At 44.6% G+C, this 137623-nt stretch overlaps 3 protein-coding genes and 1 long non-coding RNA gene across 6 annotated transcripts in view; 2 read left to right on the forward strand and 2 right to left on the reverse strand.

Annotated features, from left to right (window-relative positions):
* Positions 1–3889: 3889 nt before the first annotated feature.
* SEC61B (SEC61 translocon subunit beta) lies at positions 3890–12385 on the reverse strand. The gene is made up of 4 exons (XM_014859721.3): positions 11998–12385; positions 11714–11811; positions 7065–7166; positions 3890–4173 (listed from the first exon to the last, which is right to left on the reverse strand). The coding sequence occupies exons 1-4, from the start codon at positions 11998–12000 to the stop codon at positions 4086–4088; spliced, it is 291 nt and encodes a 96-aa protein (XP_014715207.1). The 5' UTR covers positions 12001–12385; the 3' UTR covers positions 3890–4085.
* Positions 12386–12392: 7 nt separating this feature from the next.
* Positions 12393–17163, forward strand: ALG2 (ALG2 alpha-1,3/1,6-mannosyltransferase). Its single transcript, XM_014859720.3, has 2 exons — positions 12393–12814; positions 15258–17163. Exons 1-2 carry the CDS (start codon positions 12440–12442, stop codon positions 16158–16160), a joined length of 1278 nt encoding a protein of 425 aa, XP_014715206.3. The 5' UTR covers positions 12393–12439; the 3' UTR covers positions 16161–17163.
* Positions 17164–53508: 36345 nt separating this feature from the next.
* Positions 53509–118144, reverse strand: TGFBR1 (transforming growth factor beta receptor 1). Of its 3 annotated transcripts, none has more exons than XM_044779148.2 (10): positions 117959–118144; positions 92479–92724; positions 89326–89556; positions 84216–84446; positions 80237–80404; positions 78121–78277; positions 76239–76363; positions 75082–75212; positions 71803–71924; positions 53509–54251 (listed from the first exon to the last, which is right to left on the reverse strand). In XM_044779148.2, the coding sequence occupies exons 1-10, from the start codon at positions 118041–118043 to the stop codon at positions 54248–54250; spliced, it is 1500 nt and encodes a 499-aa protein (XP_044635083.2). In that variant the 5' UTR covers positions 118044–118144; the 3' UTR covers positions 53509–54247. The 3 variants fall into 3 exon arrangements, with proteins under 3 accessions (XP_044635083.2, XP_044635082.2, XP_044635084.1); XM_044779147.2 differs by having other exon boundaries at positions 89326–89568; XM_044779149.2 differs by lacking the exons at positions 53509–54251; positions 117959–118144 and adding an exon at positions 108702–108823 and having other exon boundaries at positions 67520–71924; positions 89326–89568.
* A 17807-nt stretch (positions 118145–135951) lies between these two features.
* Positions 135952–137623, forward strand: part of LOC106842926 (uncharacterized) — a 3557-nt gene continuing 1885 nt past the window's right edge. The window contains exon 1 of the long non-coding RNA XR_011506320.1: positions 135952–136349. This is a non-coding gene — a long non-coding RNA (uncharacterized lncRNA). The remainder of the gene's footprint in view (positions 136350–137623) is intronic.

Genomic DNA, 137623 nt, shown 5'->3' on the forward strand with positions numbered 1-137623 from the left:
AGCCTCGCCTCTAGTCACAGGTCGGCTGGCTTACGCACAGGCTCAAAACCACTTGCACAGAGCAGTTCTGGGAAGGAGCCCCGGCCTGGAAGCAGGAAGCCTGGTTCTGGCCTCTGCTCCGCTATAGCCCCGCTGCACAATCTTGGGCAAGCCCCTTGTCTCTGGGCCCTAGTCCTCTGTGGTACAGTGGGAAGGACGCAGAAAACGCTCAGCCCTTCCAGCCAGGGAACCCCAGGGTTCCCTGGTTTTCTTGTTGGACAAGTGACCCAGAGTGGATTTCCTGGGAGGCAGTGCCAGTTTTGCTCTCCCTGGCACCACTGCCCACATACCATGAGCACACAAGTTCTTAAACTGTGGTCCCAGTATCGATTTCACCAGTAGTTGAGGCAGCCTTGAGAGGGCTCCCTGTCCAGTTTCCCATCATCACATAGCTATATAGAACTCACAGCCCCAGGTGGGACTGGGATCCTAGCATCCAAATGCCCAGCCCTGTTAAGCTATGAGAAATCTCACCAGGTCATTTCTAAGACCCCAACAGTAGGGCACGGCACACAGTGCTCAGGAAATGTTTGTTGAATGAATAAACACTATGCATTCTCTATAAACACACGAGTTCCAAAGAATGAACAAAGCTCAGGACTGAAACAGAGAAACTAATCCTTTTGCACAACTGAAAATCTCAAACTAAAGCTATGTAACGCCTGAAGTACACCAAACAACAATGTGGCCACTTCCAGGAATCATGTTATTCTTTAAAGCTCTATTGTCATGACACCCTTCCCTCGCCCTCACCCAGAATACTTACTAATCTGGTCTATGTACCGCTAGTGGGTAAGTCAGAGACCGGAGTTAAATCCCAGCTCTTCCACTGACAAGCAGAGTCGTTTAAGCTTCAGTTTCCTTTTGTGTAAAATGGGGCAAATAGTAAATTCCTCATTCGAGTGTTAATAAGAAACCTACATCTCAAATTATTGATAATAGGCACTTAACTGTTGGCTAACAAAGCACTCTTGGATCTTTCTTGTCATTTAATTCTCCTATTTGGTGGAAATTATACCCATAATTTAAGGAAAACAAGACCCAGAGAAAGGAAGTGAGCCACCCATGGTCACACAGCTGGTAAACTGCAGGGCCAGCAGGTGAACCCAGGTCAGGAACACTCCCAAGCCTGGAAGACGGGTAGTAAGCACAGTAAGTCTGGAAGTCCTACTAGCACACCCAAAGAGTCGAACAAACTTGCTGCTGGCCGGAACCTTCCTCCTGCAGCACCCGAGGGAGGGGAGAGGCAGCCCCAGAGCTCCCAAAGGGGCAGCATGCACGTACCAACTCCACACACTGTATTTTCTGTTGAACAAAGCCAGCTTTGTAGACATTTTCAGCCATTTTAACCGGATGACAACATCTGCATGATTTAAGAATGTCTTCTTCAATTCTTCTTATGTGGACATGAGCAGCTGGGAAAAAAAACTGGAGTCTCGACTAGGCCAGGGGTGAAAACAGAAGCTGTGGCACGCTGAGCCTCTCCCAGGAGCAGCTCTCTCCTCGAAAGTTTCAGGACACTGGTTGGGCCCAGAGATCCCAGTCTTTCCATCCCACAACTCGCAGGGACTCTTGGGCCCCTTCCCTAATATGTTTTCCCCCAATGACTTAAAAGGCTCAGCCCAAACTGCGGTTATAATGTAATTCATTTTCCCAGGTTAACCACTTAGAGCTTCTGCTCCACATGTGCTGGCTTGTGACCACTCAGACGTGCTCAGAACTACAGCCCATAGTCAAGGGAGCTTGAGGATTCTCTGCGCCAAGGTGACCTTAACTCAAGTAAAGATCTAGTTTGCTAGGCTTTCGGAATTACTATAAATGGCTCACGGTCCCCTAAGGCTTAGGAAACAAAGTGTGGGAATCCTTATTTACAAAGGAACAGAAAACATGGCATATACATACAATGGAATATTATTCAGCCTTAAAAAGGAAGGAAATTCTGACATATGCTATAACATGGATGAATCTTGAGGATATCATGCTAAGTGGAAGCACAGAAAGGAGAAAATATTGTACAAGTCCACTCACATCAGGGACTTAGAGAACCAAGTTCCTAGATAGAAAGTAGAAGGGCAGTCGCGGGGCTACGCAGAGCGGGGAGGGGAGTTATTGCTTAGTTGGTTTAGAGTTTCAGTTTTGCAAGATGGACAAGTTCTGGAGATGGATAGTGGTGAGAGTTACACAAAAATATGATTGTACTTCATACCACTGACCTGCATACTTAAAAATGATTAAGATGGTACATTGTATGTTATGAGTATTTCACAATTTTTTTAAAAATTGGAAAAAAGAGAAAGGAACAGCTTGAACGCGAAGATTCTCAGCCACGGTATTAGCATTGTATAATCACAGCCAAAAGTAGCTACATAATAGATGATGTACATCTTTATACCCAACCCCCAATTTTCCTTCTGCTGAATGAAGCATCTCCTTGCTCTGCCACTGAAAACTAGCATTTTCTTATAAATCTCTAGCTCAAAAACTTCAGTGACTTTCAGCCATCAGTCCACTAGAGACCACTGCTAGGCAGTTGGGGCTCACAGGGGCACTGCAGTGGAGAATGCACACTCACAACCAAATAGTGCCCCCATGTGGCTTCAGCATGTCCCCCACAGGAAACCAGACTCTGGACAGAGGAACAGATTTCGCTGTTATTGGTACCATCAACCTGAACATCAGGAAAAAAAATTCCTATAGATACTATCATCTTTAATTTCTTCCAAATGAAATTGAGGCTTTTCCCCATGAATTTCAAAAGGAAGATAATCTATTTCGTGCAATTAGCAATTCCCAGGATCCAAGGGAAGCAGTTTTTCATTCTTCCCCAATAATCTGCCATTCATAAGGATTTAAATGAGCGCACTCACCCATATATTGCCCCAGGAAGTCTTTTTTAAAGATACATACTTCCGTCCTTTAAATTTGGTACTTTGGACCTAAAATTACCTTACAGCCACGATTTAAGAAAAACACTTACAAAACTGCTTAGCTGTTCTAGCAATTTTTTCTTTAAATAGGCTTACTTTATGAAAGATATTTTTTTAATTATCCGTCTTTTAACTAACACAGCTCTTTGTCATTTTGTGATTCTGCCGGATTCATATGGGTCTCTCACTCTTCAGAAATTCTGGCTCAGAGTCCTCAGCTCCTGGAGGATGCACCTTTGAGCAGTTCTTGATATTTCCTAGGGTCCACCTAAGAAGGTATACCTAGAAAGGCAGCATAAGCTAAATGAAACTTCAAAAAATTTTATTTTTGGTTGGAATTATATCAGCTCAGTTTAAAAAAGCTGGTGTTTCACTCTGATTAGAAAGGTCTTTAATTTTCAAAACGAAAACAAAATTTTAGTTGATAAATCCAATTTATCAAATGAATTCTTTCAAAAAACGTTTAGCAATAAGTGATAAATAGATGGAAAGCCCTGGTCTACACTCACATAATTAAGAACTGGGGGAGAGAAGAGACAAAAATATTATCTATCGTTTTAGAGACAAAGAACAGAATGAGCAAACACTTCATCCAAGATTTCTGGTTTAGGATTTCTATGACTATTCCCCTGGGGACCAGCTGCCTTTGAGAACAGATCTGCCTGATGGAGTCATAGGCACACTCCTTGAAAACCGCAGAACACCCTACATGACAATCATCAGGACAGAAGCACCTTGAAGAAAACAAACCAAGGCCAATTACAGTATCTTGGATTTGAATGACTACGTAGTCACGTAAGGAACTGTGAATCCAACGAAGAAAACAATCTCCACAAGACACGTTTTCCACATATTTACTTGAAAATCTAAAGGCAGGGAGACTAAGGGCCCTAGCAGTCAGGCATCAGCAATTAGACTTGGTATAAATGAATTAAAAAATTTATTAGCCATAGAAAAAAAACTGATTCCTTAAAATCAATTCTTGTTAAGTTCCCTGTAAAACAGTAAGCTTACAGAAAATTTCTTTCTCGTGAACAGAAAATCACTATGCTTTTGGTCCAAGATATGTTGGGTTTTTTCCTTCTTCTTCAGATGACAGACAGATGGATGTAGCTGAATCTATGAACGAGTGTACTTGCCCCAAATGTGCAACATAAATACAGAAGCGATGAACAGAAGACTCATAACCAATACTGGAACAGGGCCACTGCAAAGAAGAAGAGAAGGCATGCTTACTTTTAGTAACAATACAATATTATATCTGTAATACTAAAGATTGCCTGGGGAAAGGGGGGCGCACCTAAGACTCATCCAAGGATATTATTTGCATCATTTAAAATACTCACAAAATTATTATTGTGGCTATTTTGAGCGTGTGGTGATGGCACTGTAGTTATTTAGAAAGGAGGAGTCTTTATCTTTTAGTACAACATACCAATATACAAATAAAATTATCTGATGTCTTGGGGACACAAGTCTCTCTAATTTCATGTATCTGACATTTTCCATAATAAAAAGTAGTAAGAAAAATTTCCCAGACTCTTTAAGTGCAAATGATCCAATTACCAAACTATTATTTCAAATTAAGATCTACTTAAAGATAATCTTTATTGTCTAACAACAATACACACGTCATGCAAAGATGAATATCACATTATAAGGTACAAAGTGTTTTCAAATACATGATCCCATTTGAACAACAAACTCAGGACATAGGTGAAACAAACATTAACCTCATTTTATAAATAAGGAAACTGAGGCTTGGAGAGACTAATTATTACTTGCCTAAGAACACATAGCCAGGATGGAAAAAGAGAGATCTGAACTCAGGTTTTCTGACTTGGCACATATTGCTCATTTTACTGCTTTAAGGTTCCCATCCTCAAGGAGCAAACGTTCTCGGCAACATGTGTTAAGCTTGATTTATATTTATAAGTTTATTGTAGGAAAGAAATAGATTTTACTCATCAGCGCCTCCCTAAAAGCAAACGCTTTTCAAATTGTGAAGTAGTGTATAGGTTTCTTAAAGGGAGAACTGGATTTTACACAACCTGTGAATGTTGACCTTAGTGAAACATCAGTTTTGGAGAATTCAAGATGTCTCGCTTCACCTCCCACATACAAATGGAGAGTGGACAATGGAAAAGACCCCAGAAAGCTTTATAATCATCAAGGCCGTGGAGTAACCCCGTGGAGCAGCAGGATAACAGAGTCCACTGGTGGACAATAAACAACAAATAAAGATCGAAGTCCTTGCTACACTATTTCGTTCGTCCAATATGTGTACATTTACAGGAGTCAACAAATTTAAAAGGACATAGGAAGAGATGGTCACCATGTTGTACCTGATCATACCCCGCTACTTTACAGAAACGTTACAGTAACATCAGCCATAGAGCAGAAAGCTGGGAGAGCTGCTCTCAGACTCAGGGTGCTGGAGTTTGGAAACCAATTCTGTCACGTTATGAGCTGTGACTATGGCCCTGTGATTTACCTGCTCCAAGCCGCAGCTTCCTCCTCTGTAAAGTGGAGATAATCAGAGTACCTCTCTCATAGGGTTTCTGAGGTATTAAGTAAATTAATACACACACAATGCAGGTTTATACTAAGCCTACAGGAAATGCTATTACTATCAACCTGAAAGAAATTCTCAACTCCTAGGAAGAGCCAACAAGAAGCTCCACGGTGCTGACTGACTGCGCCAAGACGTGGGTTTGTGGATGAGAATTCCCAACTGTGTCCCTTCACCAAAAGCATGACTCTCCAGTGTGATGAGACTGCGGTTTCTGACTCCTGGGAGGACTCAAGCAGTACGACCAAGCACGCCCGCCTGCACAACAGCAGAAAGCCCAGAGCAAGCACAAGCCAGACACCCACAGGAGAACAAATTTTACCACGCTGAGAAGGGTTTAAAATGTGTCCCCTGGATACTCTGAAGAGCGTAGGGCTTCAAAATTTCTCTGAGATACTCAGAAAAATTACCTCTAACAAAAACCAAAAGGTTGTCAGAAGCTGCCAACTCACAGACCCCAGCCCCAGGAACTACTTCCTAAATACATTCTCACCTTACCATACAGGTCTTCAAGATAACAGGGAAAAAAAAGCTCAATCAATAAAACCATATCTCAAGAGTTCTAGGGAAGTCTCCATAAACTAAATTTGCAATCCAAGTCAAATTGCTGGTCAAGTTAATTAAACTAACCCAAGTAAGCCTAATTTTGTCTCCTTTCCACCAGACAGGCAGCACAGAAAGAGCACAGGATCGAACAGTTGGAAGATCTGCCTCCAGCTCTTGCTGTGTGTCTTGGACTCGTAACGTTTCCTCTCTGAAACTGAGCTTCTGAATCTGCAGAGCCGCACAAATGAGAGCTGCTGTCACCATTCTAATTCCTCATCCACAGGGTTTAGTCAGCAAACAGCTGTAATCAGTGGCGTCCTGGAGCCCATGTGATCAGAAACCTGTGGGATTAGGTCTGCCACACAGTAACAGAAACCTCAGAAAATGAAGTGAGCAAGGCATGGGGACAGGGGCCTGCTGGATGCCCACTTCCATCCCCTAATGAGCCCTCCCAGGCCTCAGAACTTAGAAAGTGGTATGTTCACCCTCCAGGCTCTACTCACCACCCAGCAAAGACAAGGAGGCCAAAGAACTTTTGGTAACAGCTGAATGGAGAAACTTCCATTAGGCTGTAATAATATCAGCTTATGTCTCCAGGAAAGCTTTGAAAAAATCACCCAATTCCTATTCAAGTGGTTACTCCTATTTCTCAGTGCGGGACAAGAACACCAAATGAAGAGCAATTTCATTTAATTAAGCAGTCTTCCCTCAGGTTCTCTCTGTTCCCATCGTTTGTTTTGACCTCGCTAAATGAAGCTCTCCCCTTGCTTTCACTCAATCCATGAAGAGATGTCATTCCAGGCCCTAAACTAACTGGTTGACATACGGGCAAACCAAACCTAGCCCACCTGGCACAAACAAAGCTGCAGTGTTTTGTAAATCTCATCAAAGCAAGCACAGCTGTCGGCAGTGAGAGAGCACGCTGCCAAAGAGCTCCGGGATACCAGACAGAAACACAAGGTCTGCTCCCCCAGACTTACACTTTGAGCCCAGGTGAATCCTCTGTGTAGAATCGCCACATTCCCCCAGTGCCTGCTGAGGTCGTGCGGCCTGCGCTCCTTGTTCCACAGCTGGCATTCTTCCTGCAAGAGGAAAATGTTACAAACACCTTTTTCTTGGAACCCCTTATAATAGCATTATAACATATGCTACCATTACATTGGTAAAGAACCAATAAAAAGAAAAAACTTTTTCTTTGCTAGTACTGTCCCCAAATTCTTGTTTTGACTCCACTGATCATGATAACGAACGAACATGAACTGAGTAGCTGCCTTAGGTTAATGCATTCAATAACCCTAAAGAGTAGTCACCATCTCCATCTTACAGATGAGGAAATGAGGCTCAGAAAAGGTGAAGCTAAGTGCCTGAGACCACACAGCCAGCAGGTGGCCGAGCTGGGATGTGGACCCGGTCCTGACGCCAGAGTTCATCCGCCAGAGTCCATCTGCTTGCCCACACATATGGATACCTCATTTGGACAGTACATTTCAGTTTTTCTTCACATTTTTGTGAAGTCAAGTAATAAATCCCTGCTTAAAAAAGCCCTGAATCCATATAGTCTGATTATAAGATGGCAATCTTAAAATATGTCTTAAATCACTGCATTTGCTACAAAAGAGACAAAAAACATTAACCTTTAATTGTATCCAGGTCCCAAAGTATACATTTTATAAAAAATTATTCTATAATCTTTTTTCACTATTTTGTTACATTGACCACATATCTAACAGAGAGATAAGACATGAAGAAACACGGAAAACATGCAGCCAGAACTTGTCCCTCAAAGGGGATCAACGCTTGTGTGATGCACACAGCCCTGGCATACAGAAGTAGCTGAACAGCACTTACACCACTGGCCAGGAACAGGCCCAGGGAATCCTGCCCCTCCTCTCTGGGAGAATCCCTCAGTGACTGGGGAAGCCTACCCACACAGCACTACTCCAATCCTGGCCCCAGTGCTCGAGCGGTACAACACCAACGTAAGAAGAGATGGTGAGAGGACAAGTCACAAGGAATCTTCTTCAGCCCATTTATCACCAACTTGGAAATCCCAGGTGAGAGGAAAGGCAGAGGAGGGAAGGAAAGCCCTGTCCCAACACTGCCCCTCACCATTAACCAAATCCCAGGTCACCCTCCCTTAAAATCCCATTCCAGTATCTGTGGGCTGCTGATTCTGGATTTTTGAAAAGAGAAGGACATATAGGGAGAAATCAGAAGTGAAAACCCTATCCACACCATCTCTTCTCACTGCCCTCCCAACTCGGGTCCTATTCCCTACCTCACCCTACCATGGTCTTTATCCCACACTCCAATGCAAGCAGCACTGGTCTAGAGCTCAGGGAGCTTGCTGTGCTGCATGGAACGGAGAAGTGGAGTCCTGGTTCCAGCTTGGGTTCCAGCAAAGAGAGCTGTGTTCATGCTAGAACTCTGAAAGCAATCAGTGTCAAACAATGATTTGGGTCTATTGTACTATAAAGGTTATATTTCAAACATGTTAATTACAGGCTACGTGGTGGCCCGGGAACTTAGAACTCCATCTGTATGACTGATTTTATGAGAAAACTGATTGCACATAGCAAACAGACTTGTACAGGGATTTACAGAATAATTCATACACTTAGAAGAACTTCCACACACACAGACACACATCATTTAATCTCCAGGGCAGGTACCTGAAATTTTCCTCCTCATTCATAAAAAGGAACTTGAGCCAGACAGTAAGGCCAGCGTGGATGTGGTAAGTCATCGGCTGAGCCAGGACTAGGGCCCATGCACTTTCCACTATGTCCACAACCCCTGAACTACAGTTCCTGTCTTCAAAGTCTTCTGAAATTACAGGAGCTCTGAAGGGATCAGTGTGGCCTCTTTTAAGATTTCTTACTATGCTGGCAGACGGGACATAGCAGAGGATCTGAAAATCAGCACCCCTAGAAATCCCAAAATGTACTCAAAATACCTCCCATTCCCCTGCTGGAAAGTAGGTAGAGGTTAATAGAGCCCATTTTCATTTCTTAAATTTCTATTTGGGTTCTATTTTACTCTTCCTTTTTGGCCACTGTGTAACCGCCTCCCTCTTCTGACACCTTAATATGATGGTTTTCATAACTGACTTTTAGGTACTTTTGTTTTAACATGACAGCCTTCTGGCCTTTCCTTGAAGAAGCCAAGCTCATTCCCATCTGAGTCTTTACACTCAGCCACTCCTTTCGGCTAGGAAGCCTGTTCCTCCCCAGACCACTGCACGATTTGCTCCCTTGTTTCTTTCAGGTCCCTATTCAAATGTCAGCTGCTCGGAACACCCTCCCCCTACCACTCTCTATGCCCTACGAAGCTTTATTTTTCTTCACAGCCCTTATTGCCTGAAAGTGCATTATCTGCCTTGCTCACAGCCTCCCACACTGGAATATAAGGTCCATGAGGTCCTGTCTATCTTGTTCACACATATACTCTCAAAGCTGGAATGGTGCCTGGCATGTTCCCTTAATAACTATTTGATGATTATCTTAATACCGCTGGCTATCCCACCATCGTACCCTGTGTGAACAGGGTAACACCTGACAGCCTTACAGACACAGTGCATTACTGCTCCTTTTCATCCTCACAGCAGTTCCGTTTTATACTGTATTAAGCAGAGCAGGGACTCCAACCGCAGCCTGGCCTCAAATCCCACACCATTTCTTCTGCAAGGCACTACCTCTATCACCTCAGTGAGCACGGACAGAGGACAGAAATCTGCAGACTACGCAATCCAAAGCATTGCCTTCGACTGTGCAAACCATCAACTTCAACTGCTTCACACACACTTACAAAGTGGGGATATAGCCTTCGACAGCCAATACCTATCACATTCCACTCATGAAATAACACTTGAAGAGTGCCAAACTCTAGAGGAGAACACTCAATACATACAACCGTGATCTGTCTAGTTACGCTAGCCCCAGTCACACGGAATCCTAGAAGACAGCAACACCCACAACTGGAAAGGACGCCTCTGTCCTCAAATGTTTCAGTTTCTCCATTTCACCTATTTCATTTTTATTTGTTAAGTAAATAAATTGTTTCATTATCATATCTACGTTTGTTAAATATATGACTTCCCTTTTTTTCTTGAAAAGTTCTCAGATGGTCAACCTTCCCTACCACAGTACTCCCAGTTCTGATTAACCAGACCCTCACCCAAAGGAACTGCACATGTTTTCCACTCCAAGAATCTCTGAAATTCAGGGTGGGAATGAGACAGCACTCCAAGCACACATAACCTAAACCACAGCTGACACACTGTCCAGCTGGTCCATCCCAGCCTTGCCCTGAACATGTTGGTGACAGGGAACTCACGATTGTTCAGGATAACCTTACCATTTCTGACAGTTCCATTAGAATTCCCTTCAGCTGTCTCATGTAAGTTCAAATCATTAGTTTTAGATTTACCTATTCTAGCCCATAAGAAAATTCTCATTTCTCTTCACATCGTTAAGGACAGTTTTCATGAATCCCTTCCAGGTTTTCTCCTCTCTAGATAAAACCCCACTAGTTCCTTCAAAAATCCCAAGACAACAATGTCACTTGATTCAGTCATCATTTATGTGTTAGGCCCCATGTTAGGACAGAGGTGACTCGAGCAGTTGCTCTCAAATCTAATGAAAGAGACAAATATGGAAACATAAATGCTATTACAACAACGTGAACAAAATGCTTTAGGAACAAAGGGGAAGGCTAATAGCTACTGCTGCTTTCAGAGTCAGAGACGACCTCAAGAGGAAATAACCCGAGCTTAATCCTGAGGAATAAACAGAAAGGGTGGGGGTGTCCAGTGCCTTAAGAAGACGGTAATAGTTCACCGTTGCTGGAGCACAGCGCAGAGGCAGTTAGGCTGAAAAGACCACCAAGAGCCCTGGTATTCTTTTTTTTGTTTTTCAAAGTCCAGCAACCAGGAACTAACAGAGAAACTAAGAGGAAGTGTGACAGAATCAGAGCAGAAGATGGACTGGAATGGAAATGACCTGGAGAGAAGAAAAGCTAGGCAGAAAATGCAAAAGTCTAGATGAGAGAAGTTGAGGGCTGAACTGAGGCAGCAGAAATGGAAAAGGAAAGGACTGATGAGAAGGTTTTCATGCCTAGTTTAAAGTCTCGCAAACGACTGGATAAAAGAGCATAAGAAAAATCCAAGATGCTGCTGAACTTCCGGCTTTGGGTGAACGAGTTTACAGCAGCAGGCGATATAACTCGGGGCGAGGAAGGGGCTGGGGCGGAAGGAGAGGCTCAGTTTTGGCCTGACAAGTCACGCTAAACTGAGTATGTATGAGACCTTCAAATGGAAATGTCGAGTCCAGAGTTCAGGTCAGAATACGCTAGTTTAATGACAGTTTTCTCAAAACTGTCTCTAACCCTGTTCCAGTTTGTTAACTTTCCTTTTTTAAGAGTGTTGCCCAAAACTGAGGAAAGCAAAGAAAACGCTGCCTCCCTCTCGAGACATAAAAGACTTCCAAAGGTCTTCAGACATACGGCCACGTCACCTCCACCTTATTCTGCCCTTCTAAGTCCTAACATCCCGGGGGCTCCTTCTGAAGACCAGCGAATTCTTGGGCCCCACCTCTCCAAGCCTATAGCCGAGGGTCGCAGGGATCCTTACCTCTGCCGGACCGTAGAGCCCGCCGCCCGGGCGGCCACTGCTTTGCTGGGAGAACGGCCAGAGGAGCCCACGTTAGTGCCACTGGGGGTCGGACCAGGCTGCAGAGGAGACAAGGAGACAGAAGGGTGAGCGCCGCCGGCCCCAGGCCCTGACGGCCGAGACTGCACCTAAAACGGGAGGCCGAGGAAAGCAAGGGCGCCACGGAAGGAGGCCACGGCGTCAGGCAGGAGTCGGGGCGCCTGGGAGAGGCGGGAAGCAAGGAGGGAAGGCTGGGGCGGCCTTACCATGCTGGACACAGGCCGGTAGCAGAGAGCTGGAGCGGAGGACAAGCAGCCGAGGAGCCTCAACAACCGGCTGTTGGAGAGACTGGCTCAGGCCCCGCCCCCAGACGTGCTGGCAGGGTCCTCGCTGAATCCAAGGACGCCTGGGTTGTCCCACCATATGCCTGTAAAAATTTTGCTGCAGGCGACTTGGCCAGTTTCTGTGTGGGAAGCACAGACCTTCTTTCTCCTTCCTTTGGGTCACAACGTCCTTCCTAGAGTTCGGTCCCTACCAAAGGGAAGATATAACCACTGTCAGAAGAGAAATTTTCTCCGGCAGTTACTAGGCGCCCACATATTTGCGCTGATGTGGCCTAAGAAACGCGCGCGTCGCGGGGCGTGGTTGGCCCCCGCAGTGGCCCGCTGGGAGCCGGGGGAAGGAGCATGCGCAGAATCCCCTGAGGGGATGGGGCGCAGGCGTGGCTTCCGGGCCATGGCGGAGAAGCAGGACCGGGACGAGGAGCCGGGTCCCAGCCCGTCGGTGCTGTTCCTGCACCCAGACCTGGGCGTGGGCGGCGCCGAGCGGCTGGTGCTCGACGCGGCGCTGGCGCTGCAGGCGCGCGGATGTAGCGTGAGGATCTGGACCGCGCACTACGACCCAGGCCACTGCTTCGCCGAGAGCCGCGAGCTGCCGGTGCGCTGCGCCGGGGACTGGCTGCCGCGCAGCCTGGGCTGGGGCGGCCGCGGCGCTGCCGTCTGTGCCTACGTGCGCATGATCTTCCTGGCGCTCTACGTGCTGTTCCTCGCCGACGAGGAGTTCGACGTGGTCGTGTGCGACCAGGTGAGGCGGCCACGCCCGGCCCTCGCCGCGCCTCCTTCTATCTTTATGGAGGGCGCACTGCATGACTTCGGGTGACCTGTCTGCGTCTGCGGTTCGGAAAGAGCGGAGCTGATCTGGAGAGATCAGAGCTGGGAGTGAGACTCTGGTTCTCTGGCTTTAGTGCGGACGCATTCAAGTGGCAGATTACTCGGCCCCACCTTCGGAGGTTTTTTCATCCTGGAGCCCTGAGGTGGGGCCCCGAAATCTGCATTTTCACTGGATCATCGGGTGATTCTGAAGCAGATGAGTTTGGGCCTCGCTCTAAGAAACACAAGCGTTAGAAGTCAGCCTTTGGTTACCTTTTATTTCCTAGTAACTCGTATGTCTTCCCCCTTTGCATTATTTCTGTTGACTCTCCTTCCAGGCCACTGCATCCCACCGTCTCTTGCCTTTGCAACCAGGCCACCCCACTCCTTCGCAGTGTCGTGTGTTTCAAACGCCAAGGTCAACATGTCATGTTCCAGTTAAAACTGTAACATGGCTCGCCATTAGTCTTTGAAGAAAAGTCCAAGTTCTTTAGCTTAGTAAATAATGTCCACCTGGATCTGGGCTCTAGCTATTGTAGACTTTTCTTACGTCTTTTTTTTTCTTCCCCTCCCCCGCCCCCAAAAGAATTTATTTTAAAGAGTAATATTTACTCAGGACTAAAACTTTAAATAGTATAAAAGTGTAATGTAAAATTCCCATCCCGCGTCCACTCCCTAAAGAGAGCCTCTCTTAACAGTTCCTCCTGTATCCTTCCAGAAAGTGTGACTACACCAGCATATGAGTGTCTGTTCATAAATATATTTCCTTATTTGTAATGATTAGGATTATGACACACCCTACTATTGGACAACTTGCTTTTTCTCACCAAATTTTCTGTTTGAGACATCCTTATATATCAGTGTTAGAGATTGACTTCATTCTTCCTAGTGGCTGGAAATTCCGCTTTTGTTTGTACCATAATTTATATATTCTTCTGTTAAAGGACTCTAACATTGTGACCAGTTTTTTGTGTATAGATCAGTATTGTAATAAACATCCTTGTACCGTTTTTTTTTGTACTTCTGCAAGCATGTCCTTTGAGTAAATTCCTAGAAATAAAATTGATAGATCAAAGAGTTGTTCATTTTCAATGTCAATAGCTGTTGCCAGATTTGCCCTCCAAAGAGGTTGTGTTTCTACTCTCCCACAGTGTGTGATACAGCCTACTTCATGCTCTTGTGCACATGGGATGTTATCAACCATTTTTTAGTCTTTGCCAAACTGACAGGTGGGCATGACATCGTGTTTGTATTTATGTTTCTTTAATTATTATTCCTGAGTTACATTTGATCCTGCTTGCTTCTGTGAAAGCTGTTTCTTTTTAGGAAATATGGACATCTACCAAACATCCTGCGTGTGTAACTAGTCATTAGGTGTGAGGTAGCTGAGACTAGGCTGGATAGAGAAAAAACTGAGCTTGGAAGGAGGAGACCTGGATTCCAGTTCCATGTCTGATACTTTCTAACTCAGTGGCTTTGGATAAACCCCTCATCATCCCTAAAGCTCACCTTCTGCAGATGTTGAGTGAGCTGGAGATTAAGTGACGTGGAAAGATTACCCAACAGGAAGGTCTCTAGTGATGCCAGCATATAGCTCATGATCAGTAATGATAATGGTTAACATTTATTGAGCACATATTCTGTGCTAAATTCTTAAGCCTTTGACATATACCAGTGCATTTGATAATCACAAAAACCATATGGGTGTTTTTGTTCTATAATTGTCCCCATGTTATAGAAAAGAAAACTGAGGCCCAGAGAGAGGTAGACTACCTGATGGTAGTCACACAGCTATCTAGTCGAGCTGAGATTCAGACCCTGGCAGTCTTGATCCAGAGCCTGCACTCTATCTACTGTAGTTCGTTCACTCAGTTCCTTAGGAGGAGAAAGATACTAGAGCTGCTCCATCCACGATGGCTGCTGAGCACTTGAAATGTGGCTAGTCTGAACTGAGATGTGCTGTAAGTGTGAAATACACACCGGGTTTTAAAGACAATGTGGGAAAAAAGAATGAAAAGTACCTCATTAACTTTTTTAGTATTGATTACATTTTGATATACTGTTTTAGATAAAGTACATTAAAATTAATGTAACCATCATGTGATTACTAGATTTTTATTTCCGTCGGACAGTGCTGTTCTAAAGGAAACCGCTGGCCTTGCAGCTTTAAGTATTTAGCACACATCCGGAAACCATGTACCCGCCTCCTGTACACCAGGCATGGTACTGGGTGAGAGTCTGGGGAACACAGAGCTGAACCAGACACTGCCTGCAAGGCGCCCACTGACTCACAGGCAGGGTGGGTGTCTGTGCTTTTGATTTGGTTGAAGTTTAGTTGACGAGTCACTTTATCTGCTGTCGATTTTTGCTTTGGCCAGGTTTCTGCCTGTATCCCAGTGTTCAAACTGGCCAGACGGCGTAAGAAGATCCTCTTCTACTGTCACTTCCCGGATCTGCTTCTCACCAGAAGAGACTCTTTTCTTAAACGCCTGTACAGGGCCCCGATTGACTGGGTGGAGGAATACACCACAGGCATGGCAGACTGCGTCTTGGTCAATAGCCAGTTCACAGCTGCCGTTTTTAAGCAAACGTTCAAGTCCCTGTCTCACATAAAGCCCGATGTCCTCTACCCATCTCTGAATGTCACCAGCTTTGACTCAGCTGTTCCTGAAAAACTTGATGACCTAGTGCCCGAGGGGAAAAAATTCCTGTTCCTCTCCATCAACAGATACGAAAGGAAGAAAAATCTGACTTTGGCACTGGAAGCCCTGGTAAAGCTGCGTGCGAGATTGACGTCGCAAGACTGGGACAAGGTCCATCTGATCGTGGCAGGTGGCTACGACGAGAGAGTCCTGGAGAACGTGGAACACTACCAGGAATTGAAGAAAATGGTCCAGCAGTCTGACCTTGGCCAGTCCGTGACCTTCCTGCGGTCTTTCTCAGACAAACAGAAGATCTCCCTCCTCCATAGCTGCACGTGTGTGCTTTACACACCAAGCAACGAGCACTTTGGCATCGTCCCTTTGGAGGCCATGTACATGCGGTGCCCAGTCATTGCTGTTAATTCCGGCGGGCCCTTGGAGTCCGTTGTCCACAGCGTCACAGGGTTTCTGTGTGAGCCCGACCCAGTGTGCTTCTCAGAAGCAATAGAAAAGTTCATCCGTGAACCTTCCTTAAAAGCCACCATGGGACTGGCTGGGAGAGCCAGGGTGAAGGAAAAATTCTCCTCTGAAGCGTTTACGGAACAGCTCTACCAATGTGTCACCAGGCTGCTGGTGTAATGGGATGTTTTTTAAGGTCTTTATGCTACATTCATTAGTATCATTTTTGTAGATCGTGACTCAGTTTTGAAACCAAAAAGAGAAAAAACCTAGAATCTAATGCAGAAGAGATTAAAAAAATATGTACTTGAATCTTGAACCTGAGCCACCTTCCTATATACCACAACTCCCTGTCTGCTTTTTCAGAAAAATAGTATCTTTTATGCTGTAATAATCCTGAGTCTTACCAGTGTTGATTAAGATATAAATATGGTACAGTTCCACGTTCAGCAGAATATTTTAATTATATTTTCTCTAGATTATTGTTGCTCTGCCTATGAATTTTGAGTCATATTGTGCCTTAATTGTTTTAATAATTTAAGTATATCATCATCAAAGTTGATTATTTGGCTTCGTAATGAGAATAGGGTCCCTGTAGTTCCCAGAATCAGTCCACCTGGGTGTTCACTGTCCTCTGTTAGGAATTTTGCTTAGTCATACCTTTGCCTGGATCCGTGGCAAGAGTGATCTTTATTTTTTTACAAATGTGATTTATTGTGTTTTCCCACACTAAGACAATAAAAGATGTTTATCATAGGAAGAGACAAAATTTTAGATTTTGGCCTCTGTGATCTATTTTGGTATTATTAGGAATGTACACAGTCAAACCTGAAGTCAGAAACTAGGATAAACTGGATGTTGAAGTGGAGAGGGCGTATTGTCACGCATGCAGTGTGCATCCTGTTTAGGGTTTGTTGCCTAATGCTCTCTGCATCATCAGCTCTGTTAATTTTGTCTTGTATTGAGTAAGCTCCTACAGAGTGTAAGACACAAATGCTCTTTATCCTTCAAGGCCTGCCTCAGTGCCACTGCTGGGAAGCGTTCCTTGACCTTCCACTCGCTTCCCAACCTGCACGTGACCCTCCCCTTTCACGTACTCCAGCCCTTTCCTGGCACTGACCAGTCTTAGGTTCATTATTTACCTGTGGTCTGAGTACAAATAAGTATAAAGCACTTTTCAACATACCTTTAAAGCTAAATTCGTTTTTAAAAAATAGCAAAGATCACTAGCCAAGACTCCACGTTAATCACCTCTAAGAGCATAGGCCAGGGAGCTGACAGCCTGTGTGACCTTGGGCACATTGCTTCATCCCGGCCTCAGCTGCTTCATCTGTGAGGTGGGATAACTGCTGCTCCACTCTCCTCAGGGTGGGTGTGATGGGTCACCCCAATATATGTATGTAAACTCTACTTAAAACGGCATTGCCTCATAGTGTGGGCTGTATACGTGTTTGCCGTTTTTCAATTTTGGGATATTGAAAATGACTGTAGAAGTTCCACGTGGGTTCATGCTGTGCTACAATATTGTTCTTTCGGGGTTCTTTAGAGGCTGAAATTTCAGGTTGTAATTTATCATGTTAGTCTATATCACAGGAGTATTTTAATGAAATGAAATGGCCACACCAGAAAGGCCTGGTGGCCCTCACCACTGCGTTTAGGACCAATAGACTCAGTCCTGCTCTGATCCATAATTGGTGCTTACGCATTCCAAGCACTAAAACTTTTGCCCATTTGACAGTTTTTATGCAGATCCTTCCAAAATGGACTACATGGGTTCATGCCCCTTAACTTTAACTTCCTTTCATTGTCTTAAGCCCCAGCAGGTGACATTAAGACCACAAATCGGGGAGGGATTCAGAGCCCTGCCTGCCATAAGCTTCCAGCCTCTGGTGCATTAACTCTTGGCTCCCAGACATGGATGGAGCTTTGCCCACAAGAGGTGTTCACAGCTTCCAAAACTAAGCTGAAGTTAGGGAAAGTAGCATGGAACACAAGTGAATTGTCCAAAACCTTATCAACACTAATGCTTCTAGCACTTACCATGTGCCCGGCATGATAGGAGGTGCATAGCAGACAACTCATTGAATCCTAGCAGTTATATGAGGTGTAGGTATTCTCCCCTCTGTAGATGAGTGTGGTTAAGCGACTTGCCTGTGTCGCGCAGCCTGAAGGAACGGGCAGACTCAAGGCCCTCTGGTGCCCAGGTCCAGCCACTCTAGCATTCTTCAGTCTGCCTCCACCCGAACCGGGCTCCTCCTATGGCAGTTCAGTGAAACCCCCTTGCACCTGCAGTCGCACGTTCTCTGCTCCTCAGGTTTAGAAAGGCTTTGCTGTTCGCTTGCCCTTTTCACCTTCAGAGCAATCTTGTGAGGTGGGTATGATTATTCCCCATTTTATATGCAAAGAAAGAAGCTCAGAGAGATGAAAGACTTGCCCAAAGACACATAGTTGAAAAGTGACAGCCAGGATTCAACCCGAGGTTGCCTGACCCACGCAAGGTCTCTGCACAAGCCAGAGTTTCTCAGCCTGCACCCCTTGGATAAGCATAAATATTGCATGTCCTTCAATACTTTATGAAATTCAAAATAAGTACAGCATTGTGAGTCATATCAAAGCTGAGGGACGGGATGCTCTTCCATCTTCAAATTAGTACTCTGACCCTGAAAGGGCTGCTGATGTCCCACAGCCACCCCAGCGCCCTGTCCCAACCCCATGAGAATCACCATGCTGAGCCCATGCTGCCTGCCCTCACTGTAGCAGACACTGGGTCTTTCAGAGTCCTAGTGGGGTTGTCAGGGTCGTTGACCTGCACAAAGCAGAGATTCAAGCTAGTTTAACACAAAAGGTTTTAAGAATTGGGTGTTTGAAAGAACCAAGCTGGAAAATACAGTCATGCCCCACCAGGGACTGGTGAACTGGAGATGAAAGCTCTCTCATGCAGTCCCTCAAGGAGGTCACTGTTTTCCTGTATCTGCTTGCTCACCTGTGCACATGGGTGCAACCCCTGAGCCTTCGTTACTTTCCATTGATGCAGAGATCTCCACCAGTCAGCTGAAATTCTACACACACGTGTGCAGGCACACACAATGCACCTGGCTGTGGTGTGGGGGGAGTTGTGATGTACATAGAAAAGAGATCCACCCACTCAGCTAAGGGGGAGCAGTATTCTGGTTCATCCTGTTTGAAAGTGACCCAATGACTAAGGACATGGGAACCCCGTTGGGACAGCCTTTAGAGTTCACAAAGCTCTGTCCGGGTGTCTCATTTGCTCTGCAGCATCGTTCCAGGTAGTTATTGTAGCCGTGTTGACAGTAGGAAAGCTGAGGCTTACAGCCAGGAAGCCCTGGAGCCGGAATTCAAACCCAGGTCTGTCTGACCCCAGATCACAGTTCCTGCGATTGGACTGCAGCAGCCCCTTCAGGAAATACCTCACCACCTTTTACCTGCCCAATATGCCCGTCCCACTTCCACTGTCTTGTTCTGCCTCTTCTCCTTCCATAAGGAAAACGAGGCACCTGAACACTTCACTGCCCTGCTCTCTGCTTGTCCCCCACCTCTGTTCGTGACAGAGGGCCCTTCTCTGTCACCCTGCCAGTATCGCTAATGTCCTGTTACCTCCTTTCTTTGCATTTCCAACTCCCAGAATCAAAGCCACTCAGAGCTGAATAGGACCCCAGAGGTCAACCGACCTACTTTGCTCTTACACACATGGAAAAACTGAGGCCCAAAAATAGAAAGGGACCCGCCCGAGGTCACACAGTGGGACAGCGCAGCCCTCCTCTCATTTCTTTCTGGACCCCCTCATACCACCTCCACTTTTATCAAAAACCCCTTGTCTCCTGCCACTCCTTATTCCTTCAGTCCTAACCTAAGCCCCCTGCAGCTCTGTCCCCAACAGCCCGTGAGGTTGCCACCACCCAGATGCCAGTGCCCTCGTGCCTGCTCGCTGAGGGGTGGGGAGCTTTCCCGATGACAGACTCCAACCTGTCCCCTTTGATTAAGCAGTACCTTTGGGAGGAATTCTACCAGGCTGACTCCTGAGCTCAAGGGCCGCTGGAGCCAGCGCTCTGTCCTATCAAGACTCCTGGAGATTGGGTGGGGCTCACGGTAAGGGCAGAGTGGCCTTGTGACCCAGAAATAGAACCACGAACAAATCAAATGTCTTGTAGGAAGCACGAGGCCAGCCTCTGTTGTCATGTGAGACAAATATAGTCTACAATAGTCTCTTGGGGGTTGTGCGTATGTGTGTGTGTCTGTGTGGGTTGTGATTTGCGGGTCAGTGGGGGAGACAACAGGTGTAGCACAGGTGTGTCTTACCTTTGTAATCTCCCACTCACCCGAGAAGTTGGCAGGCGGAATTAGAACAGATGGCTAAGATGATGAACTCAGACTGGCCTTTGCTTTTCTGTGTTCCTGAACCTAGAATTCTAGGGTTCCACAACTATTGAGAAGGTGTCTTGATGACAATAATCCTAAAGTTTAAGTTTCATTATCCGTAAAATGGGTATAATCAGATCTGAGTGGCTCACCCCACAGGGTGGTTGTGAAGAATGGACAAATTCTTGTCCATTGTGGAGAGGGACTTGTCACTGTAGAGAGGGACTGAATCAGTACATGAAAGAGGGAGAGAAATGATGGGAAGCTGATTTGTAAACTGCTTGTGTCATGAACTTGTTAGGGATGCAGGATGTCCTTCACAGGTCTGTGTTGTGGGGGATCAGAATTGGCCACCCCAAAACGTGTCTCTTTGCCTTGATTATTTCTAATAACAAAAGACTCTGAAAGAAACTTTGACCTTCCCCGTGACTACTTAAAAGAACTTAAGATAAAAGGCCTGGCCCCAGGACAGACAGGCATCACCATAGATAACTCCGGGTATTGGTGGACTGTGAGGGTCCTTGCTAAGCCCACTCTTAGGGAAGTTCTACCTAACAAACATTTGCTTTTCCATCTCCATGTGAATTGCATTCCTCCCCTTTGAAGCCCCAAACCGCTACCCCTAACACCCTCCTTTGTCTTTAGCTGAAGATGATATTTAAGGTGGCAACCTCAGCCATTCTGGCAGGTTGCTCAGTTTTCCGGGGTTTCTCCTGTGTATGCACGTTATAAAGCTTTGTCTGATTTTCTCCTGTTGTTCTGTCTCACTTGAATTTAATTCTTAGGTCAACCAGAAGGACCTAGAGCGTAGAGGATTTGTCTTCCTCCCCTGCAGTATCAATTGCCCCAGTCTGTTACCACCCCAGTAAGAGTAGCACTGGAAGTCAGCCTACGCCGGGGAAGTCATGGGGGAATGGAGAGATGGCTTAAACAACCCTAATTGGGAGTATTTCTCTCTCAGTTTGTGGAATGCTTAACTCAATGTCAGGGGTTTCCCAATAGTCTAGACAGTGTGGCACTGAGGTAAGGACAGACAAATGAAGGGAGTTCTAAAATATGTCTGCACATATGTGGCCAATTGATTTTTGCCAAAGGTACTAAGGTAATTCAATGGGGAAAGATAGTCTTTTAAAGAAATGGTGCTGGAACAATTGGATACCTGTATGGGAAAAAGTGAACCTCAGACTCTATCTCACACTAGGCAAAAATGAGCTTGAAGTCGGTCATGGGCCTAAAGGCAGAAGCTAGACTGCAGAGTTAGAGAGGAAACAGAAGAAAATCTCCACAGCCTTGGGGGAGGCAAAGATTTCTTAGATAGGATGCAAAAGGGACAAAGCCTAAAGGGAAAAAATTGACAAGTTGAATTTCATCAAAATTAAAAACTGCTCTTCAAAGGACATGGACTTAAAAAAATTTTAAACCAAGCTACAGACTGGGAGAAAATATTCGTAATTAATGTATCTGATAAAAACCTGCATCCAGGATATATGAAGAAGCCTTATAACTCAATAGTAAGAGGACAAATAACCCACATTTTTTAATGGGCGAAAGATCTGAATGGTCACTTCGCAGAAGATATGCGAATGGCCAATAAGCACATGATAAGATGCTCAACGTGACTGGCCATCAAGGAAATGCAAATTAAAACCACAGTGAACACAGGGGTGCAGATAGCTTTTCGAATTAGTGTTTTCTTGTTACGCCTGAAATTTATATAATGTTGTAAACCAGTGTGACCTCAATAAAAAAAAAAAAAAAAACACAATGAGATACCAGCACACACCCATAAAATGAAAGATTCCCAGTAAAAATGTTGGAGAGAATGTGGCACACCTGGAGTTCTCACACGTTATGATGGGACGTAAAATGGTGCAAACTCTTTGGAAAGCGGTTTGACAGATTTTTCTAAAGTTAATCATGACACCTACCATGTAATAGCAATTCCACTACTAGCTATTTTGTTTAAAATAAGTGAAAACATATATCTAAACAAAGACTTACTCAAATATTCAGAGCAGCTTTATTAATTAATGGTCAAAAACTGAAAACAACCCGAGTGACCATAACAGTGAATGGATAAGCAAAGTGTGGTCCATTCATACAATGGAATACTTCTCAGCGATCAAAGGAATGAACGCCTGTAAGCACAAGGATGTGGATACATCTCGAAAACGTGCTGAGTGAGAGGAGTCAGACACAAAAGGGTTCTTACTGTGTGATTCCATGCATGCGAAACTTTACAGAGAAGAAAAAACAAAGCTAGTCTATAGTGACAGAAAGCAGCTCACCGTTTGCCTGAGGCCCAGGGTGTGACAGAGATTGACAAGGAAAGGGCGTAAAGGAAACTTCTGGGATGATGAAAATGTCCCATATCTTTATTATGGTTATAAGGGTGTATAAATTTGTCACAACTAATGAAATATATGCTTAAAATGAGTGCTTGCTATTGTATGTAAATTATACCTCATAAAGTTGATTTTTTTTAAAGCATGTGTGATATAGTCCCATTTTTATAGGAAAGAAAAGATCTTCTAAAGGAACAAGTGTGTATATATGTGTATGTAATTATAGAAGTTTCTCATAGAACATTCACCAAGATGGTGACAGTGGTTGTCCCTGGGGGGTTGTGATTATCAGTATGCATTAAATTTTTGTTTTGTTTGCTTATATTTTCTGATATTCCATAAGATTTTTTCATTAAAAAATGAATTTTATTAAAGTATAAAATAATCCTATGGGTCACTTATGTTTTTACAACATATTTTTAAACATTTCCAACTTTTGCCCTATTTGGGATGGATAGTTATTCTAATTAATCCCTCATTATTATATATTAAGATTGCTCCAACTTTTTGCTACTACAAGCAGCCTAAGAGGAAAAATAATTGACTTTAAATTCTAAAAGCAAATATTTAAAATTTTGAAAAAGCAAATTGAAAAAGCAAAAACGGGCTGGGGCAGTGGCGTAGTGGTTAGTTTGTGCCCTCTCGATCTGCAGGCTCGGATCCTGGGTGTGGACCTAGCACTGCTCATCAAGCCATGCTGTGTGGCATTCCAAATAAATAGAGAAAGATTGTGACAGGTGTTATCTTGGCGACAATCTTCCTCAAGCAAAAAGAGGAAGATTGGCAACAGATGTTAGCTCAAGGCCAATCTTCCTCACCAAAAACTAAATAAAAATAAGTAAAAACCAAAACCAGAAAAAGGCAGGCATATGAAAAGGTTGCAAAACTGCCTAGCAATACACCAAAAAAACAGCAATCAAAAAACATCTCTAACTGGTGATGTTTATTTGCAAAGCAAATTACCACGTTGACCAGCTTGCTTTCAGCCAAATTGTATGCTCCCCTTGCATTGTGGAAGCTGGAAGCCTAACTTAACACTTCAGTTCAATAGAGTAATACAGTATCATATGTCAGGACGTATGGACCACTATTTAAAAATTTTAACAAGGCAATTGTATTAGTCAGGACTCTTTTGGTTGCAAGTGACAGAATTCTAGCTTAGGCAGAAAAGGGACATTTTTAGGAAGCTGCAGGGATGGATCATTTGGGGAAAAGTTGCACAACTGAACCAGGGGAAACGCAGGGATACGGCTAGGCCTGAGCTTCAAATGGAGCCAGGAATCCAAACGCCATCAGAATACCACTTTTTGTATAAAACTTCGCTGTCTTTCATCATAGACAAGTTTCTTCCTCAGGACAGGAAACATGGCCACCAATAGCAGCCAAGAACCTCCATCTTACTGTTGGCATCACCAAGAGGACTCAGCCCGCTCTTCCCGAGTTTGAAAAGACATCAGTGAAGGACTATACGGATCCTTGGTTCAGGTGCCTTTCCTTTTGAATGAAGCAAGTCGAGGGGAAGGTGCCGTGGTTTGCCAGGCTCGGGTCGGCTTCCACCAGCTGTGGCCAGGATCCAGGCTCACACAGCTGCAGGCCTCACAGAGCTGGGAGAAAGGGGCCCAGGGTGTACAGAGGAAGGAGGAGGAAGCAGTTCCCAGAAGAAGGTGAGTTGGGAAGATAAAGTAGGTGTCCTTTCCGGTAAGAAAACATGGAGATCCCTTAAAACCTTACACCCAAGGGGCCCTGGCAGCCAAGGGCCTTCCTACACGCCTTTTGCCCATTGTTTCCACTTCCACAATAAATCTTGCTAATATCTATTTACGACCAACCTTGTGCAAAGAACTAGGGATAAAGAAATGAAATTGTTAACAGTTTAATATTCTTTGGCTTGTATAATTCTGCGTTGTTTGATATCAGTATTCCCAGACCTGACTTTCTTTTTGTTCACATTTAAATAATCATATTTTAACGTTGAATATTTCTTTCTCTCGCTCTCTTTTTTTTTTTTTTTGGTTTATCTAATAAGCAGAGAAACCTTGAATTTAGGGGTTTTTTCCCCCTCATCTGAGTGTATTGGACTTTAATGCTTTACTAGACTTTAATTAAGTCTTTATTAATGACTACTGGGGTTGCTCTTGTTACCTGTTTATATAAACAGATATATATCCTCTCTACCGTCCTTTTTTTCTTAAAAAAGTCACTTGCTTTCTCATTCCCCTCCTTCACTCCTTTGATCTGCACTGATGTAAGCTTTACCCAATTATTTCAATATAAATAATTCCTTTCAGATATTTTATTTTTATTTCTTTTTGAGGAAGACTAGCCCTGAGTTAACTGCTGCCAATCCTCCTCTTTTTGCTGAGGAAGACTGGCCCTGAGCTAACATCTGTGCCCGTCTTCCTCTACTTTATATGTGGGACGCCTACCACAGCATGGCTTGCCAAGCGGTGCCATGTCCACATCCGGGATCCAAACCTGCCAACCCGAGGCCGCCAAGTGTGCACTTAACCACTGCGCCACCAGGCCAGCCCTCCTTTCAGATATTTTAATCTTTCAATATCAGTTTGGACCAGATATTTGCTGCAATTGTTCAGAATTATTTCGATACAGTCGACTGGGCTCACTCCTTTCTGCAAGCTCTTGTCTGCCAGCCTCGAGTTTCTACTTCAGAGTCATCATTCCCTTCACGTGTGACACACCTTGGAGGAGCATTTTTTCAGAGAGAATACATGCATTTGCATCATTAATTCCCATTGCCTTCCCATATAAATAGCTTGATTGTGTATAAAATCTTTGAATCACATGCCTTTCTTTCAAAGCTTTGCAAATGTACTGTCATCTTCTAGGGCAGCTTTTCCTATAGTATGTTCTGGGGAAAAGAAGCTGTAAAAGATGCTTCAGGAAAAAGGCTTCCGTGGTCGTATAAGTATGGGAAATGCTCCACTCAGCTGGAAATGTACCCAGCCGAGTATCACAGTAGAGGCCATGAGACGTCCTGAGGGAACGAAGAGGTTTCACTTTATCTCCAGTGTGTCCAAGCTGTTGGACCACAGCAATACGGAGAGAACGCAAACGACCAATGATAGGTTCTTAGTTGACACTGATGGAGCACTTAGCCTTCTGGGACTTATTCTGCAAGTATCAACTCACTGGATCCTCACAGCAGCTTGATATGGTAGATAGAACTCTTAAACCCATTTGAACAGATGAGAAAACTGAAGCACAGAGAGCTTAAGAAAATAAACTAGAAAATGGCGAATTCAAACCTGAGCGGTCAGCTCCCCATTGCTCACAGCCTTAAGAGTTGGCAGGTAAGGGCTCCAGACAGGCAACTTCTATACCTGTCTCAAATCAACCAAACATCTCATTGCACCAAAAAGAAAAGGGAACTTTCCACCTAAATGTCTCTGTAACAGAATTTGCCGTTGAATTACGGCAAAGGCACTTTGGGGGGTTAATCTGATTATCGTGGGCGGAGAGCTCAAACTCCAGCGTTGGCCAACGTCCAGGACCCATCATTGAATACTCATCACCTCATCAATTCAGCCTCCTCGACCGACGGGCAAAACAACCTCCAAATATTCATTGCACATCTGTGCCGGGCAGATTATACATTAGCAATTCAAATCTGGCCTGTGTGCCGGCCGTTCCGCAAATGCGTCTGTTTGGGTGAGATGCCTTGTTGTCTGGGATGGATAATAAGGCAACTCGGTCTAATCTTGAAGAACAATCAACCCATCTTGCGAAGGTGACTGGCTGTGTGTGTTCTTGCCCTGGCAGCGTTGGAACAATGGCCCCATAATGCACTCGACTCAGCTGGCAATGAAGTCCCATCCTGATTAGTAGCCGTGGCTGGTGTCAATCACCACAGGATGCACCATTGTCCTCTGGTCCCCAACACAGTTTATTTACAGGAAAACAAAGGCTTTGGGGGGCTATGGCTGCTTCCCAGAGATTGCAAAATAGATTGAGCTGTCAAGCACACAAAGTAGATGAAGATTAATGAGTTGTGCGGACAATAAATATGAAGAGATGACCATGAATATGCTAATGGCCATTATCCATATACACCGTAATTGCTACCAAAATTAAAAGGTGGCACGAAGAAGATGGGGTACGAGGTGACAGGGAGATAATCTTGGATTCTTCAGACGCTCACCCTAGATAAGACCCACTACAGGTTTCCTTTCCCCGAATAAACCATCCCAAAGCATCATTGTTCGCAAGCTGTCTGAATAGGTTCCTTTTAAACAGGGATGTAAGGGGTGGGCTGAGGGGGGGAAGCTGCAAAAGTTACTTTAGGGGAAGGTGTGATTAGAATAAGAAAGGTGCTTAGCAAAGGCAAGAAGTGATCAGCTGTCAGGCTGCCTCCTCATCCCCAGGGACAGAACTGATGAGGGATGTCACTTCAAACTTCAGACCCCCCACCCCAGAGCCACAGGGATTATTATGAGAATGTTATTTAGATCACCTTTGGGGGAAGAGTGGGTAATTTTTCAAAGCATTCCAATATTTTGATGATTTTTAAAAATAAATATACTAGAGAAATTTGAGGAACATAATGTTTAAAAGCGAATGAAATTTTGTTTCCTTGGGTGATTTGATTTTGGAAAATCTGTATCCTGTTGGACTGTGGGGTGACTGATTCCCTCCCAGTCTGGCAGTCTGTCTTCACAGCCTTGCATGTGGTGGGACGATGTTCTCTGACCCCATTCACCTTCTTTCTTCCTTTCCATCCTCACGCCTGTGGATGATGGTGAGTTAGCATCATAACGTACTGAAGTAACTAGCGATTAAGTAGAAGGATGGCAGATGATGGGAGGCAAGCTTGTCATCCTTGGAGTGGGAGTTTGCAGGTAAGAGAGGAGGCTGGAATGATCAATGTGGCAATGGATTTGAGTTGGAGACATCAGTATGAATTTGTGTGTAACACAGTATAGATACAGATGGTTACATGTAGAAACTATAGATATGTGTACATACACAGTACCCACACATATATTTCCTTACCCTCTCAGCTGAGGGGGCCTAGGTAATGACACTCCAGCAGCAACAACTCAGTAGCAACAAGCACACCTGGTACCCAAATCTTGGTTTCTAATACCATTCTCCAGTAAAAGGAACCAGGGCTCCTTAGAGAACTGGTTGATGCTGGCATGGCGCAGGAAATGTACAAGATGAGCCTAGAGCATGCTGTAATGCCAGAAAATAAGGAAGTGCAAAACAAATTTTTTAAACCCACATTTATTGGGGGGGTGGGTATGTCAATGGGACACAGAAGCAATGAAATAAATAAAATAATACTGGATTATAACCCAAAGTATAAACTAAACGTCCATAAGTCCATACTGATATAAATAAATGATTGAATAAATAAATAAATGGAGAATAATAGAATAGACAAACTTCCCATGCAGAAGAATTCCAAATAACTTATGTAGATAGCGCATCCTCAGGGAGGTGGAGAGTAAGTCCCTACTCATTACTTTTTGAGTCTCGTGTGGTTACTTGCTGCCAAAGAGAACAGTTCGGAAAGGGAGAAAAAGAGTAACTTGACAGTGGAGAAATCTGACAAACATGACCTCAGCCAGCTGATCAAGGTCGACGTCAACAGTGATGAGTCATGTAGGTAGGATTGCCCTTGATATGATGTGATGAGGATGGCACTTTGTCTCTGTGGTCTTCCTCCCCAAAACCTATAATCCCAGTCTAACAGTGAGAAAAAATATATCAGAGAAATTTCAATAGAAAGACATTCTATAAAACACAGGACCAGTACTCCCCACAACTGATCATCAAAAACAGGGAAAGTCTGAGAAACTGTCACGGCCAAGAAGAATCCAAGGAGACATGATGACTAAGTGTAACGTATCCTGATGGGCTCCTGGACCAGAAAAAGGATAGTGGGTGAAATGGGTAAAAACTAAGGAAATCTGAATAATATTTGGGCTTTAGTTAATAATAATAATGTATCAATAGTGGCTTATTAGCTGGGACAACTCCGGTTTTGAGTTTCTGCTCTGCCCTTCCTAGGTGGTGACACTGGGCAAGGCATGTTTCTGAGCCTTATCTGTTCACTCTCCTCTTCATCTGCGCTCACACTCCAGCTCTTTGGAGCACTTACCACTCTGTACTGGAATCATCTGTTGATGCGTCCATGAGCCCATGGGACGGTGGTCTCCTCATTCATCTCTGGACCCCTGGTGTTCAGCTGAGGGTTGGCACGTGGTAAGCACACAGAGATGTCTGAATAGATGTGTGCATGAGGATGATGCAGAGTTATGCACCTTATCAAGTGCCCTCAGTCAATAAGAATTGCTTATTGAAAACCTTTTGTGAACTTGAAGTTGAAGAGATATGGATTCTAATCCTTCTCAGCCACTCATTAGCAGTGTGACCCTTGGGCAAGTACTAACTATGCTGAGTCTCAGTTTTTCTCTTCTAAGAGTGGGACCAATAATGAGGCCAACACTGTTAAATGGCTGCCCAATGGACATTCTCAGCTCCCTTCTCTCTTCTCACCATTGCAGAGGCTAAAAAAACTAAATACTCAGTTTCCCAGCCTGCCTTGCGGGAGTAGTGGCCGCATAACTGGTTTTAGGCCAATGAGTTGAGAGGAGTAAGTTTGCAGGTGAGCTCCTGGGAAAGACATCCTTTCTTTGAAGATAAGCACAGGAAAAGAAAGACTCTCACAACCATGACTTCTGCCTGCTTCCTGCCTTTGAACGTAGATGGAAGACCCAATAGCCATCTTGTAGTCATGAGGGAAAAGCCCAAGGAAGGAGGGCAGAGCAGAAGGCTGGAGTCCTTGATGCCACCATTAGACAGCTAAGCTAAGAACAGCAACATCCTCCTACAGACATCCTATTAAGGAAAGGATAAATGTCCTCACTGTTCACACCACCATTGGTTGGTTTTCTTGTTACTTGCAGCCTAAAACATCAATAACCGATAAACTTGCCTCTTAGGGTTATTGTGAGGACTAATTAAAATCATCCATGTTCCTGGCATGCAGTGAGCCCTCAATAAATGGGAATTTACTGTTATGACTATGAACTGTCACCCCATCCTCAGGGAGCTCAATGTGGCTGAGAAGACAGATCGGAGGGGGTGAGGAGGAAGGGTGAGGGATGGAAGAGGGATGCGGTGGGGAGGTGGACAAGGGCAGAACCGAGCGGGAACGACAGAGAAGGAGGGGAGAGTGGGAGGGGCTGGAGAGAGGAAAGAGGGAAGGAAGAGGACAGGGATGGGGACCCCAACAATAACTGAAGCAGAAATGCAAAATAATCACGGTAACAGAAAGAACTCAGAGTCCAAAGGTGATTGAAAGGAAACAAAGAATAGTACTGTTTCCTGTACCCTGGGCTTCTGGTCTGAGATGCGTGGCCGCTGCACTGCTCTGCTGAGTTTCTATGAACATTTAACCACATACTACGTGGGAAAGGGCCCAGAGCGTGGTAGACACTTAACAAATGTTTGATGAATTGAAAGGTATCAGTATGAAATTGGCAACCACAGAAGGGGCCAAAAAACCTAATGTGTTGTAGCCCTTTAATCCCCTCTGAGTAGATACTAGGTGGCTCTAAGCTCTTCCTGGGTGCAGCTGGAAGGGGAGCCAGAAAGGACCAGCTCTCCTTAGCAGACACTGTATTTGTTGTCACTTAACAAGAAGGTGCCGGGCAAGCCCTGCGGAGCCTGATGACTTTCTTCCCAACAGGGTTCTGCGATGCAAGCTCTGTGAGGCACTGAGATGCCAACGGCTGCAGTGATCGAAGGCCAGTTTCACTCTAGGTAATTAAAAACAGCAACAGCAACAACAAAAGGAGAGTAGATTAAAACAAAACGGCTAAAAAATTCCATTTTAGAGATATTTGAATTTGACTTAATATTAGATACTATAGAATTTTTATTAGTTTTCTTAGTAATAATCATATATGGTGACATAGGAGTATGTTCTTATTCTTAGGAGACTCATGCTGAAATTTATCGGGATGAAGAGTCATGATGTTTAGAAATTGCTTTCAAATGGTTTTGCAAAAAAATTTAAAAAAACAGAAAGTGAGATAAAGCAAATATGGAAAATGTTGAAGTAGGTAACAAGCTCACGGAAACCAGTGACCTTGATTTATTCTTTTTTGGGTTTCTCTTCACCCACTCACCGCTCCAGGCCCAAATCCGCTCTCTAGTCTGCCTGGCACATGGTGGGCACTCAAGATGTTTGGTGAATTAACATTAAAAATAAAATTCTCTTTACCTGCTAACATTTGCATGACTAAGTAAAGATGTGGTTTCAAGCCATTTGCAAAGAAATACCCACAACCAATTACTTTCTTCTTAAGTAAACATAATCTGCTTAAAACCACAATTTGACATTGATTTTTCCTCCCAGAGTCTAGTATCAAGCAAGGGCCCACGTGCCCTCTGTCCTAGGATGCCCCAGCCTGATGCTCCATTCTCAGAAGACCCGGCTCCCTGCGCCCAACACACTCTTCCCACTGCTGTGTTCCTGCTGCCCCGACTCAAGAGTCCCTTCCACTTCAAGACCTCGGGAGCAAACCATGTGGGCAAAAGCCATCTGATGGAAAAAGAATATACATTGCACATTTTTAAAAAGACTTAAAAGAACTGTCAATGGAAAACATTTATTTCCAACTAGCTTGTAAATATTAAAGTAACAAAAATATTACCCAAGAAGCAATGAATTCTAGTTCATCATTTAAGAATGAGTTAGAAGGGCCAGCCTGGTGGTGTAGTGGTTGAGTTCGGTGCACTCTGCTTCAGTGGCCCAGGTTCACAGGTTCAGATCCCGGGTGTGAACCTGCACCACTCGTCAAGCCATGCCGTGGCAGCAACCCACATATAAAAATAGAGGAAGATTGGCACAGATGTTAGCTCATGGCCAATCCTCCTCACCAAAAAAAAAGAAGAATGAGTTAGACATTTTTAAAAACTCTAATTATTTTCAGATTCTTTGTTTTAATTTATCTTTTATTGCTTTTTCCTTATGCCACAGAAAATTTTGTCCATTATAGAAAAGGAAGAAAATGAGGACAAGAAAAATAAAGCCATCCTCACACTGAGATGACTGTCACATTGCTGTAGGTCCTTTTGTATAATAATAATACATATTACCAGTTAACAGACGCTTGCTATTCTAGTCCTCAGAGCATGAATATGAGATTTACAGATGAAGAAATCAAGGCTTAGAGAGGGTAAGTCACTAACCCAGCGTCACACAGCTAGTAGGTACAGAACCAGAGCCAGATGCCCAGATCTGTTTACCCCAAAAGCCCGAACCTGTAACCACCACTCCATACTCTCTCCCATAACCCTCTATCATTTTCTTTACAAAAACAGGATTCTATCACGCAATCCACTATTGTATCATTATACTGCCTCCAGCTTGTGTTCACTTTCTATTGCTGCTGAACAGATTAGCACAAACTTAGTGGCTTAAAACGACATACATTCATTCTCCACTACTATGTCCTCACACTGAAGGATTCCTGTGCTGGGGTCTTCCTGGGGTGCGCTGGTCCTGTCTGGCCTGGGGGTACCTGGCTGATAGCTGAAGACGTTCCGTAGCCTGAGATGCCAAGGGCCTGTGCTTTCTCGCTTCCGTGCTGATCTCTAATCTACAGAAACCAGACAGTTTCCCCAGAGGTCCCTCATCCCCACAGGCCGGCGAGGAGTCCTGGATCTCTACCCAAGAATGGGCTACGCGCCCAGGGGCACTGTCTCTGCACTGTCTCTGTAGCCCTCTCGCCCCTCTGGCGCAGCCTTACCACTCCCCTGCCATACGAGACATGGTGCCGTGCCAAAGGTGGGCTTCTCTGAGGCTGAGAGCACCGGCCCTGATGTTTTCAATTCCTCCAAACTTAGCAGCTGGTTTCCTCTACAGACACTTCCTCTCTGCAGTTCAGCCCAACATGGAAGGAATAGTGTGTCAGTCAGCTGTCGCCACATGTAACGCTGTGTAACAAACTACTCCAAAACTCGGTGGCTTCCAACAGCAAGCATCTGGTTTTTGCTTACAAGTCTGTGCTTTGAGAAGCTCCGCTTCAGGCTGCAGGTCAGCAGAGGTCGCCTCCAGCTGGATTCGGATTCACTTCACATGACTCCACATTCTCCTTGGAACAGCACCTGCCAGAGACACATTCTTCTCATGGAAAATCGAAGAGCACTAGAGAATATAACCACACACTGCCTCTTAAGGCCTTGGCTCTTCCATTCACATCCCACTGTTCTGAACAACGAGGCAGGGAAATATGTCCTGTCATTCTGTGTCCTGCGAGGTCACAAGACAGAGGGAGAGAGCGGCGTTCAGGGTTTACTAGAAAGTGGGAGGAGAAGCTACCGATTTCCAGGAGCCTCTGAGGCTTCAGAGACGAGATGACCTTCATGCTGTTTTTAAAACCAGCAGTTGTTCACCAAACAGCCCAAAGAGGAGGGACATTCTGGGCGGAAGTTGCAGGTTAAGGGACCAAGAAGGGGAGAGCCTGGCGTGATGGGAAATGAGCCTGAAGAGAGGGGCGGAGTCAAATCAGAGAGGATTTTCTAAGCCAGGCTAAGGATTCTGAGGGTCAGACTTTGTTCTAGAAGCCAGGGGGAGTCTGTGACGGGATTTAAACAAGGAAGAACCTGACAGTTTCGCACAGGGCTAACCCGCAGGAGGCAAACGTGGGTCTTCTCGCCCCCAAAGCAGCGCTCTTCCCCTGAGGACCCATCCCAGCTCCAGGCATGAGGGCTCCAAATGCCCCGCGCCTTCCTCTGCCCCTCGTGTCGAGCATCACCACTGGTTCCTCACCTTAATGGTGAAAGAAGAAGCATGAGAGGCCCCTTTCAATGATCCTAGAGAAAGGAACTGCTCCCTCAAGCCTGACCTACTTACAGAGCTCAGATGGCTGAAGAACATCAATATAAATTCTAGTTTCTATTGTATTTATCTTAGTTGGTGACTAGGAATGTTTGAACCTTATACAAATTTACTGTCAGAAAATATTAGCTCCTAAATGCTGCAACCCTGCCCCCACATCACCTCTTTAAATTCAGATTGTTTTCCCATTCCATCATTTGCAATCAGAGTTTTCATCGTGGGCAGATTTTTACAGGTCAGCCCTAGACCTGTGATTTATTTGTACCCATAAACAAAACCCCGATATTAATGGCCAACTATTTCTGATTCTCCGTTAACGTTCTTAAACATCTTGTGTCCCAGGGGACCCTTTGCCCTGTCATATGAAGATGATAATTCAAGATTTATATTTCCCCAAAGAAGCGAGTAGATCATAAAACCTAATGTATTCCGTGGTTTGGAATGATAATGTTGCAAAGAGGTGAGGGAATATTTCACTGTGGGTCATCACAACACCCATGCAAGTTGTTAATATAGTCCTTGCTACTTCCCTGTACATATTCATCCAGCTCCTGTTTATGGAACGGCTCCTAGCCCCCAGGGTGGACTATGCATGGGACACGCACTGGGGATGGGGCCCTCGTGAGGACAAAGCTGTAGACAGCCCCCTGTCTTGGGGAGGAGAGTCATGGATGGAGATGGAAGGGAAGAAGCTGTCACAGGCAGAATGGCCAGTCGTGGGCAGCGTGCGGGAGACCAGGAGGAGGGAGCTCAGGCCAGGAGAAGGGGGGACAACAGGGTCCAGGGCTGACACTGTATGTGGCCACAAGGATGTCTGCCCCTGGAGACTTGTGCAAAGCCCGAAAGCAGAGAGGTTGATGAAGGGGATACGAAAAATAGGGATGTGATGCAAGGAAGCTACCAGAATGGAGGAGGATTCAATTTAACCAACGTCTTCTGAGTATCTCTGCCGTGGTCCTGTGCTCAGGTTGTTCCCAATCTAGTCACAGAGCAGAGAGGCACAAGGCAAAGTGTCTTTCAAGGAGGACCATAATAAGGAAACCTGCAGGTGAAGACGAAGGAAGCTTGAGTTCTGTCCCTTGGGAGTAATCTCAGAAAGCTTGTCAAAATGATGAGGTTGAGGGGGAGTATTTGAAACAGGATTGAAATCCCAGCACAGTCCCTCCCTAACTAGGTGGCCTGAGGCCTGGGTCTCTCCTCAGTGCCTCAATCTTCCCATGTGCACAGTGTGGATAATAAGATGCCCACCTCTTAAGAGGTTGTAAGGATGAAACAGAACGGTAACACGCACAGCACTTAGCAGACCGAAAGCTCCATAAATGTTAGTCTTTACCATTCTTCCAAGTAATGACAGCCTAAGAGCCTTGACACTGGGCGTTATCCAAAGGGTGTAAAGGCACTGAGCTTTAGGCAAGAGAATGGTGGGATCCAGTCTTCATTTCAGAAAGTAGCCAGGAGGCAGGTAGTGCTGGTGTCACAGGGAATGGGGAGGCAGGACTGTGTCCTGCTGTAACCCAGCAGCAAAGGCAGGCTTATTTGAAACTGGGAAGAACTGTAGCTGGGTGAAGCAAAGAGGAGGACGGCGGTAAAATGGAGATGGGGCGGGGGTGGTAATCCAAGGGATGGAAGAAGTAAGAGAGAGTGGGCATGAGCTGCAAATACTACAGTTTCACAATTTCGCTCCCAAATTAAGTCACAGCTTCTGCAGCTCTACATTTGACAGAGAAGAGAGCAGGGCAGAATCAAAATATAATTTTTTTAAGAGAAGAAAAAATATTCTGAATCTCTAATATTTCCTTGCATTAGCTCCATCACTGGAGCTGTAGATCTGAAATATGGTTTGGTTATCTGTCTGTTTATCCACCCATCCATCCACCCATCCATTCATTCACACTGTGTCCACCAGCCCTGGCCATGGAAGGTACTCAACAAATATTTGTTGAGCAAATGAAGGAATGAGTGAAAGCCGAAAAAGAATTGAAGTTTGTGAAATTTAGCCTAAAACTCTTCACTGCCGTGCAATATTAAAGAACAATCTTGTTTTTATTTATTTCAATGGACCATTGGGGGCTAATTTAGAAAACACGCCCACCACTTTCACTCCCATTCAAATCAAATCCGTAGTTATGGGTAAGTCACAAGCTCGGCACCTTATCCGTTACTGGAGGGAGTGTATGCTGGTACAACTTCTGTGGACAATTTGGATGGTCTCTCAAGATTACAAAAGCACAGGCTTAGTAATTCCACTTTCAAGATTTTCTCCTTTACCTAGGCTCACGCATGTGCGAAATGATACCTTACGAAGATATTTACCAAACATTGTTAGTAATATGAACAATAAGAAACAAACGTCTAACAATAGGGGACCAGTTGAATGACAGTATATCCATACAGTAGAATACAGTTCAGCTACTTTTCAAAAGAAGAAGAAGCCGTAATTACACTGTTAGGGAAGGATCTCCAAGACGAGCCATTAACTGAGAATAAAAGCTCGTAAGCCTGAATATGTTTCTAAACTCTGAGACTATTTCCGTAAAAATACACAAGACGCCAGTAAATGGTTGCCACTGGACTGGAGAACAGGACGGGGAAACAGATTCATTTCCCCCATCCCCTTTGTATCTATTTCATCTATTTTAGAAACTAACAAAATTTACTTTCCAAAGTCAAACAGTAGAAAAAGGCTTAAAGTGACAAAGTAACAGTGTTTTCCCATCATTTTCCATCCTGAGCTCCACTCCCCAGGGGTAACCATTTTTCATAATTTTGTTTCTTGTTCTCTGGTGTTTATTTCCAAATAATATGTTGGTTAGCTAGTTCTTGGTTCAACAATTCCCTATATTATCAATTGATTTTCTGTTCTAATCATTGAGGGTTTAGCTTCCCCACAACCCCCACCCCCACGTCCCCCTCTTTTTAACGTAGTTTTATCCTGTTAGTCAGAATGCAGTAGGTCTTGCTACAGTGACAACCAACCCACTGTCTCAGTGGCTTCAATCAAGAAAGGGATTCATGCTGCACTATTGCAGGCCCGTGGGGCACAAGGAGTGGCAGAATCTGTACACTGTAATCATTCAAAGGCCAAGGCTGATGGAGTTGCCATCATCTCACACAAAGCAGTTGCTGTCCCAAAGGAAGAGTCGTCACACCAGCAGTGAAATGCTCACCCGGAAGTGATTCACATCACTTTGGCTCGCAAGTCAACTGCCAGAACTAATCCATGGCTCTGTCCAACCCCAGGGGTCAGGAAGCGCCTAGAACAAGGGGGAAGCAGAAATATCCCGGTGAGCAGCACTGATGATTAATGCAGTTACCATTGCAACTCAACATACGTAGTTCAACCTCAATTCCTTGTTCCCTCAACTTTAGATACTATGCATTGCCTCCCCGCTTTGTGACGAGACTGTTACTAATGGCCTCCTCGCCCTCTCCCTTTCCTCCTGTCCTCCTGCTTTGGCTCCTGATTTCTTTCAGCTGTACTTTTCCACTTTTCCTCTATTTTTGGTCAAGTTTCCTCCACTCCCATACTCCTCAGTGACATCAATTCTCTTATTTATTTACCACATAAATATTACTCGCCGCAGAGACAAGCAGAGAGCTGGGCCTTCGTTTCCTTCTTCAGGTGTCTCATGTTACCACCTCTGGTGCCACTCTGGGGAATTTTCAGACGGAGACTCCTTACCTACACCCCATAAACTTCAGTTTGCTTTGTATTTTCACTGAAATTCAAACATCAGTGGAAGCACTGGAAGATAAAACTGAGGAAATCCGGGCCACAGGACGTATCAGGGTGCCACGGGCCACAGGAGCCGCAAAGGACCAACATGGAGCCGGCAGCCTCAGTCAGCTGGAGACGGACAGCAGGGCTGGGCGAGGGGCAGCTACAGCGGCAACCGGAAGGTGGAGTTTAGCGTTCAGGCCCCGGAGCCCATATTAGGAAGGCAACCAGATGCCCCATCCTCACCGCCAGCCCGGGTTGGTCCCTGGTCTAGATGGATTAACTGTTCCATCATTTTCCTTCTGATGCCAAGTGGGGAGAAGGGCCTCATGTGCCTTCACGATAATGTTCTCCAAGCAGTACTCAGCTGGGACGCCCTGAGGGTACCATAGAGGTCAGGAACAGCCAAAGGGCAAGGCACTGTTCGTTTGTTTGTTTATTAATGGAATCAGAATCAGGAGATTTTAGTACCAATATGGACTCTGTGTGTATTTATTGGGACAAGTGGGGAGGAGACAGTGGTTAGAGATTGCCCAGTCCAACCTGCCCATTCTACAGATGAGAAAATTAAGGTCCAAAGAATGACAGCAATGTCCCCAGCTTCCCTGTGCATCGGGGGCTACTCTGCACCCCTCCCCCTTCCCATAGCGGTGATCTTTCTCCCTCTGCCACTGCCTCCCACCAAAACAGCCCAGAGGACTGCAGGCTGGGGGACACTGGAAAGGCAGAGCCGGACAGGCACAGAGAGACCCCATCTTCTGCCCACAGGACGGACAGCAAGACACGCCTTGGGTCACACACCGAGTCCGCGTGGACAGGCCAGAGCTCTCCCCCCCGGGAACTGTGGCCAAGCCTTTCCCAGCGGCCCCAACTCCCTGGCCCTTGAGGTCTCAGATGGAGGGAGGCATGTGCCTCTGGCTACAGAGCAGCCCCCTTCCGGGACAAGAAGGCAGCTCCATCCTGAGCATCTCCACCTCCCTCTCCATGACAGGAGGGGCATTGGCATCCAACGCCAGCAGGAGAAGCAGCTTTCATCAAAATCTCTCATCTTCACACACCACGTCCTTTAGAGCCCCCTCACTTCGTCTCATTTAAACCTCATGACCACCCATGAGACAGGAGCCACAAGCGGTATTATCCCATTTTACAGATGAGGCAACTAAGACTGAGGGGTAAGCACAGCGGCTGAGCATCGGAGCTGGGGTCTGAACCCAGGTCTCTTGACTTCCCAGATCGAGTGTCCTTGTACCTAAGGAGCCATTCTTAGGCTAGACTGCTCCCTAAGATCGGAATACGCCACTTTAGAAGCTGCGGGGCTGGGGAAGCCTTCCTCATCCTTCCTTCACAGGGTCATCTTCCCTGACTTCCCAGCTCCCGCGCGGCCGCGGGCGGCGCTACGGGAGCATCCGATGTGTGGGCGCCCACCGCCCTCTGGTGGCCAGAGGACAAAGTGCTTTCGGATCGTGACTCCGAGAACAAAGCCCGGCCGGTCTCCCAGCCTCTCTCACTGGCCAAGTGAGAAGTGGCCGAGAGGGTTCTTTCTTCTGGGGGCCCTGGCCGCCGCTGCCGTGGCCCGGCTGACTAATGAGATGTCCATCAGCTCAGGAAAGAGCAGTTGAGTGTCTGGCTGGCGCTGAGTCTGCGCGACTCAGGTGAGAATTGGACTCGGGGTTGCTATGGCCAGAGTTTGTCTGGGCTGCTCCAGGGCTCACCGGCCGCCCAGGAGGGTCGGCTCCCCCTCAGAACTCGCCCCAGCCCAACCCAGCTGTCACTAAAATCGACTTCAAGGCCCAGCCCTTGCCCCCTCCTTCAGGAAGCCTTCCCTGCTCCCTCCCGACACCTCAGGTTCTGCCTCTGCCTCTGTCAAAATGAGCGGGGTCTGTGGCTGGCATCTGCTCGGCATTGCATTTCTGAAGGCAGGGGCTGGTCCTGTCAGCTCCTGGGATGAGGCCCGGGTGGAGCCAGTGAGTTTGCTGAACGAGAACATTTCAGCCCAGCCGCCATATCCCAGCCTCCACCGAGCCCAACAGGAGAATGGGGCAACTCTGGAGAAAAGTGGGCTTTGTGGGGGTCGTACCTGTCAGTACCATCCAGGTTTGAGGGTGAGGCCACAGAAAGAATTTCTGGGTAGAGTTGGGGCGACTGAACATCCCACCTGCAAGGTGTGGGGACCTGGAATTGGCCACCCCAAGATATGTCTCTTTGGCATCAGGATTATTTGAGGCTGATTGCTTTTGATAAACTGGGACAGGGAAGGAGGAATGGAACTTGCCCTTTGTTAGGACACATTTACATCTGTAAGGTAAATCTCTATCTGTAAAATGTGCCTCCCTCTCTGTACCAGGAAGAAGAAAGGAGATGATGACCTTCTCTCTAAAAACTCTTAATCAATACCAAAGGCAAGGACTTAAAATCTGCATTTTATTGTGCCTGTCTGGTAACCTCCTGTAGCTGACTTCCCTCCCCCTCCCAACTTTGGCATTTCTTAAGGATTAAGCATCTTTCCTTAGGCTGGGAACCGAATGTGGTGCTCATCTGTGACTCCCCCCCCCAGCCCGAGGCAACACACCTGCCACCCCGCGGCGTTCACTGGGACAGCAGACCTATCTGTCGTTTCCATCAAGCGCTGTGCTGACAGAGCAGCCTCGTGACTATTGTAAAAGGGACATTTCAATCACATGTGAAACACCCTGTTTGGGGGTATATAACCACTATGTGCACCCCACTTCTTCAGTGCCCTTTCTTCCTTCGGGAAGAAAGGCCCCGGGCCATAGTTCCTCATAAAGCTTTGTTTGATTTTCTCTTGCTATTCTGTGTCATGTGAATTTAATTCGTTCTCCAGCCAGACGAACCCCCATTTGGGAAGAGGAAATGTCTTCCTCCCCTACAAAGGCTTGTTTCTTCACCCACTTGTGTGGCCTCCACCTCTCCAAGGAATCCCCAGGGGCCGCGGGCCAGCCTCGGGGAGGGGCGAGTCGGGGGAGAGGGGTTGGTTCTGGGGGAGTTATCTTGGCACTTCTATTTTCTCATCTATACAATAGGAGCAAATAATGCTGATTGACAGAGGTTTCCAACCTTAAATGAGGCAATTGATGAAAAGCTGTTAGCACCATGGTCAGCCTTCTACCAACTTCCAGGTTCAGGGAGCTGGGTGGGCATCTCCTACCCAGTCATTCATTCAGTCCCTGGTGCGACAGTACGGATGGTGGCCCGGAGGCTGGACGCTGGAGCCGCACCGCCTGGGTTTGAATTCTCGCTCTAGAAAAGGAAGATGATGGCAGCACCCACATCATAAGAGCGTTGGGAGCACTCAATGTATGAACACAGATAAAGAGACGGGACAGCGACGGGCACTTAGGAAATGCTCAATAAAGTGCGCTCTTACTGCACCGTTGCGTAGAAGCCGCTTGTCGCGAGGCTGGCTCAGCCTGGAACGTGTAGCACAGAGTCTGTAGCACAGAGTCGGAGCTGAGCTGCCTTTTACATAAAAATTGGTCTTTCTAATGCACACCCTCGGTGTAAGTGTCTTCACCCTGTGGTCAACATGCCTTCCGTGTGAAAGGAAAAACAGAGTGTGCCCTAAAGACATTTGTCACACTAATGTTTATTCAATTGGTTAATTAATTAATTGATAGCTTCTATTTTTTCCTAAATAGGTTTGCGTTACATGCACGGGTTTGTACGTGAGGCAGCGGTGACCCACACCTGGACCGCGGGCTGTGCTCTCCAGCCTGTGATGCGCCACACCAAGGCTGCGGCCGGTGTGGGGCCGCACATCTGCTGAGAGCCCTGGAGAGCTGCGCACCAAACCAGGGCCATTTAATATTTCATTAATGACTTGAAGGATGGAATGGAGACCCAGCTAATCAGATCTCCAGATGATCCGAAGCTGGAAGGGATCCTCGCTACTTTGGAGGACAAGATTAAAATACAATCCAAGCTTGACGAATGGCAGGGCTGGACCTAAATCAATAAAGAGGTCAGCAATAAAGATAAATGCCAGCTGTTCCGAATAGAGACGAGAAAATTATCCAGGTACTAAATGGTGATGGGAGAAATGAGTTTGGAGGAGGCTGGGAGGAGCTACCTGGATGTAAATCCATCAAGTCATAGTATTTGTAAAGTGGAGGCGCAGCTCTGTCACCTGGGGGACGTCAAACTTCACTGGGTATAAGAATTACCCAGAGAGCTTGGTCAAATGCAGATTTCCAGGCCACAGGCCCGCGATTGCGATCCAGTTGGTCTGGAATGGCGCTAAGATGATTCTGATGCAGGCCGTCCGTGGACGGTGCTTTGAGAAGATTAAGGCCTGCAGGTGAGGAGACAGCCGCTGACCACACCGCTGTTTCCCAAATGCTTTCTCTGGAACGCTCATCCCACAGGCTGCTCTGCAAAAGTGACTTCCACAGTCAAATAACCCTTTAGAAAGAAAAACAAAAATTCACGAGGTAAGCGAGCATATTCATGAGGCCAACATTTTCTACAGTGAAATAAATAGCTTCACTTGGATTCACTTGGATTAATACAGAGTTTCCCAAACTTTTTGACCAGGGAGCCGTCTCTTCCTGTAACATCCAGCAGCGTCTTGGGGACACACCTGAGAAGGTGTGATCCCATTCAAGCCCCTCCCTCATCAGATTCTCCAAGAGTTCTCAGTCCTTCCACCGCCCCGTGTTGAAACTAATCCAGGGGGCTGGGACTTGGAACCATTTTATTTATTTATTTTTTTTTTAAGATTTTATTTTTTCCTTTTTCTCCCCAAGCCCCCCGGTACATAGTTGTATATATTCTTCATTGTGGGTCCCTCTAGTTGTGGCATGTGGGACGTTGCCTCAGCGTGGTTTGATGAGCAGTGCCATGTCCGCGCCCAGGATTCGAACCAACGAAACACTGGGCCGCCTGCAGTGGAGCACATGAACTTAACCACTCGGCCACGGGGCCAGCCTCACTTGGAACCATTGTAAATGCTGCTGCTCGACTTCCCTGGGTCTGAACTTTCTTCTAGCATTTAAAGAGAGGATGGGAGCAAATGAGCTAAAGCTTCGAGTCTTTGGCTTTCCCTTGCTGGGTAAGAGCACCATGAACCCCAGGTTGAGGGGGTGGAAGGTGTTGCTTTTCCTTTTTTGTTCATTGTCTTCCTTAAGTTTGTGTCAAAAACTGGTAGTTGCCCTCCATGGTCTATTCCCTCCGAACCCTTAGTAACAGAATCCCTGTATCATTGAATATGGCCATGTGCCCCAGTACAGAACCACATTTCCCAGCCTGTTTTGCAGACAGATGTGGTCAGATGTACTCAGAAGTACATTCGGTGTACATGGGAGGATTTCTAGGAAATAAGGAGGCTGACACCTTTGGAAGGTATCCTTTTTGCTCTTCCCCACCTCTTCTTCCTGCCTGGAACACAGATATGGTAGGAGCACTGGCAGCCATCATGGGCCATGAGGTGAACTTGTGGATGGAAGCCACTCAACTCACTAAGGACGGCAGAACAGAAAGACAGAAGGAGCCCAAGGGTTTGATGGCATTGTGGAGAGCCAGAGCAACGCTGCCCGGCCTAAGAGAAGAAAATGCACCCCTATTTTAAGCCATGGTTTTTCAGGTCTCTGTTACCTGCAGTTAAACGCAATTTTGAACTCACACAGAACAGAACCAGCGAAGCCTTTTTGTCATTGTCTGCAAATCTCGGCCGTGCTGGGCTGCCATGCTGACCGTATCCTGCATGTCCTTGCCATACGTCATGCACATCTGTGTGCATGAGCGTGCGTGTGTGCTCTCCTCCCACCTTCAGCAGAAGGCAGCTGCATTGCTGGAGCCCAGCTCAGTGTCCTGGGCAGTCACACCTGTGTCTTTGGCTGCCTCTCTCTTTTCCCTTCATTGTAACTAACTGCAGAATGGAATTAACTCAGAATGACATTTTTGAGAGTTTCCAATCCCTCTAGAATGAACTTCCCTTCTAGAACTTCTATCCTCAGAGTTTTTTTTCCTGAAGTTTTGTAACCTACGTTCCCACCTGAAACCAGTGAGCGACTCCTGAGAAGTAGGTTGAGTGTAAATTCCATCTCAAGAATTCCGGTTATATCACCCATGAGACTTGCTGAAAAAGAAAGAAAAATCACGCAACTGCAAAGAAAAACAAGAAAGGAGCACAGTCAAGAGTCAGAAGGATACCCGGATCCACTCCAGTGATGGATCAGGTGGCAGAAGGTCCCCGCTGCAGCCTGTCCTCACGGCTCCGTGCTGGCCTCCAGCGGCAGGGGCCGTCGGAGCCTCAGGTCTTGGATGCTCCACTCTGTTGGCGGCCCCTGGCCTGGGGCGCACCTGCCTGGTGCCCTCTGGGAGGCTGCCAGAGGAGAGGAGCGCATCCACCGAAGCACCCTCTGCTGCTGGCCTTGCGGCCTCAGGAGCAACACAGAGGATTTGAACTTTCCCCTCCGTTCTTTGACTGGGAAGTCCATTTACAAGAAGCTTTTAGCCTAGTTCAGACCTGGTGAGGTGGCTGCATTTTCCCGGAGCTTCCAATGGGAGACTCTCCTGGGAGAGGGACCTGGCGTCCACAGGATGCCTGTCCGCTGACCGGTGTGTGCTCCTCACACACCGTTCGTCTTCAGTTCAGCCCCATCTCCTCATCTTCTGATCCCTGAACCAGCTTCTGATCCCTGAACAGCTTTGCAGTTGGGCCTCCATAGGTTTTCCCATTGTGACCCCATGTACATAACAGCAACCCACACGAAGTGTGTGTTTTCTCCCAACAATGCAGGCAGCGTGTACGCGCCTTAAGACGGGCAGGCAGCACGGGTCCTGCATCCCGTATCCCCAGTGCCTCCTGTTGCTGGAATGAATGAATGAACGAATGAATGTGGAATAAATGTGGAACAAATGGAATGTTATAAACGTGTATAAACTGTGTTACTCCCACAGGGAAGACACATGGGGTGAAACTCACAAGGTTTCCCTCGAGGACGATCAGGCTCTTGCTCCCTGATAATCAAAACAAAAACTGCCCTATCTTTTCCTGAATATCTCCCAGGTGATATCCTCTCCCTGCAAATAAAACTGTTTCTGCTGAAAAGTCCATGAAACAGAAGAGACAGGTGCCAGTAAAATGTCAAGTCATTTTTTCAATACATTCACGGGTTGTTCTCGGCTGCTCTGTGCTTCATCGGCAGCATCCTTCGGCCAAATAAACCAGTCAGTGCTCAATTCTCCAACTGACTAGATGGCTCAGGGAACAAACCCTCAAATCTGATTACAGGAAAATTCATTACTTTAAGTACTCCCTCAGGGTTCAGAGCTCATAACAGAAACCTCCAGAGGCCCCGGCTCAGGGGAAGAGAGGGCCCCGCGCAGCAGATCTACAGATTGGCAATAATTAACCTGAGCTAATTATGGCGAAGCCCCAGGTCAGTCTTCCCGGATCAAGGCTGCCTCCTGAGATGTGAGTTTCCAGAGCCAGAACTTTGCACTTAAACACAAAGGAACGTTCAGCAGATTTTAATAGAAAAAGAGAATGACCCAAATGGGATCCTCTCCCAGGCAAAGACGGAGCGCGTTGGAACTTCCCCGGCAGGGACACAGCTAGAGCCCCGAGAAGGACAATGTGCCAAGACGCCTTCCCCAGAAACTGCTGACGAGGTTCTCAGGGATTTTAAAACCAATACTAGCTTAAAATTTGAACAAAATTTAAACAAAACTGCCACAAACACCAACACATAAAGACAAACAGCAAGCTAAGACGACATGGAAAAATAAGAAAAATAATGAATACTCCAAGAGAAACTATGGCAAATTATAAGGAAAGAGAGTTCACAGAAACAACAGTCAGTCAACTCAATCGACACGTTCAACCTCACCCTAGTAACAAAAAATTATATCAAATAGTGTGAGAACTTTTTGTCTTATGAGTCAAGTTTTTTTAAAGGTTGATGCTCATATTTATAAGAGTGGTGAATTGGGCATTCTCATACACTGTTGGTGGGAGTAAATCATGCAACTTTGGGAAGGCAATTTGGCAATAGATAACAGAAGTCTTAAAATATCATACCCTTTAACCTTTTGACCTAAGAACTTTGTCCTTAGGGCACTGATTCTCAAGCTGGGGCAATTTTGCAACCCAGGGGACACTTGGCAATCTGGAGATATTGGCTGCCAGGATACCGAGGAAGGGCTGTGCTACTGGCATCTAGTGGGTAGAGCCTAGAGATGCTGCTAAACATCCTACAGTGCACGGGACAGAGCCCCAGGAGAAGAACGATTGGTCTAAAACGTCAATAGTGTTGCTATTGGGAAACCCTGCCTTAGGGAGGAAACTGAGATTGGTACACAGGGACGTATATCCAACGATATTCATTGCAGCATTGTGTAACAAGTTAAAAAATTATAGGGGCCGGCCCAGTGGTGCAGCAGTTAAGTGCACACGTGCCGGTTCGGATCCCGGGTGGGGACATGGCACCGCTTGGCAAGCCATGCTGTGGTAGGCGTCCCACATACAAAGTAGAGGAAGATGGGCACGGCTGTTAGCTCAGGGCCAGTCTTCCTCAGCAAAAAGAGGAGGATTGGCAGCAGATGTTAGCTCAGGGCTAATCTTCCTCAAGAAAAAAAAAAAACTGTAAACAGTGGGCATCAATAGAGAGCTAGTTAAATAAGTCATATTCCAGGCACACATGAGAAAACCACAGAGCCACTAAAAACGAGATAAATATGTGTGTTGACACGGAAATAAATTCATCATATAGTGCTCAGTGAGAGTGTCTGGCTTCAGAATCCTATGCCTAGTAGGGTAATATTTTTATTGCATATATGCATAGGAAAAAGTCTGAACGCTTTTAACCACCACATCCCATATTTGACAGTGGTTTTCTCTAAGAGGAGACGTGATGAGTGATTTGAATTGTTTATTTTAGCTTATCAGTGTTTTCTGTTTTTCTGCCAACAGCATGGCTAATGGAGACCCTGTAATGTAGTGTTTTATTTTTTATTTATTTATTCATTTATTTTTAAAGATTGGCACCTGAGCTAACAACTGTTGCCAATCTTTTCTTTTTTTTGTTTTATCTCCCCAAATCCCCCCCATATATAGTTGTATATCTTAGTTGTGGGTCCTTCTAGTTGTGGCATGTGGGACACCGCCTCGGCGTGGCCTGACGAGCAGTGCCAAGTCCGCGCCCAGGATCCCAACTAGTGAAACCCTGGGCCGCTGCAGCGGAGCGGACGATCTTAACCACTCCGCCACAGGCCGGCCCCTAAGGTAGTGTTTTAGACCAAGGACTTCAGAGTCAGACACGGAGAGTTCTAGCTCCGTCCTTTCCTAGTGACATGAAGAAGGATGATGGAGTAGCAGTGAACCTGTGTTCCCATACGTCTACAAGCAGCAGGGGCTGTACCCTCACACCGTTTGCCCCTATCCGTATAGAGTGACATCATTGGCATGATGTCAATATTTCCCTTTTCTCTTTGTGGAAATCCCCCGAAAGCAATGATTGTTCTCGAACCTGGAGACATTTAAAACTCCAAAACCAAAATCATTTTGGAAAGGCTGCCTAAAGCAGTAGAAATAAAGCAGGAGACTGAAGAGGGGAACCAGGAGGGAGTGGAGAGGCTGCTGGCCTGCGGGAGGCCCAGCAAAGTGATTCTGAAAATGAGGGGCACCCGGGTGGCGGGAGGCGCAGAGCTGGCGTCGCTTGTTGATAGCTCCGCGAGAGGGGGATATAGGCTAGCATCAGGAAATCGCCTGGACATGCTGTGGTTTTAGGAAGCAGGGGAGGTGGGGTAAATGAGAGATCACCCAAACCAGCCCTATTTGCAGGAAGCAGCTGAGGAGAAGAGTAAATTTGCATGGCAAAAACAAACACCGCCGCCCCCCAAGCAAATAAATCCCAGCCTCTAATCTCCATTAGCGTGAGGACAATGAAGGCTAAACGAACTCCTGTATAATACCTTGTGTCATTTTTTTTAAACAATCATTGCGCTGGGGCCCCGGGGGTGGAGCCATCAGACGCGCCCCCAATCTGGAGCTCGCCAAATAGATCCTCACATTGCAAGCGGAGCGTGGTGGGCGAGAGCGTGGGCCCTGGAGGTGGCCCACCCAGGATGCAGCCCTGCTCCTCCATAACCTCCGGGAGACTCTGCCCACCTGCCCGATGGCGCTGGGTGATGGCCCCCACCTCCTAGACTTTTGTGGGCTGACCAAAGGCGATGCACGGACGTCGCTTAGCGCGCCCAGCCCTCGGCAGGCGCGCCCGGCTGTTTGCTACTGTTATATAACACACCTGACGAAGGGAAAGCCGAAGTTGTCAGCGCTTATAACGCGGCGGGAGAGGGGGCGGCCCCGTTTAGACGGTGGGTCAGAAAGCTTCTCTGGGGAAGAGCTGGAGGAAACCAAAAGAATCTAAGTCTCCAGGAATTTACAAAAAGCTAGGGGACGATTTGGATTCCGCCAGCGCGTGGCACCGCTATGGAGGCCGAGCTCAGCGGGACCTCAGGGGCCCGGAGATCCTGCAGACCGGCCGGTCCTGAAGCAGGGGGCCCCGCTGTGCCCCAGGCCCCTCTCCTGTCAGCAGGGGCGAGCAGCCCGGCAGGAGCTAATGAAATGTTTACCGAAAAGATTAGCTTGTCGGTGGAGCCTGGACAGATGGCTATTGATCCTCTGCTGTCTGTCATCCTTCAGCTGGGAACAGGTTCCCTCCGACCTGGAGCTCAGGCCCCAGGGCAGGGGCACACGGGAGGAGGTGTTTGCCATGTTCGAGGGCCTCGTAGACCTGCGGGGTGGGCAGAGGGGTCTCTGAGCCCCCGAAGCCCCCACCTCTGTCCCTTGGGTCGGTCAGCTGTGGAATCATGGAAAGAGCACAGTTGAAATAGACTGGATTCAAATTCCACCTTAGTTGTTTTGTGACCTCGGGACTCTGTGAGACTCAATTATTCTCACCCATAAAATGGGGACAGTGATACCTACCTTGTGGAAGTGTTGTTTCCAGACTTAAATCAGGGAGTGGATATCAAAGTTCTAAGAACCAACATTGTTGAGGGGATATTTGTCCAATTTTTTAAAATGAGAAAATTGAGGCTGAGACAAGACCTCTTGTCCTAGTCCATGAGTTTTTCCAGCATGTGATGCCACTTGGTGGTCTTGAGGAATCTGGCTTCTAGGATGTTCTAAAGAGCATGACCTTTGACACGTGGGCAATACAGAGCCACTGAAGAGCGTGACTTGATAAAATATCGGTTTAGCAAGATCACTCCGGCTGTAGGAAGGTGAGACTGGAATTTGTCACAACTAGAGTAACTCGTGGGAAGACAGAGGCTCCTTAGAGTCTGGACTATAGGGCTGCGTGATTGATTGGTGGATGGACAGGAGAGATGGGGGGAGGGATGACTCCCGTGTGCCTGGTGACACTTTGGACGAGATGGGAAGCCCTAGGGGGAGAAGCAGACAAGGGGGAGATGACGAGCTCATTGTGAACATGGAGCGTGAGATGCCTGTAAGACTAGCTAGCGGGCTCTCCCTGAAAGGAAGGTGGTTTCCCGGAAGCCAAGGGAGGGCTGCAGCCAGGGACCCTGGGGGGAAAGTAGGGCCATTTTAGGAGAGGAGACACTTGAGAGTCTTCCAGTGTGTGGGAAGCATCCAGGAGGGAGTGAGCCAGGAGAGAGAGAGAGAGAGAGAGAGGAGCAGGGTCTTGAGAGGCACAGACTCAGCCCAGGTGGGGCCTCGGCCCACGTCCACAACTGAAGGGCAGCCCCGTGGACAGGGAGGCTGAGCTCCAGCAGGAAGGAAGGGAAGCTAAGCAGAACCCCCCTCCACCCCCGTGTTGTCTATTTTCTTGGGGAGGGCGGAGAGGTTGTCTGATAGGAACACGGAGGGATGGGGCAGGGGCTGAAGGCAAGTCAGGAAATTGGGAACCAGTCGCTGTGATGCGGGGTCGGTGAGCCAAGGAGTCGAAAGAAAGATTTCTTAGACTCTTAAGATCTGGCAGTAGTGCTCTTTTATTTAGAGAATAGAATAGCATGGGGACAGGACCCATGGGCAGTCAGAGCTTCTGCTGCTGCCGCTTCTGCTGCCCCCTCTGGCATGGGGACAGGACCCATGGGCAGGCAGAGCCGCTGCTGCTGCTGCGTGGGGACAGGGCCCATGGGCAGGCAGAGCCGCTGCTGCTGCCCCGAGTTGAGGGTTAGGGCTAATTTTATAAGGCATGGGCATGTGAGTCATCTCTTTACAAGACAAAGGAAAGAACATGAACAAAAGTTACAATGGTATCAGTGCAGGTGGGGTCTGGTCATTGGGTGATCCATGACTTTTAGACAAGAATCAAATCGGATTAAGTAAAGGTTAGAAAGGTTAGAAGCCACCACCCTAAATCAGTTACATGAGATTGCCAGACAGCAACCAACTTAAGTTCTTGCCTTCCCCATTAAGAGTTTCTAGGGACAAGGTCATCTCCCTTCTTCTTCCTGGTACAGAGTGGGAGGCACCTTTTACAGATAGAGATTTACCTTACAAATGTAAATGTGTCCCAACAAGGGCAAGTTCCATTCCTCAGAGCCTCCTTCCCTGTCCCAGTTTATCGAAAGCAATCAGCCCCAAACAATCCCGATGCCAAAGAGACATATCCTGGGGTGGCCAATTTCGGGTCCCTACAAGGTCATCCCCCCTTCCTTCACAAATGCAAATATCTCTCAAAAGGGCAAGCAAAATTCCAGTCCTCGGAGCCTGCTTCTCATCTGCAGTTTCAAAAGTAACCAGCCTAAAATCCTCATCAGCTTTTGGGAATGGAGGAGAGAGAACCGACCTGGGGCGTATAAAAGGGCATGCCGGGGTGGAGACCACGAATGTGTACAGGAGAGAAGAGCTGGGTTTGAGTAATGCCAGGGATTCAAACGGGCGGGCCCTGGGAACTGCTGGCAGGTAAGGGTGAGGGAGAAGCGTCTCAAGGACCCTCCAATTGCTGGCTGGGGGATTCGGTGCCATCCAGCCCCAGTGCACACGTGGGGAGGGACGCTGGGAGCAGCCTGGAAGGGGTTTCAGACCAGGCTGCCTGAAGGGCACCGGTCAGCAGGCGCCCCTCCCCCTCCCCTCCTAGGAGCCTCTTGCTTTCTCCCTTCAGTGCATGAAAGTTTGCAAACCTGACTGTCTGCCCTCACCAGAGGGGACGCTGCCTGAGCATTTCAAACCACCTCACAGGCACATGGCAGAGTGGAGAGGAGCAGGCCCGGGAGGCAGCCTGCTGCCCCCTGAACCTGTGACCCTGGGTACTTCTCTTCCTTTGTCTCAGCCTCAGCTTCCCCATCTAGACAATAAGATTGTTTCCAGGAATCTCAAAGCACCCCGGCCAGGGTGGACATTCTCAAAGGGAAGTTTTCCTTGCCAGTGTGTTTCTTATACCCTGAGGTGCTGGCGAGGGGGCGGTGCAGAGCGAGGATCCGAAACACACCAGGCAGTTAACAGCAATTGTCTAAACAAGGTCTGAATGGGCCACGCTTCCTCTTAATTAATGGCTTCTTTTGAGGTTATTAAGTTAGACGGGTAGGTGTGTGGCCTTTCTTTCTACTGCCCTTCAATTAACAGGCACTCTGCTTGGTAAATGTTAATTTAGAGTAATTGGGTGTGCGGAAGGCGCAGGCAGGGGAAACAATGCTCCTGCTACTGTCGGTAATTGCTGGTAAGTGTTGTCCCTGGTCCCACATGATTAATGGCCGTGGAGTCCAGGCTGAAGCCCCTGAGGGTTGGCGGAGGCTGTGGCAGGCTTAACCCCTTGGTGACCGAGATGAAGGCAGAGAAGAATCCCAGTGGGTCTTCCTGGGTGTGTGAGCGAGTCTCATGCTGCGCTCCTCACCGCGAACCGGGCCGGTCGGGTCTCCTCCCACTGGATGTTATGAGAGTCAGGGATTCATCAAGATGACATTGGCAAAAAGGTTTCATTCCCCCGATACAAAGAACAGCTAACTGGACCAGTGATAAGCCTGAGTTATCATCACCTGAGGAAATCAAGTTGCTTTCAAAAAAACCCAACACCCCTCACTAAGTATCTGCTCTATGTCGGTTGTGTTCAGCTGAGTCAACCTGTGATGGTCGGTCGGATGTGTCAACTTGGCTAAGCCACAGTCCCCAGTTATTCAAACGAATGCTAATCTAAGCATTTGTAGGTGTGATTAAAGTCCATAATCAGTTGACTTTGAGAAGGGAGATTACTGTAGGTGGGCCTGACTCAATCAGTTGAAAGGCTTTACGAGCAGAGTTGAGGCTTTCCTGAAGAGGCGATTCCCCCCGTGGCCTGCAGCTTCGGCTCACGCCCGGGCATCCCAGCCGCCCTTCCTGACAGCCCCCTCTACGGATTTCAGACTCATCTAGTCTGCCCCCATGATTATCGAAGCCAATTCCTTGCAATAAATCTCTTAATAAACCTCCTCTCCAGGTTATGATGGAACCAACTGATACACAACCTAAAGCCGCTCAGGGCTGGGGACGGTCCTCCAAATCGTGCCTATCCCAGACGTGCATCCCCAGACATGAGGCCGCTCCTCTCCCAGCAGGCAGAGCCTTCATAAGAAAGCCCTTCACCCCTGGGGGGCCCGGAGCCTCCAAAGCCCACCTGTCTGTGTGGTTAAGGATTCTCCTGTGTAGGGGAGGTGGACATTTCCTCTCCCCAAATGGGAGTTCGTCTGGCCGGAGAACGAATTAAATTCACATGAGACAGAATAGCAAGAGAAAATTAAACAAAGCTTTATGAGGAACCATGGCCCGGGGCCTTTCTTCCCAAAGGAAGAAAGGGCACCGAAGAAGTGGGGTGCACAGAGTGGTTATATAGCCCCCAAACGGGGTGTTTCACATGTGATTGAAATGTCCCTTTTACAATAGTCACGAGGCCGCTCTGTCAGCACAGAACTCGATGGAAACGACAGATAGGTCTGCTGTCCCAGTGAACGCTGCGGGGCGGCACGTGTGTTGCCTCGGGCTGCGGGGGGAGGGGGGGGGTCACAGATGAGCGCTGCAATCAGTTCCCAGCCTAAAGAAAGATGCTTAATCCTTAAAGAAATGCCAAAGTTGGGAGGGGGAGGGAAGTCAGTTACAGGAGGTTACCAGACTAGCACAATAAAATGCAGATTTTAAGTCATTGCCTTTGGTATTGATTAGGAGTTTTTAGAGAGAACGTCATCTCCTTTTTTCTTCCTGGTACAGAGAGGGAGGCACATTTTACAGGTAGAGATTTACCTTACAAATGTAAATATGTCCTAACAAAGGGCAAGTTCCATTCCTCAGAGCCTCCTTCCCTGTCCCAGTTTATCAAAAGCAATCAACCTCAAATAGTCCTGATGCCAAAGAGACATATCTTGGGGTGGCCAATTCCAGGTCCCCACACCTGTCACCAGGACAGTTTCTCCCCTGACACCTCAGGAAGGGGTAACAATGGATACATTGTTCTTTTTTAAAAAAATAAATTACTGTAGCAAGCATGGATTACAGCTATAAATGCTTTATTGTGAAAATGAAAATGTATACAAATTTTTAATTTATTAAGTTAAAAACCTCCAGGTCGAAATGATGCGGGGTCGGTGAGCCAAGGAGTCGAAAGAAAGATTTCTTGGACTCTCAAGGTCTGGCAGTGGTGCTCTTTTATTTAGAGAATAGTACAGAATAGCATGGGGACAGGACCCACGGGCGGTCAGAGCTCCTGCTGCTGCCCTGAGTTGAGGGTTAGGGCTAATTTTATAAGGCATGGGTACCTGACTTATTTTTACTGGAAAAAGAAAAGATGATGTAAAAAGTCATCGAATGATTTCAGTGCAGATGGGGCCTGGTTACTGGGCGGTCATATAACTTTAGATACGAATCTGGCCATATAGATCGGCATGTAGGTGAGGATGCCCTGGGCTTCTCTCCCTGGGGCAGCCCTAATTCATACCATAAAAAAAATCCACTGGGTCATATAGTTTGGCATGTAGGCCAGGTCACCTTGGGCTTCTCTAGCTGGGGCAGCCTTAATCCACATCAATAATGGAAAAGAATAAAAGCAGGACATTAGACAGCTTTTGTGGAAGAAAGGAGGGAGGAACAAGAATACATGCTCACATTTACATAAAGAAACTCCGGAAGGATACACTAATCAACACGGTTCGCAACGGCAGCGGAGGGACGGGGAACGGAACAAGGGGGAGAGTCAAGCTTCTCAGGGAAAGAAACTTTGGTTTTTGGATTCTTCTGTTTTTTTCATTTTTACTGAGATATAGTTGACATATTTATTGTGTAAGTTTAAGGTGTACAATGTGTTGATTTGATATTTATTGCAAAATAATCACCATCATAGCATTCGCTAACCCCTCTCTCCCATCACGCAGTTACCATTTCTTTTTTGTGGTGAGAACATTTAAGATCTACTCTCTTAGCAGCTTTCAAGTGTATAATACAGGATTATTAGCTATAATCACCATGCTGTACCTTAGATCCCCAGAACTTGTTAATCTTAGAACAGGAAGTTTGTCCCCTTTCACCAACATCTCCCCATTCCTCGCCCCCGCCCCAGCACCCAGGAACCACCATTCTGCTCGCTGTTTCTGTGAGTTCAGCTTTTTTAGATTCCACATACACCTGATAGACATATGAAATATATATCATACAGAATTTGTCTTTCTCTGTCTCACTTATTTCACTTAGCATGATGTCCTTAAGCTTCCTCCAAGTTGTCACAAGCGGCCAGATTTCCTTCTTTCTCTAATGTCCCGTTGTATATAAACATACCACATCTTTCTCCATTCATCCAGTGAGGGACACTTGGGTTGTTTCCATATCTTGCCTGTTGCTGCTGTCAACACACGAATGCAGACATCTCTTCGAGATCCTGATTTCATCTCCTTACTGCCAGAAGTGGGATTGCTGGATCATATGATAGTTCTATTTTTCAGTTTTTGAGGAAACTTCATACTGTTTTCCAGAGGGGCCGTACCATTTGCGGATTCTTGAAGTGCATTACCTATTCAAAAAATAAAATAACATTTTCAAAAGGATATTGGTTCCACAAGAAGCTCCTAAGTTACTAAGCACCCTTGTGATGGGCTCTAGAAACAGCCTGTGTGTGTATGTGTCTGTCTGTCTGTCTGTGTGTGAGAGGGAGAAAGACAGACAGACACTTCCAGCTTGGAGACAGGGGCTACCTGGAGGGGAGGATACGGGATTTGAGCCAGGCAGGAGTCAGATGGGCAGAAGGAGGAAGGAAAATTGGGAAGACACAGATTTGACAATACTGTGGCTGCCACGGCTGCACGGGCAGCAGCCCCCGGGATCATCCCTCTGCTCTGAGATGGATCCCCTCCACCTGCCCACGCGCAGAAACCTTTTCCCTTCCCCCACCGTAGATGGATTCGTGGCTTCTCCCTTCTTTTTAGAAAGGATAGAAAGTTCAGAGGAGACGCTGTCCAATCTCCAGTACTTTGTCTCACAAGATCAGTTCAGAGCACTGGGACCCAACACTGGGACGTAGGGCAGGGGAAGACGGGCAGACATAAAAGAGACCATTTGAGGGGGCCTTCAACAATCAGCTTCATTCTTCAGTTGAGACATCCACGTTCAGGGCTCCCACAGTTAGCACCAGACATGGAACACGTGTGGGCCACTGGGCATCCACCTGGAGCACCAGCTCCTGTCACACGAAGACCCCAGAAAGATATAGGGGGAGAAAAAGATGACTTTACTGGAACGCCTCACAAGGAGATTCTCTGTGGCTGTAACACTTCAATAAATTTCTTTATTGGTGTAATATTGGTGTATATCATTATATAAGTTTCAGGTGTACAACATTATAATTTGACATCTGTATACACTACAAAGTGCTCATGACCAAAAGTCGAGTTACTATCCTACCTCTTTCTTCAGGGGGCAGGAGTAATGAGTCCTCTGAGGGACATGCTTGAGTAAGCAACTGTCTCAGAGTGGAGTGGGTTGAGTTTTGGTCTCATTAGGGGGCAGTGTGGACGTTTGAGGCAGAGCTCAATTTGTCAGCATGGAAGAGGAGAAGCTGAGCTGAGGGCTGCCACCAGCAACCCTCCTGCTCCAAGCAGAGCTTGGCCTCTTCTTTAAAGAATAGTTGTCTGGCACAGTACCATTTACGTAGAAATGGAGAGGGGGCTATACACATGCATGCATGCATATGTGTATGCACATGCATGCATACACCCATGTGTGTTTATGCATGCAGCCACATGTGTATGTATATGCATGCACTCATGCATGTGTGTATACACAATGCATTCATGCATCTGGGTGTATGTATGTGCACGTATTCTTGCATGCATATATATACATGCATGCATCACTGTGTATATATATACACACGCATTCCTGCATGCATGTATGTATTTGTTCATCTATGCATGAAATATCCTTGGAAGGATCCAGCAATATGTTCCCATTGGATGCCTCCAGGGAGGAGAACTGAGTAGCCCAGAGATTGCATCAGTGGGAGATAGGCTACTGTAAGAAGTGACCTCAAAATACAAGGCTTGAACAAGATAGCCTTTCATTTCTGTCTCACACATATACTAGGGCTGGTATAATGGCAACCAAGTGCCAGGGACCCAGGCTCCCTCCGTTTTGTTGCTCGCCACCCCTACAGTGTGGTCCTCCTCTGCACAGACAAGGATGATTCCCCACAGCATCCACATCCAGCCAATAGGAAAGGGGAAATCCAGGAGCAGAAGGCACATCCTTGCCCTTGAGGAGCTGGGCAGATGTTGAGAATGCTGCTTCTGCTCACCGACCGTTGGCCAGAACTGTCACTTGGCCACACCTAGGAAGTGCCCTCCTCTGTCGAACAGTCATGAGCCCAGCCAAAGTTTGGGGCTTTGCTTCTAAAGAAAGAATAGTAAGAATAGATATAAGGGGTTAGTAGTCTTTGTCTTAGGCAGGATGGAAGGCACATTTTCACTTTATAGATTTGTCTTATCCCTTTTCAACCACATGAACCAAGAAAAAATTTTAAGTTTGAAAAATATACTATATTGAAAGTCACAAATTGAGCACATACATCCACCTCTTCACTAGACCACGGACCCATTAGAATAAAAGATAAGGTATTTTTAAAAGAATTAAATCACATCGGTGCTAGAAAACAAGAGAAGATGCCAGCAGATCAGAAAGTCTGAGAAAATACGGGAAGCTAGAAAGTAGATGGGATTGGATTGACTGAGAAAGACCAGTGGTAAAGACCAGCCCCAACACCAGGACCCAGAACGTCCCCTCTTGAGGCACCTCCAGAAAAACACCAAACTCAGAGCCAAGACACAGACAGCAAGAGTAGGCCACAGGGCACTCATCTAAATAACTGAGCAAAGCACTGCATGCAAGTGGCTGGGCCTGTTGGGGCCTCCACCTCTCTTCCTCCCCCTACTCCTCAACATACCCTCAACCCATAAGGAGCCAATTGCCCCAGGACCCGTATATTATTCTCAAAAAAACGTGAGTGATCTATCCAGGAAGGACTCCTAACATGAGTGTTGAAACTCAAGCAAGAAGTAGAATAGAGCTTAAAATCATTCTAGACATCCCAACACACATATATGGCAAGGGGAGGGTCATTGCTCTGCCAAGAGGAAAACCTAGCAATGTGCTGCAGTCCATTATTTAACCTCTCCTTACAGTGGCACACGTGGCCCTCCAGGCTTCGGTCTGGAGCAAGCCTGCTGACAACATGGCCCAACCACTCACAGGGGCCTGTAGCCAGCCCTCCGTTCAAGGGAGAGGCCTCGCGGGGAAATGGGGCTCACCGGCCTTCTAGACAGATTGTCCAGTCCTTCATTTGTGAAAGAGGATCAATAGCCCTGGGTCAGCACACATTTGAGGAAGACCAATAGCATGAAAGAGCTAAACAAAGACAAATAAACGAAAGGAGCCATCCTGGAAAAAAGCAAGATGCAGTAGGGAATATTAAAGAAGAAAACTCTGAGTATCTTTGGAGGGATTTGAGCGCATATTAAATTTCTAAATCAAGAGCTGGCAGCCATTAAAAAGGAGCCATCGGAGAACAGGAAATAACTTCTGGAAATTTAAAATGATTGTCAAAATTTAAAAATCCAGCAAACAGAACAAATCATAGAATAGCCAAGACCAAAAACCAGACTGGTTATCAGAATTCAGTGAAATCTCCTAGAACATGGGAAAAACACAAAGCAGCGAAAAATGCAAGAAAAGTCCAGAGACAGAGGAAAGACCCAGGAGGTCACCATCCATTCATTCAATAGGAGACTGAGACAGAAAGAGCAAAAAAAAAGAGGGAGGAAAATCAGACATAACAAAATTTTTCTGAGCTGGAGAAAACACAAATCTTCAGATTAAACGAGCCCACTGGGTACTAAGCAGGATAAATAAAAACAAGATCCAGACCTAGACAGCTGTGGAAATTTAGATCCCCAGGAAAAACGATAAAGGCTTAAAAGCTTGCAGAAAGAAGAAAATAGGTCAGCTACAAAGCAATGAGAATCTGACTAACATCAGACTTCATATTACAAATACTTGTAAACCATGCCTTTAAAATTCCAGTGGGATATGAATTTGTGCCTAAATGACACTCCAGGCCAAACCAGCCATGAGAGGGGAGAAGAGATTTTCAGCTATGCAGGGAAAGCGTATGACAGATGCGCTTCGATTTACAAATTACCCAAGGAGGTGCTTGAGCAAAGCAAAAGGAATGTAAGAATGAGATTTGAAGAAACATGAGACTAAAACAAACTAATAAAAAGCAGTGAAAGCCGAGGAAAATAAAAATGACGTGAAAAGACAGCCTTGAACCTTGGCGGTGGTGTGGTAGGGGTTCCATCCACGGGACTGGCTTTCTTCCTCTAAAGATCTGAACACATTCTGTTCTGCAGTGATTAATATTTACAGAACCACAGTATAATAAGTGCTATTTTTATTGCGTTTAAGTACTCAGGAGTTCAAGCCTAAAAGACTTGACTGTAGTTCTGGAACAGAACGTAAATGTGATAAACTCTGAAAGCGGGAAGAATGAAGATGTTTTGTATTGACGTGGAGGAACGCACACTACGTAGAAGCAAACGTAAGTTGCAGAACGATATTTATATATGTAATGTTGTCTATGTAATTTACATGCATAGGAAAACTTTCATTCACTTTTACTTCCTACACTTCTGTATCTTTTGAATTTTTATAAGCATGTACAACTTTTGTAATGAAAACATTTTAAATAGAATATTAGTTTGACGATTTACCTAATTATTAGCCCGCCTAGGGGACTTAGGGTTTTTGGTGAGGCCCTGAACAGAACAGACTGATTGAGTAAAAAGAACTACTTTTTGTGGAACCCACAATCTAAAGCTAGACCGGGACCTCAGCTGTTCTAAATCATAAAAACAGAAACAACGACAAAAACCCACAGACCAAAAACCAATGAAAGACCAACACTGCCATCTATTGAAGACTTCTTGGAGAACAGGCTGAGTTGGGAAGGCTTTTCGTTTAATTTCATAAATAACATTTCCTTTTGAGACCTGCACAGACCTGAAATCTGGTTTCTCTTCTCCAGGGCGCATGGATCCCTAGCGAGTTAAGTATCCTCACACAGAGGGGTGCTCAGGAAAGCACGGGCAGTAGTCTGAGAGATGCTTTGTCCCCAAGCATAGAGCTGACCCAAGGGACGTGGTCTCAAGTTTCTGACGCGGCTGTACTGGGGCAAAGGCTTGGTGTGTGGGCCCAATGAAGAGGAGTGATAGGGTACTAGAAAGACCCTTTAGTAAGTATTACTTTCCAAAAATAACTTAGGTTGTCCTGTGAAATAGTGGATGCACCCCTGGTCACCGAAAATGGGTAAAGAGAGACGCAGTGTGACCCTCTATCCTGGAAATTACAGAATGAATGTCTGCATTTCTGGGAGAAGTTAGACCACATGGACTTGGCATGCAGGCATTCAACAAACACTTACTGGGTGCCTACCACACATCAAAAACTGTGCAAGTGCCCTTACACCCGGAGTCACAGAGCCACAGAGTGGCTCTGAGAATGACTCAGACACAGCTACGGCATCAAAGGGTCCAAGAGGAACCGCACTCTACCTGGTGGGCCATCCTGCTAAACCCAACCTGTGTTCAGCAAGCACTGGATTTCCACATCACACTGTCCACGCTGAGGACACATTCCTTAAAACCCAGGCCCTGGAATCTAACGAACCAAACTCTCGTTCTTTTTTAAAGGAAAGGTTGAAAATATTAACATCCCAGTAAGATCAAAGCAGATTTCATTCATTTATTGGTTTAAAAAAGAAGCATAAAGTAAACCCCATATTCAAATCCCAAAATATTAGAGCTGGAAAGATTTCTAAAATCATCTGGTTCACTAAACTCATAAACTGGGCTGAGTCTGGAATGCTGTAAATAAGAATTCTGGTAGCTTTTTCATTTGGAAGGACAGTACAAGAAAAGAAATGGGAAGAGGTGAACAATATGTATAGCAAAGGTAAGTTGCAGAACAACGATTTGTTATATAGTCAATCCTCAATAAATATTATTGAGAATATAAAAATATTCTTTGACTTCCAATAATTTAAATCAAAAAGCCCCAAACTTCCATCTCACTAAAAGGTGCCGGGTTCCAAGGAGAGCCCACTGTTTAGAAAAAACAACATCTAGTAGGAGAAAAATACAAACTAATAGAAGGAGATGGAAGTAGCTGATGGAATAAGTAGATGGAATAGCAAGAGGGAAGGTAGAGATTGGTGGTGTGGTGAGCAAGCACACAAAAAGGTCTTCTCCGAGACGAGGGGAAGCTGGGGCTGGACCGCCTTTGTGAAAAGCTTGCCGGCCTCCATCTGGGGAGCCCAGGGTGAAGGACTTTGCTTCTAGAAAGTAAACATCCAGCAGTACGGCTGCACTCTCTCAGATGAGTTTGTGCTTTTAGGATTCCTTTAACTGGACATTCATTCATTCCACAAACTCTTCTCGGGGACTGCACTGAGTGAAACCTGGGCTAGGCAACAGGTTCACAGAAATGAACGAGACATGACCCTTGTTCTCGGGGTGCCATATCTCGCTGCACGGACAGGTCACGGCACCAATCGAGGACACAACATTGACACAGGGGCTCAGGGGGAAGCACACGCACTATACGACGCGGCTTCATAAACGGAGCGTGGCGGGGAGCTACAGAGAGAAGACTCCCCCAAGAAGTGGTCTTGTGCTTCTGACGGGGCACCCCAAACACACTGTGCTCCCTGAGAGCCCAAGGGTCCATAATCACAGAGCCTATTTTGTTAGTTCTTACGTTAGGTGTTCGGAAAGGGAAAGGTGCGAAAGCCATCTGCTTCCTTCAAGCTGAAGAGGGAGAGCCCTAAAACCCCGTGAGGGGGTTCAGGTGGGAATGAAGTGCGGTTAGAGGTTGAGCAAGTGATTTGGAAATACTGCAGAGGACCAGTGATCTGCCAACAGGCAGGACCGTGAAGGGTGCAGGCAAGGACATTTGAGCTGGGCCCTGGGGGCGGTTCAAGTTAGCAGGGCAGAGGAGGGGAAGGTGCAGCTCCGGCAGAGCCTGAGCAGAGAGGCGAGAAGGAGGGTGTGTCAGGGAACACGAGGGTGCTTCAACAGCATGCTGGGTGGGAAGAGTGGCAGAGACAGATTTTATTTCTTCAACAGATTTATGGAGGTACAATTTACACACTATATAATTCACCCATTATATGCGTACAATTAATGATTTTTTTTGTCAGGGAAAGATTTGCCCTGAGCTAACATCTGTTGCCAATCTTCCTCTTTTTTATTTTTCCTCCCCAAAGCCCCAGTGCATGGTTGTATATTCTAGTTGTAGGTCCTTCTAGTTCTTCTGTGTGAGCCACCACCACAGCATGGCTACTGACAGACAGATGGTGTGGTTCCATGACTGGGAAACAAACCTGGGCTGAAGTGCTGAGAGCGCTGAACTTTAACCGCTAGGCCATCAGGGCTGGCTCCAATGAATGATTTTTAGTAAACTTATAGAGTTGTGCATCCATCTCCAAAATCCAGTTTTAAAACATTTCCATCACCCCCAAAAGTTGCCTCACACCCATTGGCAGTCTTTGCATCCCACCTACTTCACTTAGCATGATGGTTTTGAGGTTCATCCATGTTGCAAGATGTACCAGTGGTCCACTCCTTTTTATTGCTGAATAGAATAGTAAACCATTGAATAGATGTAACACTTTTTAGAAAATGAACTCACCAGCTGGTGGACATTTCGATTGCTTCAATTTGAGTCTATGATGAACAATGCTGCTATGAACATTCACCAACCATTCTTTGTGTGGATGTTTTCATTTTTCTTGGATTAGGGTTGCCAGATTTAGCAAGTAAATACATGATGCCCAGTTAAATTTGAATTTCAGATAAACAACAATTTTTTAGTATGTTTCAAATATTTCATGAGACATATATATATTGAAAAATTGTTTATCTGAAATCCAAATTTAACTGGATGTCCTGTATTTTGTCTGGCAACCCAATTGTGCGCAGACACCTAAAGATGGAATTACTGGGTCACATCATAGGTTAATATTAAACTTTTTAAGAAACTGCCCATCTGTTTTCCAAAGGGATTGTACCATTTTCCACTCCAGCAATGTATGAAGTTTCTAGTTTTTCTCATCCTCATCAACTCTTGGTATTGTCTGGTTTTTTTTGTTTGGTTGGTTTTTTGGTCAGTTGGTCACATATGGAAGGGTTTATTTCTGGACTCTCAGTACTGTTCCATTGCTCTATATTGCTTATCTTATGCCAATAAACATTGTTTTGATTATTGCAGGTTTATAGTAAGTTTCCAAAGTGGGTAAGGTAGTTCCTCCAATTTTGTTTTTTTCAGAATTCTGGCTATTTTAGATATTTTGCATTTCCATATAAATTTTAGGATCAGTGTATCAATTCCTAAACAAAAAATCCTGTTGGAATACTGATAGAGATTGAGTTGAATCTGCAGAACAGTTTGGGGATAATGGCCATTACAACAGTACTGAATCCTCTAATCCACAAACATGGAATATTTCTCCATTTGCTTACATCTTTAATTTCTTTCAGCAATTTTTGTATTTTCAGTGAAATAAATGTATTCTTGTATTCTTTTTTGATGCTATTGTGAGTGGAAATTTTTTAAATTTGGAGGATTGTTCATTGCTAATATAGAAAATTTCAATCTTTTTGGATATTGAACTTGAAAACTAAAAGCTTGCTAAATTCGGTAGTAGCTCTTTTGGTGGATTCCTTAGGATCTTACAGGATCATGTCATTTGTGAATAAAGGTGGTCTTACTTTTTTTTTTTCCAATTTGAATGCCTTTAATCTTTTTTAGGGGGAGGGAAAGCAGGAGCTGGATAGAATCTCCACTGCAATGTTGAATAGAGTGATGAGAGGGGATATTCTTGACTTGTTCCTGATTCCAGGAGAAAAGCACTCCTCCATCATTAAGTACGTCAGCTGTGGGTTTATCATAGATTGGAAAATCCTTCATTAGGTTGAGAAAGTTGCCTTCTACTCCTAGTTTGTTGAGTTTTTATCATGAACAGATGTTGAATTCTGTCAAACGCTTTTCCTGTGTCTATTTAGTTGATCATATGGGTTTTATCCCTTTTTATTAATATGGTGTAAAACATTGATTTTGGGATGTTGAATCAAGCTTGCAGCTTATATACCATTTGCTCCTGGTATATGAGCCTTTTTGTTTGTTGCTGGATTCAGTTTGCTAATATTGTGTTGAGGATTTTTGCATCTATCTTGATGGGATTTAAATACCTTTTTAAATAGGGTATTTAAAACTATAAATTTCCCTCTCAGCACTGCTTTAGCAGCATATCATAAATTTTGATATGTTTTCATTTTCATTTGGTTAAAATTATTTTCTATATTCCCTTGTGATTTCTTTAATACATGGGTTATTTAGAAATGTTATTTAATTTCCAAATATTTGGGGATTTGCAAAGTTGCTTTCTGTTGGTGACTGTTAATTTCATCATGGTTGGAGAAGATACTTTCCATGATTTCAATCCTTTTATATTCATCGAGACTTGTTTATGGCACAGAACATGGTCTTCCCTGGAGAATGTTCCAAGTGGCCTTGAAAAGAATGTGTGTTCTGCTGTTGGTGAATGCTGTTTGACAAATGTCAGGACAAGTTGGCTGAGAGTGTTCTCTTTTATATATTTCTTGTCAAGGTGTTCCCTCAATTATTGAGAAATATTGAAATCTCCAAATATTATCATTGAATTGTCTATTTCTCCTTCCAAATCTGTCACTTTTTTCTTCATGTGTTTTGGGGTTCTATTAGGTACAATTAATAATTGCACGATAACAATACTTGTTATATCTCCCTGATATATTGACCCTTTTGTTATTTGAAATGTCTGCTATTTCTAGTACTATTTCTTGTCTCAAAGCCCACTTTGTCTGATATTAATATAGTCATTCCAGCTCTCTTATGATTACTATTGACATGGTATATATTTTTCCATACTTTTACTTTCAATTTGTATCTTTGAATCTAAAGTGTCTCTTGTAGGCACCATATAGTTGAGCTTTGCTTTTTTATCCATTCTGACAATTTCTACTTTTTGAGTATTTAGTCCAATCACACTTAATGAAATTATTGGTACGGTTAGATTTATGGCTGCCATTTTGCTATGTTTTCCAAATGTCTCATCTTTTTGCTTCTCTTTCCCTCACTTGCTGCTTTCTTTTGCGTTAAACATTTTTTAGAGTACCACTTTAATTTCTGTTGTTTTTTAACTGTATTTTTTGAGTGTTTAGCGGTTGTTCTAGGGACTACAAAAACATGCATTTCAATTTATCACCATCTTCTTTGGATTAATACTGAAGTAATTCCAATAATTCCAACAAAATATAGAAAGTTTGTTCCAATATAGCTCCATTTCCTAATCCCTCCTTTGTGCTACTATTGTAATATACATTACATCTGTTATAAACTCAACAATATAGTGTTATTATTATTGCTTTATATAATAATATGCCATTTAAAGAAGAGAAAAAATATATTTACTGTGGTAGGCAAACGTCTCTCTAAGATCCTCCTCCTCTGGTTATTCAATCAAGGTACTGCTATGAAAGAAGTTTGCAAATGACATTAAGGTTGCTCAATAGGGAGATTATCCTCGATTATCCAGACAGGCCCAATGCAATCACATGAGCCCTGAAAAGTGGAAGAAGCAAGCAGAAGAGTCCATCAGAGAGAGATGTGGTGGAAGAGAGAAGCAGAGGAGATGCAGCAGATGGGGAGACCAGAGGGATGCAGTATGAGGACTCAAACTGCTGCCGCTGCCTTTGAAGATAGGGGAAGAGGGCCAACAGCCAAGCAAGGTGAGCGGCCTCTAGGAGCTGAGAACAGCCCCTGGCTGACAGTCAGCAAGGAAATGGAGACCTCAGTCCTACAACCACAGGGACTGAATTCTGCCAACAACCTGAATGAGCTTGAAAGTCAATTCATCTTGAGCCTCTAGAGAAGAATGCAGCCCAGCCAAAACCTTGGTTTTGATCTTCTAAAATGTGGAGCAGAGAACCAACCGGGCCACACTATACTTAGACTTCTGAACTATGGAAGTGTCAGATCATAGGGGGTGCTGTTTTAAGCCGGTACGTTTGTAGTAATTTGCTATGGCAGCAATGCATTCATACAGTCTTTTCTATTTACTCACATACAGACCATTTCCAGTACTCTTCATTTCATCCTATGGATTCGAGTTACTATCTGGTGTCATTTATTTCCATTCCAAAGGATTTTTTGTAATATTTCTTGTAAGGCAGATCCACAGGCAACAAATCGTCTTAGTCTTTTTATCTTTTTATTTTGCCATCTTCTTTTATTTTTTGCCTTCATTTTGAAAGCTAGTTGTGTCCAAATCCTGTAATGCTCCCAACCGGCAGTCTCTGGAGCTTCCTTTCTGAAAGTATGGGAATCGCTCTTGAGCACCCAGTCCTTGGTGGTCTTGACTCAGAGATCTGAAGATTGTTATCCCAAGCAGGTGTTAAGATTGGATGTGAGAATATCAGAGATTCTGGGGCCTAGTGGGGAGAGTGGCAACTTCCTCCAGAATTTGCAGGCCCCAAACCTGAGTTGCAGCCCCAGGATGCCCACCCCTTCTGAGTTGGCTACAGGAGCTCAGGGAAGCAGGAGTCACCTTCCCTACACTCTTGTGAGACCAACAGTTGGAAAAGGAAGGACAGATGTGAGCCTGGCATAGGAAAATCTGCAATGGCTGTACCCATGTGTCCTTCCTGTGTCTCCCCTACTCAGGAACAAGAGAAGTGAGCCTAAAGGTCATCCAGAGTGTATTCGACTTACACTGCTTATAATTGCTCTAGCCTGTTGCAGATCTGGGTAGATGTTGCCTATTGAGAATCCTGAGTGTGTTCAGCTTCATGGGCTTTTTTTTCTTTGCTATGAGGAGAAGGCCTCACTATCCTTGAGACTGAAATGAATACCAAGGCTGGCTCTGGGGCTTGGCCAGCTGCCACTGGCCTCCCAAATCAGAGCTCCCAGGGGACATGCTGAGCTCTACGTTCTGAGTGAGAGAAGCTCCCAAGGTGGAAAGGCCAGCGAGGGAGAGGAGGCTATTCCTGAGCCTCCCAATACTTGCCCTCTCTGGCCTCACCCGTCTAGCAAATCCACATCCAGAGGACAAGATTGCCAGGCTCCTCTCAGTCCTGTGTACCCTCCTTAGGACACCTTCAGTTGGTCTCTATCTGTCCTAGTTGCAAAAATCAGGTGAGATCATGCATATGAAAGCAGTTGGACAAAACTCAAACGCTAGGTATTAGCCAATCACCTCTCGCATCTGGAATTAAATCCCAAAAGTGCATTTCATCTATCACTCATGGAGTGCCCACATCACTCCAGCCTGTGAATCCGATGACCACCTGATTCCTCTTAAGGGTACCAGGAGCGCCAAGCGGCAGTTCTAATTTTACCTACCCGTCCCACATTGTTTTTCCTTTCAAAATGTCTAACATTCCTGTAGCCTATCAATCCACTCCTCCCTTTAAACGTGGAACCCAAGCTCCCTGCACACCATCTATTACAACCTTCAGAGCCTGAGTGTTCTGTGCTGCGAGGCGCAGCGCGTGCGCATCTTACTCCTGGGCCATGCCGACACTTGCTCACAGCTCCTGCTCTTCTCGCCCTCCCCCAGCTGCCTCTGTCCCCTTCCCCTCTTTGAAACACTTAAGTTGCCAATCGCCCTTTTTATAGTTCCACTCTTTCATAACAGAAAATAGTTATCTTCACTTTCTTCCCTTTCCCATTTCTCTTTAACTCACACAAAGAATCCTTTATTTCCATGATGATTTAATATTATTTAACTGTATCTTTCCTAATTCTTAAAAATCACGGGCTGACCCCCACAGGACTGAGCCCTAGCTTCTGTAACATCAAGTTTTTCTACTCGCTTTCCAGAAGAGCCCCACTGTTCTTTAAAAAAGTACAGGGTTGCCAGATCTGTCCCTGAGGCCACATCTCCCAAATCCCTGTTTCCAGTTAAGAAACACCAAAGGCAGAAGAGACCTGGAGAAGCTGGGTCCGCTGTTTCTCTGAATCTGCAACGTTTTAAAAATAATTTCACTTTTTTCCACTACATCCTGCTGATGTCTTCTTTATGATGAAGAAAGAAAAAAATCCCTACATCCAGTCTTTGAATTGAAGTGACCAGTCTTTAAGGCAAGCGCAGTCCAACCTGCACAGCCTCTCAGAGTCAGTCCAGGGTCTGCGGACCACAGCTCCTCCGTCTACGCCTACTGCCTCAGTGCTCTCATCAGCCAAGCGCTCACGCTCAGGACACCAACTGTTCAAATCTACTTAAAAAAAAAAAGCCTATTCTACAAATTGTACCTATTCTCACAAATCCTTAAATTAGGAAAGAAGACGAAAATACTCGAAATTTCCTTTGAAAATCACTGAAAAACTTTAAATCAAAATAATAACACCACTTTAACATAAATTTAGTGCATCTGCTGAGCCAGAAGTAAAGCAGTCCACAGGTAGACGGGTCCCATCCTGACCGGACAGATCAACACCGCGAGCAAGTGGAAAGAAACCACCACACTGGCAGACGCACCTTTAGGCAGGCGGCACTTCTCAAACACGTGACAATCCTGTAACTTGTGCTGGGCAGCAATCCAAAGATCCGACTGTACCTACGGCCACCGCACTTCCTAACAGCAGGATTTACTCCAACGTACGTGCTTTATTTTAAATGATGCCACTAGCACATGGGAAAAAAAGTAATTTATTTGCATTGCTTCCATTTTCCTACTGTAGTGTTAGGACTTGACATTAGTATCACTCTTCTACTTCCTATTTACAGTTCATTCAGAATTTACTACAAATACAATATACAATTTTAAAAAACTTATGGGGAACTGCAGTTTTTGTTTTTCTCTCCTCTTTACAGGTTTCTCAAAATCATTCAACTTAAAAGAAAATTTATATGGACATTTTCTGTACAGATCTGAAAGGACAGAGATTACAGTGATAAAGCCAAAAGAATTTTGCACAAATACAATAAAATACAGAAAATAGAAAGTATAGATGATGTTATTTGGGGTACAAATATAAACAATACAGTACCATTTGAGTAATTTAACAACATAATACTCATACTTTATAGAAATAAAACTGCAAACCTGGAGAATGCTCTGACAAATATTAAACATTATATATACAATGAGGTAAATGTACCTTGGTCTCTCGAGAGGTAATTTAAGTTTAAAGCAATTGACATTTTGAAGCATCTCCTTGACATATAAAGAAATATCAAACACTCCATTCCATTGGCACAATGTGAAAAAGGGTTATCAAAACATGGTTCATGATAATTAAATTCACAAATCTTGTTAAAAAATAAAAACAAATTCACTGAAGTTCTTTTTAAGCTTTAAGAAACAGGTTGAATATTATTAACCACATTTTTAAAAGTTTATAGTTACAAATAAGATTGCATAATGGGATTGAAAAGTTTAAATGTACTGACAACCCTCAGAATGTCCTAGAAGTCCAGCATTGCCAGAGAGAGGGCCCATGGATACTCCAGCATTCCAAAGCAGACACAAGAAGCTGCAGTACATGTCCAGAGCTATTCAGGATCTCAGAAATATCTGAATTGGCATTTTCCACCAAGCTGCAACAGAATCATTATCTGGAATCTCTACAATTTGGAGCCACAACACTGCCACAGTCAAGAAGCGAAAGGAACAGCTGACTTACAATCACTCTTTCAGTGCAAGGACAAAAATAAACTCTCGATATGACACATCTAATGGGGTACTGATTCTGTTGTGCATTTTAATTAGCACTTTGCCATCTTGTTTTACAAAATATTCTACGTGATAGTTCTCAGATGTAGAGGGAAAAAAGGTAACTCGTGCATGAACTGCAAAATGGCCAAGTGACCACTTAAATTTTGTAGTAAGAACTGAAATTTGGAATTCTTGGTGGCACGGCACTGTACACGACTCAAGGCACTTCTTGAGCACTATCATTACAGCAGAATTACAGGCTCAGCTCTTTGGGACTTACCCTGTCCTACAGAGGATACAACTGGCCACTGCTTCTGGCACAACTCCCACTGTCCCTCAGCCGCCACCTGGCTGCCACCCCCTCCTTGGCCACGGCTGAAGTCAAAGCAGGGCAGCCAGTAGGGCCCTCATCCACCCAATCTCCAAACGTGGAGACCCCTCCCAGCAACATCCAATGGCTCCAGGAAGCGGAAGTACCCCACAACATCCATCCACCATTCACTTAGATATCAAAAGCAGCTATTCAGTCAAAGGCTGCTGGGGAGAAACAGCTGAAGTTATGAAGGAAGGGCTAGGATGTCTGCGCCCCACCAAGTGACACCTGTCCACCCCTATTCCTTGGGGATATTGACAAAATGGATGTGGACAGGCAATTTGCCTGCAGGTGTATTTCAGCCAAGCTGAATCCTGGAAGGTGAGCATCTGAAGATAGGCAGTATAAATAAAGGCTTCTGTTTCTAAATAACAAAATTAATACTCTAGTCAAATTTATCTGCAGTTATGGCCATAGTAATCATGATCTATTTCATTGTTTAAGTTACTTTCATTTTCAATATTAGACAGCTGGGGTTTATCAAACCATCATTAGCCAAAAAAGGAATTAGCTGCAGTAATAAACCCAATTTAGAACTAAATTCCAACTTTTTAAAAATTCCCTGATTTATCAAAAGTACATTTTATCCACTTAGGCAAGAACACCATAACTGTAACTCGATCTTTGACTCAATACCTTCAGCAGAAGTTTATTATCTTATATGAAAGTGAGAAATCACGTGTCACAACTCTAAATCAGACAGGAACTTTTGGTATGTTCTTAAAATTATATAAAAATAGTTTCAGTGATAAAATGCATTGGTCCCCTGGATTTCATAAAGCAGATCTGGTAGGCTTAGAAATGGCCAAAAAAAAAAAAAAAGTACCTGATCATAGAGCTAGAGATGAAACAGGAAATATAACACAATTATAAAAACAAACCTCTCAAACTCATTCACTTGCTTTGATGAAATCATGGTAACTACAGAAAAAACTCAAATTTGGAGTCAAAATATTAACCTCTAAGCACATTTTCCCCATGATGTTTTTAAACACATGAAATTGACACTAAATTCCTATGTAATATGTCATTCACTCTAAAATTACTTTGGTTTAAGACCAAATAGTCTTTCAATTGATTCTACGTATAAGAGATAAGACATTATCAGAATGCAGCTCAGTCAGCGTGAATGGCCATTGTCTCTTTCTGACCAAAATGCTGTCAGGGTTATTCTGACCCTTTCAAATGGGAAATCGATAGTACTATAAAGTCAATGTCTTGCCTCACAGCTATGACAGTTTTTCCTCCCTCAGAATAAGATCACAGTGATAAGAGAACTTTGAAAATGGTACAAGCCCTACAAAGACTTTTAGCACTGGAAATAAAAACCAGTCCTTATAAGCTAATTTCAACTTAATGTGAGAAGACCATGACCAGTTTGCTTTAAACATCTAATCTGACTGAAAACATCCGCAAATGGAGAACCTGTACTCAGAATATTCTTTAGCTTCCTCTCTCCCAAATATCAAGGGTGCACTGAACTCATAACATGGCCATGGAACCACACAGCCGCACTCCGTGTGCAGAAGGAAAGACGGAATGAAGAGCTGCCTTCCTCAGAGTGTGGTGAGACCTCAGAACACGCTACTCTAACCTTGTTACAAAGACAAAACCCACCAAATAGCGACTCCTACAAAACAAAGGTGACTCTCTCGCACACCTGTCATCTACTCAAATTATTCACTACTTTCACCTCCCTAGAAAAAGGCCTATTATTTAACATTAACCATATTCTAATTTTAAATGTAATTCATTTCTTAAAAAAATAACACTGTCTCTGATCAGATAAAGAACAAAATGGCTTACAGAATGCAACACAACTTTTCACAAGTAGCTAGACAGATTTTCCCTTGGAGAAAAATTAGCCTGTACACTACAAATTTTAACTTAAGTACTATAAGCATCTAGAGTGCCACTTGATTTTTTTAAGTATACTTAGACAACATAATTAAAATGCAAAAGCTGGATGTGAGAATATTCAAACATGACCATGATAATTTACCAATTAATGACACTTCACTTCTTTCGTGGGCTAAGCACATTTTGGTAGGAGAAAGGCATTTTCAAAATGTAATACTGAATGACACACCACAAAACTTCCAAAAAACAAAACAGAAAACGTCTGAGTTACCCAGATAAATAAACTTTTTCAGTTAAAACACTTCAGGTTTTAACATATACAGACTTTAAGCAATTCTACTTATTTCCGTTAGAAAGATACAGAAGTGGCACTTACTGGTATAGTACAATCCCATTTTGAAGGCATGTAATGTTGTGAATATGTGAAAGAACAATAATAGTATACAAAATACAATTGCATAAATTATGTTCCTCACTACTACATGAGGTCATTTTTAGACTCAAGATAAGAGTTTTATTAAGTGTTAGTTTTAAGATCCTGAAATTATAGAACAGTACATTCAAAGTCTGAATCAAGGAAACTCTTTAGTGGTTCAGAATCCTCTGAGAATGTACTAACCAGGAGTAAATCACTTTCTTTAAAAATAAGAAATGTTTCGTATAACTCAGCAATCCAGTTCCTTTACCCTTAAAGACGATCTTCAGCACAGCAGAGCTACCTAAAGTTAAGACCAGCAATTATGTTTTTAAAAAACAAGTTTTGTGTTAATAAAAGATAAAGGTAGACTACACAACATTTTGTAACTGTCCTGGGAAAGAAGCGTTCATAGTGCACAGAAAGGACCCCATGGCTGTTTCCTGGGTCCAAAGCAATCCTGGGAAGTTTTTAATTGACCTTATTACACTGTTGCAGAAGGAAGCAATATCCTTCTGTTCCCTCTCAGTGAGGTAGAACTGACCTCCCAAATTAAACCCAGGAGCAGATCTGAAGGAAAAGCAGAGCCCAGGCCAAGCTGCACAATTACATTTTGATGCCTTCTTGTTGACTGAGCTGTGACAATGTTTTCTTAATCCGCAGAGCTGTAAGCCTTGCCGCTCCATTGGCATACCAGCATTCTCTCATGATTTTAGCCATTACTCTCAGAGCCTAGAAGAAAACACAGGAAAAATAATTAACACACGCACCACTTCCACTGATTTGGATAAGAATCTTTACCTGTAAAGTTTCTTTCTAAATGATGTGTGTACAAGTTTTTTTTGTTTCAGCATTATCTGTAACAGGAAAAGAATAGGAATGACCTAAATTCTCATCAATAGGGTACTGGTGCGAGCAGCTGGAAAGCAGCGGACGGGGGCACTGACTGAGCAGACCTGAGAAAACTGAACCTTAACCAGAGCTGTGCTGGGGCAAAGAAGGAACTTGACTCACACTGAAACTCCCCTCAAAGGCATCAAGTACCTGTGGGGTGAAGTTCAGGCTAAAAGCAGGAGGATCGACCACAAGAGCTAGAACCCCAGACACCCGCCCCTCCCACCTTCACAGAGCGGGGGACTGCCCCCACCCCAGCAGAAGAGCAGAGGTTTGTATCTGAGAGGGTGAAACACAGCTTTCCGGCTTGGGGAACGGAAGGGCAAAGTTCCACACTGACAACCCACCAAATGCTAAGACCGTACGCTTTCTCCCCAAAACACAGGCAGCAGCTGGTGCACACTCCGCCAGGGAAGAGGCCGGGAGAATCTTCTCTGGGCAAAGTGAGCAGCCCAAGAGGAAAGGCCTGAAGAGACCGGCGTCAGTGTCAGCCCAAGGAAGCAACCCAGTGACGTTTCCCGCAAGCCCATGGTCAGTGAGCCGCCTCCCGCACACGAGCGTCCTCCTGGCTGTCAGTGTCCCGCTCTTAAACATGAAGACAGCACGAGGCTATCAGACACCTGGGGAAAGTACTATGAAATGCAGGAGCTGACACAGACAGAAAACAGCAACTTGGAGAAAGAGAAGCTGCACAGAGAGAAGAAAACACCAACAATCTATCCTTACTATGCTCAGAGATCAGACAACACTGATGCAGGGTCTACCAGGGATGGGCTTTTGTTTCTGGCTTGACTCTGGAAAAACTTTACAGAACTGGAAGGAAAACCTGATAAAAAAAAAAAGATAAAAGCTGAAAACGTCCCAGAAAGTGGAGAAAAAAGACAAAGAAATGGACAATAGGAGGGAAAAGATAAGAAAATCAGAGTCCTGTCCAGGAGGTCTGACTAGAGGTCTAACTTCCTAACTAGAACTGAAGAAAGAGAACAGAGGAAAATGGAGGGAACAAATCAGAGAAATAGGTCAGGGACATTTCCTAGAAATGAACATTCATTTCCAGATAAAAAGGACCAAGTGCCCAGCACATACTTCTATTCATTCAACAAACATTTATTGAGTGCCTACCATCTACCATCCTAGATGCTGGGAATACAGCAGTGAACCAAGAGACAAAATCTCTGTGCTCACAAAGCTTATAATCTAGAGTGCGAAGCATATAATTAATTAATAAAATACACGGACTGTCAGTGTTAAGTGCTAAGGAGAAACATCACTTAGAGAAAGAGATAAAATATGACACGGAAGGAGGGTGCGATTTTAAATAGGTATAGAGGTCACATCTCACTGACAAGGTAACATCTGAGCAGAGACCTGAAAGAGGGAGAAATGAGCCAACCAAGAAACAGGAAGACATGGAGCGCAGGGAGCTTCACCGGAACAGGTCAAGGGAACCCCAGGACGAAAGGCAAGGGTTAGCCCAAAATGAAAGCTGTACAGCTGGCTAAGAGCAGCCAGTCCAGACTGGAAAAGGCCAGAAGGTTCCGGAAGACACTTCTTTAGGCATTCGATCAGTTTCATAGTCTTGATGTGTTTCAACTATTGAGAGGAGATTTATAAAATCCTAGAAAAGTGAAAGATTGAATTAATGAAAGTACACAGAAAACTAACCAAATGGAGGATACCCAAAAATGACAGAGATGGCATTAATTCAGCATGATGTGATAGTAACTGCAAGTTCTAAGTGTGCTCTTAATGTTAACTGCTAACTTTTCTTCATGCTTAAAAAGCCATCGGTTTAATAATAATTTACTTTTTTTTTTTTAAGATTGGCACCTGAGCTAGCATCTGTTGCCAATCTTTTCTTTTCTTCTTCTTCTCCCTAAAGCCCCCCAGTACACAGTTGTATATTCCACTTGTAGGTCCTTCTAGTTCTTCTATGTGGGACACCACCTCAGCATGGCCTGATGAGCGGTGCCATGTCCGTGCCCAGGATCCAAAGTGGCAAAACCCTGGGCCGCCGAAATAGAGAACATGAACTTAACCACTCAGCCAGTGCCGGCCCCAATCTGCTCTAATTATTGGATGAGTGCACACATACTTCAAGTTTATACTTTGCAGTATCAAGATCCAATTTTTAAAAGACAAAATAGAGCCCAATTTCATTTGTTAAAAATGCAAATTCCTTGAGCTCACTTAGATGCACTTCATCTGGGCCTAGATACTTGACTGTGTTGGAAGGAGCTAAGGAGCTCTCTTGATGTCAAAGGTTCTGGTGAGTCCTACATTATTTTAAAATGTAAAATCAACTACTTAAGCGACCAGCTTTTTATTCTTCCTAAGCTACAAAATTCAAATCTGGAAGGAAATGCCCTGCCTCACCAATATTATAATAGTAACAGCTAGCAATTAAGGACAGATTAAATAAAATTTGGCTTATGAACTCTTTAAATTTACAACTACAAAAACATTTGTAAAGCTTTTCTAAGAGCTATGGCTGAGAAGCTCGGATACTGCTGGAAAGCATTTTCCCCAAATCCCTCAGGAACAGTCATACGGGCAATCAGACGAATACGATGTAAAAGCGTCTGAATCATCTTCGAAATCATCTTATCCAAGTTCCTCATTTTACAAAAAGGCACGTTGAGGTCCAGAGAATGAAAGTGATTCGCCGCAAGCAGACTGAACGGCAGCCGGACTGGTCTGGAACACAGGTCTCCGAGTCCGTCCAGCACTCCGCTGCCCGGGTGGAAGGGAAGCGCTTCGGCTCACTGGCAGATCCACACATGGTTCTGATGCAATGATAGCCTTTCCAACGTGGTTAAAATTGAACATGGAAGCCAAATTATACTCTTTTTACTCATTGGTTTAGTTGCCATGAAAAGGAAAGAAAAGGGAATCCTTGTGTCTGTTTTCCTTAAAGAAAAACAGTAAATTTCCTAGCAAATTCCTAAGCAGCAGCAGTTTAGAAAATCACATAGTATCCAGAAGAAACACTCACTTCACAGCTCTGCCATCTGTTTGGAATATTTGGCCTTAACTTCTGTTCACAAACAACCTTTCTCATTTCTTCAACTGATGGATCAGAAGGTACAAGATCATAATAAGGCAGCTGGTAATCTTCATGAATTCCTATATAGGCCAAGAAGAAAAAAATCTATTTTGAAGAATTTACTGAGATAATGCTAGAGCATTCTTTGACCAGACAGAAAAGGAACACCTGTGAGCCCTATTATAGTGTCCCACTAAACCAGGAGAGCGGGACAGGCCTTACAGCCTGGTCTATCTGCTTCCACAACCCACCTCCCCAAGCTGGTACTGGGCCCACACCTTGAAACTAAACACCACCAGGGATCAGGAAAGGCTATTTTAATGATGCCTAACTATGAGCTGTGATCCCAGACTGACGTGTTCCCTAGAGCCCTAATGTTCAAGAAACAAGTTTCTATTCTGAGTGCACAGCCTCTCAGTTGGTACAGGGGTATACACTCTATCACCGAGCTGTGACTCCCACAAGGCCAGCCTGAGGTGCAAGTCCCTTCCTCTACTTGCACTGCCAATCACCTGTCCTATCTGCCACCATGCAGAGACAGACTCGGCCCCGCGGCCTCAAACACCTCAGGCCCGAGTCTCAGCCACGCCTGCGCCCCAGGGAGAAGAGAGATGTCTCCAGTAAACATCAAGAGTGCTCAATCTAAAACTAAACTTAGAAGTTAAAACTTACTTTTAACAGGAATGGAATGGAATGGAATGGCAGTATAACTGCATTCTGTATATCTCGTTTTAGCTAAAAGTCGGAGAAAAGAACCACAATCTCAGGGGGAAAAAAGTTAGTTTGACCCAAGCACATGCTAGAAACAGCTTCCTGGGTGGCCTCTCAAGCGTTCATCCATTCTAAATAACTATATTCCAAGAAAAAAGGGGTTGGTTTCTGAGGCTTCCCAAGATTCAAGCAGAGACAGGAAAAGAATACACTAGGATGAAGCAGGCCCCTCACTCCAAGTTTTCTCTCCTTTGCTCTCTCTGGCTCTCTCAGTGATGGCCCAGTGAACACGATTTCAGACTGCTGATGTGTATAATCTCAGCCAGTAAAAAAGAAGGCAATTCTTGAACAACTTCTGCTCATGACACACCACTGGGGGAGGGGGAGCAACTCACCACCAATGGAGCATCGTCGAGCTATTTCCCAGAACACTAAGCCCATTGCATAGATGTCGGCACGTTTGAAGGATTCAAAGTGTTTCATATTTATGGAATCATCTAGAACTTCAGGGGCCATGTACCTAAAAAAGAAGTCAGCATTTTATTTAATGGAGTGGTGGCCACATTACTTTTGAACTGTTTCATAAGTTTTCTTTTATTCCTGATAGTTATAAAGAAAAATCAGTATTAACTTTAAGATTTTTCTCCCCTTTCAGCATGGTTTAGGTGTTTTTTAAAATGACTCATACTACTTAGAGAAATTTTCCCAAAGGACATAAAGGACAAAGTGAAACATCATTCCATTACTACCACACAGTGGGAACATTTTGATAGACATCCTTGCAGACATCTCTCTGTACGTAGACAGACATATACCTACAATATTACAGAACTGAGATCATATTAGACTCAAGAAAAATATATATCCACACTAGTTTGCAAATTAATGCTGTCAACTAAAGCCCAGGGGAAGCTGAAACAGCATTTCATGCTGTCTGCCTCATCTCAGTTTCAATGACAGACACACACTTAAAAACTGTGACTGTGACAAGTGTCCTAATGTACTTTGTCATGTCCTTTGCAGGGACTATAATCTAGACGTCTTCTCATACAATAGGATGAAAGGAAAGGCAGGGATACTCCAGGAAACAAAATAATAGATTAAAATGAATGCCCGTCCTCCTACTGATGCCACATTGCAGGGTTCTGAAGTTTTACAAATCCTACTAAGGATACAGATCAGGATGCATGAGGACCTGCAGCAACCACTGTCCCAGAACCCTGAGTGTATAATCTCAGCCAGTAAAAACGAAGGCAATTCTTGAACAACTTCTGCTCATGACACACCGCTGAGTGAGGGTTCTGAGAGTCCCTGTTAACGCCAGAAATCATAAACACAACTAGACAGAATAAAGCGTGGCTCTATTCAAGGCTAAAGAAGCAGCCTGAAGACATGTTGTGGCAACACGCTGTGATATACGGAGCCAAGCCTGGGGCAGAAAGGCCCAGGTTCCAATCTCAGCTCTTCAGCTTACCATCTGTATCAGGTTGGCCACATTACTTAACCTCCACGTGCTAGTATCCTTGTCTGAATTAAGAGTAATTCAGATAGTAACACCTACCTAGTTAGATTCTTTTGAGGACTCATGGATTCAACAAATGTTTACTGAGGACCTACTATAAGTTAGGCACTGTGATGGATGCTGGGAATACAAGGCCACTCTCAAGCAGCCTGCAATCCAATGGAATATTCAGACAAATAAATGGACAGTTACAACATGGTAAGTGCCTCAACGGTTCAACGTGCTAGGAGAGCTCTTGGCAAGAAGACCTAACAGCCTAGGAAAGGCTTCCAAAGAGAAAGGAAGGGTGAGTACAAGTCAGGGAAACAGTAGGGGGAAGCATGTTCTAGGATACAGCACATGCAAAAGTTCTAAGGAAGAGAAAAAGGCATACTTTTAGGAAGTGAAAACATGAACACAGCTTGGTTACCTACAGCTCAGCATTTGAGGAGAGAATTAAATGAACTAATATATATAAAAGACTCGTTAAAATGACTGGCACATACTAGGTACCCTATAAACATTAGCCACTGCTGCTATTGTAATAACATAACTAATGATAATATTTTCTGGAAAGGCCACCTTTCCTCAGCAGGCATCTTTTAAGTCAGGTAGCCTTGGCTTCAGAGCAGGCAAGATCATGAGATCTTCTACCCGTGGACAATCTAATAAAGTACAAGTTTGAGTTTCAGAAAAGATAAGTATATACAAATGAGAAGAAAAAGGAAGAGAAACTGATTCCAGAACATGTTGAACACTATTCCTTCACAGTGTACCTTTTTGTTCCCACTCTGTGGTTTGGAGCAATATCAATTGTATCTGTGGCCGAATCATGCCTTACTGCCAGTCCCAAGTCTGCAATGCAGCAAGTTCCATTCTTCTTTACCAAGATATTCTTGGATTTCAAATCTCTATGAGCAATGGCTGGTTTTCCTAAAGAAAAAAAATTAAACATGACTCCTTAAAAGGCAATACCAATCACAACTCTCACTTTAGGTTCCAAAGCCTCTCCTCTCATCCCAGAACCAAGCATTTCAGCCCACATCACCCACAACACCTGCGCTGTCACTTAGCAACCTCAAGTCAACTGTTATACCAAAAGTTCCTGAAATTACATTTCTTCAAAGAAAATGATATGCTCCAAACGACAGTGTTCAAAAAATGTAAGTTTAACAACTCAAAGACTGGGGGTTAAAGATATTAGTTTGTTTGTTGAAACCCTATGAATTTATAGGAACCCTAGTCACAGACTGATATTTCAGTCCAAGAACCAAGAATCTAGGTCATTTCCTTTGCCTATAAACTGGAATGTACTCATTAGTAAATGTACAACCTTGAATACTAACCACTAGAAAAAGTGTTATTAAAAAATAATTAGGGGCCAGCCCGGTGGCGCAGCAGTTAAGTGCGCATGTTCCGCTTCGGTGGCCCAGGGTTCGCTGGTTGAGATCCCGTGTAAGGACATGGCACCACTTGGCAAGCCATGCTGTGGTAGGCATCCACATATAAAGTAGAGGAAGATAGGCATGGATGTTAGCTCAGGGACAGTCTTCCTCAGCAAAAAGAGGAGGATTGGCAGCAGTTAGCTCAGGGCTAATCTTCCTCAAAAAAAAAAAATTATTACAATGTAGAAAACTGAAACCCTCATAGACTGTTGGTGGGAATGTAAAATGGTACAGGCTCTTTGGAAAAAATAGTCTGGCAGTTCCTCAAACCACTAGAGTTACAATATGATCTAGTAATTCCACTCCCAGGTATATATCCAAGAGAACTGAAACTACATCCTCACAAAAACTTTACACCAATGTTCATAACAGCATGATTCATAATAGCCCCCAAATGTCCATCAACCAATGAATGGATACACAAAGTGTGATGAATCCATACAACGGAATTATGAGCCAGCCATAAAAAGGAATGAAGTACTGAAACATTCTACAACACGGATGAACCCTGACAATATGCTGAGAAAGAAGCCAGTCTCAAAGACCACATATTGCATGATTCCATTTCTATGAAGCGTCCAGAATAAGCAAATCTTAGAGATGGAAAGTAGACGAGCGGGTGCCTAGGGCTGAGGAGTTCGGGGGAAAGGAGGATGGACTGCTAATGGGGACAAGGTTTCTTTTTGGGGTGACGAAAATGTTCTAAAATTGACTGTGATGACAGTTGCACAACTCTGTGAATATACTAAAAAGCACTGAATTGTATACTTTAAGTGGGTGTATTATATGATATGTGAATTATAATTCAATAAAGTTGTTATAATCAACAATGATAATAATTACAAAGATGGGGCTGGCTAAGACACAAAATGGCACATGTATGGTGAAGTGGGGAGCGGGGGCCCTCAGGTAGCAGGTGGATAACGACCAGAGCGGAGAGGCATTAGCATCTGTTCCCCTGCACAGCACAGAAGCCACAGCATAAGAATTCCATAACTAAGACTTAGTATTTAATTTTTCAACTGCAAAAGTATCTCATGCAGTCTCTTTATCTCAGGGACAAATATAATTGTCAGATGACCAGATAACATTTATATGGCATGTTGATACTTACAAAGCATTTTCACATTTCATTTGACACTACACATAAAAATACATTCTCTTAAACTCGAATTTTAAAATCAAGATCCTCAAAATCCCATGACTGAATGCTACTTTTAAGAACTCACAAAAATACCAGTGTTGTTACAATGACTAGAGAAGCTCTAAACAAATTCCCAGATTCCTAACTCCACCTGAGATTTTCAACAGAAAGATAAAATGTTCTCATCTAAAACCTCTAACTTTTAAACATCTCCAATTAGGCTAACTTCCTACAAAAATTTTCTGAACAGACATTAGATTCATGGGAATTTAAGGCTTAAATAACAAGATTGCTGTAAGTTACCTTGGGTACCAACAATCTCCATGTGAAGATGGGCGAGTCCACTTGCCGTGGACAGAGCGAGTTTTATCATCCCTTCCACAGTCACTGTGTATCTGTTCAAATAATCAAAAAGGGAGCCATGCTCATGATAATCTGACACCAACCAGAGCTGAGTCCACGTACCGTTGTCTACAAAGTAGAATAACAATGTTTCAGATGGGTTGGAGAACACTTACTATTTATGTATTCAAAAGTGATCACTTTTTATTCTCAATCTTGACTCTCACAACTACAAAATGATAGTACTTTAAGTTTGTATATATTTCCTTCATATTTTCTTCTATTTTCAGTTTGTCTTATACTTTTACATACATATCCTTTAGATCCTCAGAGTAAGCCCCTCATTCTTGAGATAAGGCAAGCATAACTAACACCATCTAAGAGACAAGGCATCATAGTTCAAAGACGGCAATCCTGAGTCCACACAGACAGTAGCAGAGCTGGGACTCCTTAGTGCCTAGAAAAATGCCCGGTTCAGCTTAGGTGCTCAATGGTTGTTTCTGGAAGGAGGGAGGGAGGAAGGTGAGAAGTATGTGGTGCCCAGTGTGGCCACAGTGGGAATGCAACAGTATGGAACAAAACTGAAAGTGAGCTTAAATGAAGAAATGCAAGCTTTAATGACACACTCTGTATATAGTTCACAAAGAAGCCAGACAAGATGACCATGATTCCAAGGCTTCCAGCTTAGAAAAATGTAACAACAGTGGGGTATCCTTGACACATGAGGCAGCTGAGAAGGGAAATTAAGTGCCAGGAGGAGAAAAAGCTGGGAGTGAACCCAGTTTTACACAAGGTGATTTTGAACTTCAACAACTAGGAACGCACCTTCCAAAAGTTCGTTTCTAAGTGGATATGTGAATTTGTTTTCCCATGGGAATCGTGGTAAAGGTTCCGGCTAGGCTTGTAGGCTAGGCTGGTCCACAAGAGCCTATTTAACCTAGAAATAGCTGGAAAACCTACTATTTCATGAAACCATGAAAAAAAAAGCATGACAATAGCAGGAAGCAGCACAATTCAGCGCAACACGCACACCTGGAGTCATTCTGACCTGGGGTGGAATCAGGGTCTGGCTACGGGACCTCAGACAAGTTTCTTAACCAACGAACCTCGGTTTCTTCTCTTACGTAACAAGAATACCTTATTTTACAAGACAGTTCAGAAGACTTAAAAAAGAGGATAATAGATTTTTTTTTAAGCATTTAGTGCAATGCATGGCACATAAGAACTTAAAATGTGCTGTTTCCTTCATTATTAGTTCTAAAAAAAAAAAAAAGAAAAAGAAAAAACCCAAAGTGACATAAAACAACTTCTGTATTTTACTTCAAGGAAAGCAACTCTGATCAGAAGAGATTAAGGAAGAAGATGTTCTCAGAAGACTGTGGAGGGGATTTCTGGGGACTTTCAAAAGAATTTAGAGGTTCATGATACTTATAAACTTGTTCTTCATAAACCTTATAAACTGATTCTGTTCAAACATATACCTTTTCTTTTCCTTGAGACAGGTGCATCACTGGCTTTATGCACATAGTTATTAACAAGGACTGAATTGTGCAAGGCTCACAAATACAAGAAAGAAATAACACAGGCAGATGGATGAAAGGAGACTGAGGTAACTGACAAGAGAGGCAGAAGGAGAAAGGAGATATAAGAGGCTATGCACGTAGAAAGGGTCGTCTGAGGTGGAATTAACTCAGTCCGGAGGGTAAAGGAAAAGGGAACTGCGGTGGAGGGGCTAGGTTCTGGGCAAAGTCTGCCAACCCTGACAAAGAAGAAAGGAGAGGGGAGGGAAGAGCCCGCAGGGTCAGCAGGTTCCCACGGTGACCACCAGAGGACAGCACCAGCTCGGCTGCTGCTTGAGCAAGTGGGAAGAGAAAGTTCCGCGCACAGCAGCAGGAGCGTTTTGTGCCAGTGTGTTTGCAACATGAAACATGCCTAAAATATGGTGGGCCTGGGTGAGGTTTGAGCCTCAAAATGCAGATTTGGAAGTCTGCCACCACAGTGGAGCATCAAGCCACAAATGTGGGTGAGTTCTTTAAGGGAGCAATGACTATTTGTAGAATTAGACACTTCACACAAATCAGTAAGAAGAGTTTTAGAAAACAAAGACGACTATCAAGAAATACGAAATAAAGGAAGCCTAGAGTCACAGAACATAATAAAGGTTGTTTTGAGAGGTGGAGAACCTAGTCTCAAAGACAGAAGAAAATGAAAACGGAAGACTTGGTCAGACTAGGATCACTGCTTTGTTTGTTTTGTTTTTAAATTAAGTAATACTGAACTGGTAGCAGCCATTGATAATCGCTGCCTACATCCGTCACATCCGTCACTGCCCCAAATCACAGAAAAGAGGTAACCAAACACTACATGCCTCCTGGTGTGACACGGTAGAAAGGACACAGCAGATCGGAAGTATACAATATTTTCAGGAAACCAGAAAACTAAGTCAGATTCAGTCTCTAACTACCAGTTTTCAAATACAAGGAGTAGGATCAGATACTATGGGAACTCAATTAGCAAAATCCAGAATGTGAGAAGCCCTACAAGACGAACAATCCAGTTCCTTCAACAAATAAACTGAAAGAAGAAAAAAAGATGGAGAAGGAACCTAGACTTTAAGGGACTTAAGATAAATATCAACCAAATGCAATGTGTAGACTTTGGATCCTAAAGTGAATAACCGTTTAAAAAAAAAATAGGAGACAACTGCAAAAATTTGAAACTGACTAGATATTTGATGTCATTTTAAAAATTGACAGTGGTAGTGTGGTTGTTTCATAAAAAAGATTCCTCATAATCTAAGGATACAAATTGAAAATGTTTATGGATGAAAAGATATGTTATCTGGGATTGGCTTGAAATAATTTAGTTGGGGCAGTGTAGGTAGAATCAGAGATCAAATATGACTGGCAGTGAACTTAACTGGTGAAGGTGGGTGATGGGGGTTCATCACACTAGTCTCTACTTTTCTAGATATTGGAAATTTTCTATAAATAAACCTTAAAAAATAAATAATAAATGCTCGTTGTAAATAAATTTGAAAATACAGAGAAACAAAAAGAAAAATCATAAAATCACCCATAATCACCGAGATTAAACACTGTCAACATCTTGAAGCAATAAACATTGTTGAAGAAAATGGGAAGGGACAGAAGAAAAAACACGACTATGGTCTGGCCAACCTACAAAAGATAACAATAGCATTTTTTTAAAAATAGGAAAGCTGGGAAATATATTTGACTCAGGCTGACGATGAGGAGAGTTGTGACACAGTCTCCGACAGCCGCTATCAAAGCAGGAATCGTGGGCACAAAGGCAGTAAGGAAGCAAGCAAGCAGCTGAAGTCCAGGCTGAAGCCACTGCTCAGGCCCCACGTGCTCTGACGATCACTCAGTTCCCTGCTTCCTCGGCATCTGAGCCGTCCCCGGCATCTGAGCTGTCCTGGGCATCTGAGCTGTCCTCGGCCTCTAGCATCTGTGCCTCAGGCAAGAAAGTGTCCACGTGGTCACCGATGGCAAGGTGGTTTTGGAGAAACCACTTCTCAATTTAACTGAGTTTACCTAACAGATTAATCTATGAAGCCCCAGGCAACTGAAAACATAGAATACACTAAGAAGTTATTTTTCCCTCTCGATATAAATAGAGTCACTAGTGTACATGAGAATGCCCTAACGCTCAGGAAGAGATTAGAAGGAAACAGGCTTTTTAAAGCTCTTCATATTTTATAAAACAATTAGAGATTGAGTAACACGGCGTCAAGAGTCAAGAAACTCTTGAAGTTCCTGTTTCTAAAGGCTCCTAAGACATCCTAATTGACCTGAGGGATCTAATCTACATGACAAACATCTATTTCTCATCAAACTTGACAGGCTTTAGCAGCCATCCCTGTAAAAAGCCTTCAGTGGATCTTGTTATACTCAGAGGAGAAGCGAACGCTACTGACCTTTATTGTCCGCTGCTATAAATCCCAAGATGTTTTCATGACGTAACATTACAGTTTGATAAATCTCTGCCTCACGGAACCATGAACGTTCTTCTCTAGAGGAGAATATTTTAACAGCGACTTCTTCTCCTCTCCACTTCCCTCGCCAAACTTCTCCAAATCGACCTTTGCCGATACTTTCTTGTAACACGATAGTTCTCGCGATTGTTCTCTGAACAAGCAATGGTAAACCTAAAGATAAAAATAAACAGTATTCGATAATAATCAATCAATATGGTATTTCTAACACCATGACAGGCATTAAAGGGTGACTAGAAACATATAAGCCCTTTAGCTCTACCTGGAAGGAATTTACAATCTCACTGAGGAGTTACAGAGTACGTTCGCAAAAACAGTAACTCACGACAAAAGGAAAATAATAAATACAATAAAAGAATCCAGAAACTCCTGCCTCGACAGGCAAGGTAGGCTTTGTAAAGTTGAATTTAGCCTGTCTTTTACAGAAGGAGAAAAGGAGGAGGTGAGTAAGATGTTTAGGTAGGAGGAAATGAAGGTCACAGGTTAGGGAACCAGCAAGATCAACAGGAAAGGGATGTATGTGGCAAAGCAGTGGAACAGAAGGTAGGTAAGCTATCACCAGAATACGAAGAGTGAATGCCAGGCGCAAGGCAACGAGTGAAAGCTGTGGGTAAAAGACGAACCAGTAAAGAGTTCTGAAACGGCGCCACGAATGAGAAGAAAGTTAAAAGTCTTCTTTTAGAAAGATGAATCTGGTAACGGTTTTACTGATGGAAAGAGAAAATATGTGAACACCAGGAACACAGAAGTAAATTCTGGCCTAACTTTTAATCAGTAAAAATTATCACAGAAACCATTTCAAGACAAGCAATTTACGTGCTAGGAACTAGGCCTAGGCAACACTAGCAGCTCAAAGAATGATGCCGAGTAACTTACCTTGGTAACGGGTCACTGGCATTTTTTCACCAACTGAACTTGCCTTACTCTTAAATACATATTTTTAAATATTGCCACACATTTCATTTACAGAAAAGAATTTGCTAACTACCTACAACATTTAAGTAACACTATATTTGGGACTATGCCAATTGACTTAATATCATACCCCCAAGGACTAAGGAACTGACATCTTAAATTATACTAATGATGACAACGAAAATACTAGTGTACAGCATGTTCCACACTAGTCTGTCACTTATACAATCTATTAGACGTAATTCAGAGTTCCCTGCTTGATCAAATTAACCCAATGATAGTAAATGAAATTATCAGCTCTCTTTGGTTCCCTGATGTGAAACGCTTATAAATCCAAATGTTAAGTCTTCAAACTGATCAGTTTTCCTCTTTTCATCTTTAAGTTTCTCAAATGGGTCCTTTCCTCCCCATCTCCTATGAAGTAATCAGCAGTCTAATTATAAACAATTATTTTTATGTATATAAGGAGACTGCTAGTTAACAACAGATTTGTGAAAAATCCTTATTTAAATCAAGGAACTCTTTTGTATTAATAAATTGAATCCTAATTATGCTGTTGAGCATAGACACTAATTCGCTAACTGAACAGGGCCGCACCATGTACTTAAAGATTTAACATACACTTAACAGTTAACTTCAGGAGGCTACCCTGAAAGTTAGAAAGGCAAGGAATAAAGCAGCAAGAGGAATCGCAGACTGGAGGCTGAAAACGCCTGACACACTCAGGACTCCCGAAAATGGGACGGTCAAGAAAGGCCAAGAGGACAAGGAAAGTTCCTGTCTTCCCCAACACCACTGGATTCCAGACGCAGAACTAAAATTAAAAGCCAAATCTAGATTCATCATATTATCTATAATTGGTTAATATAACCCACATGAATACCTGGGCATTTTTTAAAAGTAAATTTTCTTCTAAAGACAAAAATAAACAGGCCTAATTCATATCTCTATATTCTCCGCTTTACTCTTTTGTACATTTAGAACTGCTTGAGAGAAAACTTCAACAGGGAAACGGTCCAAGCAGCTTCACAGGCAGTGAACAGAAATAAGACCTGAACGCCACGTGTACCTTATAAGAGATCATAAGCATGAACAAGACATAACGAACACTGGCCTGGCAGACTCACTCTCGTTCAAAAACTGGCACATGTGCGCATGCTCACACACACTTTCTAATCTAATGGCGGCTTAAATAAGGTGCATGCACAACCTGTGATTCAAATTAGTGCAATGGGCATGGGTTAGCTTCAAGGTTTGAGCTGCCAGACCTCAGCTCCCCACCGTCTTCCCTGCAGTTCCCGAGTTAAAACGTACGGTCTCTGAGAGCTGCAGATACGGCTTTTCCTCAATTATGCTCACGGTACTGAGCTAAATATGTGAACTCACAACACGAAATGTCTACTTTTACTTTTCCCTCAATGAGTGAAAGAACTAAAAAGGGTATTATGAATAGACACTGTACTCACTCACAGGCGTGAGTCCCACGCACAAGGTGGTGTGAAGGCTTTATAATGAATAGAAGGGAAAGAGACGGCATTTTCTGCTATCATTCAACAAAAGCTAGCTTCTGTCTGGATAAATCTGGAGGCATTCAGCACACAAGGAACTAGGACAGGGAAAGGAGGCCTTAAACTAAGCTTTTTTGTACAACACAGTAAATTGATAATGTATGTCAGATTTTTCTTCCAAATATCTTTTCAATAAGAGTAACTTCTGGGGCCGGCCCGGTGGGGCAGCAGTTAAGTGCACATGTTCCGCTTTGGCGGCCCGGGGTTCACCGGTTCAGATCCTGGGTGCGGACATGGCACTGCTTGGCAAGCCATGCTGTGGCAGGCGTCCCCCATATAAAGTAGAGAAAGATGGGCACGGATGTTAGCTCAGGGCCAGCCTTCCTTGGCAAAAAGAGGAGGATTAGCGCAGTTAGCTCAGGGCTAATCTTCCTCAAAAAATAAAAAAAGAGTGACATCTGACATTTGGACATAACCTCACAATTTACCAAATGCTTTCACACGAACATTGTCCCATTTGAACCTCACAACAGTCTGACGACGAGCACAGGACAGGGTCCATAACTTTCATTTTAAAGATGAGAGAACTCAGGCAAGAGGCATCAGCTAACTGTGCAAAGCCAGAGAGCCAGCAAACCACATGGACAAGCTTCTCGGGCTTAAGGCACAAAGGAGGGGGAGACGCTTTCAGACAACAGAGCTGTGGGCCCTGATGGATCTAGAGATACAGATAAAATGGAAAAATAATTCCATTCTTTACTTCATGTCTATATCTTAAAAGGTAAATGAATGTGTTCTTATTCAGAAGTCAACTGCCACCCAGACAGTAATCCCTTTTAATTCTTTAGGTAGGCTTGTTCCCCTTGAGGCCTCATGCATACCACTGTGCCCAGTAGCATGAGTGGCTCTGATTTCCCTGGATGTAAGTTTGGCAACCAGAGAACAGGTCTAGGGAATTAATTCCAAATGATCTGTAGCCACCCTGATTTGCTGTGACTTTGGTTCTTGCTTGTCATAGTTTTTTGGTCCAGGATGACTTATAGGATGGGGCCGATCTTCTCTGGGAACCCTTTGCACTAACGCAGAATCAATGGGAAACCTCAGGAAGCCCTCCACAGTCTCTCTCCACTCCTCTACCACTGCTGCCCAAAGGCTCACACCTTCAGTACTAAGGCTGCTCCATCTCAAGCCAACCTCTCAGTGCCTCCCTCCTCACACCAGTCTCAGGGCTCCCTGAAGGCTGCCTTCAGAGACCTAGGCCCCGGCGCCAGCCCGTCTGCGTCCCAGCAGTCACGGACAGAACTCCCTTACTGAATATACTCGGCCGAATTCCACAGAAGACTTCAGGTCAGGAAACTGGCTTCCCCACACTTGAACGAACTGATATGATATGCATCAATATATAGTCATTTCCTTAAAACAAAGAGACATCTGTCACTGTGTGAACTTTCTGTTTGATCAGATGTGACCTTGTGCTTCAGTCATATTCTTCCCCCAGTCACAATTTCTGCTTTAATGTTCCTTTAGTCACTTGACTATAAAATTAGTGAAATTTTCATTCTCTCTCTTTTCAAATCTTCATTTTATCCATGAATCTAGCCCCTTATTTGAAGCTGATTTATACTTTTCAAAGGACAGTATATCTCATTTAAAAGTCCTAACAAACCACTTTAAGTATTATTACCAACACTACCTGTTCCATATTCTGATGAGGAAGCAGAAGCCCAAAGAGGAAACCTGGTTTAACCAAGGTCAGACAGCCAATCAATGACAAAGCTTGCAGTGGAATCTAGATCTCTTGATTCCTAGCCGAGTGTCAAATTACAACATTGTAAAGGACAGAGGTCTTCCTCTCTTACTATCCTTCCAAAGCACAGGCAAGAAAAAGTAAAAGACAAATCCCCTTCGGTTTACAGGCGAAGCCCTGCTATGCCAAAACGCACCTCAGGAGATGATTCCGGCAGTTCACCAGGCTATTTCTGACCCCACAAAACCCAACAAACGGAACTGCAGAGAGCAACACCACAGGGGCTGTGGACCCATAAAGCTACAGGAAATAACAACGTGGCTAGACTTTTTTCTGAAGTGAGAAAAATAACTAAAAACTCATTATTTTAATAAAAAATTAGCCCTGAGCAAAAGACAGCAATTTCTTGTTAAAAAGGCAAACAACCCTCACAACTGCAAACACATTTTCTGTCATGCCTGCTTTCAAACACAGAAATAAAGCAGCTAAACAACTCTGAATAGAATGGGTAGCTACAGATCATTTGAACATCTTTCAACTTCAGCCTCACCTATATGAGAATAACTGTCCTTATTCTTACTATCTGTGGAGTCATGAGAAGGTGAGAATGCTCTGAAATTTATACACACTTGAAGCTGACTTACTGACTTATTTCAACAATAAAAGTTCTGATCTGTCTAAACTAGCCACAGTCAGATACAGACCAAGCTTAAAGACCTTGATTAGGCTCAAAGCTGGATTAGTATTCACTCTATCCCAAGTTTCAATGAACTAAGCCAACTGGCTTAGCCAACTAATAAAATAAATAATACAGTTAATTTTAACAAGGCTTCTTAGGAACAAGGAAAAACAATTACATCACCTGATCCAGAACCTGATGTTGTCATATCATAAATTAAGTCTTTTAACGTAGTGCCCTCTGAAATAAAAGGGCGATCTAATGAAGGATCCTCTTCATTTGGCACTCGATGGTGAATGACAGTGCGGTTATGGCAGATATAGACCATCAACATGAGTGAGATGCAGACGAAGCAGACTGGTCCAGCAATGACAGCTGCCAGTTCGACAGGACCAAGGCCAGATGATGGCTTTCCTGAAAAAGGGCCTCAAGTGAAATAAACATCAACAACAATAAAGACACTGTAGGTGGCATCCACAATTCCTAAGCCTCCACAATTCCTGCAGTTGGCCACACCACCGTTAGTGACAGAGCCTCATTACAGGAGCCCAAAGGGCTCTAACCCAAAACAGGTGAATGGTTCAGAGTTCTCCCATTCGCCCTCCTTTTAAGACCACCAGCTCTGTCAGTATCCACTTATTCTTCCTGTATTCTTCAGCCCTCATCTAAAGAACAAGGTCAGCTCCCAGCAACATTCTAGGACTAGCAACATTTGTCTCTCTCAGGTGACTAATGAAGGAACCAATCATCTGGAACAAGTCTTATTAACATCTTCTTAAGTTGTCTTTTCTTTTTTAAGTACTTTTGGCTTGTCATCTTATTCCAAGGCCAGTATAAGCTCACAGCAGGAAAAAAAAAAGTATAAATTGAGATGAGCAAAAGTAAAAAAATAAACAATCTCCACCCCAAAACAACTCATATTTTAGTGTGTGTGTATATATCTCTCCATCAATTTTGTTCATGCAAAATATATCCTTTGTCATTTTTTTAATAGAGTTTGCATGTGTATACTTTCTAGTCTATTTTAACTACTTGGACTTCTAATTCAAGATCATTTATTTTCTTATAATCTTTTAATAATTAACATTTTGCACTGTTTTAGAAACATTAATTACAACTACTTTGGCATTCATCTTGAGTCTTGAAGATTCATTGCTCACCACCATTTCTTTCATATCAAGTCTTTGCCATTCTTGAGATCTTTATTTGGATTGATTTCTCATGATATAGAATCCTAATTCTAGCAATTTCTTTCAGAAAGAGTATATGGATCCTTACACATTTAATAATTATCTAAAGATGGCTGGTGGTTGCCTTTTTATATGAAAAACCTTGGCTTATCTAAAGAATTTGGGGTAACAATATATGATGTTCCATTGCCTTCTGTTATTTAAAAAAGCAAAAAAATCTTAACTTTTTTTCCCCTTGTATAGGTAACCAGTGTTCACTCGTACTGAATGCGTATACTGATTTTTTTCTTTATTCTTGAAATTGATATTTTTTTCATTATATGTATTTGGGTTAAATATTTTTTCGTTCATTTTGCATAGTATTCGTCCCTCTTCTGTCTGCTTTTGTGTTTTTTTCTGAAATTTTTAAACTAAGCATATTGGATCACCTCGATCTGTCCTCTCTCTCTCCAACTGTCTTTTTCTCTGAATTGTAACAATTTCTCGAGCTTGTCTTGCCTTAAGCTTGTCTCACGCTGTATAAAGTTACAGGATCCAGTCTGCTGCTCACTTTCAATATTGCCTTTTCAAAACTAATTCATCAATTGCGCTTCTCATCTGAAAGCGATCTTTAACAACTGTGAAATGTCTCATTTCACAGTGAATAACTGAAAACAGACTTTGGGTCGCCTGAAAGTTCTTCCCTATCATGTGGTAAGTCTGTCTCATAGGATGACATCTACTCTGATTTATCCAGTTCAGTTCACTCCTTTTGAACCACTGAATCTTTTCATTTGGTAATTTTTTTGCTGTTTGCTTATCAGGGAACTGGGGATGAGGGATTTATAAATGTTTAGCATTAGCAACGAAGCGAGTTCTTCACAAGGTCCATGAGTCTCCTTTCAGATATTTCAAGGCCAAATAACAGAAATGGGAAATTCTGGAATTATCATCTTCTTTGTCGTATGAGAACTGCAGAAGCCTACATAAAAATCAGAAAAATTAGTCTGACAGAGCCTTGCCATGGGGAGCTCCCCCATGCTGAAGATCTGCTTCTCCCTTGCTGTGGCCGTTTGCAGGAGGTGGAGGACTGCCTCCCCTCTGTAACAGGTAGGGCAGGCCCTTCTCCTCTGGGCTACAGCGGTGCTTCCAACGTGAAGAGCACGACACCCGCTTGCCTGAGTGGAAGAAAAGTGAGCGCTGAGGTCTGCCCACGGAGCGCTGACACCAGGTGCTTCCGAAAGGAGAAGTGCGACTGGGCCCCTGTAACCTAATCTCACCCACAGCCTCTCGGCTTAAGGTGCTGGTGGGATGTTGTAAGAGGTCCTTTCACTTCTTTTCATAGTAAAATTCTTCTTAAAATACTTAAATACTTAAAACGCTTCTTTTCGATTCTCCACTAGTCTGACGTCATCTGCACTATAAATTGGAAAAGTTCCTTACGAGTGTAGGTGTGTCAGTGGCATTCTTCCATTAATTCTCCTAGCACTAATATGTTTCCCCCATGTTTATATTGCTTTGATTATTACGTTAGGAATTTGGGATTTGAGGAAAGTGATAGAAGGTTAAATACATGAGCTCAAACTAACATCTTAAACCAGAATCTTAAAATTAATCCAGTCCTGAGAGTTTATGAAGCCACCAAATTCCTGGCTCTGCCAAGACATTTTCAAATGTAAACTACAGTGAAGGACCAAAAACCTACAAATCATACACAATAATTTAGACAAAGGTCATAAGACAAGGTGAAATTACAAAACGAAGGCATTTGGACTGTTGAGTGCTGCTCTCAATTCCCACCCATAATCGATCGCTTTAAAAGGCTGGAGCATTATACAAGGAGGAAGAAATTCACTCTGAGGACAAAGTAGGGACACTCTGAGGACATCCCGCGGTGGCGGGCTTTGTCAGGATTCCCGTTTAAGAGGCTCCTCTTTTAAGCATTCCAGATCTCAGAGAAGGTCTATTATTGGACCCACATTCTCGAACACACACCCAGGAGTCAGGATGTTGGCTGGTCTTATAACTCTCAGTTATGGACAAGTTACTTCTCGCCTCTAAACTGAACAAGCTGGGGTAGATGCCTTCTAAGATCCCTAAAAATCATAGTCAGAGTCTAAGAGGTTTTCTTATAGTGTCAAGAAAAAAACCTTACACAACAACTTACCAACAGTTGGGAGTTCTATTTTATTGCAATGGTCCTGATTGCAGCAATACGTTGTAGTAACAGACCCAGTTTTTGAGGACGGTGCACATACAAACGGCCTGTCTCGAGGAATTAGGTCGATTTCAGCTATACACATGCTATTGTGTATAACTTTATCTGTGGTCTCTGTGACAGAGACAAAGCAGAGCCCATCTGTGACACAAGTAAAATTGTCTTTTGTACAAAGGTGGCAGAAACACTGTAATGCTGGAAAAAGAGAACAAGATTCTATTAGAAAAAATTCTCAAGGTTAACAATTTGAAATTATCCCATATTCACTACAATAATACATCCCTAATCCTGTTATAATCATACAATTTCTTTGTACTCTTCAAAAAACAAAACTCTATTACTCTTAGAAATTCCAAATTCTGTTGGGAGCATACATATGTAGGAGCCAAACATGATGAAATTCCGACCCAGGTTTTTTCCTAAAACTTTTTTGCTTCTAAGTATAGAAAAATTGTTACATACAATTTCATCAAGGTAAGGAAAGCTTCTGCCCTCCCATCTGAAAAAAGGACATTTAAATTTTTAATGATTACACTCATTCTTAGCCCAAAACTGTGCATTCACATACTCCCCCCCGGGGAGCAACGTGTGAAAATACTACTACCTACTCAACGCAGATTGGAAATGTCATTTAGGCGAATTTATGGCAATGGAGTAACGGAAATAGATACATATTGAGCTAGACACTCTTTTCTTTTGTACAAACCCTGGAAAGACATGTATCTTGTAGCTGAGGGTAGTTCTCAGCAAGCTAACAAGACTGTACCAGTAACCACACACACATGCTCCAACCACACAGGCAACCTGGCTACAGAAATGACTAGAGAACACTAGCTCCATGCCCACGTGTGTCTACTTGATCTTCACGGCTCATGGAGTGACTCCTTTAGGGAAGTCTTCCCCAACTATCCTCAACGCCTTCCCACGTACACAGACACACACACTCTCCACCATGCTCTCCAACGAGGGTAGCTGCTCCCCAAAACACACACTGCTTACCAGAATCGCTGTTTTTGTTTTTCTCTTCCTTATGAAACTCTAAGCTCCTTGAGGGTAGAGACCCATATTAATCATTTCTGTAACTCCACATCTAGCACTCAGCCTAGTACATAGCAGCCTTCAAAAAGTACTTGCTGAATGAGTGACAGAATGGGCACTTAACATTGCACTATGATCTCAGGAAACTGCAAAGCAGAGATATGTACTTAACTCCAATCAAACTTTCCAATCACTTGGGAAAAACAGGGACGAGTCCAGGTATGTGGAACAGCCATGTACGATGAGACTAAGGAGGTCTACTCTATCTAGAAAGAGTGGCTAGGCAGACAGGCAGGCCAGAAGAAAGCTAACTCTCTGAACAGCTAACTTGTGTGCAGGAAAGGGTTAACTCAGCAGGCCTGAACTGCTCAAACCCTGCGCATTCCCAAGACAGGCCTGTCTTCAGGACTGGCCCTTGGCCAATTCCTAGGAGATGAGCTCTGATCCTTTGAAAGATTCTCCCTGATAAGAATGCTGCCAGGCTGTGTGACTGAGCCCCAGTAAAAATCCTGGACATGAAGGCTCTGGTGGGCTTCCCTGGTTGGCAACACTTCACGCATGGTGTCACACTATTGCTGAGCAATGGCAAGAAGACACCTGGAAGCTTGCAAGTGGTTTCTCCTAGACTTTGTCCCATGTGCCTTTTCCTTTTGATGATTTTAATATGTATCTTTCCACTGTAATAAACCATAATCATGAGTATAACAGCTTTCCTGACTCCTGAGTCCTTCTAACAAATCATCGGGTCTGAGGGTGATCTTGGGGACCCCCCACTGACTTGTTAAACCCAAATTCAGGAATGCCAGGACCTCCTCAAGCAGCTGCTTCTTGGTTCTGGCTTAATTAGCACACTTGTCTATTATCTTTACAGACCACCCAAGTTTTACCTTGATCATTATAAAAAATTTGTTTTTCTTCATAGATAGTTCAGCTATTTGAATTAACTCCTCTCCAGCAAGACAAGAACTCAAGAAAAGTATAAGAAAGAGACACAATCATAATCTGACATTTAAAGACTGTTAAAGGAGACAGTAGTTACTCACGGTGAGGTCTGGTTGTGATTATAGGTTCCCTGGGTATAATTCCTAAGGAGAGATTCTGAAGCAGAAACCTATGAACTGGCTTCAGGAGTACATGAATCCCATGAAACTGTAAGCCAAAAGTTGTACGTATTTGGATTTTCAAGGAGAAAGTGTGTAGCTTTCAACAGAACCACAAAGCGGTCTGTCACCCACAAAAGATTAAAACCACCACCACCACAGGAGATTGTCATCCTTCTCTCCTGAACCCTCTTTACATCAGCTACTCTACCCAAAGCTTCACATACAGAGGTTACTAACCCATGGTCACGGCCCTCGAAGAGCTCCAATGGCTCCTGAAGGAGAACGTCACAATACCTTGTGGTGACTGCTTTATATAAAACACCGCCGTGAATACACTCCCAGTGCTAAGATCTTCACGGCTCCCACAGACGATGCGAAGTAAGAGCTAAACACTTGGTATAACAATTAAGACTTTCACTTTGGGTTCCAGCTTATCACTCATATTACAAACACCATCTAGGGCCACACACTTCTCACCACTATGAAAATCACGTCTTTTATGACTTTGGTCTTTACACACACTATCTCTCTGCCTAGTTTAGACTCACCCTCTCATCCTTTAAGACCCTATGCAAACAAACGCTTTTCCATCATGTGCTCTAAACCTCTTCCCTGCCTTTAAGCTAACTCGGCAGCTCGGTTCAGTGGTCCCACAGCCCTCTCTCCATACCTCAGGACAGCACAAATCAATCTACCTTAGGATAGCACAAATCAATCTACTTATAGTTTGCTATTAAAATGTCTCTCATTGTGGGGCTGGCCCCGTGGCCGAGTGGTTAAGTTTGCGCGCTCCGCTGCAGGCGGCCCAGTGTTTCGTTGGTTCGAATCCTGGGCGCGGACATGGCACTGCTCATCAGACCACGCTGAGGTAGCGTCTCACATGCCACAACTGGAAGGACACACAACGAAGAATATACAACTATGTACCGGCGGGCTTTGGGGAGAAAAAGGAAAAAATAAAATCTTTAAAAAAAAAAAAATGTCTCTCATTGTATTAAGAAGGGCCAAGTTTTATTAAATTTGTTTTGTTTTCCCATCTTTGACTCCTGGGCTCCTAGATGGTGATAAGAAAAATATTTGTTAAAGTAGTGGTTCCCAAACAGGGGGTCACAAATATGAGGGAGAAGGGGAGTCTGAGAACTGTGTACAAATTTTAAAAAATATTTTCATTTAAAAGATAATCTAAAATGAAATTGGAACATAAGTAACCACTATCTAAACAAGTACTGTCAGGAGGCTTCCACAGCTGCTTCTCCAGCTGTGCTAAGACCTCCTACAGGCCAAAGGTCCTCACGGTGCACAGCGTGAGCAAAGGCTTCACAGTAACTGTAATTGAAAGAGTGAAAACCACAGGGAACTTGAATCATCAGAGCGTATGGTGATACAGGCATGGTATATTCACGGTATATTCAGAAGCCAATAGTCTAACAGCCAATACCATACACAAGCTACAAGTATTACACAGGTCCTATCTTTGTGGTAAATCTGGAAAAGTTCATTAGCGATAAATGTGGCTGTAAGTAAGCAATGACAGTTTTCCATTCTCACTTCCAGCCTTAATTGGTTTAGAAAAACATTTAATAAAGATTTCAGCAATGTCACCATGTTAACCTCATCTTCAAGTGAACATAACAGCTGACACCACATAAAACCTGGTATCTGAGGAAGGCTTGCTGGCACGTGTTCTGGTTAGGTACGAGGTCTGACCATCCTGAACTTACAAACAAGGCCTTGACGTCGTGAACAGCACTCTGCACAACAGCATTTACGGACCCGGCACTGCAGCTTTCAGGCTCACTGCAGTTAAAATACAGAAACGGATTTAAAATGCAATCAGACCTACGGCTATTTTTGCCTACTGTGAAACCTAAACATCATCTGTCACGCTGAATAACTGTATTAATTTGAATTCTGCTAGTTTTGTAGTTGTCTTTGTATTTAATTTGCAGACTTGATTTATAGTTGTAAATGAGCCAAAAACATAAAAGTTTTATATCTAGTTTCATGTGTATACAATTTAAGTAACATTATGAAAAAGACATTTTGCACGTTTCCTTTCAAAGGGGCCATTACATTATGGCAAGTTTGAGAAAGTCAGTGCCAAAGGGCTTCTTTTAACAAGAGTCTTTCAATAAGAACAGATTACTAGACAAATATAAACATCATATAACACAAAAATTAACCAAATAAGGGTTTATTTTCTGCGGGAATTTAAAAATTTTATTTCAGCACTCTAAATCAGAGTCATGATTGAATATAAGATTGCTGTTAAATGTATATGATATAGTAATATAGTTTAGGGTAAAATAAAACAGGAATTAAAAAATTCCCATGAATTCATGAGCTTTAATTACCATTTTTTTAAAATTCAAATTTATTTTATTAATAGATCTGACCCCTCACTACCTCTCTTTTATTAACTAGGGGTTGTTTTTTAGCTTTTAAATGCACGCACAGGGCACCATCTCTAAAAGTGCTATACCCTGATGTGCTCCTCCCACGCCAGAGCCCGAGTTTCATGCCCTACTCTGCTGCATCTTTTAACACCAGCCCAGCCACTGGATTCTTTCACTTAATTTGGCACTTTTTCATCGAGCTCTCTATATGCCAGGTATTATGTGGGCTACGGGGTGCAGGAATGAAGAAGACAAGGCATCTGGACTAAAGGAGTTCGCCAGGGTGGACGAGTAAGACATTAAACAGATCATTAAAATCCAGAGTCTTCGGGAGACTAATCAAAGGGCTTCACCTCTGCCCAGGCAGAAGACAGATCAGGAAAAGCTTCACAGGACAGTCAAGTCAGAACTTCAGAACTTGGAGAATATGTCAACTTGCTAGATGGATGAAGGTGAGAAAGCTATCCTGACAGGGTTTTCCTCCTCAGTAGCAGGACTTCCTCCTTGGTGGCTGGCGTCCCCAAATGTTAATAAGATCATCAGATTTATATACCTATTCAAGATGCTAACCACAATGGCTTCATTTCACCAGTAACATGAACGTTAATACCTTCCTGACCTATTTCAACACCTCATTGAAATCGTCGAACAAGATACTGTACATTAACACATTTTAAAATTATATGAAGATACAGAATTATCGCATACAATAAATGGCATTGTTCCAAACATGGTTTTTATTTGTAGGCCACCAAAGAAAAACACCTCTTTCCAAAAAGACTGCCTAAAATTCCACTAGAGTCCTAAACTGACAGAACCGCATGAAATCTTCATGAGCTGGTTCTGATTCAGTTCTATCATTTTACTAATGAAGAAACCAAAATTTAAGAGTACCAAAATGATTTGCAACAATACTCCACCCAGGTTAGAGCTGGATATGAATTCTCACTATTAATAAACTATATGTGGGCTCTCTTCTGCACTTGCACCCTATGGTAAGTGACTCCAACCTTTCAAGACTCCCTGGTGGTTCAATAGCACAGCTTCTTGTTTGGATGGACCTCTAGAGCTTGACTGTCCTGCTAGATAGTAAAGGTAAGAACCAGATTCCCTGTTTAGTATCTCTGTCCTACCCTGGCCACCCTTTGCTTCCATGCCCCAATCTCTACCGGTGGCCACAGCGTCTTCAACTCTAAGATGCACATTTCCCCCACACTTTAACATTTCTGAAATCTGAATACATTTCACAATCAAGGTCAAAAGAAAATTCCAGCCTCTGGACAGAAAGGTAAGACATGATGTAGTTGTTGCAACCTATGCATGTGCAAACTTGGCTAGGCATGGAAGGTATAATTCATTTAATCATCACTTGAATCATTTGCATTGCTAGCTCTCCTGCAACTAAAATTTAACCTAAGCTTGAGCCCCATTAAAATGTCTTCACAAAGATTTCACTATGATTTAGCACTGCGATGAAACGCTACTGTGTTCACAGAAAATTGTCAGTTCTGTGCCAGGAAATACAATTACTAGCAGTAGAAATTCCCAAAGCCTGCAGAATAAATCACAGAATCTTCAAAGTTTGAAGATGTTGGTGGGATGTGAAGGACTGTCAGAAACCAAACATCTAGCTGTCAAAGGAAGTGACAGCAGTAAAGGGACAGCAGGACCCTTGGGGTTACCATCTTTGCTGTATAATAGTATCGGAGTGATGAATCCTAAATTGAGATTCTGGCTCTTGGTCCCAACAATAAGGGAAATTTCCATCTTTGCCTCATTTCAATGTGTCTGGAGGTCACACATCGAAACACTATTTTTCTCCCTCATGCCAGGGCAACCAAGGGTTGATTCACAAGGCCATATATCTGGCTAGAGAAGTGGAAATGTAGACAGCCTGCGAATAGTACATGGAACACACATTTCTATTAGCGTTGTTGACTAAATAAACATTAGTACCAGAAACCTTGTTTTCCCAGGCCTAGAGCGACAGCGTCTATGCAACTTAGCCCCCGTTTATGCATACACTTCAATACTCTTTTCCTTTCCCAACCCTTATTACTTGGTCTCTCTAGGCTTCCATCACCCATCTTCCCTCCCCGGCCCCCCATCAAGAACTCAACTGAAACACTTTGTTGAGATTCACTAGTAACGCCCTTCGGGCGAATTCAATCTTCTTTCTGAATTTGCTTAGGCTCTGAGACACACTGACACCTCTTTCTTTAAGAGTGTACCTGACACTACACTTCCCCAACCGACTTCCACACTCAGCCCTTTGCTCCCTCTCAGATCTACATCTCTAAACTTCCCGGCCTTGCACCTGTGCTCCCAACTCCTATTGTAACTGCCTTCCAGGAAACACTCTGCCTGACTTGCCTTTTAGCGCAAAGTCAACATTTTCAAACCAAATACAGCAGCATTCCTCTAACAGTGGTATCTGTGATTTTAAAAAAAGCCCCTTGGAATCCTGGAAGAACTCCTAGGTTTCTTCTTGCTGAGACAGCTTAGCAGTGAAAAAGGAAGAGGGGGATGAAGATTCTCTCACAGAGACTGAATTCCAGTCTTTTCACCGTCCGACTTTGCTGGTGACGACCCTTCTCTCCCTCACCCTGCCTACTATAGCACAACTATGCCTTCCCACACAGTGAATATTTCCAAATACTACAAACACGCACCAAAAGGTAGGGAGAGGGCCTAAGGTGCACATGCCCTTTACTCAGTGTGCTTAGCAGATCACACCACTGCTGGCAATGGCGAAGGCAAAAGTCAGAACTTAGAGCAAAGACTTTCCGGTACTGATGTCAACCCCCGTTAACATCTACCGTCTAGTCTGTTCCTCCACTCCAGTTCTCCTGAGTAATCTGCCTTCCTCTGTCCTCTGCACCCCGAACACCATGCGCCCTCTCAAGGAGGCCTGGCTTCTCTTCTCCCTCTTCTGCCTCTGGGGAAAGCATACCATATAGGTTCTTTTCCTCTTTTTTTAAAATATGCTGCATATCTCTGTGAACAAAGCTAAAACCCTGACCACCAGCTCCCCCCAGCCTACTGCCCTGGGTTTTGTTCCTCAAACGCCTCAGCGGTTCTTCTGAACTCCACCCACTTGGGGTTACCCAAGGCAGTAACATCAAAGTGAGCGCATCAAAATACCGAGCACCACACAACGTGACAATGCGAAAGTAAACTCTCCTCTAGCCCAGGTAACATTTCACTCCCAAATTTTGGGGTTCAAAACAAAAATCTGATTTACCCAGACATTTCTCCAGACAAATTCCATTTACTTCTATCATCTTTAAAACACTTAAGAAGCATCATTTATAATTCAACACACACCTCCGTCTTGGAAGAATGGGGGCACTCCTAAATTCTCAATCACTTGTTTTTCCACAATACCTCCATTTCCTAGTCTCCTAACCTCCAAGGAATTGGCAGATACAATGTTAACTGACATCAGAAAAAAGCACACTAAGAATAGGCTGCCTAAATGGCAAAATGAGATTTAATAGGGGCAATTAATACAAAGGCCTTCATTTAGGTTCAAAATAAAACAAACCGTACAAGTACAAGATAATTGCTTAGCAGATTTGGGGAATCTGTTTAACAACAGATTAAAGAGAGTCAACAGCATTTACTGTTAACTGTAGCCATGGCAATGGGGGAGACAGAGGGAGAACTGGGCACAAAATCTCACAAATGTCCTATATGTAATCGGCAAGTGTTACTTGAATATCAATCTGCCATGTAAATATAAGTCAGAGATTCACAGAATTAATTCAACAAAGTTTGATCTGAAAGGTACCCTAGCTGTGAAGACAAAATCACCGCATTTTATAGACGCAGCAACTGAGTCAATTTATCTTACTCCAATACTAAATCAAATCATGAGGTCAGGATGTGGTAAATTCTGTTTCACCAAAATTCATTTCCTAACTACAGCTCCTCCCTACAATGGAACTGGCTGCCTCAGAAGGTGATGACTTCTCTGTCATTAGGGATATTTAAGCAGAGGCTTAAGGACCAACAGTCAGAGTTCGTGAAGTAAGGATATCTTGCATTAAATGAAAGGTTGGTCTAAAACTGTACAATACCAAGATTCTGTTATTTTACAAGTTACATCAAATATTAAACATCCATGTTCCATTTTTTGACTAATTCAACTTAACATCTTCAACGTACAGCAATTACAGCAACGCACCTCATTTCACAACTGCTTATTTATCTATTTCCTCCACTAAACTGCGAACGCCTTCAGATCAGAGACTGGGTTAGTGCTTGACGCATCTCTCCATCTCTAGATCCTGGCAAACAGGAGAGATGCAGTATGTGTGTTTCTTGCATAAATATCCAAGGAATATCTCTTTATCATGTGGGTGGTTCCTACCACCAGGGTCCTCAGTAAAATGGCCAAGCAAGCAAATTTTCTCTTTTACCCTTTATTATCTTCATTTTTGAAGTCCTTTCCCCATCTCTCAGTGCTCTCCTTTCAACTATCCAAAATTCCCACTTAGGTACCTCCCTCAAACCCATCTGACGTAAAATATCCCATTGTCCAGAATAACCTCTCTCCCCATCTAAACAGAGGACAACCCAATGCTGCCAAAATTACAAATGAAGGTTTGAGGGTTAAATGAGGTAATATACATAGAATACTCAGCATAGTGCCTGGCACATAATAAAATGCTCAAAAATTCATTTATGCATTCAGTCAGCAAGTATTTATTTAGCACCTACTATGTGCCAGTCCCTGTTCTAGATGCAGGACAGAGACTCAGAGCAGACCTTTATCCAGCTGTGGGAGGCAAGGCTGACAGAGAATACAAAGTAAACAGTGTGTGCATAAAGCAGCGAAGAGTCACGGTAGCGGGTTCTCTCTCTCCATTCACCGATGCCCATACAGAGTTTTTCAGCAATACGACTTAACAGAGGGAGAACCTCACTGTATTAGCACAAGAGGTACCTACAGGGAAGTATATTTTCAGTTCCAACCGAAATTAACAAACTGGTGGAACACATCCAGCGTGTATATTTATATGTAATGCCCCTCACTAATTAAGAATCACAGCTCATTAACCATAAAATGTTCATGCTGGAAGGAACCTGATACTTACCTGATCCTAACCGCTCATTTTGTAGACAAGGAAACAGAAATGCCCTAGGAGTCACATCAACATAATCTACACTGATTCTAAAAGCACGGAAAGAAAAAAAAGGGATTATTAGATAATCTTTGGTGATCTCCCCCAAGTAGATGACAAAAGACTCAAGCCTTTCCCTCTGTAAGCAAGCATGGCAGCAGGAGACATTGTGACTCAGCAGCACAGATACTGAGGTAGAGTGATGACGCCAAATGAGAGTGGCAGATCATTCTGGGCTAGCGGAATGAAGTATGAAAGAGAACTACGGTAAAGAGAAGGACCTGGGAACCACCCACCAGCTGCCTGAGAGGTAAGGGCAGAGGGGAGTTACCTGGGCCAACAAACAGCACAACCTACCGGAGCCCCAGGTGAAGAAGTGAGCCGACAGCACTGTGTGGTTAGTGATTTTACAAGCAGAGAGAGAATAAGGCCTGAACACCCTTCACCAGACAAGAACAGTGTGCACAACCTGTCTAGGAAGACACCTCCACCTTCGGGAGCACAGACGACGAGGATGGGAGCCCTCCTGTCAAGGACTTCACAATGTAACGTAGAGAACATGTCACAGATAAAGGGTAATGCAGACCAAGTGCAGAGAGAGCACAGGAAAGGGAGCACCCTCAGAAATGACACCTAAACTGAGGCTTAAGGAAGGCTACAGAAGAAAGGAAGGTGGTTCCAGGGAGATGATGAAGGTATTGTATACAGATTGAGGGATAAGGGAGTTAGGCAGTTAAATGTACACAGACCAAATAATCATCTTGATGTAAAGAAAAACAAACTGATAAAACAACACTTATTCATGATAAAACAGCAAAGTCACTATACAAAAAAAGTCATCAGCTTTTCTTAAACCAGCAACAAATAGAAAACAAAAACTCAAAAATATATCATATACAAAGGCACCAAAAAAATCAAATACCTAGGAGTAAATCTAACAAAAGACAAGATCTCTACAATGACGCTTCAAAGCGTTACTTACTTGATGGAAACTATGAAGGATAGAAAATAAAATTTCTTTTTTATAAATGGAGGTACATGCCAGCCTCCTCCCTGGGAGATTCACCACTGTAAACATGTCAACATTCTGCAAAGTGATGTGCAGATTCAACAAAACCACATCAAGATCCTACAGGTTTGCACGGGCTGGGGGACTGACAAGCTGATGCTCAAATTTTTAGGGAAAAACGTCCCAAGAATAGCCAAAGCAACCTTGGAAAACAATGCTTTTGGAAGACCTACACTACTAGAGATCCAGTCCCATCATAACATTGTAACAATTAAGACCGTGTGGTTTTGGCCCAAAGACAAACAGACCAACGGAATAGAGATTCCAGACTCTCACATATAGCACTACTTGATGTATGATAAAGGTGACACTGTAGTGCACTGGGAAAAGGAAGATATTAGCAACAAATCGTGCTGGATCAACTGGGCAAAAATGAAAAAGAAATGCATCTCAAACACATCCCCTACCATAATCAAATCAACTCCAGATGGACCGACTGCACATCTCAGTGTGAAAGGTAAAAGACAAAGCCTTTTAGAGGAAAGAAGGGAAAAACATTTCAAGACACTGGGTCCAGAAAAATTAACCAAATAGGATTCAAAAACCACTAACTTTAATGAAACAAAACTCAAGTTGGACTACATTAAAGTTCATCAAAAAGACACCGTTTTTCTTTGCCATTTTGCTATTTGTGTCTTTTTTTTTCTTTTTTAGATTTGCCAAATATTTGTCCCTTTTAATAACGTGTTTATAAAGAACCAATTTGGGGTTTTATGGATCAAATCTATTTTTCTTAAATTTTTTTTCTAAATCCCTATTTTCTTTGTATTACTTAGCTGTTCCTTCTCTAGCTTGATTTTCAATCTTCTTGCTTTCACATTTCCCTTTGGGAACTGTTGTAGCAAACTCCCACTAGTTTTGATACGTAGGGCTCTTGTTGCTGTTCATTTCTAAACGGTTTGTAATTACAACTGTGACTTATTCTTTAACCCAGGGATCATTCAGAATAATCATCTTCTATTTCCAAGTAGATATATTATTTGTTTTGGCTTTTTCTTGATTGTCGTTAACTTCTAATTTGGGTGTTCTTTATAAACCTCCATATCAATTTCCTAGAAAACTCAAGAAGTATTTTAAAAGAATACTGTTCATGATTACAAAATTAGAATACATTAAATCTTTATTATGTTACTCCGATACTGCTTTCTTAATCTACAAGCAGTGAATTTATCAACTTTTTCTTGTGTTTTTAACAGTTCTGGCCTTATATATTTTGATGCTACTTTATTAGTCGAATAAAGATTCATGACATGTCTTGAGAGATGCTACCACATCAACATAAAATACACCCCTTTGAGGGGCCGGCTGGGTGGCACAGCGGTTAAGTGCACATGTTCTGCTTCGGCAGCCCGGGGTTCGCCAGCCCGGATCCCAGGTGTGGACACGGCACCGCTTGACAAGCCATGCTGTGGTAGGCGTCCCACATATAAAGTAGAGGAAGATGGGCACGGATGTTAGCTCAGGGCCAGCCTTCCTCAGCAAAAAGAGGAGGATTGGCAGCAGATGTTAGCTCAGGGCTAATCTTTCTCAAAAAAAAAAAAAAAATACACCCCTTTCTTCCCTTTACTCCTTCTGTAGCTTGAATTTTATTTTGTCACATATTAATCTTACCATATCTACCTTTTTGTTTTGTCAGATTTGCGTGTTTCTATTACACTATTTTCAACCTTTGGATGTCACTTTAAGTAGCTCTTGAAAAAAACAGCTAGATCTGCAGGCCCCTCTGTGTATTATTAATGCAATCTAAGAATCTGTCTTTTTTTTTTTTTTTCCTGCTTTATCTCCCCAAATCCCCCCAATACAGAGTTGTATATCTTAGTTGCAGGTCCTTCTAATTGTGGCATGTGGGACGCTGCCTCAATGTGGCCTGACGAGCGGTACAATGTCTGCGCCCAGGATCCGAACCAGCGAAACCCTGGCCACCGAAGCGGAGTGTGTGAACTTAACCGCTCGGCCGTGGGGCCGGCCCCAGAATCTGTCTTTTCAACAGCAGACTTCAATCCTTCATATCTACTAAGAATTCATCACTTACAACCGCCATATATTTAACATTAATTTTTTTAACTCAGATTTTATTTTTATCCCAGTTACGTATGTATAGAGTTTAAGGTATCAAACAGTTCTACAAGACTGTTAGCCCCCTAAAAAAGGTAGCAGGTCCCCAATTCACCCTTCCTATTTCCTGCTCTAAAGGAGCAATCACACTTTCTACACTCAATTGAGTCTCTTGCTGTCTAGCTTTATGTCATTTCCACCCCTCTGCAGAACAAAGAAAAAATTACTGAATTTAGCCAAAAGAAATATGATACCGTTAGAAATCTCCGAGATTCGGTGAACTACACAAGCTTTAATTTCTTGCCCTCCCTAGTCTGAAATGTTCATCCCCTTGTCAAACAATATGTCAAAGCAAGCAGTTCACTTCTGGTTGCCGTCTCCTGGAGGGTGATAGCTAAATCAAACCAACCAGGGAAAAGCCCAGCGAAAATGGAAGGACTTTTATACTATTTTACAATATTCATATTTTTATAAGATTTTTAACCACTGAATCCACAGCATCCCTTGGGGCGTGAGGATGCAAGCATCTAGAGTTGTCTGAACTCCTTCCAGACCTCAAGATCTAGATGTCCAGAGACTTAGCATTAGGACTGTACGGGTGTCAAGTTGCTGGCAGCACTGATGCTAGCACTGTGTTTAGTGAAGAAGGCCTCTAGTAGCAGGACGATTATTCAAAAATAAGGGTCTGACAGGGCTTGATGTTATCTATCCTTCAGAGAATTGAGGATACAGCAGAGACGCTGTACAGAATTATGCAGCATATGTATGTGCAGCACAGAATGATGACATCTAGACACAAGTCAGTAATTAGTAGGCCCTAGCTACAGTCTAGAATGGTTCATAGGTGATTATACGCAGTTGCTCCAGGAGACTTTTTTCCCAGTGCCAGGATCTCTAAGCTAAAGTATATGCAAGCCCCCAATTGCTGAGAGCAGCTATTTCCTCAGGGCGCACCATCTGTTTGCAAGGAACAGCTAATTCTGAGCCTGGTGGTCCCTGAAGAGCATCCCCTAAGGTTTCTGCCTGACTCCGAAAACCCAATTTACTGAAACCCTCCCTCCCCTTCTCCCATGATAAGGAAAGGGACGCTGGACCTGACAAGACTTAAAGGACTGATGAGAAAGGGTGGAAGGGCCCTAGCCAAAAGAATATTTAGGTGGCTTTGTTTTTTTAAAAAAAGGATAAAGTGGAAGAAACCACTGTGATCTTGGAGAGAAAGACTACAGGAGAGAAGAAAGACTCCAGTTTATAAACCCATGAAAAACAAGAAGGAAGAGAACAAAAGTAAAATTTACCAAGCGAAGGGAGAAAGCAAAACAAGGGAAAGAAAAAAAACAGCATTTGTTCATAGGAAAGTGATCTACAGTGCTAACTGTGTTAATTGGCTTGTTTGCTTGTGCTTACGGAATTTCAAATCTGCAATGCACAACTATCATTTGTAATTTCTGTTTTTAAAAAAAAGAGGAAAAAGAAAGGAAAAGAAAAGAGAATGTCAAGACCAACCCATGGTCCTCAGTCCCTGGAGAATGTCAAGGGGAGGGCCGAGAATGTGCGCCCAGGATCCCGCAGGGGCTCTGGGCCCCAGGCTGTCTTATTTCCTTGGTGGTAGCAAGTACTGCTGGTCTATCTGTCTACAGAGATGAGAAACGGAAACACACCTAGGGTGAGAAGATCCTGTAGGGTTTTTATCCCCCCCGCCAGCATTTTAACATTTTCAAACATTCAGAAAAACTGACAGAACTGTGAACGCCTACATACCTACCACCTAAGTTCTATAATTGTTACTATTTTGCTATATTGATTTTATCATTATTTATCAAGTCTGCATCTATCTGTCAGGGGTCTGCTTTGAAAGGATTTTAAAGAGGTCGCCCATAAGTTTAGGTGATTTTTAAAAAATGCTTCCCCCTAATGGAGGCGTGGGTCAGAAAAGGGATGCTAAATGAAGTTCTAAGCGAGGAGGGAGCCAGGTTCCTGTTCAGCCATTCGCTGAACTATTATCCTGAAATTATGCTGAAACACCACAGAACTTCTGAGCCCGTTTCCTCGCCCGTAAAATAAAGTGGGCTAAAATGATAACCATGGTCCCCTTAGTCATGGTCCTTTCTAGTCTAAAATGTCCAAGGAAAACAATTTTCTTAATAATAACTCTCGTGTACTTCGTGTTTTCTATGAGCCAGGAAGCATGCTGCAAGTTTTATGTGTGCAGTCTCACCGAATGCTCAAAGGTCCTTTAACCGTTCTGAGAGCCCGCCTTCACGAAACCAGCAGCTGTTTTCGGCTCTGGCCGCGCTGCCCCTCCCCACCTCCAGCGCTCTCTACCAGCGTCAACTTGACACTGCTTTGGTGGAACTAGCAATCAGAAATTATCTTTCCTCATTGAGAAACATGAGCAAACTCTGGCCCCTGGTTTGTCATTTTTTTCCAAATGTTAAATGAGATAAAATAGCTAAAACTACTTTAACTTGTTTATTTTGGTAAAATAATTACACATAATTATTGTTGAAGGAAATCTACAATACACAATCTTGGTGTTTTTATTTAAATCTGTTGCACATTGAATAACAAAATTAAAATGTCAGTTTTTCAAGTGGAGAAAGTACTCAAATCAACAGCCATGTGCTAAACAAAGAGACTCAATTAGAGCACATTATGGTTCGATCTGGGAATGAATACATCAAGCAAAAACAGCCAAAACCCCATACATATATATTGTATGTGTTTGTATAAATAAAAAGCCACAGTTATCGCTGTTCTACCTCTATATTCGTCTTCAGGTTTAACTACCTCCTCCATGTTCAGTGCTCCCAAACATGTCTATTAGTCCTCACTTCAAGTAGAAAACGCCATTTGTTTTCGCTTTGTTCCTTTGGAGCTATTTGTATTTCAATGCATATTTCAAGATCTGATATTGCAGAAATGTAACAGGAAGCCTGCACAAGGTGTCCTGGAACTATAAATATAGACTATTATGTAATCAGCGAGGTTCACACCTAGGCAAGCTACACGGAATGGTTATCCTGAAGCAAGTGAACAGAAATAAGGAGGTTCAGCCCTGCTCGCCAGAACAAGGAAACCCCAGAAGAGGCTTAAAGTAGCTCAGCACCTGCAGAATAAAGCAGGAAAGTGAATCCACTCGAGTCATGGAGAGTGATAAACCCAAATTCTTCACTGTATTACCGGATGCCCCTTATACAAAGACTTCTATCTTGCTGGAGAGCAGGGAGAAACTTCTTTTTCCCAATGAAATCAGTGTGTCTTTAGCCAAAGAACCATGGTAACACATGTGAGTATCTTTTATATGCAACCTACATATATCAGGTCACTCTCTGAGTAAGTGTGGTCTTTCCTAAAGGAAGTCATCATTCCCAATGTCCGTTACCTGGCAAGGCGGCAGCTCTTCAGACAGGAAGCCCAAGCAGACATCCTCTCGGACCTTGCTATCTTGGGCCTGCTGGAAGACAGGTAAACGTCTGGCTCTGGACACTTTTAGTGGCAGTACTCAGATGATGTCTGCCAAATGGAGACAGGCCAAGAGGTAAGGACGTGAGGAAAATGTCTCTGTAAGCCAGGCTGAACAGTTTCATACTGCTCCCTATTCATTATCCTCCAGCATTTACAAAGCTTGATTTAAACGTCCCAGCCTTACACCAGCTGTTCCATCAGCATTAGGGTAAGACTAGTGCATCCACACTTGGGAGCAGAGCCCCCGGGTGAGGAAAGGAAAACGGCAGCAGCAGTGCTGAAGCGAAGCCTCAATACACGTTAAAGAGGAAGCCTGAATAAGACGGCCGGCTGCCAGGCCCAGGAGCCCTCACCATTTGCAGATTCTCCCTGCACTGCAATCTTCGAGTTTGGGGCTCCACAGTATCAAGGAAGGTGGCACCCTCCTCATGAACTCACAGTTAACAGCCAATGAGACCCACGCACACTGCCAGCTTCCCTACTGCCCTCACTGCCAGAAAACTCGGAGCTAACTACTGTGCTCAGCGACTAAAGCTTCCTCAGCTAAAGTTAGGGATGACTGTTCTCTTTCTTTCCCCTTTTACCTGTTCTTCCCTTTCTGATTGTTAGTTTGGGTCTTACTGCACGTATGTTTACTTCAAGCTTCCTAAATTCTTTTCTGGAAAATGGCCAGAGTACAAGCCAAGCAATAAATAAATGTTTGCACTACAATAAGAAAGTTACAAAACAGTGTTCATCTGGAAGCCGTGAATGCTGGGGAGGCTGAGAGCCTGTACGCTGGCTAAAAACAGGGAGCAAGGAAGCTTGGACTACAGAATTCTACAGCAGAAACAGAGCTTGGCAATAACCAATTCCATCCTCCCACCCAACGCAAGCAATTCCTCCTACAGCTTCTCAGACAGAAGACGATCCAGCCTCTGCCTGAGTATTTCCAGCCTTCTAACGCTGCACTTCACGGCAGCTCCCGGAGACAGCAGCTCCTCCTGCGGTGAGTGAAATATGTCTGGGCACCAACCCACCGTGGCTCCTCACTACAGAGACACAGGTTTCCTCCTCCAAAGGACACCCCTGCACTCATTTAAATACATAATCATTCTCACCTGTGGAATATCTGCTGGTATCAGGTTATGTGCTGGGCACTTTATGAACACTACTACACACTAGCTTCACAGCCATCATTTACGTTAGGTGCTATCCTCCTTTGAGAAGTGAGTCCCAGAAAGATACACTGATTAGAATCCAATTCCAGACAAATATGTAGAATTTTTTATCTACTCCCATAAATAAAGATTTTATTAAATTTCAGGCAGCCAAGTCACATGATTTGAATGCCTTCAAAATCAGAAGGAAAACAATCAAGTTAGATCAACCCAAAGAGAAAAATAAAGATGGCCTAGAGATACAACTGCGCCGGTGGTTGGTTCACGGAGAAAAACAGCAGCATGGGAAGTATTTAACAAGACAGCCATCAGGGAGCTTCAGGAGATAGAAAAGGTGACACCTGTAACATCACAACCATGACCGGAAGCCAGCAGTGTAAATGCGGGCCCCAAACAGGAAATCTCTTCTCCTCTACCTCAGCCAGGAACCAGAGCAGCTTCCCAAGAGGTCAACCACACTGCTGCAGAGAAAGCGGCCCAGCCTGAAGGCCGGCTTCAGCACAGCCAGAACATCTCAAACAATTCCGAACACATTCTTCTTTGGGGCTGGAGGGGGCGGGGGAAACAAGGCACGGACCTGCAAACTGGGAGGGGGAACATCACAGCGAACACAGCGAGGCTCCAGATCTAGGTTAGATGTTCAGGGCCAAAATAACTACTCCACTTAAGACGGCTTTTTAGGGCACTGGAATCCAAAAGAAAAAGAGAATGAAGCAGAAGGTGAATGCTGATAATCATTTCTTTGCCTCGGGCTCTCTCCCATTTCCCACCATGTTTCAGTCTTAGATCTTTGCTGCCTACTAAACAATCCCACTTGGCTATCCCGCACCTCAAACTCAACAGGCTCAAACCAGTATTCATTTCCCCTCAATCTTTCACTCACTAAATTTCTCACTAGTTAAAGGCATTTTCCAGGTGTAAAAACCCTGAAGCCTTTTTTTTTTTTTTTTTTTTTGCTGAGGAAGATTAGCCCTGAGATAACTTCTGTTCCCAATCTTCCTCTTTTTTCACTTGAGGAAGATCAGCCCTGAGCTAACATCTGTACCAATCCTCCTCCACTTTATATGTTGGTCACTGCCTCAGCATGGTTGACAAGTGGTGTAAGTCCACGCCCAGGATCCAAATCTGTGAAGCTGGGTCGCCAAAGCAGAGTGCACTAAACTTAACCACTATGCCATGAGGCTGGCCCCTGGAGTTGTTCCTTTATTTCGTGGAGTCCTTCTTAATTTTTGTACTCCACCCTTTGACAGACAACAGCTACTGCCATTCAACAAATACTTACTGAGGGCCTAGGAGGCACCGGGCACTTTCTACGCACTTGAGGTACAGTGGTGAACAAAACAAAGATATCTATTTTCATAAGGCTATATTCTAGTAGGAAGGAGACAGTAAACATAGTAAATAAGTAAATATCATAAGTAAACACAGTATTTCAGAAGGTAGTAAGTGCTACAAAAAAAGAAAAAGCAGAGTAAGATAATGGCAGTTTTTTCCAAAAGAGTGATCAGCATAAGCCTCGACGAGAAAAGGGGACATCTGAGCAAAGACGTGGACGAGGTGAGGGAGAAGGCCTGCAGACACCTGAGGGAGGAGCACGCAGCCAGGGACACAGCTATGCAAAAACCTGGCCACCAGTGTCTCCGACTTCTTTGTCTGAAGTGTCACCGAGCCGCCTTCCACTCCATTTCTGATGTCATCACACCAACTCCAAATCTCCTAGGCGGCCGCCCTGCTCCACTTCCTCTATGGAGGACGCTCTTTTTCCACATTAAAACCATCACCTGATTTTCAAGGCCCGTAATTCTCTGAACGCACCCCTTACATCACGAACTTCCACTCCTCCCCTTAATATTCTTGAACCTTAGCACGCTCCTCCTTCACACACATTCTCCCCTGCCTAGAAGTGCTTCTCCTCTGCCCCTCATTCACGCTAAACCCTAGCCATCCTGCAGGGCACAGAGATCAAGCCCCACCACCCCCATGAGGAGCCCCTGTGGTTGCCATCATGGAATCTGCACTCAGCACAGTTCCCCAGCATCACATTTCTTGAGAGCGAGTCTGTCTCTTTTTCTGTACTTCTCATTGTGTTGATCACTACTAAAGATCTGCTAAGATTAAATGAGCTATTTTTTCTATACACTGAAGCTCTTTGCCAACTTAAAAACACTTTTATTAGCTTCGATAAACTACTGAAAGAGACAGAATGGTTAAAGAATGATTTTATTAGACTAAAAAAAAAAATGCATGGGGGGTAGAATGAGCCAAAGTGTTACTAACGAACAGTGATAGCTTTTTTCTTTTCTCTAACTCAAAATTTTAGTTGTTTGCAAGTCTGTGCTTATGTTACTTTGAGATGCAAGGAGTTTGCTATAAATATATATAAATTAATTCAAATAGTGAGTAATCAACTATAATTAGACTCATTGGAGAGATTCAAATTACCTAAAAACACCAGGTCTGCTCTGACTGCTGCACGCATGAGTAACTTGCAGTTACAAAGAGGCACAGTGTCACTAAGACGAGCTGAAGCAAATTCTCCTGGCGTAAAAAAAAAAAAGAAAAGAAAAAGAAAACCTTCCTGATGAAGCGACCATAACAAGATATTTACTGCACATGAAGCACCATGATGAGGGGAAAGAGCGCCCACTCTGGGATGCCCAGACGCAGGCTCCACCACCACTAACATCGTGACCTTGGCCTCCTCCTCTGTAAAGTGGAAACAAGTTCTTCTGTTTACAAACTTCCATAGATACAACCAAGTTGCAACCTGAGCAAGATCCTGTCAACTCTGCCTGCCCAGGGGGACGGGGATGGAGTCGATGGTGAGGCACAACCATTTGAGTCTCAGTGGCTGGACTGCTGTCGTCTACAGGGATCTGCTCTATCTGAAGCAGGGTCTTCCTTTTATAAATACATTTATAAGTAAAAAACGAAAGACAAAATATTAACATCTTTGGATAATGTTTAAAAAAGCTGAAAAGAATCCTGGGTTAGAGTCAATGTCATCACAGTCTAGAGTGATCTCCTGAGCACTGGTCACCTAGACCTGGGAACAAACAGACTTAAAAAGAGCTTTCTGGAAATTAACTGGTACATAAGTAAGAAGCTTTTGTACCATTATAACAACTACCATCCAGGGCTGGTTCCCAGAACTAAGTAAGACAAAGCAGGCAGAATCCCTGGTACCTTCCTATAGTGTACTCCTTTCAGATTGATAAAATGTTGCAAGGACCACTGAACCTTCAAGAAATGTCAAAGTAACCAATATCTAACCAAAGTTAGAAATCCTCCTTTATAATGTGCACTGCTTTGCCAAAATGAGGGAACAGCTTTACAAAAAGCCAGACCTGATCTATGAAGCTGGACCCATTAAACCAATCAGACTTACTCCACTAGTGTTTGAGAATGTGTTTGTTTAAGGCAAAAAACCCTGCTAGTCAACCAATCCTAAATTCACAGCCAAAAAGGTACCAAAAGAAACCCACCTGCGCTATCTGGGCCCCAACTGTGCAGCTGAAACTGGATCTAAGTCAGAGAGGAAGCAAATCTTAATGTCTATGCAGACTGCTTGGATTTGATTTGAGAAGATTCAGTTAAGAAAGGCGTTATATTTTATCCTTAGCATTGGAGTTAGGGAAAGTCAAGACACATCATAAATTTTGAGAAGACTCCAAAAGTTTGCTCAAGCCAGTTCTATGGGACAGAGCATGAAAATCCCTGAGAACCATGCCAGCATCTGCCCTCAATTCCAGAAGCAGGAAGCGAAGATGTGACCCAATCGCATGATATCAAACCACAGTCCATCTGTTCAGGGAACTTGCCTTACGTAAGCCAGGACCAGGAAAGAACGGCAAAAGGCACGCAGGCTGTCGACATGTGTGGGGGGCTCCACGGTTTGAGGAGACAAGTCGTCACATCAAAAGGGCCATCCACAGGATAATGGCATTTTCAAAACCCACTTCATTAGACATGAACGTGTCTGATGCAATACAATGGTACTACAAGAATGGTGTTGAGTTCAGATACCTGTTTCAGCTAGGCCGAGAAGAACATTTCAACAAAGGCCCTCTCCACATGAGCGGCTCTTCCCACAGGAACAAGATTTATCTCCCTCTTGATTTTGATCATGTCAGTTCCCCATTAATTTCAACAACGAAGTAGACCTTCTAAAATTCTAAACCTAACCCTGTACTGCAAGGCCTTTCAAGTACGTCTCATTTTAATTAAACCCAAAACCGTTTCACCATCTTCCAAAGTACTATAAGCCTACTTTTCTCAATCAATGAGCACTATACCAGGTCCTTTCATGAGCAATATAAAAAAAGATACGGACCTTCTCTTGAGGACTTTAAAACCTATAGTCACTCCCTCTCCCTCCCACCTTCAGAAGTCACTTTTCCTAAGTTCTGTGAAACTCAAGAGAACTTCACTTAGGTAAGTCACTCCACTAACCCTGTTCCTCCCCCGCTCCCAATTCCTTCACATTTTAAAAGGCCATATAGGGCACAAGATTTGGAATCAGAAAATCAAAGTTCCTGTCTGGGTTCTGCCTAACCGTGAGAAATTCCCCTAACTTCTCTGAGTCGTGTTTTCCCAACTGTAAAGTGAAGTGACTTACAACTCACCACTAGGATGCCCAGCCCTGGGGGCATCCCATAATATTATTCTCCCCCACTCACCCCACTTAGATTACCTCTCTGTTTTATTTCCAGTCACATACTATAGTTATTAGAATTGAAAAAAAATAATAGTGGTTAATACATCCAAACTCCACAGTATAGAAAAAAGACTAACTCTAAAGAGTAACTTGCCAGCCAGTCAATAAAAGCTTTGGTTCCTGCCCTGGGGTAGGCCCAAGGACAGGCAGGGGACGCAGCTTAGAGAGAGGGCGCTTGACACTCATCAAACCCCCATCTCCGTCCTTCTGAATTCCAGCCACCCTTCAAAGTCGGTTCCAGTCCTCAAGAGTCCAGGGAGCCTCCCCCAACCATTTCAGCTCCCTCCATCATTTCCCTCCTTGAAGCCTGAGGTCTCTCTGCAGGACAATAGTAAAAATACTGAACAACTGGTACCACGATGGCAAACCAATCAGAAAGGATGTCTGACTAATCACACACACGAGGCTCAGTGGGAATCGCCGCGTGAACGTCAGTCCGACCTATTATCACCAATACAAAGAGCAACCTCCGACTCCAATAGGACTTTCTCATTTGACCTTGACCAGCTCACGAATTAGGAAACGTAGGTACATCCCCATTTTCTGCATAACTCGAGGTAAAGTCAGGACTCATAACCAAATGTAATAACCAACTGCTTCTATCACCACATCACACAACTTTTCTTGATTATATACACAGAATTATCAATTAATATTGCATAAACTGTACATACAACAGTATAAATACTAAAGGAATGTTCAGTCAAATGGAATTCATTTACTCTACAGGCATTTAAGTGGAAGTGAATACAAACCACAGTGCTAGGTTCTGAGAGCAAAAAGGAAATAAACGGCATGGCTCTTGCCCTCTGGGTACCTATAACATGTTCAAGAGTATAGTTAAATAACAGTGTAAGATGGTAGAAATGGACAGCACAAACTGTAAGTGCTATATGGCTCAGACGAACAGAAAGTTCAGGAACTAAACCAGTACAGCAGGTCGGGTCCGAGAACTTCTCTCCTCATACTCCCAACAGGGGCAAAATTAAGAATGTAGTGAAAGGCTGAAAAGTCACGAGCCAGTGGGAAAACAGAAAGCGCTGGAATTGCGGGTTTGCAGTAGTGAGAAGAGAGCTCTCTGGGTGGATACTCTGAGGCGGCCCTAATCATAAGCTTCAAGGGCTGCTCTGAGCGCCGAACACACATGGGAAATCTCGTAAGCCCTTTGTGGGGGTGGCTGAGGAAGATTAGCTTGGCAGCAGCCTATAGAAAAGCCTAGATGAGAGAAACACTGGAAAGCAACTGGATTTGAGGGATAAGAGGCAGGACTAAACTGATGGCTGCATACAAAGAGAGACATTCAAGAGGCATTACTATAAAGAAATTTGGGTTTTAGGCATGTTTTCAAAGAAAAAAGTTATGAAATGGCAGAAAGGAAGCAAACAGCATCCTCTCACATGGGTTATATATGCAGACGTAGTGAGACTTGAACTGTGTCCCAGGGAGAGGGAACCAATTTCCCTAAAGAATCGATACTGGAGAGAGCAGAAGCTGGGCAGAGAATTACAAAACTGACAACCCAGACAGCAAGGAACAACTGCAAGCTCTTAAAAAAGGAAGCCAAATTAGAAACAAGCATTTGAGCTTCTTCACAATGTATGAAAAGATGACCTGAAGCATCAGCACAACCAACGACGCCAGGCAGACCAGGTGAGGCAGTCTAGACTTCAGAGTGACAGCACCTGGATCAGCTCCGTATTGTCTGCATGCCACTGTCATGTGTAAGTTCCTCCAGGGCGTGGATTGAGCAATCCGTACATCAATTAAGTCGAATACTGTTACTCGAATACCTGAACACTTCGGTGCTAGGCTAGGTGGAAAAGAGTGAACTATGCTATTTAAGAGTGGTGTGGAAATGCTATTTATGTTTCACTCATAACTATACTGATTCTCCCACCTGTCCACACATTTATCTTGCCCCTCTCCTTAGACCAATGTCAAAAATCCACTGTTTCCTCTAATGTAGGCCCAGTGTGAAGGGACTCCAGAAATCTACTAGGTGTCACAAAGAAGTCAACCTGATTTTCAAATTGTAACGGCAAAACCTAAAAGTGACTAGTAAAGATCAACCGCTCACTGGAGAACTGATAAAGAAAAATGGGCTACGGCAGACACTTAGGTGTATACACTAAGGCGTGTAGGTTTCGGAAACACTGAACCCTGGGTGCAAATCCTAACTCTGGCTCTTAGTATTTGAGTACTTCACTTCTCCGCACTTCAGTTTTCTCATCTGTGAGATGGGGCACATGCCACTAGCCCTGAGGGCTTCCTTGTGAGGATCAGAGAATGCACTTAGGTGTACTTCATGCATCCACATCACAGTAAACTCTCAACAGACAAGAGTTACTAGTAACAACTGGCACGCTCAGTCTCGACCTTTTTGTTTTTTAAAACATTTGGTATTCATTTCATAAACAGAAACGTACCGGCACTGTATTTTAGTTGCTAACATTAAGGTTCTCTATTTGAGTTTCTAAGATTTCAGTCTGGATGCTAACAAAGTTTTTCGCTCCTCTTTCCACGGGGGTAGGTGAGGACCACGTATCCCGTCCTGATTCAATATTTTGGACAACGGAGCAGACATTCTCCCTTGAAAACCAGCTACACAGACGACTGATTCAAACTACTGTCACTCAAGAAGAAGGACCGTCACTAGCGACGTTCCTTCGAGGAAATAAAGGCGTTTGATCACTTCACAGAGTCGTCCCCATTCAAACTCTCCAAACCCCGCAGAGTGAGCAAACGTTCAAGTTTCTACTACGAAAACAATCTGCAGCCTTCTGGTTCCTGGATCCCCTTCCACACCCCCAGACGCACGAAGGACGCCGCACCCCGCGCATCTTCGTGCCGCCGCCGCCGCCTCACACAAAGCTCCGCAGCCCCCTCCCAGAGCGCCCCGGCCCCAGGCGGCCCCCCTCGGCCGGCGCCCGAGGCCAGCGCGGGGAAGCCCGGCCGCCCGGGAGCCTCCCCGACCCCGGCCCCGCCCGGCCCGGGCCGCGCGCACCCACCGCTCGGGGCGGGGAGCAGCCCGGCCCCGCCGCCCGGCCCGCGCCCCCCGCTCCTCAAGGGCAGCCCCCGCCCCGGACGCCGCGCCCGACGCCCCTCCCCGAGCCGGGAGCGCGGCCGGCCTCCGCGCGGACACACGCCCCCGCCTCGCCCAGCCGCGGCGCGTGGCGGCGGCCCGGCCGGGAGAGCCCCGCGCCGGCCCGGCGCCGCCACCTGCGCCCCCGGCCCGCGCCATGTTTGAGAAAGAGCGGAGGGAGCCAGAGGCCCGGCCGCCGCGCCCGCCGCGCTCACCCGTCGCCCCCGGGGCCAGCGCCGCCGCCGCCGCCAGCGCCAGGAGGAGCAGCCGGGGGCGCGGAGCCGCGGCCGCCGCCTCCATGGTCCCGCCGCCGCCGCCCGTGGCCCGGCCCGGCCCGGCCGCCGCCTCGTCTCGGCAAGCTCGCCTCGCCCCACCTCCCCGCCGCCGCGGCCGCCTCGCTCCGGCCCTTTGTAACTGCGGCGGGGCCGCGCGGCCATTGGCTGCCGGGCTCCCGCCGGCCCCGCCCCCGGCCGTCGGCGAGCGGCCGCGCGCGGCCCAGCCCGGAGCCCCGCCCACGGGCCCGCGGGCAGCCAATCCCGAGCCGCGGGCGCCCGGCCTCTGGCCACGCCCCCAGGCCCCCGGGCCGCGGCGCCAGAGCCCGGCCGCAGCCCCAGCCGCTCGCAGCTGGGAGCAGGCCCGGTGCGGTCAGGGTGTCGGAAGCTCCTGTCCTGGGGAGCCTCCAGTCCCGGAGGACTAGGGCTGGACGGTGGGTGTGTCTGGGCGTGTGTGAGTCGCTTTCGGGAAAAGGCCGTGGCTGCTCGGCGCTCTTTTCTTGCAGCCTCCTCTAGGCACTCAAGAGCTGGGACTGACCCCAACCCGCCCTGACCCCGGTTCACAGCCCTGGACCACCAGTCCCCAAATCGCCCAGATCCGCAGTACCGTCAGGCAGGCTTCAACTTCCCCTCCCAGATCCACGCCTCAACTTTCAACATCCCCCCAAGATCCCTCCTCCTTGCCCTTCATGCATGACTCGCGGTCTCCTGTTTCCTCCCGCTGTCAGAGTCTACCCCCAACCTAAGCCCTCCACCCCACAAATTGCAGGCTCAGAAAGTCCTCAAATCCCGGCCTCAGGTCCCAGCCTCACACCTCAGATCCTAAGCTCAGACACACCCCCGAATAGCCTCCCGCCTCCCTGCGGAACTCGGAGCAGACCCAGAACGGGGCTCCAAACCACACGCCCTCCCTCTCACCCCTCCCGGATCCAGGTGGGAAAGGGAAGCCCTCGCACCACCACCCCCCACCTCCCGCCCAAGGGAGGGGATTCCCCCGCTCGGCTCGCAGCACCCTGGGGGGACGGGGAGCAGTCATTACTCTGAGCTGCCTCCGACACGCCTGCACAATAATTCCGCGGTGCCTCTGGAAACCCACGTAACCTCGGCTACGTTTTCATTCTGAATTCCTAATTTACTGCGAGACGCTCCACCCACCTTCCCTCCGGGACGCCAAAATGAGCTCCAGATTTGTAATTCTTCCTGTCAGACTAGTCCTCTCTTCAGACACAAACACAGCCAAGGAGGCTGTTACAGAGAACGTTTTTCCACAGAACCTTTTAAGGAGAAAATTTTATTTTCTGTGTGATTTGAACTTGGAATGAAATAAACCTTGGGAGCAGGAATCAGAAACAGCCTCTAGGATCGATTTGTCAATTTCTGCAGCGTGACTCGGTGAGCCTGGTCCCTGCCTGTGAAGACCCCCTTTCGAGCTGTGAAGGGGCAGGCTGCGGGCGGAGATGGCATCTGACACCCGCCCTGTTCCCCTCCAGGCCAGGACGCTTGCTTAAGCAAGGCAGCCTTTCCGAGCCTCCATTCTTTCATCTATAAAATGGAAATAATATCTATCTCCTAAGGTTGGTGAGAGGATATGATAAGGTTTGGGGGTTCCCCATACCCCCTTTCAAGTTCTACTTCTAGGCCCTTCCTCCAGGCCCTTCACCTGCTCCTCACCTCTGGACAGGTGAGGACCTGGTGTACACTGAACCATCTCAGCGAGGATGCAGCTACTGCTAAAACCAAGGTCACAGCCTGCTGTCTGGGGCTGCTGGAGACGACTAGCAGCAAGCTCTCCTCTTGCAGCAGGCTGACCAAACCAGGAGAGGCTGTTTCTGGCCGGCTCCAGGCCCAATCCGTTCTCACAGTTCCAGTTTCCTCAGTGGAGACTTGGTGGGTAAGTCAGCGCCTTGTGATGCCTGACGTCTTGAGACCGCTCTGTTGCTGCTCTGTTCTCAGTGTCTCACATAAGAGCTTGAGATGTTAATCGTTTGAATGAACGAATGATTCATTGTTCCTCTCATTATGAGTTCCTCATCTCTAAAATGGAAGTACAATAGAACCTACCCCATTTATAAAGGAAAGGGATTGAATCACACGTCTTGGCCCCTTAAATGATGTAATGTGTCTGGAACATAGTAAATATTTAGTTAATGCCACTTCCTCTGCCCATCCCCTTCCGGCTCCATGTGATTCTAAACAGCATGCACATCCACGTTAATCCACGCCTTGGCCGTGCAGAGCCTCAGTTAATCAGTGTTAGGATATCTGCTGTGACACACTTCCAGTTCCTTAACATTTTCCCTGCAATGGAGTGTGTTCATTAGCACACTGAGGAACAGGAAGGAGAAACAGGCTATTTTTAAATTTTATTTTCCTAATATTAAGAGGAAATTCCCACGAGCCATGGATCCATGAATAAACTACATTAGAATGGAATAATAAATTAGAAGTTTAAAATCATGGTTCCTTGACTTTAAAATGTCTCCGGGTCACCTGGGGAGCTTTTCAAAGTACAAATTCTGGGGTGCCAGCCCTACGGTCTGCTTCAGTTCCTCTGAAGGAGGTCCAGGGGTCTGCATTCGGAATAAACACCCCAGGTGACTCTGTTGCAGGTGTCCCCAGGCCACATTTGAAAGACACTGGTTTAGAAAGTGTGACCTTAAATTTCAATAACCAAAAATGCATGCGCTTACTTCGCCTTTTGAGAAACAGTGGCGATGGGAAGCAGACTCTGGCTTTGGAGGCCCGCGGGCCCTAGTTGGCATTCCGACTCGACCCCACGGGATGTGGGGTCTGTACATACCGCTTGACCTGTCTGAGATTTCACATGCCCGGTGTAAATGGGAGACTGACACTGACTCACGCATCTGCCGTAAGGTCTCAGTGAGCTGTAGCACGTGGAGGGTCGGTCACAGGCTCTCCAGGCCCTCCAGGCCCTCCAAAAGGCTTCCAGGTGGGTTACCGCAACCTTTTGGATGAAAGGGAAGAAACTGAGGAGCAGTCCCCCATCAAGTCAGCATTGGAGCCAGGACCAGGAGACTCACTCCAGTGCCTTGTCCCCTTCACAGCACCATTGCTTAGTCTTTACACTGAATACATTGTCTGCTTTTCCTATGGATTATGCCCTTAAGTAAGATGTTTTCTCCCAGAGAGCAGAGACTGCTGGTTGCCTAATCTATATCCATTCCTATATTCACTTTATAACACAATCCTTGTTTCCTTTAGGAAAGCAGTTCACCTAGCTAAAAATCTCAATTTCCCAGGCTCTTGGTACCTACATATGGCCATGTGACAGAGTTCTGGCCAGTGAAATATAAGCAGAAGTCTGCCTGGTAGAGCTTGTGGGAAAGATATTATTTTCCCCATAAAGAAAAGACAGACTCCTCATGAATATGTTCAAACAAATCTTCAGTAAAATATCAGTGTTGGGAAAGAAAAAAAAAAAAAAAAAGAAAAGACAGACTCATCCCATTCTCACCTTCTTTCTGCCTGGAACACAGTTGCAATGCCTGGAGGTGCAGCAGCCATACTGTGAACATAAGGATGACGGCTATAACTAGGAATAGTAGAGAGAAAAATGGAAAGTCTGGATCCTTGATAAATTCTTCAGCAACTGCACCAGCTCTAAAATGCCTACCTTGGAGTTCTTATTATATGAGAAAAATAAACATCTTTTCTTTTTTAGCCTTAGATCATTTCAATTCTAATCAAATGCTATCAATTGTTGTATATTTTATTTCTATTTTATTTTTTTAACCCACAAGATGTTACTGATTTATACCATTATTATCTATTGCTACCTCTTGGCGCTGCTCAAAACTTAGTGGTCAGAATAATAATCATGTATCATTTCTCATGAGACTGTGGGTAGGCTGGGCAGTGTTTGTGGTCTAGGCCAACTTAAGCTAATCTCTGCTGAGCTCGCATATGACTCTGCTGTCAGGTGGCAGGTCAACCGGGAGTTGGACAGATCTGTAATGGTCTGGATCAGCTCCTCTATGTGGTTTTTCACCCTGTAGCAGGCTAGCCTGGACTTCTTATCATCACAGTTAGAGGTCCGAGATAACGAATGGAAGTTCACAGTTGGCGCAAAATAATTTCGCCACATCCCATTAGTTTGGGCATGAATTGGGCCAAGCCCAAATTCGAAGGGTGGGGAAATAGACTCCATCTCTTAGTAAAAAGAGCTGCAAAATCACATTGCAAAGGGGCGCGGATACCAAGAGAGGAACACGCGTGGCCGTTTTCGCAGACACTTTTTACCACTTTTTCTGATCTTCGTTTCTTTTTACCTTGAAACTTTCCATCTGAAATCATGTTCATTCTGCCTGAAGTATATCCTTTTGAATTCTCTTTAGTGAGATTCGACCAGTGGCAAACAATTTGTGTTTTTGCTGACTGAAGTGTATATATTTAATCCATATTTTGGGACAGCCTTTTCACTGGATATAGAACCCTAGTTGATCACTGTTTTCTCTCAACAACTGGAGATATGGTTCCACGGTCTCTGGCTTCCACTGTTCATGTGAAATCATGTGAAATCAGATAATTAGTCTATTTCTCCTTTGTACCTAATCTCTTTTCTCTCTGCTTCCCTTTTTCAATAGACTTTAGTTTTTATAAATAAAATAAAAATTATAAATAAGAAGAGCTTCTCAGTCATTTTTCTGTCCTCCAAAGTTGTTCCTGCAGGCCTGTAGGGTTCCACTCTAGGCGGGCACCTATGAGTAGCCGGCTAAAGACTCCAACGGGCCCCTGTGCAGATTTCCAACTCCACACAGCTCCTTCCTCTCGGAACCCTGCCTTGCAAGTCCCAGCCGCCGCGGGCTCACTGAGCACTGCTCTCTGTCTCCTCCACTCAGAAGAAAGCTTGAGTGTCTGTGTTTGCTTTTTCATTGACATGTCATTTTTTGTGAAGTGTCTAAGTCTTCTGCCCAAGTCTTTTATTAATGATTTATAGGCGTTATTTGTATAATCTGGATATGGGTCCTTTGTCAGCTGTGTGTTTGGTAAATATTTTTGCTCTGATTGTTAGTTTCTTAGTGTTATTTTCAAAGAGCAGTAGTTTTAAATTTTTTTATTTAATAATTGGTTCTTTTCGTGTTCTGTCTAGAAAATATTTGCCTACCTTCGATCACAAAAATATTCTCCTACATGTTCTTCTAGTGGATTTATAGTTTTAGCTTTTACATTTATATAAGCCACCTGAAATGAACTCTCATGTAAGATATGAGGTATGAATCAAGGCTCATTTTCTGTACTGACACTCAGTCGATCCACATGATTTGTGGAAAAAACTTTTCTTTTCCCATTAGACTACATTGGTGCCTTTGTCAAAAATCATTTGGCTGTATATTTGTGGGTTTCCTTCTGGATTCTCTGCTCTTCTGCTGTGGTCTATTTGTCTATCTTAATGCCAATATCACTGTCATGATTACGGTACTTTATGCTAAGTCTTAAAATCATGCAGAGTTAGCCCTCAGACTATGTTCTTCTTCTTCAACATCGTTTTGTCTCTTCTAAAACTTTTACAGTTCCAAGTAAATTTTAGTGATAGTTTGTCAGTATCTACAAGAACGCCTGCTAGAATTTTTATTGGAATTGCATTAAATCTATAAATCAATTCTGGGAGAACTAACATCTTTACAATAGTAATTATTCCAATCCATAAACATGGTATATTTCTCTTTCTCTTCAGGTCTTTAATTTCTCCCAACAATGTTTTGTAGTTTTTATTGGTAGGAGTCTTTCATAACATTTGTTAAATTTGTGTCTAGGTAAATTTTTATGTTATTGGAAATGGAATTAATTATTAAATTTCATTTTCTAATTGTTTCTTGTTTCCTTAAGTTTTAATTTCAGTTATTTTATTTTTCATTTGCAGAAGTGGTATTTGGATCTTTTCCAAATCTGTCTGGTCTTCCTTTACAGTTCCTTGTTTCCAACGTATGTTTTTCAATTTGGTCTTTTTAAAACAATGGCATGGCAATCATAGCTATTTCATAGTCACGTTTGCATATGATAATTCCAGCATCTGAATTCTTGTGGGTCTATTTCTGCTGTCTGTTGTTTCTCGTTTATGGCGCCTCTGTGTGAGTACGGTTACTTTTTATTGAAAGCTGTGTATTTTCCTTGAGCTTTTAGTGGTGGAAATTCTTTGAGCTCTGAGATGAAGGCAGGTTTCTATCGAAGAATTGCATTTGTCCTTGCTATCTGCACCTCTACCAACCTCAGATTACTCTAACTTAAATTATTGGCTTGAGTTTTGTTGTTTTTTTTTTTCCTTATTTACTGTTTAGAAACACACAGGAAATATGAATTTGGGCTTCAGACTACATGAGGGGCAGCGTGTGGTTCCCGATTCTTGGTGATGATGTTACTTTTCCTTTTCGGCTCAGCACCTAGGTTCTTGCAACCCCCTGGTGTTAGATAGGGTTAGTAGTTATTTGTGCTTCACTCTTTGATTGAGGGTGCGGACCTGGGGCTCTCATCTTTAAGGGAGGGGTGTCCACGGTCCGTGGATGGCCCCTGATCTTTGTACTCTGTGATTCCCTGTACTCTGTAAGGCCAGACAACAGAAGCCCAAGTGTACGTGGTTCAATATATGCCCTCAGAGCAACAGCCAGCTGCAGTGCTCCGGGTGCCCCACTGAGCTCCTCCATTCACATTGTATTTTGGTCTGAGGATCTCTTAGTTTCTTGCCAACTCATAAATGCACTTAGGAAGATATATTTCTCCTGCGTTTGGGTCTTTTCCATGGGAGGGCGTATCCACCAGTCATCAGGAATGAAACTCCTGCAACCTCATCTCCTCCGTTACACAGACATCTTGAAAACCATCATCAGGTTTTCTGTTTCAGCAGAATACAGTCATAACCGTTATAGGTATAAAGGGGATTTGAGCAAAAGCTGTTCTGCCAATACAGTACCAGAGAAATTCAGCTCCTGGCGTTGTCTCTGCTGCTTTTCAACCATTAAAAATATGCTCACAGGCTGTCTATCCCCACTCGCCTCTGTCAAGCTGGTTTCCCCAAATGCTTAGATTACTTTAAGAAAATCTTTTGTTTTGTGTTTTGTATTGTTTTGTTTTTGCTTGGACTTTTGTTATGAATGTCTGATTTTCAACATACTATGGATAAAGAATTTGTCCTAAGAATACATGCTTTCTCAGCTTTGGGGAATTATTTTATTTATTAATTTTTCGTTAGTTTTGTAAATGTCCCTTAGATACTAGAAGACAGAAGTGGGCTCTTTGGTACATGCGAATTTGTGAGTGTTTCTGTGTGTGTGTGTGTGTGTGTGTAACCCTGCTAGTTCATCTTTGCTCATTTTTGACTGATCTGCAAAGACAGAGGTGATTAAGCTCTCCCCACGCTTTCGCCGTTTCCCAGAAGACACAGCCTCCGGCCTTCACCACCCTCCTACCTCCTCACAGAACTAACAAGTAAGGCTGACTTCCGGGCCCGTGTTAGGGCTGAGGGCTAGCACGTACCAGCAGACTCTTCCTCTGACCCTGAGCAGAAGTCCGCCAGCTGCAGACTGGAGCTCTGTCTGCACAGTCCTGCCCTCAGACCGCGGGATGTCAAGCAGTCCCAGCCTCCCTCTCTGGGACTCAGCCTTCAGTGGGGTGACAACTAGGTTCTACCTTGTTCCCGCGTCTAGGCTGCTGCGCTGGTCCCCTGTGTTGTCCGCAGTTCCTCCACCTGACCCCCACTCCTTTTTATCATTCCCCCTTCCAAGGTTGGACCCTCTGGCCCAGTCAGCCCCGTGGGGAGTATTTGCTCTGCACAGACTGCCCTCCCCACGTGTGGCTGTCTCTGCTTTTCAAGTACACATCGCTGCTCTCTCTTTGTCTGTTGAAACATCTTGCTCCTCGTTAGACTCTCTGGAGCTGACTGCCTTCGTGTCATCTGCCACTCTTCCCTTGGTTGCCACCTGCTGACTAGACTCAGTGCCTCGCCAGGGTCCCCTTCCCCTGGGCTGGTCTGCCCTCCCCAGTCACGCTGTCTCAGGGAGAGCCTAGCTTGTCCCCTGGGCAGCCAGGAAGATCCTCTTGTGGTCGAGACAAATTGAGAGTTTTCAATAGGTTGCCACTCGCCCACTCCCCCTTCTCCTTGGCTCAAATTTCCCTTTAATCACATGTTCTGGAAAAGCACAAAGAAAAAAAAAAAAGGCCAGGAGACATGGAGCGCATGCCCATGTGGCCTGTTTGTAGGAGACCTGCACAAGTTTAATCTTCCACGCACAAATTCACATGCACGTTTAGAGCTCTCCATCTAAAACGACAGCATCCACGTCTGGTGAGAGAATTCAACAGAAGCACGGCGGCCCTGGGGCGCGCTCGATCCAGCTCTACTTGGCAGATCAAGCAGTCGAAAAGCAAGCAAGGAGAACTACCAAGATTAAGGATGCACGCACCCACTCTCACACACAGATTCACATGCGCAAAAAGCAGAGTCCACCTCTGTTTTCCAGTATCCACGAGATATTTGCAAAATTGATCATAAATTTAGAAACCTCAAGAAATCCCTCCCAAGCAAAAACAGTAGAGGATAAATCGTGTGTCCCTGGCGTGTTTAAAGTTGGACATTCCTAACAAAAGTTGAGGTGAAAACAAAACAAAACAAAACATTTGAAAATACTAAAAAAAATTTTCTAAAGTAACCTAAGCATTTGGAGAAATCAGCTTGAGAGAGGGAAGAGGAGAGACAGCCTGTGAGCGTGTTCGCACAGTTGGAGAAGTGGAGATAACACCAGAAGTTGAATCTCTCTTGTGCCGTCCTGCCAATAGCTTTTGTTTGAATTCCCTTCGATACCTATTAACAATTAAAACCGTACTTTACTGTGAGAAAAGACTGCCAGTGACTTTGAAGCTTGTCTGTGTCAGGGGCTGGGAGGTGGAGAACGGGAAGGGAGGGGGCAGGGTGGATGGTGGGCGTTCCAGAGGATCAGGTCTCCCATCAAGGATACAGAGGCAAGCGGATTCCTCACCGCCCCCAGTGCAGCGTCCACCCGCTCAAGTCAGACAAGCACCAGCCTTGTGTGAGTCCTTCCTACCTACAGGGGAAGGGCAAAGGACCCCGTCTTCATCTAATTATGGTGTCCGGGCCACAAGGAGGCTCTAAAATTCTCAGGGCCAGAGAGAGATGCCAACTGTGTCCTGATGGTCTTTTGCGGAGGACATGGGAGATCCTAGACAGCCGTTACGTTACCCAAACTGGAAGAGGTGGGGAGGACGAGCCTGAGCAGACTCCAAATCCTCCGCCCTTTAGTTTGGGTGCCCTGTGTTCCCAGTTCTTCTGAATATCCCACTTTTTAAGCCAAACCGACAGGTTCTGGGAAGCCATGGTGGCCCCAACCAGCTTGCGGGTCCCCAGAGGACCTGAACCTCCCCTTTGGGTATCTCAGCACGGCCGGAGCGCCAAATGGCAGACTCAGGACATCACGCACGCCCTCCCGTGAGAGGCGCTTACATTTGACTTCATGACACGGGAGTAGGCCATTCGTTCCGAGCTCTGAGGCAGGAGGCTTGTCTTCTAGTCGTATCTCTGTCACTAATTTTCTGTGTGACCCTTCTCTGGACCTGTTTCCTTATTTGTAGAAAGTATAAAGCGATTTTTGGGAAGAACAGGAGAGAGTTAAAGCTGATTTCTAAAATCTGCATCCCTGTATCAGTGGCCAGGGAGGGGGAACATTGCCTCCTGAAGCCTCAGGGTGGTTAGGATTCTTCGGATTACAGGAGAAAGAAACCCGACTCAAAAGAGCTTAAGTGAAAAAAATAAAAAAGAAGTTGGCTGTCATAACAGAAAGGGCAAGGACAAATGACATCGTTAGCTCTCTTGCGTCTCTCTCTCCATCGCCATCTCAGCCGTCTCTCTGTGCAGGCCTCGTTCTCTCCTTCAGACATCTTCTCCCACGTATCAGAGGGTGGAGGGACAGCCAAGACCTTCTCATGCCAGACGTTCTCAAACAAAGACCCAGGGACAGATTTCTACTGGCCCCACGAGGGTCCTCCGGGTCAGGGTTTCTCAGCAGAGAAGCTACTGGGCTTTGAGGAGGACAGGTCTTTGTTATGGGCACTGTCCAGGGTGTTGCTGATGTTGGCGCCCCTGGCCACTAAATGCCAGAAGGGCTCCTCGAGCACTGTGACGACAACAACAAAACGCGTGCCCCCCTTTCCAAGGCAGGGGGTTGGGGTGCGGTACCACCTATGTGGAGAATGCCTACTGTCTCAGTCCCTGACCCAGGGTCCTGGGGCACTGTGGCTGGCCAGCTCTCAGCCATCCGCCCACTCCTGTGGTGGAGATCAGGACGGGCAGGGCACGGCATTTGGCAACCCCTCCAACCTATGCGGCAGCCATGGCTGGGGAGGAGTCATTTCCCAAAGGAAGTATCACCAGGTTCCTGTAACCAGAAGGGATGCTGCGCAGACGAAGACCAACAGCTGTTGATCGCAGGCCTCTGCCCTCATCCCTGAGGGGGAACAGTGAGTGCTCCCAAGGGAAAGATCATCACCGTCTTCCCCCCAACAGACCCCCAGGGCTCAGCCGCTCAGCATCCTACATCTCAGGACTCGAGCTCAAAACCGATCCCCCTTCACCTGGCATAGAGGTGCTCCTGATCCCTTGGGTTTTTGACACCTCCACATGCTCCCTGGACTTTGACTTCCAAGAGGGTTGAGGCTCCTTATCCCCAGCCAACACCAACAGTCAGCTGGACCAAACTTGCTGGTCCCAACAGGAGCTGGAAGGGAGGTTCCATGGGCCAATCACACCCAGGGCAAGTGCCGTTTCCCACGCATGAGCCCATCAGAACGAGGTCACATGGCGTTTCCAGGAAAGAGCAGAGAGGACCGGGGCCCCAGTCATCTTCTGAGTTCTGAGAAAAAGAGCAGGCAGGGCTGTTTCTTGAAGAGTCCTACTGTCTTCATGGCTCCACAGCTGCGCTGGGCTGAGCTGCGCTGGGCTGAGCTGATGAGGCACGAGGCTGCAGGAGCCAGGTCCTGGGAAGCACCTCACGCGAGTCAAAAGCAAAGGTGAGGACACATTTTCAGGAGAGATTTCAGAGAGCCTGAGCCCTGAGAGAGTACTGCTCAGTTAGGGGCAGACCTTGACAGCGTCACCAGCTCTGCCCCCTGAATCGTCACACCCAGCCCCCCGGAGGATAGTCTCTACTCCTCCTGCAGGCTCAGAAATGTGCCCCAAACTCCTTTTTCATTTCCAGTCAGATAGTTGAGACCATTCAGAGTCTTCCAAAGGAATTTATCTATGAAGCTAAGAGAAATGAAAGAGGAAAATCCCATAAGTCCACCAAGCTTATAGAAACTGTGCAGCTCAGCTTCTGGAAGGTTCTGCTCCACACTCTGTGTGAGAGTTCACTTATGCACGACTCCATATTATTCTGAGGTGTGTTCCTTCCTCCCAAGTCCAACACAACCAGTGTGAGTCAGGCTCCCTAGATGCTCTGCTTTCTTTTTCTGAGCCCTCACGGGCAGGGTTGACTGGGGAGAGCAGGAGCCCTTGGAGGGGCAAGACTACAGCCTGAGATCTTTCTACTCAACTGTTCTTCTTTCCTCCCTTCAGCATGGGCAGGTCACCTCCTCTCCTCCAGCTCTCTTTTCCTCTAGGAGCTCACAGTTTAGTGAGGGAGACGACTTCATACAATTAATTGCCTATTGTGGTGTTGTAACCCCAATACAGCTGGACCACCTCCTAGCCCCCTCATCATGAGGTTCCATCAAAAGAAACAACGGTTTGACTTCCTAAAATAGTTACATAAGTTTTTATTGAAAAGAAATACGTTAATGGTGCCAGAAGGATTACATTTAAATCCCTCAAATGTGGCCTGTGCCACCCCATCCTTCTCCTTCTTTCCATTCTAACATATGTCCAGTTAGCCTTCTCCTTCCATTTCTCCTGCTACCCAGATCCCCATCACAAAAGTCCTGGGAGGCTGGCCCAGGTGTTGGCAAGCTGCCAGAGAAGGCCGGCGGGACAAGCGTTCCTGTTTGTGTCCACCACAAAGCAACAGGACATGTGCGATGGTGGCGGCCTTCTCTCGTACCACTCTTTCCTCTGTCCATCCCCAAAAGTTGTTTCTCCCCGGGATCTGTCCCAGGTCTCCTCACTGGGACTCAGTTTACACTCTTCCTGGCCGGCCTCACATGCTCCCCTGGCCTTCCCTGGCATGGACAGGCTGATGGCTCCCAAATTCCTGTTTCCCCAGGAATTCGGCCTCCTAAGTGCCCAGGTTCTCCCAATATGTAAACTACTCCAGGGAAGAACCCAGAGCTGGAGAGGGAGCTGTGGCTGCCTACAAAGCTCCCTTTAGGGCAGCAAAACCATGACTTTTATAAGTAGGTTACTGATGATGTAACTTGGAAATTACCCCGTGTCTTATTTGTTTGTTTTTTGGTCTCTCTTCCGTCCCCAGCAAGTTCTGGACTGGGCTGGGGGTGGGGTGCACAGTGAACAGCCTTTCTATGTTTCAAACTTGATTGGGCATCTCCAAAGCATTTATTTGTAACATTTCCAGGTCCGTCAAAGGTTTGGATTCTCCAAGAGACAGATCTCTAGATTAATTGGGTCATATGTCATCCCCTGTGGCCAGGGAGCGACATGTCCTAATTGGTCTAGGCCTAAGATTGCTGCCCATCCCTCAACCAATCATGGTGGCAACTGGTTGGGTTTATGGCAATGGTTTAGGTCAGTCACGGACATTCCTAGAGCCCAACCAAACCACGAGGCTGTCCCACTGTGGGGAGAGAGAATAGACAGCAGGTGAATAAGCAACCAGTGTCCCCGCAGAGCCCCTCTCGAGCAGTGGCTTGCAAACATTCTTTTGAACATAATCCATAGTAAGAAATACATTTTACATTGTGACCCACGACACACATACACACACACACACACAACTGGAACAAAACTTTGACAAAATAATATTTACTTTTTGCTACTTGGAACACACGCTGATATCTTGTAATCTTTGCTTCTTGACCAGGTAATGCCCAGCTCTATTTCAGTATTTTTAAATCTTGGTCTGAACCCACTCGATTGACTTCACAACTCACTAACGGGTCACAGCCCACAGTTTGAAAAGTGCCACCCTTAAGGTTTGCATAAACTGCTGCATTGTTTAAATGGTTGTAAAAATGTGTCATAAATTCTCCAGGAATTTAAGAGGGAAGTGTGTGAGGAAGTGGAAGTTGGGTTAATGGAGAGAACAAGGTCATTAAGCACATAGAGGTGCTGCTTGCCACTTGTGACTTAGAAAGAAGGCCTTGAGAGAAGAGATTTTTGAGCTCCAAAGTGGTACTGCAGCTTCAGGTGGTAAGGCAGTCCGCCAGGACCTGCCCCCTGAATGCATTAGCTTTGTGGCTACAAAGGACTCCACTGGAGCGGCAGTCTGTGCACGCAGGCCAGCTGGGGGCCCTGAGATGTTTTGTTCTGTGACTTTTGTTACCTAGAACCCAACTCCAATCTTTGACCAGACTTCTTCAACCTCTTAGAGAGCACAGTGAGCAGACAGATGCTTTTTGGTCGTGGTAGGGCCAGGCTGGCCGAAGCACCTACTGTGTGCGGGGCAGTGTCTGTATAAGTGGAGCATGTTGGGGGAGAATGAAGATAAATAGGCCAAGTACCCATTTATGTAAAGTTAATGACATACATAAGCAAATCATATACTTTTAGGAATGCATTCATATAATAAAGACAAAATTTAGAATAGTGATTAGGGATTGAGAGAAAGAAAGATACAAGGAAGGGACACGGAGGGGCCTTTACCAGTTATGGCAACATTTTGTTTCCTAATCTAAGTGGTGGATACATAGCTGGTTGCTTTATTATTTATGAAGCATTAAAGAAGCAATGCAGGCCCACATATACACATACCTACACCTATTGGTATGTATGACCCAAAATATAGTACGTCATGGACTCTATGCCTCATGAGCTCACAGATTCATGTGGAAGACAGACATAATCACAACTAATATATTACACAATGAGATCATCAGAAATATAAGGAAGCAATTCATCTGGCTGGTTATACGACCTTGGGTAGGTCATTTTATCTCTTGAAGCCTCAGGCTCTTCAGATACATTTTATAGATGATAGATTGATAGACAGATGATAGATAATAGATGATATACATATACACATATATAAGAGGTTTATTGTGAGAATCAATTGATATGTAATGCATGAGAAAATGTCTGAGAAACTGTGAAACAGTGGAACAAATGTGAGATAATATTATCACTTTGGGCATCTTGCAACTGTCTATTTCTTCTGTGAAACTGCTGTCCCACACGGTTTTGTTCTCAAGTGGCAGTCTGAGGAAGCAGGTTGGAAGTGACTGTAAGTTATTCTCAATCTAACATATTTTGTGTCTAGCACAATGAGGGGTAGAAATAAAGACGACACCGGCTACTCCAGAATAGCGTGTGGTCTCGGAGCTGACGAGACCCGTGGGATGGCCAGACTAAGGGCACCAGGCCTCTGGACTGGGGGGCTGTCCAGAGGGCTGGTGCTGAGAGGAGGGTACTTGCTTCCCCTTCCCGGGGGCTTTCTCAGTCCAGGCAGCAGAGCCCGCTGAGTCATCACACTGGGCCTGGCAGGGCTGCTCCTCCCCAGTACCCAGGCCTGATCATGGACGCAGGTCCCTTTCCCCAGCCCTCGTCAGCCTGAGAAAGCACAGGAACACTCTAGGGCTTCCGATGCTGCCAGAGTAAGCTCTCGTTCAGGACTCCAGACCCTGTTCCCGCCCTCTGTTATAGGAGACACCTGACGCCAGTCCAGACAGCCCGCACTGCTCTGCAGGCTGCTTGTTCAAGGTCCCGATTTCTGGTCCTTGCCATCTCCACGTGAGGAGTTCCACCGTAAGGTCTCAGAAGCTTGATCTCAGGCTTGATAAGTGAGAGCTCGTCATTAAGACTTAGGAGTCCAGGGTCAAGGACCCTGCAGACAAACTGACTCCTGAACCGAGGCTCTGAAGATTCCTTTGGGATAGAATGTGTCTCAGAGATGGGGGAGACTGAGGCCTCAAGTTGGAGTCAGGTGGTTCACCAGCCAGAGTTCCAGCTGGACAGGGGACCCACTCAAATGGGGTAATTCGAGGAGAGTTTAGTAAAAGGATTATTTTCAAAAGGATGGCAGGGTATGGAGAAACCACAAGGGAGAATGCAGAACCCCAAAGGCTTGTGGAGGCACTAGGAGTGGCAGGTGCTGTTACCACCCAGGCCTGAGTAGGCGAGTGGAGGAGGAGCTACTGGTGCCTGGAGAGAGTCCTGTGAAGGGAGCCGCTTGACAGGAGCTGAGCTTTCCAAGGGACAGATGCAGCCAGACCTCGGAGATCCTATAGACAGGGAGCCTGGCAATAAGGACCCCGCCCTCACTCTCCTCCCTCCCTCTCAGCTCCAGCCAGTGGCCTAATCTAACTGGGAGCCAAAGGGCAAGGGAATCCACTGCTGTATTCCAGAGGGACCCTGTTGCAGGGCACAGAGCCAAGTGGGTCTGGAGGGGCAACCGGCCTACACAGCCGCGCTTTGAAAGTGAAGGGTAGGTCGATGGGGGCCAGTCTTGAGCAGAGCAGGCCAAGAGTCAAGATGGGGAAACCCAGAGTGACCAGAGACACAAAACATAGTCCAGCAGTCGATTCAGGAAGACCACCTCAGACAACAGGAATTCAGAGATAGAAAAGGCCAGTGGGAGGTGAGGACACGTCCTTGACGGCTGAATTCAAGTGTCCTGTGTTTAAACCAGGACGAAGTCACATCTTTGCAGAGATATTTTTGGCATTCACGAGTTGAATTCATTTAGCAATTTCACTTGCAGCAGCAGTGAAATTTCCCATCAACTGCTTTCAAGGACATTTAGAAACAAATTTGTAGCACACTCCACTATTTACTTTGTTAAGCATCCCTGAGTGACTTAATGGGAAGATCTTTGCACAACAATTCAGAAGACCTGTATTAGACTCATTGGTCCTTTAAACCACTCCTTTCCCCTCTCTGGCCCTCACTTTCCTTCTCTGTAGTGTGAGAGGGTTGGTTGTGATCTCTAAGATCCTTTCTGATTCTGCCACGCTAAGATTTTAATAGAAACTATACGATCAGACACATTGGTCTTGGCAATGATTTTTTTAGATAGGAAACCAGAAGCTCAGGAAACAAGAGTAAAAATAAACAAGTGGGACTAGATCAAACTAGAAAGCTTCTGCACAGCAAAGGAAACAATCAACAAAATGAAAACGAACAGGACAAAGCTTTGAAATAGGAGAAAATATTTGCAAACCATATATCTGATAAGGGGTTAATATCCACAACATATAAGAAATTCATACAGCTCAATAGCAAAAACGAGGGAAAACACCAATTTTAGAAGTGGGCAAAGGAACTGAGTAGACACTTTTCCAAAAAAGACATACAAATGGCCAACAGATACATGAAAAGATGCTCAACATCACTAATCATCAGGGAAATGCAACTCAAAACCACAATGAGATATCATCTCGCTCCTGTTAGAATCGCTATTACCAAAAAGACAAAAGATAAGCTAGCATTAGAGAGGACATAAAGAAAAGGGAAGTCTTGTGCACTGTTGGTAGGAATGCAAATTGGTATAGTCATTATGGAAACAGTATGGTGGTTCCTCAAAAAATTAAAAATAAAACTATCATATGATCCAGCAATCCCTCTTATGGGTATTATCCAAAGGAAATGAAATCTGTACCTCGAAGGTATGTCTGCACTCCTGTGTTCACTGCAGCACCATTCACAGTAGCCAAGATATGGAAACAGTCTAAGTGTCTGTCAGTGGATGAGTGGATAAAGAAATTATGATATATATATATATACACACACATATACAATGGAATATTATTCAGTCTTAAAAAAGGAGATCCTACCATTTGCGACAACATGGATGAAACTGGAGGACATTATGCTGAGTGAAATAAGCCAGACACAAGTAAGAAAAAAAAATACTGCATGATCTCACCCATATGTGGAATTCATAGAAGCAGAGAGTAGAACGGTGATGACCAGGGGCAGGGAGGTGGGAGAAATGGAGAGATGTTGGTCAAGGGGTACAAAGTTGCAGTTATGTAGCAAGAACAAGTTCTGAGGATCTAAAGTACAACTTGGTGACTATAGTCAATAATACTGTATTGTATACTGGAAATTTGCTAAGAGAGTAGATTTCGGGTGCTCTCACCACACACATGCAGACACATACACTCACTCAGAGATGATTACTATGTAGAGAGATGGGTATGTTAACTAGCTTGATTTTAGTAATCATTTCACTATGTATGCGTATACCAAATACGTACACCTTAAATATGTACAATTTTTATTTTTAAAAAAAGAACCAGTCATGACTCATTAGCACAGCCAACTTGGCAGTCACTATGTGATTCCATTTTGTAAGCTATGAAATCGTTTCTTTGCAATCTCTCTTTAAAATTGCTCCATTGCTCTGATGCAGCAAAGAGGCAAGACAAAAATTATTGCTTTCCAGTGGACTCATGCCCGTAAAAACAAACCCAAGTGTACTGCTGCTAAAAAGAAGCCCGTCTGCCACGCTTCCTATTTATTTGGCTTTGGAGAATTGGACAGGGCAGAGCTGAGGAAGGCGAGATACACGGCACTGAGTCATCACCTGACATGGTTCTCATCGCCGGGAGCCTCCTGCAGGCCTGGCGGCTAACAGCTAACTCTCACGACTTCCCCCTCAGTTCACTTCTCCACAGAGCAAGATGTTGTGCTCACTTCCTCATTACGATTCCTGCCAACAAAGTTCATTTCTTGTTTAAGATAGAAACAAAACAAAAACAGCCTTGAATGCACACTCTTACTTTGGTTCCTGGCATCAAATCTGACTTCCCGTAAGAGGGATCTGTCGTGTTTGCCTGATCAGTCCCTCTTTCCACCTTTCTCTACAGGGACAGCCGTCTCACCTCCTTCCCTTAGAGATCTGTTCCTCCCCCTCAAGGCCCTGGGGTTGATTCCAGTGGGGCTGCCAACCACAGATTCCTGACCCCCGGCCACAAGAGGATGATGCAACCTAAGCCTGAGCCATCATACAGCCCCACCCCCAGCCTGGAGCCTGAATGAGGGGACTGATCAAAGCTGGGCCAATCAGCTGGGACTTCTACACAGGAAAGCAGGGGAGGGGAGAGAAGCCTTCTCATTGCCTGGGCACAGCTGAGCTGAATAATATAAGCCAGGAGCTTCTGGTGGCCATGCCTCCTGTGCCTGTCCTCGCAAGGATGAAGTCATCCCCAGTAAGAGAAAATGAGGCCTGAGCACAGAGAAAAGTCAAGACGAGTGATGGAGGTAAAGGGATGGGAGTAGGAGGGTGAGACTTGACAGCATTATTCGTTTTTCTGGATGCAGTGCTCCCAATGCCAGGCCCACCCTTGTTACAAGAGCCAATAACTCTCCTTTTTTAGTTAAGCTAGGTTTACGTGGATTTCTGTCCCATAGCCAAAGAAGCCTGAATAATCGAGAAATTGGTACCTGCAAACGGGGACTTGTAAGTAATAAGGTAATAGACTCTAAAATGTGGAACTGGCTCAGGCAAGGGGATGAGAAGCCACGAGGATTCCTCTTTTCTGAGGGGAGAAGCTGGCATTCCAGCCCACGTGCTGGCAAGCAGCCGGGCAAATCTTCGCCAGCCATTACAAGAGGTCTGGGTCAAAAGATGTCAGAATGTTATGGGTTGGCTATGAACTACCAAAAAGGATGCTCCAAGGAAGCTGGGCTGTTTGACAGCAGCAGGGAACCACAGGCAGAGAAAAGAGAGGCTCCCTCCCCACACAGCAAGATTCCAAGGGTGCCGAGAGTTTGATGATCTTTTTCCTTAAAGAATTGCGAAAGCAGAACTCTGTGGTTTGGAAGGGGTATACCCTGGGGAGCTGGAGTAAAGAGGGAGCATCTCATCCTGAAGCAACATTGACTGGAAACAGCCCAGGGCCTGTGCGGACCTTCTCCAACCCTCGGAGCTTCAAGCCAGCTCAGGCCAGGAAGCTGAGTCCCCAGAAAATGGACCTTCCTAAGATCTGTGGTGAAGTGCAGGAATCCCTCCACTATGGGGTCCAGGTTGCGGCTGCTCGGTGGAATTTTCTCGAGTCCCCCAAGAAATAGGACCAATCCGAGGACAGAAAGAATCTGCTCCTCTGCCAGAGCAGTGAGTCTTTGCTGTCCTTGTCCAGAAGGATGGGACATAGGGATTTGGCAGATGACGACTCGCTGGAATTTGCTTCCTCTCTCTCTTTTTTAAGTAAAATTTTGCAAACATACATGGAGTGGTTAAAGGTATCATTTAATTACAGGTGGTGAGAGCACGAGTGTGACGAGCAGGCTTCTCAACTATAACCTGAGCAAAGTACTATTTTTCCATTTATGCAACACATTTATTGAGTACCTACTAAGTGGCAGATACTCTTCTAGACCCTGGGGATAGGATAACGAAGAAAACAAGTAATTAGAAAGAAATCTTGCCCTTACAGAGTCATTCCATACCGGGAATAGTACAGCCATCTGGGCAACTGGCCAGCCCCAAAGCCCAGGAATCACACTCTCATTCCCGGGACCTTTTAGCACGGTTC

The sequence above is a fragment of the Equus asinus genome, chromosome 10 (assembly GCF_041296235.1).
Source record: "Equus asinus isolate D_3611 breed Donkey chromosome 10, EquAss-T2T_v2, whole genome shotgun sequence".
Taxonomy (NCBI): Eukaryota; Metazoa; Chordata; class Mammalia; order Perissodactyla; family Equidae; genus Equus; species Equus asinus.

Coding starts and splice junctions, on each gene's coding strand:
- TGFBR1 (XM_044779147.2), bottom strand. CDS start 118,043: ATGGAGGCGGCGGCCGCGGCTCCGCGCCCCCGGCTGCTCCTCCTGGCG. Junction 89,569..92,478: donor AATAGAACTCCCAACTGTTG/GTAAGTTGTTGT, acceptor ATTTCACTTGAG/GCCCTTTTTCAGGAAAGCCA. Junction 71,925..75,081: donor ACAGATGGCAGAGCTGTGAA/GTGAGTGTTTCT, acceptor GTTTTCTTCTAG/GCTCTGAGAGTAATGGCTAA.
- SEC61B (XM_014859721.3), bottom strand. Junction 7,167..11,713: donor GGCTCTACGGTCCGGCAGAG/GTAAGGATCCCT, acceptor TTCCTCTTGCAG/GAAGAATGCCAGCTGTGGAA. Junction 4,174..7,064: donor GATTCACCTGGGCTCAAAGT/GTAAGTCTGGGG, acceptor TCTTCTTTGCAG/TGGCCCTGTTCCAGTATTGG.
- ALG2 (XM_014859720.3), top strand. CDS start 12,440: ATGGGGCGCAGGCGTGGCTTCCGGGCCATGGCGGAGAAGCAGGACCGG. Junction 12,815..15,257: donor ACGTGGTCGTGTGCGACCAG/GTGAGGCGGCCA, acceptor TGCTTTGGCCAG/GTTTCTGCCTGTATCCCAGT.